This window comes from Mytilus trossulus, chromosome 9 (genome assembly GCF_036588685.1).
Source record: "Mytilus trossulus isolate FHL-02 chromosome 9, PNRI_Mtr1.1.1.hap1, whole genome shotgun sequence".
NCBI classification, from domain to species: Eukaryota; Metazoa; Mollusca; class Bivalvia; order Mytilida; family Mytilidae; genus Mytilus; species Mytilus trossulus.
The window spans coordinates 13,220,927-13,322,074 of record NC_086381.1 but is presented as its reverse complement, the minus strand read 5'-3'; the positions used below and the strand labels follow the sequence as shown (position 1 = coordinate 13,322,074).

At 31.5% G+C, this 101,148-nt stretch overlaps 5 protein-coding genes and 1 long non-coding RNA gene across 8 annotated transcripts; 4 read left to right on the top strand and 2 right to left on the bottom strand.

The window, feature by feature from the left end:
- Nucleotides 1-6,416: 6,416 nt before the first annotated feature.
- LOC134685158 (zinc finger protein 91-like) lies at nucleotides 6,417-24,260 on the bottom strand. 2 transcript variants are annotated; one of them, XM_063544634.1, is made up of 4 exons: nucleotides 24,130-24,260; nucleotides 17,850-17,938; nucleotides 16,497-16,647; nucleotides 6,417-13,317 (listed from the first exon to the last, which is right to left on the bottom strand). In XM_063544634.1, exons 2-4 carry the CDS (start codon nucleotides 17,898-17,900, stop codon nucleotides 9,416-9,418), a joined length of 4,104 nt encoding a protein of 1,367 aa, XP_063400704.1. In that variant the 5' UTR covers nucleotides 17,901-17,938; nucleotides 24,130-24,260; the 3' UTR covers nucleotides 6,417-9,415. The 2 variants fall into 2 exon arrangements, with proteins under 2 accessions (XP_063400704.1, XP_063400705.1); XM_063544635.1 differs by having other exon boundaries at nucleotides 24,142-24,260.
- A 4,053-nt stretch (nucleotides 24,261-28,313) lies between these two features.
- LOC134685157 (transcription initiation factor TFIID subunit 8-like) lies at nucleotides 28,314-35,924 on the top strand. The gene is made up of 6 exons (XM_063544632.1): nucleotides 28,314-28,591; nucleotides 30,524-30,622; nucleotides 32,765-32,827; nucleotides 33,469-33,593; nucleotides 33,867-34,014; nucleotides 35,681-35,924. Exons 1-6 carry the CDS (start codon nucleotides 28,453-28,455, stop codon nucleotides 35,908-35,910), a joined length of 804 nt encoding a protein of 267 aa, XP_063400702.1. The 5' UTR covers nucleotides 28,314-28,452; the 3' UTR covers nucleotides 35,911-35,924.
- A 6,901-nt stretch (nucleotides 35,925-42,825) lies between these two features.
- Nucleotides 42,826-64,030, bottom strand: LOC134685156 (ATP-dependent RNA helicase DDX51-like). The gene is made up of 17 exons (XM_063544631.1): nucleotides 63,936-64,030; nucleotides 60,467-61,178; nucleotides 59,243-59,393; nucleotides 58,253-58,398; nucleotides 57,247-57,363; nucleotides 55,595-55,656; nucleotides 55,143-55,251; nucleotides 54,443-54,558; nucleotides 53,093-53,108; nucleotides 53,018-53,020; nucleotides 50,230-50,398; nucleotides 48,016-48,101; nucleotides 46,848-46,963; nucleotides 45,481-45,597; nucleotides 44,481-44,646; nucleotides 43,546-43,680; nucleotides 42,826-43,092 (listed from the first exon to the last, which is right to left on the bottom strand). Exons 1-17 carry the CDS (start codon nucleotides 63,956-63,958, stop codon nucleotides 43,060-43,062), a joined length of 2,277 nt encoding a protein of 758 aa, XP_063400701.1. The 5' UTR covers nucleotides 63,959-64,030; the 3' UTR covers nucleotides 42,826-43,059.
- A 65-nt stretch (nucleotides 64,031-64,095) lies between these two features.
- LOC134685155 (protein adenylyltransferase FICD-like) lies at nucleotides 64,096-67,335 on the top strand. The gene is made up of 2 exons (XM_063544630.1): nucleotides 64,096-64,405; nucleotides 66,193-67,335. The coding sequence occupies exons 1-2, from the start codon at nucleotides 64,135-64,137 to the stop codon at nucleotides 67,272-67,274; spliced, it is 1,353 nt and encodes a 450-aa protein (XP_063400700.1). The 5' UTR covers nucleotides 64,096-64,134; the 3' UTR covers nucleotides 67,275-67,335.
- Nucleotides 67,336-70,833: 3,498 nt separating this feature from the next.
- Nucleotides 70,834-78,581, top strand: LOC134685153 (uncharacterized). Of its 2 annotated transcripts, XR_010101260.1 has the most exons (5): nucleotides 70,834-70,946; nucleotides 72,339-72,385; nucleotides 73,180-73,293; nucleotides 75,954-76,042; nucleotides 78,444-78,581. It is a non-coding gene; the product is annotated as an uncharacterized LOC134685153 (long non-coding RNA). The 2 variants fall into 2 exon arrangements; XR_010101261.1 differs by lacking the exon at nucleotides 72,339-72,385 and having other exon boundaries at nucleotides 70,854-70,946.
- Nucleotides 78,582-78,625: 44 nt separating this feature from the next.
- On the top strand, nucleotides 78,626-94,659 carry LOC134684307 (uncharacterized). The gene is made up of 16 exons (XM_063543593.1): nucleotides 78,626-78,650; nucleotides 79,260-79,491; nucleotides 80,000-80,075; nucleotides 81,675-81,842; nucleotides 82,126-82,332; nucleotides 83,264-83,543; nucleotides 84,330-84,447; nucleotides 84,850-84,950; nucleotides 85,445-85,557; nucleotides 86,382-86,479; nucleotides 86,823-86,884; nucleotides 88,382-88,587; nucleotides 89,990-90,143; nucleotides 91,295-91,519; nucleotides 92,196-93,158; nucleotides 94,392-94,659. Exons 1-16 carry the CDS (start codon nucleotides 78,626-78,628, stop codon nucleotides 94,502-94,504), a joined length of 3,141 nt encoding a protein of 1,046 aa, XP_063399663.1. The 3' UTR covers nucleotides 94,505-94,659.
- Nucleotides 94,660-101,148: the final 6,489 nt, after the last annotated feature.

The following is a 101,148-nucleotide window of genomic DNA, read 5'->3' as shown; positions in this document are numbered from 1 at the left end:
CATAATATTCAAGACAACAATTAAAAACTGCAGAATTTCCTTAAAATTACAAATTCAGAGGCCAACCCAAACGTGAATGGGTTGTCTGGTGCGTCTGAAAATTTCATGGCAGATAGCTCTTGACCTGATGAACATTTTAATTATAGTCAGATTTGCTCTTAATAATGCTTAAGATGATATCACAAAAACCGAATTTTACGTAGCTATGCTCTATTTCAGTTTAGCCACATTGGCCATGTTGGATGATTGGCGGGGTCATCGGATACATTTTTTTAGCTTAATACCCTAAGGTGAATTTAGGCTGAGTTTGGTTAAATTTGGTCCAGTAGTTTCAGAGGAGAAGATCTTTGTAAAAGCTATAACGGGCTACGACCACGGACGACGGACGCTAAGTGATAAGAAAAGCTCACTTGGCACTATGGGCCAGGTTAGCAAATAATAATATTTTTATAATGTACATCTCTGTATATTCTCTCATTATTTTTATTAGTAAGAAATATTCCTACTTTTTAAAGATTTTTGTTTCTAGATTTGTTTCAGTAAGTGAGGGTTTCGGGCTGGGTGTCCTTCATTTCTGTATTCTTTAATTCTTTGGTTCGTTTTTCTCTTTTCTTTATACTTTGTTTACCCATTATAATCTATTCTTTAAATCCAAGCATAACGTATGATTTTTTTTTCTCTATTCATCAAGTTATATATCTCATTTATCAGTAACCCTATTCACTATTCTGTAAACACCTATCCACATCCTCTTATATATAACTGATTCTAAAAGCAGTAAATACAAATTTGCACAAACTGAAATGTCTCGCCTTTCAGTTTTTCTCATCATTGATATTATGTTGATAGTCCTAAATATAAAGTTTTATTACAACTGTCACATAAACTTAACATTAACTAAGAAAACTACACATTGACCAATGAACCATGAAAATGAGGTTAAGGTCAGATGAACCATGCCAGGCAGACATGTGTGTAGCTAACAATTCTGTCATACAACAAATATAATTAACTTATGCTAATAGTTTAAGAAAAACAGACCAAAAAGCAAAAACTTAACAACAGACCAAAAGTCAAAAACTTCACACTGAGCAATGAACCGTGAAAATGAGGTCAAGGTCAAATAATTCCTGTGCGACTGACATAGATCATAAAATATATCCATACATCAAATAAAGTTGACCTATTGCATATAGTATCATAAATTAATACCAAAACTCAAACTTAACTTTGACCACTGAACCATAAAAATGAGGTCAAGGTCAGATGACACCTGTCAGCTAGACATGTACACCTTACAATAATTCCATACACCAAATACAGTAGACCCATTGCATACAGTATAAGAAAAACAGACAAAAACACAAAACTTAACTATAACCACTGAACCATGAACATGATGAGGTCAAGGTCAGATGACACCTGCCAGTTGAACATATGCACCTTAGTCCTTTCATACACCGACATGATATATCAAATCTATTGCGTAAAGTTTCTGAGATATGGACTTGACCACCAAAACTTAACCTTGTTCACTAATCCATGAAATGAGGCCGAAGTCAAATGAAAATTGTCTGACTTCATGAAGACCTTGCAAGGTACGCACATACCAAATATAATTATCCTACTACTTATGATAAGAGAGAATTTAACGTTATTAAAATATTTTAACTTTTTTTCTCAAGTAGTCACAGAACCCTGAAAAGGAGGTCAAGGACATTGGGCATGTGACTGACAGAAACTTCGTAACATGAGGCACCCAAGGTCTTCCACCTTTTAAAATATAAAGGTTTTACGAGGTTAACTAACACTGCCGCCGCCGCCGGATCACTATCCCTATGTCGAGCTTTGCGACTCGGCAAAGAGCAGATCGACCTATCTACTACATCAAAAATAAAATGTATAATACCAAAAATATAAAAAAAAAAAGATGTGGTATGATTGCCAATGAGACACCTCGACCCCAAGAGACCAAAGGACACAAAAATTAACAACTATAGGTCAACGTATGTCCTTCAACAATGAGCAAAGCCCATACTGCATAGTCAGCTAAATAAGGCACCGAAATGACAAATGTAAAACAATTCCAACTAGAAAATCAACGGTCTTATTTATGTACAAAAAATGAACGAAAAACTAATGTAACACATAAATATACGATGTGGTGTGATCGCCAATGAGACATCTCTCCACCAGATATAGGTCACAAAAATTAACAACTATAGGTCAACGTACGGCGGTCAACAATGAGCAAAGCCCATACCGCATAGTCAGCCAAATAAACGGCACCGAAATGAATAATGTAAAACAATTCAAACAAGAAAACTAACGGTCTTATTTATGTACAAAAAATGAACGAAAAACTGATCAGTCTATAGAAGGTGCGATACGATAAAAACTTTTCTTATATCAATGAGCGATATTGTCTAATATCAATTGTAAATATGCAGACATTCCATGCGGAAAATGTTGTTTTCGGCAACGAAAAATAAAAAAATAATAACTTTAAAACTTATTGTTCAAATATAAACAACAATTGAGTCTAAATATACATTCAGAAGTTAGTTAGAAGCTAAAGTTTATGTCCGTGTAAAATTTGAAGTGCTGTGTTTTTCTTATATACATAAATAAATAATGCGATACTTTTAAAATATCATAGTGGTGTTTTTGTAATATCGATATTAGTAATTATTAGTATTAATATTTGACTGCTGTATCCATATTTTGACAATTTTATCTATTATGTCTGTTTTGTTCATGCAACGTTGTAAATATGACAGAATTTGATGATACTGTCATACACGTGACAGGTTTAGCGCAATATAATCAGGTTCAATCCATCATTTTCAAAATTTGAAAATGCCAGCACCGATGAGGTTTAATAAACAATGTCGTAATCAAATAGCTAAGTATCAAAATCCTTGTTCACATATATATAACATTTAGCAAATTTATAATGAACGCACAGAAACAATATATATCAGATATGCTCGCAACGCATGCATGGAAGACTTTCTTTATTGAAAACAATGAAACTAACTTTTGACATAGATGAATCATACTGTCCTCGTTCAGATTGATTCGACAAAATTTGACCTGTGCATTTTTTAATCTCCTTTTTTTATACAAATTAGGCTGTTGGTTTTCCTGTTTGAGTGGTTTAACACTAGTAAATTTTTGGTTCCTATATAGCGTGGTGTTCGCTGAGAGTCAAGGCTCCGTGTTTAAGGCCCTACCTTGATCTATAATGGTTTACTTAAAACAAACTATTACTTTGATGGAAAGTTCTCTCATTCGAGCTCATGCACCATCTTCTTAATATATCTATAAATCTTATATCAGATAAACCCCTTATAAATAACTATTTTCCTGTCCTTCAAAACGTCATTTGGGTGCTGAATCTTTTACGATATATACTTTTCCCATGATTATAAACTAGCTGTAAATGTGTGACTGATGTTCAAGCAGTACCATGATTTCAACTTAAAAACACTCTGATCTACCAATTCCGAATCGTGAGAACTATAAACATAAATAAATTCGGAAAACACGCACATTTGACAACATCGAACATTACGTTTGTTGCTGTCCTTCATTTCTAAGCACCCAAAAACGGATACAGTTCTTATGCTTTTATATTAGGACAAAGGAATTTGACATTAAGATTCTTGGTAACCTAACATTAGCAAGTAACCCTTTTTTTTCTAAAGAACAACAATGGGTCTGTTTTTATCTCTCTTATCAATTTCAACAAAGGAATTTCTTCCTGTCTATATTCTTGATACTGGATAACCGATATACGTAAGCGTATTTTTTTTTAGAAAAATAAAACAGCAATTTTGCTTGGTCTGCCAAATGATTCCCCGAAATATGTATAACGAATATCAAATCACACCGAAAGTCTGAGTATTTTAAACTGTGAAACCGAGTTGAAACCACTTTATCTAGGTCTATAAAAGGTATAAATGCTCAGCTGAAACTAAAATTGTCTGAATACTTATATACTCAAATTCCTTTTTCTCGAGCAATATACGATTAACTATTGGACTTCGCTATATACCTTTTCACAATGATTGAATCTCTTCTTTTAATTTTTTTTAGACAAAAGGAATAAATTAATCAAACTTATCAATTTCCAATAATTTAAATCCTCGTCTGCCATTAACCAGGGTCACTATTCGTAAAGTGAATGAATTCTTAACCTGTTCTCGTCCTTGCTATGCATGAAATATTTCCCACTGGACATTTAGAATACAATTCTTAATTTATTCAACTATATTTAAAAGAAGAAGAATGACCAATGTAGATACAGATCATAAATAGTTTTGTCTGCTTTACATCTGAGAATTACAGAGGGGAGTAAGTTATTTTTGGTCATGTTGACTTGTTTGTAGATCTTATAATAACCCAAAACAGCAAAATTTCCTTAAAATTATCGATTTCAAGGGCAGCAACCTAGCAACAGGTTGTTAGATTCATCTGAAAATTTCAGGGCTGATAGATCTTGACCTGATAAACAACTTTACTCATGTCAGATTTGCTCTAAATGCTTTGGTTATTGAGTTTTAAGCCAAAAACTGCATTTTACCCCTATGTTCTTTTTTTAGCCGTGGCGGCCATCTTGGTTGGTATGCCAGGTCACCGGACACAATTTTAAAACTATATACCCCAATGATGATTGTGGCTATTTTTGGTTAAATTTTGCCCAGTAGTTTCAGAGGAGACAGGTGAGCTAAAAAGTGTCAAAAGATAACAGAGGAACATTCAAACTCATAGATTGAAAACAAACTGACGCCATGGCTATTTTTTTTTTAGACAAACAGACAAATAATACTACACAAGACACACCTGTCAAAACTAGACTAACCAACTCAAACCCCATCAAAAACTAAAGGTGATCTCATGTGCTCCAGAAGTGGAAGAAGATACTGCTCCACATGTGGCACCCATCCTGTTAAATCTGCCTCTGGTAAATGTTTTACATATTTTGGATTTTTTTACCTTTTCTGACTATTGAATTGGTTGATCATTTTTAAAATTACTTTATCTCAATCATCTGGACTAAAAACTTCAATCAAATTTTTCACCTTTTGGTAATTGATACCAGATGCTCTGCAGGGCACAGCTTTATACAACCCTAAAAGGCCGAACACTGAACAGTTGGGGCAAGTATGGACACAACATTCATGCTTGATACAGCTCTGAATTTGGATTATGATTAAAAAGTTGACCATCATAGGTTTCTGGCGCAGAATGAATGTGGTCTAATGAACTTTTTTTTTTTTTTGCTGCTTTTGAGCAATACACTATGCTGTTGAAAATTAATCCTCTCAAAAAAAAAAAATTTGAAGATATTTTAATTTCTGAAATCTGAAATGAGAAATATTAATTGATAGTAACTTCTAAAAATAAATTTACAGCTAATCATCTGAAGACAATAATCATTTCTTAAAACATAATTTGTAAGCAGTGTAAGGGAGGTTATCAAACACCTATATAACAGTATTCTTTAAACAGAATTGGATTACCTCCCTTACACTGCTTTTAAATGATATAAATTGTCCTTTAACCAGAAAAATCATTGTTTTTCACCCTTTTTGTCCCCAATTTTTAAATGATTGAGCCATGTGGTATGATTTCAGAGAGATTTATACACTTAAACACAAGCTACTAACTGGAAACTACAAAAATGCTTATTTGGACCCCTTTTTTGCCCCTAATTCCTAAACCTTTGAAACCATAACCTCTAAACTCAATCCCAACCTTCCTTTTGTGGTTATAAACATTGTGTTAAAATTTTATTGATTTCTATTTACTTATACTTAAGTTATTATCTGGAAACCATCTGTCTTTGGTCGACGCTGACAATGATGATGCCAATGACGAGATGCAATTTATCTCTATTTTGTGCATTTTTCCTTTGATCTTTTTTGTGATAATTTTCATATCATGCTACTCGCTTGAGATGGAAAATTATTGCTAGGAACTAAGCATGCACGTTGCATTGCTAATGAAATTGACATTGAAATTGACCACGTCGTCTTAGGCAAAATAGCGATAAAAAGATTATCATTGTTCATCTCAAATCGATTGCCTTTCTTGCATTCACCGTCCCGGCTCAAGCGAGAAAATCAATCTTGTTGAGATGATCACCGATAATCTATAAATACGACTAATTTTTGCAGTCGTATTAAATGAAATAATAAATTCTGTGATTATCCACACTTTACTTTTTGAATAAACATATATTTTAGATAACTATAACCTTTCAAAACTACTGTAATGTTTCAAGAAAATTTCAAATTTTCTATTAATAAATAGCTCATCTAGAATATCTACATTATAAAGATGACACGAGATCTTATACATTTGTTAAAGTGAACAACTTTAAAACAAAAGAGCTTAGTATGTACATATTTATTTGAATATGTTACAGTTTATGTAAATAACAAGTCAACATCTCATACTATAATTAAATTCAATAACAAAAAATTGAAATGTTATAAAATAATAGAAATTCACCTTTTATAAATCCTTGTTGCATCAATATAGAACAATAACATTATGTTAGAATCTCCACATTATATTTTCTTAAGTATTTTAAGTATTTGAAAGATTTTCTTTCCTTGCTTAAGAGAAGACATTTTATAGAAGCTAATTATTAATATCTAAAATCATGTTTTGTTACATCTTTAATTAGAGAATAAATAGGAAATGTGTTTATGGTTCACAGATGATGGGGGGCATTTTTTGTCAGTAAAAGCAATGCTACCAAAATTTGTACATGATCTGTGTTTTGTGGTAGTAAGCATCGTGTAAAAGTTTCATTACATTTGGTAGAGGTGAATTTAAGGAAGAGAACTGAAACAAAATATTCAGCATTTTTTTCCATATGTAAACGGACATAACTCAAGAACATTTAATTATTCTGTGAAAGCAACACTGCCCAAATTTGTACATGATGATCGAAGTTTCATGGTAATAAGCATTATGTTTAAGCTTCTTAATATTTTGTTGCGAAAAAACTAAAGTTAGAGAATGAGAGACGAACTGACAGACAAGGATAAAACTTAATGCACCCTCCCTGTATATAAAAAAAAAGAATTAATACAGAATTTTTATTTAAAATTTTGTTCAAATAAAGGTGGAGTTTTGAAGAGTTCTACCACCACTGGAATAAGAAAATGAATCTGTGTGGAAACTCTCCAAAAGGTTATAGATATACAGTTTGAAATTATACTCACAGCTTTGGAATGTAAGAAAAGAAATTTCACTTGCTCAGTCATTTTAAAATGGGTGAATTTTATAAATAGATAACAGATGGCAAGTGACAGCAATATTACACACCAGCCTTTCAGACAAGCTGCCATATAAAACTGAATGATAATAAAAGAATAACTAGAGTTATGTAAAATAATAACATCATTATCTACATTATGTGCATTTTCCCAAAAACCACACATTTAGCTATTCAATAAAAGTTGATTATAGTGACATTCAAAGATAATGAGTATGTACAATGGCGATATTTAAAATGTCCTTTAAAACAAGAGGCTGTCAAATGACAGCTAACAACATCATACTTTAAAAAAAATTCAAAGTGCTCAAAAGCACTGAACGGTAAAGATTGCTTTAATTTATCAGTGGGAAGTAATATTAATAAGGCATTGGTTGTAGTTGATTACACAGCTATTCTAGACAAAGGAATATAACTCCAATTTTTAAAGATGAGATTAGCAATAACATAATTTATATTTTTAGATAGATATTAGATTTCTGCACCTTGCAAAAGATATGTAATTTTCTTGACAAGTCTATCATCATTTTGTGCCTTGAATATCTGAGAATATATTACATTGAAAAATTTACGGATAGGATGTTTAGAATGTTATGATCAATGCACTATATTTTGTGTATCAAAAGAGGAAGTGATAAGCCTTGGACCATTTAGATATCAATTCAGTCCAAATCTTTACCTAAAAACCACTTAACTTTGATTCCTGCTGAGGATGCAATTTAAATTTTAAAGTGTAAAATGAAAATATATTAGAGATACTAATTATTCAGAAACAGACAAGGCCAATTAGGGGTGTAGCGGTGTGCACACCACAGGTACCCCCTTTTTTGGAAAAAAAAATGGTTGTTTATATAGGGAATCACTGAAGCGTGACTAGACCGACCCCCTCTTAGGTCAGTCAGTTGGCCCCTACTTATGAAAATTCCTGGATCCGCCACTGCACACTGTGACATCTTAAGATAATAAAAATATAACTTTTAAGCACAAATTTGTCCTCAGAAAATTTTGCCACACTGCACTTGCCTAAATTTTACCAATCAGGGCAAATAACCAACACTTTCTCAAATCCAAGATGAACCCCTTTATTTTTTTCAAAATCCTATCATAGTTTTTGCTTCAAATTTAAACCTAATTTTATCTCAAGAAACTTTTTCTTGATCACCTGTATATATGTAAATTTCATAGAAATTGGTTATAAAGTAAAGATTGCTTCAAGAAATCCCATGATTGTAATGGTATTTTTATAACATACATATATATGAAATAATAATAAAACAATGCATTAAAATTGCATTCTATCATCACAAAAACACATTTACATTTACAAGTATGACCATGTTAGTGTACAATTACAATTGGTATCGTTAATGTTATTACAACAGTTATTATAGGTGTTTTTCATTACAAAATAGAGAAAAACATAATCAGATGTTACTGTTTGCACATACCATATATTAACACCTTTCAAGTGTTAGGATATGAGTAGAATTTACAGTATATGTCTTAGAAAAAAATCTATGAAAGTGTTTTAAAACATTTGATCCTCATCAGCATTTTCTAATTATTTTTTATTGCTATCAAATATTTAAATAAATTCCTATTTTATTATTTGATACTGAATTTATAACATTTAAAATGAGAGGAACATTATTGTTCATGCCTGTTCATGCTCCCTAATATTAAATTCCCTAGCAAACTAAAATGCTGTCTTTGAATTTAAATTCATTACTTATCATGATTGGATTATACTTAAGTGTATATATATACAAACAAAAACATGAATTGCATTACTGTAAAAAGTCATATAAACTTAATTTCTATGTATACAGCAAAATGGCTTAACTATCTCTAACATAGAAACTAACGAATGAGACACAAATCTTTGCATTTGACACATTGCAATTCAATCAATTTGATAAATTCCATTCAAATTTTACAAAACCACCTAACTTTAAACCATAAGAAATCAACAAAAAACAAATGTGAAATTCCCCATGTTCAAAATGTTTCCAATTTATAAACCTGAACAATAATGCACAACTTTAGCTACAAGTACAACTTGCATGAAGCAGTTCTGTCATTTTCATTTAAACATTATAAATATTTTTATTCAATCAGCTACTGTTGTTTTTCCGTTATCAAATACAGAACTTCTGGTTGTGCCCCCTCTGTTTCAGATTGCACCACATATATTGTTGATGGACCATTATCGCTGTCACTACTATGAAGGAGAACATTCTGAACAACACTCTGGGCCTCTGCAGACAGATCAGAAAATTCAGACTGAAGATGTGGTTCATTCAGACTTGTAACTTGTGGGCTGGCAGATATAGACTTGACAGCTGAGCTTGTAGTGGATTCAATTGACTGTGGTTGTGTTGCAGCATTATCTAACTGTTGGCTAGAAATCACCAAATTTGTGTTGGTAACAGTGCTTTCTTGATCATTAGGGCCCAAAGAACATGCTTCATCATCTTGAACTGGTTGTACACATAGGGAAATAATATCTGTGTCATTATTTTCTTGATCATTTTGTTCTTTGTTTATTTCTACACTGATGTTCATGTCAGCACCCTCTTGCTCGCTGTTCACGTCAGCACCCTCTTGCTCGCTGTTCATGTCAGCACCCTCTTGCTCACTGTTCACGTCAGCACCCTCTTGCTCACTGTTCATGTCAGCACCCTCTTGCTCGCTGTTCACGTCAGCACCCTCTTTCTCACTGTTCATGTCAGCACCCTCCTGCTCGCTGTTCACGTCAGCACCCTCTTGCTCAACTGAATCTCCATCTAATTTTGATTCTTCTGTTGTTTGATCTGAAGTAGGACTAGTTGAGCTTTTAACTTTACTATCACACCTCTCCAGATTTAATGTTGCTAATACTGATTCCTGGACACATATAGAGTTATCTCCCTTCACACTGATCACTGCATCCACTTGTGCGTTATCTCCAGTTTCACTAGTTAAATCAACTTCAGAGTTACCTCCCTTCTCACAGGTTACTACAGCCACTTCAGAGTTATCTCCCATCTCATTGTTAACTACATCCACTTCTGATGAACTTTTCTGACTTTCTGCTTCCTCCTTGTCTTCATCTTTATGAAGTTTTTCAATGTGTACAATTAGATCTCTCCGATGTGTATACGATTTATCACATTTAAAACATTGATGCTTTTTTGCTGAATTGATATGAGTTTTTTCATGATTATTACGATTGCTACCATCTGCAAATTTCTTATTACAAACACGGCAATTGTATGGTTTTTCCCCAGAATGAATTCTCTGATGGCCATCCAAACTTTTCTTGGTCGGAAACAGTCTGTCACAAGTCTGGCACTTCAATGCTTTTTCTATGTCCGTGTCTGGGTGGTTAGAATGTATGGAAATCATGTGGTGTTTCAATCCAGAACGTCTTTTAAATTTTGTTGTACAAAGTTGACAATCAAATTTTGCTTTTTCATGAATAAGGCGATGAGTTAAAAGAGTTGACATTTGATGAAAAGATCTACCACATTCATCACATAGATAAGACTTTCCTTCTAAATGTGTTTTCTCATGATTTTTCAAAGTATTAAGAGTACGGAAACCAACATCACAAGTAGAACAAACATGTGGTTTCTCACCGGAATGTATAAGCTGATGCTGTTTAAGCCTATGAATATTGGTACATTCTTTTCCACATTCTTCGCATACTATTGGGTCTTTAGTGTTTCCCGTACTTTCCTGTTTACTTGGTGTCTTCTCCTTGTGTATACCCTTGTGTCTAGATAAATGTTCCATACTATCTGTTAGAAATGTACAGCTGTCACAGGCAAAATGGCCATTGTTGTTATGTTTTTCTAAATGTTTTTTGAAATTCATGGGTGTTAAAAATACTAATGAGCACATTGCACATGGATAAACCTTCTTGTTTGAATGGATAAGCTGGTGACTTACAAATTCACTCTGGTATCGAAAACTTTTTACACATATATTGCATGTATAATTTTCATGTGCTTTGTCACTTATTGAAAATTCAAATCCTTCTATGGCATGTGGATTCTGAAGTGTTTTCTCTTTTTTATCGGTAGATGAATTAGCTGACTTTGGAGTCTTTGCTTTTTCTTTAACAGCAGGAGATGAAGTTGATGTCTTCTGTACTTTAGCTTCATTAGTGGAAGACTTTGGTTCATTGTCATCCTCAAAGCCAAACCATGTCTGTGGTTTTCGTTTTCTACCACTACTACGCTCCTCGACTGGTGTTGTGACCTCTTGCTTTACAATAATGGCTTTAAAGTCTTCATCTACTTTTTCTTGACATTTTTTGTTATGCTTCCTCAGTGATTTGATTCTACTGAAAGTGGCAGAGCAAACTGTGCATTCTAATTTAACATCTCCATCTTCATGTTTTACAGATTTGTGGTACTTAAGACCTACTTCATCTTTGCATATAATGTTACATACGTTACATTTTAAAACCTTTTCTGCATAATGTTTTTTCTTCATATGCCTTTCCATCAAGTCTTTCCTTGAGTAAGTTGATTCACATATTTTACATTCAAACTTCTTTGACCCTGTATGTATCATCATATGTCGATCTAATACAAATCTAGTTACAAATGATTTGAAGCAGATTTTACATTTGAAGGCTCCCTCATAGTTTAACTTTTTAAACCTTTTCCTGGGTTTATTCAGATCTTCATCAATTTTTATAATGGTAGGTGTGATCTCAACCTCTTCAACTAGATCTTCATTTGATTCTTCTCCTTTGTATTCCAAATTTTCCATATCTGACTTGTCATTATTAGTTGTACATATGGGCTCTACCTCCCCATCTTCTTTGTCCACTACTTTCGATACATTATCATCAACCTCCATGCTTTCAGGTGAGAAATCTTCCCTTTCTGCCTCATCTTCTGCTGCTGGATCTGTCAAATACATGTAATCGTGTTCTGACAACACTTCTTTTCCTTTTCCTTCATGCTCAGCCAAATGAAGCAGGTAGATGGCTTGGTCTTTGTATGTTGCATCACAAGTTTTACATTTATATATACTCTCAATTGCTACTTTTTCTCTCAAATTATCATGTGCTGAGGGAATGGAACAATTTTCTCCAGCCTTTAACCTCATAGGTTCTCCACAACTGTAGCACTGGATTTTTCCATAAGATCCTCTCATTGGATCCCTGGTACCGGTATGTGTAACTTTATGCCTCGCCAGTTCTTCTCGTCTGAAGAAAAACTTGTCACATTCATCACATTTAAATCTTTTCCTCCCTAAGTGTATATCTATGTGACGTTGAAGGTTCCAACGAGATGCAAAAATCTTGGGGCAATAATTACATTGGTAGCCATCTTTACATATCCCATAGTCTTCAGTCACTTCCTCTTGATTATGTACCTGAATTCTATGCATGTTAAATTTTTCAACTTTCTTAAATTTGATGTTACATTCATCACACTGAAATCTGTATTGCAAATGTTTTTTTTCATCATAAGGTGTGACTGTTATTTTCTTCTTAGGACCAACTTTTTGTGAATTTTCTTTTTTAACCGGAACTTCTACTCTTTTCTGATATCCCTCAGGTAAGGGATATGCCTCCATTTCAATCTCTGACAATTCTTTGCTGTGATATTCATGCATGTGTATGTTAAGTCTGTGTGGTCTCCTAAAGTAAGCTTCAACACAAATATGACATCTGTACTTGGCCTTTCTTGTAATCTTTTTCTTTTCCTCACTTATCATGCTTTTTTCCTTTGGTTGTTTTGGGGTTTTAGGTGTGGTATTTAACTTAGTGGTTTTTAATACATATTTACTCTTATTTTCTTCATTTACATCTGATATAAGTGTAGAAATTGAAATTTTTTGTCCATCAAGTAAAGCAAAGCCTTCCAGACCGCTCAAAACTGAGTTATTATCTCCGGACAGAAAGTCAACATCCTGTATCTCATTTATCTCCTCATTCTCATCATCTGAAGTCTGAATCTTCATCTTTTTGATAGGTGTTGGGTATGTTGCTACATTGTCAGCTCCATACCAGTAATCTAAAATAAACAATTAAATCTTTCGTTATAAAAAAAATAGTGATTGATTTCATGTGTGTTTAAAAATTATTTGTTAAATGAACTTCTGTCAAAAAATAAAAGTATGATGTATCTCATTTTCTATTCTGAAACAAAGATACTTTTATTTTAATGTACGTATCTAGTTGTATGATCATGGGAGGTCATCTTGATAGTTAGTTAGATGGTGTCTAGTCTAAAGATCACATGAAATGCTAGTCCATTATAATTAGTTCATGCATTATAAATTGTTTTAAAAAGCTCAGAATTGAAATTTACAAACATTTTAAATGACACGTAAAGGGCAAAGGTCTGGTTGCCTCCCTTTTCTTCAAAGCAACACATTACAACATTTGGAAGTTGTCATATTATATACAAAGATTACTTTGTTGGTATATCATTTTGACAAACCTCTTGTTATACAAGCATGGGATTTACCACGAATATATTCTGCTATAAAAAAATAAAAAAATTATTCAGCTCACACATTAACAACACTGGTAATTCCTTTTTAATTTGTACTATTCACAAATAATTTCTCATATTTGATTAAAATCAAAGTTGTCTCATTGGCAATCATACCTCATCTCTTTAATATAGACAAAATGTTATGCAATTTTAAGCAACCTTCACACAAGCAAGTGGTTTAGTTAGCAATAAAATTTGTAAGGCATGCAAGGGTTCCACAGAACCCAGTGGCTTGCCTACTTTTGCTGTTAATTACAGGCTCAACAAAAATAAGGAAAAAAAATGATAAAATATTCCACTCGATAATATCTTTAGATTGTGAGTACCTTCTGTCCAAGTTTGGTCAAAATCCAGAATAGTTTATGAATTTAATAAAGGTTTTAAAAAATTGAACTGCAGACTGTTTGTAATGCTAACTGAAAAACCAAGTCCATTTATAGGTAAAATAAGGAAAAAAGTGGAATTTTGTTTTTACAAAATTTTCTTCAGGGTTCTATTTTATGATTATAAACAAGCTTCTGTCCAAGTTTGGAGAAAATCCATGCTAGTGTAAGAAAGTTATGACAATTTCAACCAGATGCTCTGCAGGGCGCAGCTTTATACGACCGCAGAGGTTGAACCCTGAACGGTTGGGGCAAGTATAAACACAACATTCAAGCTGAACCCAGCTCTCAATTTGGATTGTGATTAAAAAGTTGACACAGCATAGGTTTCTGACACAGAATGAATGTGTTCTAATGAACTTTAAAAAAAAATTCTCTTTGAGCAATTAACTATGCTGTTGAATATAAATCCTCTAAAAAAAATGTTTGAAGAAATTTTCTTTTTATTTATGAAATCTGAAATGAGAAAAATTGCCCCCCCCCCCCCCCCCAATTTTTTTCACATCCCCCTTTCCCTTATTCCAAAAGTTAAACTGATCTCAATTCAAATTTCTAATGGAGTTTGCAACAATAACTTCTCATTTAAATACATCATAAAATATTAAGATGTAAAAAAAGTGCTTGTTATCACTGAATGGTAAAGATTGTTTTAATTTATAAGTTGGTAGTAAAAAGTTAATATACATTGTATATTGTATAATATGTAACAAAGATTTAAGTTGATTTCTGGAGAAAGAAAGATAACTCAAATTAAAAAAAAATCTTGCTATTGCACAATACTGTGCAAGTAGATAGTTTTTGCTTACTATTCTGGACAAAGAAAGATGACTCTAATTAAAAAAAATTTTGCTATTTCACAATATTGTGCAATTAGTATTTCTTGCTATTGCACAATCTGTGCAATTGAAGAATTCCTGCTATTGCCCAATACTGTGCAATGGAAAATTTCTTGCTATTGCACACTACTGTGCAATTGGAGATTTCTTGTTATTGCTGAATACTGTGCAATTGAAACTTTCTTGCTATTGCACAATACTTAATTTAATAATTTTGAATCCTGATTTGGACCATCTTGAAAACTGGGCCAATAATCAAAAATCTAAGTAAAAATGTACATGTTTTGATTCAGCATACCAAAAAAACCCAAGAATTCAATTTTTGTTTCAATCAAAGTAAATTTAATTTTGGACTCTTTGGAATTTAATGTAGACCAATTTGAAAACGGGACCAAAAATTAAGAATCTACTTACACATTTAGATTTGGCATATCAAAGAACCCATTTATCGAATTTTTGATGCAATCAAACAAAGTTTGATTTTGGACCCCGATTTGGACCAACTTGAAAACTGGGCCAAAAATTAAGAATCTACATTCACAGTTAGATTTGGCATATCAAAGAACCCCAATTATTCAATTTTTGATGAAATCAAAAAAAGTTTAATTTGGACACTTTGGGCCCCTTATTCCTAAAATGTTGGGACCAAAACTCCCGAAATCAATACCAACCTTCCTTTTATGGTCACAAATCTTGTGTTTAAATTTCATAGATTTCTATCTACTTATACTAGAGTAATGGTGCGAAAACTAAGAAAAATGCTTATTTGGGTCCCTTTTTGGTCCCTAATTCCTAAACTGTTAGGACCTTAACTCCAAAATCAATACCAACCTTCCTTTTATGGTCATAAACATTGTGTTCAAATTTCATTGATTTCTATTCACTTAAACTAAAGTTATTGTGCGAAAACCAAGAATAATGCTTATTTGGGCCCTTTTTTGGCCCCTAATTCCTAAACTGTTGAAACCAAAACTCCCAAAATCAATCCCAACCTTTCTTTTGTCGTCATAAACCTTGTGTCAAAATTTCATAGGTTTCTATTCACTTCAACTAAAGTTATAGTGCGAAAACCAAGAAAATGCTTATTTGGGCCCTTTTTGGCCCCTAATTCCTAAAATGTTGGGACCAAAACTCCCAAAATCAATCCCAACCTTTCTTTTGTGGTCATAAACCTTGTGATAAAATTTCATAGATTTCTATTCACTTTTACTAAAGTTAGAGTGCGAAAACTAAAAGTATTAGGACGACGACAATGAAGACGACGCCAACGTAATAGCAATATACGACGAAATTTTTTTCAAATTTTGCGGTCGTATAAAAACTTTAACTGCAGAGTGAATATTTGTTGACGCCCATAAATCAGGTTAATTTCTGTTGAATCATACCGGTATGTTTGTTTTGATTGGAAGGCATTTGTGATAGTGGGACAGTCATAAAGATTTTGACGGCTTTCTGTCTGAGATATCATATTTACCTTTACAAAACTTCCTAAATGTCTCTGTAAAGAAAGTATTCTGTTCCAAGAAATCTTTGCCTAACTTTGTTCCTTGGTAACCAACAACATTGTCATTGACCTTACTAATCAGTACGGCTACCTCGATTCCTGTGGAGGCATACTTCTCTAACTAGAAAAGAACAGGAAGTACATGTAATAAACAGATGCAACATCCTATATTCCCTACCTCAATTCCTGCGGAGGCATACTTCTTTAACTACAAAGCAATAAAGGAAGTAAACGTTAAAAAGAGATGCGTCCATTCTGTGTTCCTATAACTCCTTTTTCAATACTGTGGATTCATTTATTTCTGGTAGTTAAGTTAATTCATGAATTCAAAATAAAGTATTTTTTGTCTTTGGTCATGTTGTTTTAACACCTTACAATGTATATCTCTATCATTTTTAGTGTTTGTAAATCATGTACACGTTAATGTTAAATGAGCTGTGTCGGATAGAAATCGACCGTATACAAATGAATATTAATACATTTGCTAATGTATTTTGGGTTGAAAAAATATTTATGCAAAGTCTGTAACTGTTTGAAAATTGAGTTGATAAATTTCAAAGGCTGTAATTGGTTTGTTTTTTCCAAAAATAAACTATTAATTACGATGCGAAATATGTTCTAGTAACTCCCCTTTGGCCGATCATTTGATATTCTCACATAACTGATTTTGATTTGTGTTCACTCTACCTTTAGTTTTAAAGTGAATTCTCTTTCCTAGTCATAACATTAGAATTCTTTAGAGTAATCAGATCGAAAAATTTGGATCAAATAAATTTATATTATTATTGCAGTCTTTTATCATGTTTATGAAGTCAAGAAGTAATTTCATTAAATATAGTTTATATCTTAAACCATGCTATTTAAACAATAAAGTGGATTTCAATATATGCAGCCATTTATCATATTTATAACTCGAAGTCAATCATTTCACATATAACATGTATGTATTAGTTTGGTAAGAAGGAACACCATACCACCAATAATGAACTGAGTGACAAGTGTCTTTATCAACAATTCTCAAAAGCATCATTTGTGTTCATTGAGTGTAATTTATATGAAACAAATATATCAAACATATTGTAGCGGGGTTGCTTCCCCTCCTTAGTACAGGTAGAACATATAAAGCCAGTCTTAATCAACTGAGCTGGGAATCAATTCTTTGGCTCAGTGGTTTAATGCACTGACTGTCACGAAGGTGACTGGGGTTCGAATCCCGGTGGTGACGATATGAATTTGCAGAGTAGAACATGGCAAATGGAGAAATGTTGCTTTAAACAGGATTCAGCAGCAAAGTTTTTTTTCTATTAAATAGTATATCATTACCACAGGTTCAAGTTCATCAACCAGCTTGTAAACAAGGTCTGCCCTTTCCATTGTACGTTAGCTGTCTCTTTATAACTCTTTGTCTAAAACTGAAAAATATAATGCATTTGTGAAATATTTTTCAACCAAAATTCAATTTTGAAATTACACATTCATGACATTCAAGATCTATGGTTCTCACAGATAAATATAGTACTGTGCTTAAATGTATCAACATTTAGTGTATTCCTAACTGAAACTAATCAACTATGGACATACATGTACATGACCTAATCGAAACAGCTGAAAAAAGAAAAGGAAACTTCCTGTATCTTTATATACATGTTACACGTGTATGACCATATATTGAATTATGTTTTAAATTCGGATTATTCCATCAGTTTTATAGTAATTATATTTTAAAGTGTATCTGGGAACCAATTTTCTGCATAACTTTGGTATATTTTAAAATTCATAAAAAAATGATAAAAAAATTTCATTTCTCGTAATAAAGGTGACAACAAAATGTATTTATCTGATTCTATAACCACTTTTCAGCACACAATTGAATTACAGTCCACATTAATAACATTACAATGACATTGACTATGTATTTTCTTACATTTTGAGGATCGATCCATTGACCATAGACATGATAGAAGATAGAAGATACAAGATAGTATATACAATGTGTGTAGGTAAGAATTCAATCTCAATGAAGCACAACAAATGTATTTGGAAACCACTTTTCTGAACAAATGTTGGTGTATTTAATGGTACCTACATATATGTCCTTCAGTCCTTGACCTTTTATGTTGTGATATCAAAAATCATTAGAGATTTTTGTCTCAATATATATGACCATACATTTGTACATACATGACATATGATATACAAAGGCCTAGAAAAAAAATGATATTTGGTTCAGGTAACCCTACTCCTCCTAACAAAAAACGCTGATGGTGACCCTTTTTTTTTTGCAGTGTGATTAATATTCCAGAAGGTCATCCTAAGCACTCTCATCAAGGGAATTCTTACAAATTAAAAAAAAAATACCCAACTACCCAAACAATATTTTTGGGACATGTAGAGTGGGGTGCTCATTTTCGCCATATCTTTCCATGTTTTCTTCAGTTTATCATGTTTATGTTCAGGTCTTTGTGTTTTTTAAGTATACTGATATTTCTATATGAACATAACTTCAAATTCAAAATATTCTTAGCTTTAAAATGTGTTTGCTTTGAGAAAAATCATCTAAAAATTTGGATTAAAGGGTGTTTGAAATTTCCTGATGTTTTGTCAACAGGGGACACATATTCGCCCTTTTTACACATCTATTTAAAACCAAATACATGTAACTGTAGCTTTAACAATATATATATATCAAATAAACTTCATTATAAATGAATAGCAGACATTTGAATGGTGTATAAAACTGAAATTTAGGGCAACCAGTCAAAGAATTACTAAGAAATTCTTCTTTAAAATCTTTTTTTCATTCAGAGAATTGGCTGAAAATCGTTGTCCGTTTTTTTGGACCATTACCGTAAGTGCTGAAATTTGGTCTCATTTTCAAAAATAATCATATTTGTTATAAAAATATAATTTAGCAGCATATTTCTTCCATTTCAACAATCCTTGAAGTTTTTGCACCTCAAAACATAAAACGGGGAAATTGTGCACAAATGTCAGGTTTTTTTTGGTAACTACAGTACAATATATATACTCCTATGGGAGAACTGCATTATTTATAAAAAAAAAAAAATACAACCTTGACCTCAAATTGAAACTTTTATTCTGGAAACTTTTATTCTATTTTTAAACAATATTTAACCTTGAACTTTGACATGGTGACCTAAAAGTCAATAGAGATGTTCCTCACCTTATACCAGACTGTTCATTCATGTTTTATTGCAATCTTAATCTAATATCAAGAATTTCAGTAGGCATCTTTAAAAGAAAATTACATGCAGATTGACTAAAGAAGAACTATAGAGTAATATCTCCACTTCCAAATTTCTTCCCAATTTCATAGTATGGGTAATTTGAAAACTGTTTTGATAGTGATGAATTCAAGGGAATTTGATTTAATTTTTATTTAAATTTTTTTTTTGGGGGGGAAAGGGGGGGGGTTCCACCCTTTTATTTCGGATGATCAATGCATTTGAATGGTTATATATAGTTCGAACACCTCTACATCTACAACTTCATCTACATAATACTTCTTAACTTCAATATGTTGAAGATTACAAGAAGACACATGCTAGGGAAACAAATTAAAACTAAACATATTTACAATAATTGCAAGAAAAAACATTTTTTATTTTTATTTTTTTGTATATAGTTAAAAACATGGTTTGATTTAGCAATACATATGTGGTTTTGCACCAGACTTAAAAGCTTCTAAGTCTGGGCTACAGGCTACTTGGTATGGTAGGGTATTCCACAACCTTATTGTTCTAGGAAAAAATGAATACAAATGATAGTTTGTGGGAGAGAATGGCTGTATAAATTTATGTTCTTTAAATGGTATTAGGTATGTATTTACTGGGATGGAGACTAATTGGTGTTGAATTTTGTATAGCATGGTGACGGATGCAAGATTTCTTCTTTGTTGTAATGTTGGCCATCTTAGATGTTCAAGCATAGCTGTTACACTGCTTTGATAGCTGTATTGGTTGAGTGTATACCTGGCAGCTCTTCTCTGTACCATTTCAATTTTATGTATTTGTTGTTTCTGCCAGGGGTCCCAGACGACACTGCAATATTCAATTTTTGGTCTTACGTATGTTTTGTAAGCCAGTTCTTTTGTTTTTATGCTGTTAGTTTTGACGTTTCTTTTTATAAATCTCAGTGATGCATTTGCTTTGTTCGTGATGTCATTTATATGAGAATTCCATGTCAGATGGTTTGTGATGGAAACGCCAAGATATTTTGCTTTGTTTGTTGATTTTAAAATATGATTATGTAATGTGTATTTATAGGTGATTGGTTTATGTTTTCTTGTTATGTGGATGATTTCACATTTGTCTGGGTTAAAGGACATAAGCCATTCTTGCTCCCATTGTTCCAGTTTATGTAGGTCTGATTGAAGGGTGTGACAGTCATCTAATGATGAGATTGTTAGATATACAATAGTGTCATCTGCAAAGAGGCGAACATTACTTTTAAGGTTGTCTGGCATGTCATTAATGTAAATTAAGAACAGGCATGGCCCGAGAACAGACCCTTGGGGAACGCCTGACAATACAGGACAACTATTTGATGTGTGACTGTCAACCACCACTTTTTGTGATCTATGCGATAACCATGCCTCTATCCAATTTGTTGTTATGTTATTTATTCCCATGCGTTTCAGTTTTAGGATAAGTCTTTGGTGGTCCACCTTATCAAACGCTTTAGAGAAGTCCATGACAACTACGTCAGTTTGTTTACCGTTTGCCATGTAATCCAGTATTTGCTGTGTAAAAGTTAAAAGTTGTGTTTCACAGATAACTTTTGATCTAAAACCATGCTGCAGTGGATATAGTAAATCGTAAATGTCTAGATGTTTCATTATGGATGATACTATTATATGTTCTAGTGATTTACTAAGGATACAGGTTAGAGAGATGGGCCTGTAGTTTTCAGTTTTAGATTTTGCTCCCTTTTTGAAAACTGGTGTTACCAAGGCCTCTCTCCAGTCGTTTGGTACTGTGCCTGTATTTACTGATGAATTAAACAAGTCAGATATTATACTAGGTGAGATTTCATGATGAACTTCTTTTAGAAAATGAGGTGATATTTTGTCTGGACCAATAGCTTTTAATGGGTTTAAGCTTTTTAGTAATTTAGATGTTCCTTCTGGGGTGATGTTTATTTGCTTCATTTCAAATTTATGTGTTGCTGATTTTAATGATTTTAGTTCACAAATGTGAGATAATTTCAAAGGTTTAGGTGTGGTAAATGCTGAGTGAAACTGATGGTTAAGTGCTTATGTCAGTCTTCACGACGAACTGTTAAATCTACAGGCCCGAGGCTCAATTTTTGAAAATCTTTAGTTAGATTCTGTTGGCCTGTAGATATGATTTTTACAGTCCCGAGAGCAATTTTACAAGCCTGGGGTGCCTGGGCTGCCACTCAGCGTGAAGACTGTTATGTAAAGCAAAATTATATCCGGGTGAAATTTTATCCGGAGGAAAAAATGTCACAGTAGTTGTTGTTATTTTTTTATCCGGAGGAAAATATTTCCCTGGGATATTTTTTCCTTTGCCGTGAAATTCTATCTGGGTAGTTAACTTATTGAATAGTTATTAGAAAAAAATTATCCTTAAAAAATACTTTGAAATAATAATAGTGTATTTGAAAAAAAGCGAAATGGTAAAAAAAAAATGTATCATAATGGGAAATAATTTCACAAATTATCCTTGAAAAAATTTCCTGAAATATTCATGTCAATATCGTCCTTTCAAAAAGAAAATTATCATGAAACATAGTTATTTCAAAGATCGTAATTGTGAAAATAATATCATGATTGAATATGGTTAGTGAAATACATGTAAAAGTGAGTTGTTTTCAGATCTCAGTACAAATATAAATTTAAAAGTAAGGTAGAAATATAGTTGCATTACTACTGTTAACAGTAATAGAAGAATTTGATTATGATGATATTTTGGGGACAGAGATGTAGTTGTTGGTTATATGGAAATCAGATAAATCATAGCATAACAATATATTGGAACAAAAGCATGTTTAACAGCTGGATAGTTTTTACCTGTGAAATGTTATCTGTCTTATTAAATCAAGTTGTAAGTCATCTTTTTATATAAATGAATATATAAAAAAATAAGATTCAAGGAGATATTTCACTATAAAATAGATTCAGAAATATATTATATTAATATCTTTAAAATATAAATTGCTCATAATTACCTCCCTTTGATAAATTATGCAAATTTTGTCTACCTTTGTGAAACATTTTATAATTATAGTCAGGTATATATATTGATTGTGAGTAACTTATAAGTAGTTAATGGGACTCTATTTCACACGGTTCTGTGAAATATAGTACGGCAAATATATACCGGTACATTCTATCCGCATAACACAGATAGATTTTCACTCCTCTGGAAAAAATCAACCTGTGAAATACCATGCCTGGAAAAAAATTACCGGGACAAATTATCCTCAGGATAAAACTTTACAGAGGAAGAAATAAACCGTTACACTTCAGCCTGATCTTGGGGGTTTGTTTTTGTGATACCATTTACCTTTAGTGGTGATATAGTCCAAATAATTATGACGTTTGGCAAGGCTATTTTTATTTTTTTTCGTAGGAAGGCGTCCCAGAAAATAATTAAAATAGCCTTGCCAGACGTCATAATTATTTGGACTAGTGGTGATACACCTATATTTTCACTTTTTGGGTTTTTTATGAATGACCAAAATTTTTTGCTTGGTTTACTGTCTTTCAGTTTACTATCTTCGATTACAATGTTTTCTATGTAGTTCCAATACGATGTTCTAAGCTTTTGTTGTACTTGGTGTTTTAAGGATCGGTGCTTTTTGATAGTATCCGATTTTTTATCTGATTTTGTTGCCTTTATTTTCTTATGTATTCTGTCTCTTTTTCTAATTAGTCTCTTTATTTCTGGTGTTAGCCAAGGAATATCTTGTTTTTGTTTCATTATTTTTAATGGAATATTTTTGTCTGTTATTTCTTGTATTTTGTTTTTGATCAGTGTCCACTTTTCTTCTGTGGTGTTATTAGTTTGTGTTAGAAAAAAGTATTCGTCTTGGAATTTTTTTACTTCTGTGCGTATTTTGTCCCAGTCAGCTTTTTTGTATTGACTTATTTTTCTTGGTGTTTTCTTTTTTCACTCTACATGTCTTAAAACTTTTAATGTAAAGAGTGGAAAAATGTAAAATTAAACTATGTTATTAGTATAATAAGATCCTTGTTGGTAATAACAATCAGTTATTTTATTAGTACATTTGCATATATCTATCCTCCATCCTCCAATTTAGGAGGGTGTACCCTGTGTCTTACATGAGGCACATAGGCCATTGCAGCTCAAACAAAGTTACAATTCCAAACAAAAATCCATTATTCTATCAAATTACTTTTATATAATCAATGAGAGACAATTCAATTAACAGTTGTTAGTGTGTGATATTTCAAATGTGCTTGTAAAACATTGTTTGCATTATGCAATGTCAATAGAACTAAGGTTATAGGATGTACCCGCAATTACTGTGGTGAGAGGTGCTCCGTGCACCAGTTTTGAAACTTTATATTTACTGTTTCATTTAAATTGCAAACCTTAGATGTAACCTTTTCCATATTCAGCGTTGTAAATGTATAAATTTCGATGGCAAGCGTGTTTTCAGCAATATAACCTCTGGCAAAAATGTCACCGCCGCACCACCATCAAAAAGAAAGGTTAAAACGTTTCCCACAGTCCCGAGTAATATACAATTTATGTCGGACGATCCCGGACGTTTTGGAATTCTCAGTTTTTTATGTATATGTTCTGCCAATCTTACAAAAAAAACATGAAAAGTAAAAGTATACAACCAACAACGCATCAATGTTCATTGTTTAAATATAGAACAGGGTAGATATAATAAACCCAAAATTCCAAGAGAACAGCGTTTTTGCAAATTTTGCACTGAAGTAGAGACTAAAGAACATTTTTTATAACTTGTGATAAATCATATAAAGATATCAGGCAAACCGCCTGCTTTTCCCCCAATCTAATTGTTTAGATTTAAAAGATTTGTGTAATCATTATTTTTTAGTTTCTAAACTTTTTAAATCCACAAAATATAACTGTATGTAATTATGCATACAAATTTGCTATATGACTCGTAGGAAAAAATATTAAGAAACAATTCTTAAAAAAATATGGTTACAATTATATTATGATATATATGTTACATGTGACACTTTGAAATGCTGTTTTGTATATTATTATAATTACATTAGATGTATGTTTCATTATAATACTTTATTCTGATTGCATGGCTAACTGCACACCACGTGTTATTCCTTAAGCAATTGCATTACTCAATAACACTTTTCATTCATGATAATAGTTATCAAAGGTACCACTGTCCAGGATTATAATTTAGTACGCAATACGCGCGTTTCGTCTACATAAGACTCATAAGTGACGCTCATATCAAAATGATTATAAAGCCAAACACGTACAAAGTTGAAGATACACTGAGCATTGAGGATCCAAATTCCAAAAAGTTGTGCCAAATACGTCTAAGGTAATCTATGCCTGGGATAAGATATCACGTAGTCCCAGAATAAAGTGCACAGGTGAATTAAATAAAACAATTATAAAATTCGTGTTTTCATGTTTAAAAATGTAATAATAAGTATTGTATGCTTCTTTTTGTAACTTTATAGGGTTGTAAAAGCGTTGACCGTGCGGACATTTTTAGAATGATTCGCTTCCGCGTTTTTACACCCCTGGCCAATGAAGTTACAAAAAGAAGCATTCAATTCTTAAAACATGATTTGTAATCATGGAGAACACTAATGCTATATAGTTATCTTAATAATAAAGAAGATAACATATATACATTTATTTGGTAAAAAAAACCCTGCTCAGATTATATATTTTAAAGCAAAAATTCTGACATTATCAAGATGCTTATATAGTGTTTGTTGATTGTCTATATATTTGTTACTTTAGACGGACGCTTTTGGGATGTTTCGACCACACTTCTAGTTCGTCCACATGTCGTTTCGGCCAACAGTTAACCAGTTCAGCCACAGTAGTTTTGGTCACATTCCAAGTTCGAACATTCTTTTATTTTTTAAATGAAATTCATATTGTTCTTATGCATTGATTGGTTTGACAGAAGTTGGTTTTGAAAGGATTTTTTACAAAATCGGATAAAAAAATGCAAATAAAAAATGACTTTATTTGAAAAAAAAATGGATCATGAATATTGAATGTCAAGGACTTAAAGTTTAATTTTAATAATGTAACGCACGCTGTTCCTACTTTTCCTAGAATTTAAAACAAAACTTCTTCGAACTTCCTCCGCGAATATTTTTTTTAGCAAACACTAACCACATTGAAAACAAATTCTTTATAAAGCACAAAGGTGTCAGTATTCACCTCAGAAACTTACAAAACCTTTGAATAGACATATTAAGAAGGGATATAATTACGATACTGTTGTCAAGTCATTAAAGATTGCATATTTTGGCGTTAATATTGAGTCACTGATAAGGTCTTTGCATCGGAACTAAACACATTTATTCTAAAAACAGTTGTTGGCATGACACGGGTTATGTTCTTCTCATATATGTTATGATGGTATGATACTAAACCCCTAACGGGAAGAATTGTGCCTGATGTTCATATGATGAAATCATAATCTTTCAGTCAGTTTAATTGAAGTCTGGAGCTGGCATGTCAGTTAACTGCTAGTTGTCTGTTGTTATTTATGTATTATTGTCATTTTGTTTATTTTCTTTGGTTACATCTTCTGACATCAGACTCGGACTTCTCTTGAACTGAATTTTAATGTGCATATTGTTATGCGTTTACTTTTCTACATTGGTTAGAGGTATAGGGGGGAGGGGGGAGATCTCACAAACATGTTTAACCCCGCCGCATTTTTTGCGCCTGTCCCAAGTCAGGAGCCTCTGGCCTTTGTTAGTCTTGTATTATTTTTATTTTAGTTTCTTGTGTACAATTTGGAAATTAGTATGGCGTTCATTATCACTGAACTAGTATATATTTGTTTAGGGGCCAGCTGAAGTACGCCTCCGGGTGCGGGAATTCCTCGCTACATTGACGACCTGTTGCATGGTGACCTTCTGCTGGTTTTTTTTTTTTTATTTGGTCGGGTTGTTGTCTCTTTGACACATTCCCCATTTCCATTCTCAATTTACATTATATGTTTTCAAATATGTTCTTATAGCTCTTGGTCATATGCTTAATATTATCTAGGGGAAGCCTATAATTACCATATCAATATCAACATTGTACATGCCAAACAAGAAATTATCATGTATTACAAGTGGTAGGACTTTTATAAAATATTGAATCTGAATGTAATGTTCTACTACTATTTCGGGTTAATTAGAGTGAAGGTTGGCACCAGTTAAAACGTTTAAACCCGTTGTATATGTTTGCACCTGTCATTAGTGTTTCTCGTTTCTCGTTATTCATACAGATTAGACTATTGGTTTTCCTGTTTGAATTATTTTACAATAGTCATTTTGGTGTCCTTTATAGCTTGTTGTTCGGTAATAATATGAGCAAAGTCTCTGTGTTGAAGGCCATACTTTGACCTTTTATTGTTTAGTTTTTACAAATTATGACTTGAATGGAGAGTTGTGTCATTGGCACTCATACCACATCTTCTTATAATTATCAGAAGTCTATTACCCTAGTATCCAGCTCTACCTCGTAGCTAAATTTTATTCCTTTTTATTTCCGGCTTTCTGCTCTGTATTTTATACATTATTTTGTACGGATCCTTGAGCTGCTATAAACAAACAATTTATATGTTTATGCTTTTTAGTTTGTAAGAGTTTAAGATATTGCAGCCATTGCTGGTTCTCACCCATGCAATGCATATGAAGGTGTTTGCAGCCGTGACGAGCTACATCATGAAGTGACCCTGGAGGTCCAGAAATCAAATATATATATTTTTTAATTTCATTACATTCACAGACTTTGAAAAAAATCTTATTTATAACTGTACTTGAATAGAGGCTGAACAGCATGATATTTATATAATAGTATTAAAAAAAAATTATGCCAGTTATGGTATACATATGCCGACTTTAAATTCTTTATTCCCAAACAAACAAAAACAAAATTTTGGTAATAGCAATACAGCATGATACAAAACAAACAAAAGAAAAGAAAACTCAGCAATAATCATATACATGTTTAATTAAAGGTTTTTCTACTATTTAAATTAATTTTACAGTTAAAGAAAAGGTGGAATTCATCAACTAAGATGTTACATATTTTACATTTTCTTTCATTTCTTAGTATTTTTGTATATCGTCCAGTTTCTGAATAAAAACCACTGATCACTTATTTTAAATGTAGTTCACATTTTTACTTGTTTCTTTTTTTAGGGGGGGGGGGGGGGGGGGGGGTGAGAAAGGTTGTGGCTATTATTCCATTTGATTATTATATGAGATCATCCTTGATGAGATTTACGAATTTTATATAGATACATTTAATCACTTTCATTCCGCTGGTGTTGTTTATTTTATCAGTAGCCGGAGAGTTTGATAATAATTAATAAAACATTTTTCTTTTAATTAGGATTTTAACTTATTCGTCTGTTTTTGTGACAATTTAAAAAAAAGTATATAAAAAAATATCACGAGTATGTTCCTTCAGTATCTGTTTTTTTGTTTATAGCTATGTTAGATAACATTTAGTGACTTACTTTCTTACTTGGTACGTGACTAGTCGATGCATTAACAAAACTAATTTCGGTTATTAACTGTTATCATTCGGAATGAGACCGGAATACCTCTAGACTTTACCTCAGGAATCAAACATGGAAGTCAAAGTGACAACAAATGCCCATTTATTGTTGAAAACGATCAAATAATGTAGTAATTTACATATTAACCACAACAAAAATGGCATCAGAAAATGATCAACATGCTGTTTCATCGCGGAAAGCATTAAAAGTGGCAGTTAGTGCACTGTGTTTAGAAGTAGGATTCCAGACAGCTGAAGAGTCAGTCATTGAATCATTGACTGAGATGCTGGAAAGTTGTAAGTTGTAAAAACTGTATGCCATTTCAATGCTTTATAAAAACTTTTACCGATAAAAAACCCCAAAAACTTAAGGTTCATCATAACCTTTTGGCTAAAATGGCCGTATTTACACCCCAAATTTTACTCTGAGTACAGACTAACCTATACACCTGCAACAGTTTTAAGGGATGGCAGGAACTAGATATATAAATTTTAAATGCATTTTATGTTTCAGAAAATTATAAACTTTTCTAGATTTTGCTATCCATTTTTTTTCGTTCCTGCAGAAGGTGCAAAAATTAACTAAGTAGTGAAAACGATTGAGAAGCTCCCCTCATATAATCAATGTTGTGAGTAGTATTGATTTAAATGGACAATAGATGGACAATAGACACCTGTAAACAATAGGTGATTTAACAGGTTTAAACTGTGTAACTGAGTGGACCGTATCAAATGAAACTCGGGTGTTTGTTTATTTTCCTATCTTCTGCAGACTGGAAAAAAATGCACATCAAAATGCAGGTAAGTTTTTAATTTTCTGAAACGTACACTTCATATAACTTTTATATATCTAGTTCCTGCCATGCCTTAAAACTTTCCTGGATGTACCAGTTTGTCTGTACTCATAGTAATTTTTGAGGTGTAAACACGGCAATATTTTTCAATTCCTTATGATGAACCTTAAGTAACTCCAAAAGCCTTAGTCCTTTGAAGGTACAATAGCAGCAGGGTGCATAAAACTAAATACACCTTATGTCAAGTTATAACAGTTATATCAGATTATGACAGATATTAGGGGTCTCACTAATTAGCGACAACAAGCGTCAAGAAGCGACAACAAGAATTATTTTAGCGACAACAAGCGACAAGAAAACATTTTTTTTTTATTAAATATTAGATATTTGATATAAAGAAATTTGTATGTAATAAAAAAAATGTTTTTTTTTTAAATTTACGAGCAGATATGTCTAATTAAAATGTTTTATTATATAGATAGATGAAGAAATGAAACATTTGTGAGGAAGAAAGAGATTGTTAAGTTTATATTAGTACATTGGTAGATGAAGAAATTAAACATTTGTGAAGAAGAAAGAGAATTGAGCTTCTTTTTTTTTGTTTTTAAATACGAAGAATATGCATAAGATAATGGATATATATCTGTTTTCATCAAAGTCAAAGTATGAATAAACGAATGGAGATATATATATGGAGCGGGCATAATGGAATATAATATTTTGATTCATTTGCTTAATACTATGCTCTAAGTGTACTCTTGTTATGTCAATTCGATGCTTTATTTGTAGAACTCTCAGCCACGCTATGCCATCTTTATTAATTTAGCATGTTTCCAGACCCCACAACGAGGACGTGGTTCTACCTTGGGGTCCATATAAATATATATATTCTTTATTGAAAAAAATATGTTTTTTCTTGTCGCTAAATAGTTTCTTGTCGCTTGTTGTCGCTAAAATAATTCTTGTTGTCGCTTGTTGACGCTTGTTGTCGCTAAAATGCTTGTTGCTTCTAATTAGTGAGACCGGATATTAGTAATTACTGGACATCACAAAGGTTCCTGTAAAATACAATGGAAAAATTATTATATTTAGGATATATGTCAGAAGTTCAACAGGATCATCTTTAAATATGTTTTTTTAAATTTTTTGTTTACCCTGTTTAAATAAAAGTTTAAATATATTCTTTTAAATACTACAGGTAAAAGTCTTTGTTGTATATATCCAAAATCTTTTACTGTGCTTTGTGGTGTGGATGTCAATATGATTGAATCTGATTAGTCATGAACCTTACCTTGGCCATTGGTGTATTACCTACATTATTTGTATTTGAACAATATTTTTATCAAACCTAACATACATGACATAACTAAAATTACTTAAATCCTATTAGAGAATACCATGATATTTATAGCAACTCCTTTATTTTTACTTATAGTTTTAATGGAGCTTGGCAGGAGTACACAGGCCTTTGCAGAACTAGCTGGCAGAACAGAAGGAATCATGACCGATGTTATAATGGCTTTGATTGAAATGGGTTTGTATTATATATTATATTATATATTATGTATGAGACATGGTTATACATATATAGGAAGATGTGGTATGGGTGCCAATGAGACAACTCTCCATTCAAGTAACAATTTATAAAATTAAACAATTATAGGTCAAAGTATGGCCTTTAACACAGAGCTTTGTCTCACACCAAACAGCAAGCTTCAAATGTATAAAGCTCCCGTAAAATTACTAATGTCATGAATGTAAAACCGTTCAAACATGAAAACCAATGGTCTAATCTATATATATAATAAAATTGTTATACCCCTGCAATGTTTGGGTGTCTGTAACTTCACTATCCTTTATTTGATTTATTTCAAACTTTGTAGATTAATAATTGATCAGGATATGCAAGCATCACCATTTGAAGGATTTTTCGTTATGTTTAGAATATTCATTACTATGTCCCTTTCATCACAGAAATTACATGTTTACCCTGTTTAGAAATTATCCTGTCCTCCTACATGGTTTTACATATCTACATGAAACCTAGTACATTTTAAGATTCTAATATGCAGTTTCAACTTAACTTCACCTTCATTAGTCATTACTCATCATTACTCTCTGTCCGTCTATGTGTCCCATGAAATAAGGTCACAATTTTCTCAAGAACTACAAATCAGAACTACCATACACTTTATGATATTATATATTCTAACACATAATGACCATAAGATCTTGTCATAATATCTAGGGAAATATAAATCCAAGCTAACTTTACACACAAGTGATATTACATAACTATAACTCAAACTACATGTATAAACATTGTAAGAGCACCAGTCTAGATACATGTATAAACATTGTAAGAGCACCAGTCTAGATACATGTATAAACATTGTAAGAGCACCAGTCTAGATACATGTATAAACATTGTAAGAGCACCAGTCTAGATACATGTATAAACATTGTAAGAGCACCAGTCTAGATACATGTATAAACATTGTAAGAGCACCAGTCTAGATACATGTATAAACATTGTAAGAGCACCAGTCTAGATACATGTATAAACATTGTAAGAGCACCAGTCATTGTAAGAGCACCAGTCTAGATACATGTATAAACATTGTAAGAGCACCAGTCTAGATACATGTATAAACATTGTAAGAGCACCAGTCTAGATACATGTATAAACATTGTAAGAGCACCAGTCTAGATACATGTATAAACATTGTAAGAGCACCAGTCTAGATACATGTATAAACATTGTAAGAGCACCAGTCTAGATACATGTATAAACATTGTAAGAGCACCAGTCTAGATACATGTATAAACATTGTAAGAGCACCAGTCATTGTAAGAGCACCAGTCTAGATACATGTATAAACATTGTAAGAGCACCAGTCTAGATACATGTATAAACATTGTAAGAGCACCAGTCTAGATACATGTATAAACATTGTAAGAGCACCAGTCTAGATACATGTATAAACATTGTAAGAGCACCAGTCTAGATACATGTATAAACATTGTAAGAGCACCAGTCATTGTAAGAGCACCAGTCTAGATACATGTATAAACATTGTAAGAGCACCAGTCTAGATACATGTATAAACATTGTAAGAGCACCAGTCTAGATACATGTATAAACATTGTAAGAGCACCAGTCTAGATACATGTATAAACATTGTAAGAGCACCAGTCATTGTAAGAGCACCAGTCTAGATACATGTATAAACATTGTAAGAGCACCAGTCTAGATACATGTATAACAATGTATTATTAAATCAGTAGAGGAAAGAGACTGCTAAAAATGTACCTTTAACATCAAATTATTTAAATGACTATAATTAATTCAATGAAATATTCCAGAATGAACTGTTTAATGTTGGAAGTATTTATCAAGATAGATATATACGAGTACGGTTAGAAAAAAACCCAGCTCCAAGGATGGCTGATAAATAGAATGCAATATTGACATACATGTGTGAAGAAGTTTAAAACTCTTTTCTTTATCACAATCAGTAACATAACTAAAGATACATAGACAAATGTCCAATTAAAATCTGTTCAGGAAGAGCTCTTTACTCTATGGCACCAGTATTTTGTCGAAAAAATACCCATACAAAAGAGATAAATATATTTTTTTTATCCATGTATAAATTTATGTTTGCATTTTTAGGTCAAAATATTCATGCATTACCAGGGCATGCCAAAAGACCAAATAAAACAGTATTTCTTCCACGTAAGTTTTTTAAGACAGACATGTTTTACACAATTGCATATATATATATATCATGTATATTGCACAAAATAGTCCAAGTGTTTGATAAAACAAGAGTAATAAATTACACAAAAAATGTATATATCTTAGTGAAAAATCTCAAGACTACAAATATTTTTCTAAATGTTTCTTTAAATTTCAAATAAAATTATTGATTTCAATAAAATTGGTACTAGTTTCTTACTCAGTATTCTCCCTTTTTGGTATAATATTTTCGAATTTAAAATGGAGGAAGTTTGTTTTTTGCATAATTCAACTTGAAAAGTTTTGAAAAATGAATTCAAATTGAAAAAACATTTTTGGATAGTCAATTTCAGTATCTTAAACATCTTGATTTTTGTCAATTGCAGAGTTGATATTGGCATTATTTTTACTTTAAATATAGTTGTAAAATTGACATGGATTTTTCTTTAGCATTGATCTTAAAACTTTAAAACATGTACATGTATATGACAAAAATATTTTTAATAAACCTTTGGGCAAAATTACCATAACCAAACATTCTTCCTAAGAGTATTTTAATTGAAGTACGACAGTATCCAGCAGTGAATTTGAAGTAGATACACTTATTGAATAACATATTTTGTCTGTTTGTTTTCTAGCTGCACACAGTGCTCCACCACCTAATATTAAGATGTTACAGACAGGAGACCGTAGAGAACACCCTTCACACATACCAGATCATCTACCTCCATTTCCTGATCCTCATACATACATCAAAACTTCTGTAAGTTATACAATTGGAAAATGATATAGAATTATTCTTAATGTTTCTGTAGGTAGTGTATTTTGATGCAAATTTATTTCAACAAATATTTAAAACTTAGCTCCAAACTGTACAATGATATTTGTTAAAATATGAATAAGAAGAGATGTGGGATTCAGATACATGAAGCTGCAATCCAATGCAATTTAAAAAAGTTTTAAATAAATAAAATAAAGATCACCAGTTAGTCTTATGCATTTTGTTTTCATGTAATTTCATCTTATTCTTTTGTAGACAAAAAAAGCTCCAATGAGTGAATATCAAATGATTAGAGAGAAAGCAGCCTCTCAAAAACGTGATGTGGAGAGAGCATTAACAAGATTTATAGCTAAAACAGGAGAAACTCAGTCCCTGTTTAGAGATGATACAACTACATATCCTTGTAAGTTAGGATTTCATGCTGTACTGATTTATAACTTTAAACTAAAAATGTCAAGAAAATTATGTAAGGCTAATTGATGTTTGACACCACATCTCCTCAAATATGCACAATGCTGTAAGCTTTGTAAACATGACCATAAATTGGATTTTTTGTTGTTTCAGTACATGCTAGTTTAATGCTTTTTGTGTGAATCTGCATATATTACTTTTACAAGATATTTGTTACCTTGTTTCAATTTCTAATCTTTGCTTTTGTTTCAATTTTTAATCTTTGCTTTTGTTTCAATTTTTAATCTTTGCTTTTGTTTCAATTTTAAATCTTTGCTTTTGTATAATGCATTTGCTTAATTTTATATAATGATATTCAGCTTTTTTTTACTACTGTGCAAATATTCTGTATTCAAGTCACTAAAATGCATCTTTTATTTTAATGGATTCTTTGTTTTGTGTTTAGCACTTTTTACAAAACTAGGGGCATTATTTATTGATGACTTTATTACAAGTTCATGTAGAAGGGGAAGTCCAAGTTTTACAATATTGGCGATGATGACCATGTGTGTTTGTGTTCTACGCTGCAAAAATAAATTGCTTGCAAAAATTGGTTGGTTTATTATTATTTACAGTGCTTATATGTGCTAATCTAAATAAACATTTACTCTAAGCGCTTTAACAGTGCATACATATTACCAATGATACAAGTACATATATATAAATAAACACAAATTAAAAAAAAGAAAATATATCTATGTGTCAATGGTTCAATAGAATCAAAATAGAGACCGTAAAAATACAACTCAATATACATGTATATGAAAATTAAAAGTTATTCATCAAATATAATTTTAAAATATAGATAAATTTAAAAAAAATATTTATAAAAAATAAGTAAGTATGAAAAATGACTAAAAATAAAAAGAGTAAAGGAAATAAAAAGTAAGTATGATACATTAAAATATATACTGAGATCGAATAAAAGTCTAAGTACTGTCGGATTATCAATCATGTGGAAAAGCCTGTCTAAATAGATAAGTTTTAATGTTTTCTTGAAAGCATTCACAGTTTCAGTGTTTTGCAGTTCTTTTGGTTAGTCATTTCATAAAATGGTGGCAGCTCTATCAAACCGTCTCTCTCCATATGTTATTGTTATTACTTGTGGTTTGACTAGCAGCGTATTGTTTTCAGACCGAAGAGTTCTTGTTGGCTTGTAAATGTTAACTAGTTCTTGAAGGTATATGGGTGCTTCTTGTTTCAGAGCTTTAAACACTTAAAGCAACACTTTGTATTTGCAAGGAAATTTTATTGGCAGAAATGAAGATGTTTTAAAATAAAAGTAACATGTTCGTTTTCTTTTTCCTTGTGATTAATTTTGCGGCCGTGTTCTGTACATGCTGTAATCGTTGAATTGCATTTGCGGGAAGTCCATATAATAATGCATTTCTGTAGTCCAAGCGAAACGTCACTAAAGAGCAAACAAGTGTCGTTTGCTGCATTCTCTGTAATGAATGGACAAATTTGACCGATATTTCTGATCTGGTAGAAACAAGATTTCTACGTCGTACTAATCTAGTTTAAAGATTTTCATAAAATCACCAACCTATTAATGTCAACTCCAGCTAACTTTGTGAACAATATCAAATCTATAGTTTTCCAAATTGTTTCTATTTCAGTAATTGCAGTTAAACCTATGCCTCTGCCATATTTGAATGCATTGCTTCCAAAAGATCAAGATCTAGATTCTCAAGATCAACCTGAGACCACAGCAGTTAAAAAACGCAAGAGAGCACCAGAACAGTCTGAATTAGTTGGAGATAATCCACAAGGAGTTGAAACAGATTCTATAGACAATCCATATTTGAGACCAATGAAAATTGCCAAATTCAAGAAAAGATTAAAATAGTTATGATTTTATAATGATGTTGTTCATACTTTTATATTCTCCCTTGAACATTATTATTCTTAAAGTTTCTAGTAGCATTTACAACTGTATGGTTTATCCTGCTATTTTATAGAACTACCTAATTGGTAGAGAACTGATGATCTATTTATTATTTAACTTTTCTGTTGCGATGGTTTTCACTTGTTCAAAGTCTTCACTCAAAAAATATGTTATTGGGTTGTCTGCCATGTTATTACTGGGGATCTAAACATAATTCAACATGAAAATCTCCGAAAAGTGATTTCTCATGGTCCTAAGTTTAGAGAACCCCAACACATCAATTGGAACCATAACTTCAAAATAATTATGGATTCCATTGAGAACTACGCCAGGGCATGGGCTAAACGAGAAGAAGTTCAACTGGACACTTTGTCAGAATGGGTCAAAACAATCAGGTCTCTGATAAAAGGTCGCATTCATAAGTTGAAAAACTGTGTGAATGATCGACCTAAGTCCATTTTCAGTGACAAAGAGGCTGTAAAATGTCTATCATCTCTTCAAGATAAGTATGTTGTTGTTCCTGCGGACAAAGCTTTAAATAATATTGTCTTTATATGTAAATCGTAATACTACGAGTGTCTTATAAAAGAATTAGGAATAAATGAGCACTCCGTTTCCCACATACAAAAACATATCATTTGACAAGGATGAGATTTTGGCGAATCATAAGTCCTTCATGGCTTCTATGAACTTTGCATTGAACAACAAATTGGAGGACTTACCTTGTTTGTATTGGATACCTAAACTTCACAAAATTCCGTACAAACAACAGTACATTGCCAGCTCATCTGCTGTTCTACTAAAGAATTGTCCATTAGATTGACTAAAATTCTGTCTGCAGTTAAAGAGGCTCTTCAGATATACTGTGAAACTTTTTACTCACATAGTGGTATTAACCATATGTGGATTCTTAAAACTCTAAAGAACTTCTGGATAATTTTAAATCTCTGTCTTTTTCTGAAATTAGTTCTATTAAAACTTTTGAATTTTCAACCTTGTATACAACCATTCCCCATGTGAAATTGAAAAACCGTCTTAAAGAAATAATCCACAATGCTTTTCATCATAAAAATGGTAGCATACACTATAAATTTATTACTTTGGGATACCATAAGGCATATTTTGTTAATAAGGAACAAAAGGGTAAAACATACTACACAGAGGAACAAGTGATCAGTATGCTGGAGTTTCTTATTGACAACATATTTGTTGAATTTGGAGGTAGACTTTTTCAACAAATTGTCGGCATTCCTATGGGAACTAACTGTGCTCTTCTCCTTGCCGACCTCCGCTTATTTTCATATGAATCGTAGTTCCTTAAGACACTTGTCAAAAACAAGAAGATCAAAGAAGCCAGGTTATTAAATTTCACTTTCAGATATATTGATGATGTTCTTTCCATTAACAATCCGAACTTTTCTGATTGGGTTCCATTAATATACCAACCAGAACTAGAAATTAAAGAGACCACAGACACGGCTTCCTCCGCTTCATTTTTATACGACCGCAAATTTTGAAAAAAATTTCGTCGTATATTGCTATCACGTTGGCGTCGTCGTCGTCGTCGTCGTCCGAATACTTTTAGTTTTCGCACTCTAACTTAAGTAAAAGTGAATAGAAATCTATGAAATTTTAACACAAGGTTTATGACCATAAAAGGAAGGCTGGTATTGATTTTAGGAGTTTTGGTCCCAACATTTTAGGAATTAGGGGCCAAAAAGGGCCCAAATAAGCATTTTCTTGGTTTTCGCACTATAACTTTAGTTTAAGTTAATAGAAATCTATGAAATTTTGACACAAGGTTTATGACCACAAAAGAAAGGTTGGGATTGATTTTGGGAGTTTTGGTTTCAACAGTTAAGGAATTAGGGGCCAAAAAAGGACCCAAATAAGCATTATTCTTGGTTTTCGCACAATAACTTTAGTTAAAGTAAATAGAAATCAATGATATTTAAACACAATGTTTATGACCACAAAAGGAAGGTTGGTATTGATTTTGGGAGTTTTGGTCCCAACAGTTAAGGAAAAAGGGGCCCAAAGGGTCCAAAATTAAACTTTGTTTGATTTCATCAAAATTGAATAATTGGGGTTCTTTAATATGCCGAATCTAACTGTGTATGTAGATTCTTAATTTTTTGTCCCGTTTTCAAATTGGTCTACATTAAGGTCCAAAGGGTCCAAAATTAAACTTAGTTTGATTTTAAAAAAAATTGAAATCTTTGGGTTCTTTGATATGCTGAATCTAAAAATGTACTTAGATTTTTGATTATTGGCCCAGTTTTCAAGTTGGCCCAAATCAATCCAAAATTAAACATTGTTTAATTTCATCAAAAATTGAATAATTGGGGTTCTTTGATATGCAAAATCTAACTGTGTATGTAGATTCTTAATTTTTGGTCCAGTTTTAAACTTGGTCTAAATTAAAGTGCAAAGGGTCCAAAATTAAACTTAGTTTGATTTTAACAAAAATTAAATTCTTGGGCCTCTTTGATATGCTGAATCTAAACATGTACTTAGATTTTTGATTATGGGCCCAGTTTTCAAGTTGGTCCAAATCAGGATCTAAAATTATTATATTAAGTATTGTGCAATAGCAAGTCTTTTCAATTGCACAGTATTGTGCAATGGCAAGAAATATCTAATTTCACAATATTGTGAAATAGCAAATTTTTTTTTAATTAAGAGTTATCTTTCTTTGTCCAGTATAGTATGCAAGAAATATCTGCAAGAATTTTTTTTAATTGGAGTTATCTTTCTTTGTCCAGAATCAACTTAAATCTTTGTTATATACAATATACAATGTATATTCACTTTTTACTACCAACTGATAAATTTAAATAATCTTTACCATTCAGTGATAACAAGCAGTTTTTTTACATCTTAATATTTTATGATGTATTTAAATGAGTAGTAATTGTTGCAAACTCCATTAGAATATTTTAATTGAAATTAGTTTTGGAATAAGGGAAAGGGGGATGTGATTAAAAAATTGGGTTCAATTTTTCTCATTTGAAATTTCAAAAATAAAAAGAAAATTTCTTCAAACATTTTTTTGAGAGGATTAATATTCAACAGCATAGTGAATTGCTCTAAGAGAAAACAAAAATTTCAAGTTCATTTGAATACATTCATTCTGTGTCAGAAACCTATGCTGTGTCAACTATTTAATCACAATCCAAATTTAGAGCGGAATCCAGCTTGAATGTTGTGTCCATACTTGCCCCAACCGTTCAGGGTTCAACCTCTGCGGTCGTATAAAGCTACGCCCTGCGGAGCATCTGGTTAGACTTATACCTCGAATTTGACATACACAGTCATCTCAGTACCAGAATCTATGATAAACGAGACGATTTTAATTTTGAAATTATCAATTTCCCCCACCTTAGTAGTAATATACCAACTTCACCTGCATATGGAATATACAATTCCCAACTTATTAGGTATTCAAGAGCTTGTAGCTCCTATTCAGACTTTGTAAATGTCACCAGTGTCTGAGCAGAAAGTTGATGAACCAGAGGTTTGTCAAAGAAAGTCTCGTCCTTTTTCTAGAGAAGTTCATCGGAAGATACCCAGAACTTGTTGATAAATATTCTGTATCAACTTCACAAATAATACAAGATGGTCTTGAAGTATAGATTTTGCATACTGATGTTGGTTATCATCTTAATAACGTGTTATAGTGTTCTTTTATTTGTCTTTATTAATATTACTTGTACTGTAAAGTCAGTTTTTTGAGATATTCTTTTGAAGAGACTCTGTGGTTATGTAAAACATCATACTTTGATTGACAAAATTATTTCATTTATTAATATTACTTTTACTTATGGATCTTGACATACTATGAATGACAAAACAATTTACTCAATAATACTACTTTTTCTGTTAAGTCTGTTTTTTATGATATACATTTGACGTGAAACTGTACTTATGTATCCCGTCATACTTTGAACCACACAATTATTTTATTTATTATTATTACTTTTACTGTTAAGTCTGTTTTTTTGTTATATCTACTTTACGTGACTTGGCATTTATGTATGCCGTCATACTTTGAACGACAAAATTATTTTTATGTCTACCTGTGCGAATTTCAAATGCACAATTTTACACCAGTACTGAAAACCTTCTATCCTTTACGGGTAGACTTTATATAGATAAATTAAGTCATATAAGAAAAGCAAAATGAGTATGTTAAATTTGATGTATGCCTTTTTGTGCTTCTTCGTTACATTTGTTGTTCTTACAGTGATTTTAGATGATAACACAATATTGACTGCTGTATCCCTATTTTTGACCTTTTTATTCTTTGAGTATGTTTGTTTAGTTCATGCATCGTTGACATTGTAATGGAATTTGATGCGACTGTCATATAAGTGAGAGGTTTAGCTAGCTATAAAACCAGGTTCAATCCATTTCTACATTAGAAAATGCCTGCACCAAGTCAGGAATATGACAGTTGCTATCCATTCGTTTGATGTGTTTGGACTTTTGATTGTGCCTTTTGATTTTTGATTTTCCTTTTTGAATTTTCCTCGGAGTTCAGTATTTTTGTGTTTTTACTTTTTGCTTGTTTACTTGATTACTCTGGAGTTAAGCATTGATGCCTTATCTCCTGTCCCTTTAAGCTCTCAAAGAATGTCTATCAGTACCTATTTGGTATTGCTTTATTTAGAATCACATCAGATGGACACTCTCTGATACATGTACAAATGTATATGTGGTAATTTATCAACAAAATTTATGAAAGGACTTTAGTATGTTAGAAATCATCATTCCCACTTTCCTGAGATTACCAGGTTTTTGCTTCCCATGTGCAACACTACAGTATTGAAAAGCTGAGCATTAAAAGCTAATTTTCAAGAGAATACAAGATCTTGTAAACCATAAAAAAAGAGTTTCATTGTAAAATAATTTCATACACCAAATATAGTTGAGCTATTTGCATACAGTATCAGAACAAGATGCTCCGCAGGGCGTAGCTTTATACGACCGCAGAGGTTGAACCCTGAACGGTTGGGGCAAGTATGGACACAACATTCAAGCTGGATTCCGCTCTAAATTTGGATTGTGATTAAATAGTTGACACAGCATAGGTTTCTGACACAGAATGAATATATTCAAATGAACTTAAAATTTTTGTTTTCTCTTAGAGCAATTCACTATGCTGTTGAATATTAATCCTCTCAAAAAAATGTTTGAAGAAATTTTCTTTTTATTTATGAAATTTCAAATGAGAAAAATTGAACCCAATTTTTTAATCACATCCCCCTTTCCCTTATTCCAAAACTAATTTCAATTAAAATATTCTAATGGAGTTTGCAACAATTACTACTCATTTAAATACATCATAAAATATTAAGATGTAAAAAAACTGCTTGTTATCACTGAATGGTAAAGATTATTTAAATTTATCAGTTGGTAGTAAAAAGTGAATATACATTGTATATTGTATATAACAAAGATTTAAGTTGATTCTGGACAAAGAAAGATAACTCCAATTAAAAAAAATTCTTGCAGATATTTCTTGCTTACTATACTGGACAAAGAAAGATAACTCTTAATTAAAAAAAAATTTGCAATTTCACAATATTGTGAAATTAGATATTTCTTGCCATTGCACAATACTGTGCAATTGAAAAGACTTGCTATTGCACAATACTTAATATAATAATTTTAGATCCTGATTTGGCCCAACTTGAAAACTGGGCCCATAATCAAAAATCTAAGTACATGTTTAGATTCAGCATATCAAAGAGGCCCAAGAATTTAATTTTTGTTAAAATCAAACTGAGTTTAATTTTGGACCCTTTGCACTTCAATTTAGACCAATTTTAAAACTGGACCAAAAATTAAGAATCTACATACACAGTTAGATTTGGCATATTAAAGAACCCCAATTATTCAATTTTGATGAAATCAAACAAAGTTTAATTTTGGACCCTTTGGGCCCCTTTTTCCTTAACTGTTGGGACCAAAACTCCCAAAATCAATACCAACCTTCCTTTTGTGGTCATAAACATTGTGTTTAAATTTCATTGATTTCTATTTACTTTAACTGAAGTTATTGTGCGAAAACCAAGAATAATGCTTATTTGGGCCCTTTTTTGGCCCTCATTCCTAAACTGTTGAAACCAAAACTCCCAAAATCAATCCCAACCTTTCTTTTGTGGTCATAAACCTTGTGTTAAAATTTCATAGATTTCTATTCACTTTTACTAAAGTTAGAGTGCGAAAACTAAAAGTATTCGGACGACGACGACGACGACGACGCCAACGTGATAGCAATATACGACGAAAATTTTTTCAAAATTTGCCGTCGTATAAAAATATACCAAAACACAAAAACTTAACTTTAAACACTGAAACATGAAAATGAGGTCATGATCAGATGACACATGCCAATTGGACATGTAAAGCTTAGAATCATGCCATACACCATATTTAGTGGACCTATTGCTTATGATATCTGAGCTAATGACTTGACCACAAAAATTAACCTTGTTCACTGAACTAAGAAATGCGGTTGTTGTAAAGTGAACTATTCGACGGGCATGCAGACCTTTCAAGGTACATACATGTGAAATTTTGTTGTCCTATTACTCATAAGAGAAAATTAAAAAATACTTTTCAGTCTTGACTTTATTTTCAGGTAGTCACTGAACCATAAAAATTATATTAATGACATTGGACATATGACAGACTGAACTTCATAAAAAGGCATTTGTATAAAAAAAAGAATCCTGGTCTGCTACCTTCTGAAATATTAAGCTTTTTAGAAATTAGTTTATGTGGCTTTTGCTTCCTTATCACTATCTGTATGTCAAGATTAATGAGACAAGAGTTGCAGGCTCAACAATAAATCTGTAATAATATCAGGGCAACAGGTCTTTCACACCCAGGATATATTGTATTATAGCGTTAATCTCTTAGTCAAAAGACTAAATAGTTCATCACAATGAATAAACAAACAGTTATTTATGTACTGGTATTAATTTATTCTTCAGATGAATAGTAATTTTAAAGCAAAATGTAATGGATGTGCATTTTTAATTTTCTCGATGCCACAAATAATGTTAATTATCTCCCATGTTACTTCCTATCATTAGTCTTTCATCCTTTGGATTTTCTCTTTATTTTTTCAACCTATAATGAAAATAATAATGATATGTTTCAAAGCAATTCATTTAAACCTTGTTTTATATCATAGACATAGGTGTCTGTTTTAAGATTAATGTATCATGAAAATTATACTTGTAATATTTGTAAATTCATCTTTTACAACTTTATTACTTTTCTAGATCTTCAATATTTTTATGGTGTTGGCAAACTTCACGGAAAACATATTATAAGTCCAGTGTCAATCTATGTTAGATCACTCATGTCTTCATTTTTGTAATTATCAAATTCCTTTATTTATTTGATAAAATTGCTAGCTAGTACTTCATTAACATGCATGATGGTCTTCCTTTAACAACCTTGGTTTATCATGATAACTGACTTCTAAGTTCTAGGTGTAAATGTAAACAATGTTGAAATATTGATTCTGTCAAATACACATAAAAAACATAAACCAGCTGGACATATCTGTTGTTATACCTGTAAAACCTCTTGTAGTTGTTCTAATGCCTGTTGGAATGCTGGCACCATTGGTTGTAAATCTGCTTTGGTTACTTTTAATTCCTTTACAGCTGTTTTACCAGCTTCCCTTGTCATCTTTTTAAAGTGGAAAAACTGAAAATATTTCAACAAATTTTCAATGACTGACATCCTTGGTAAATTTTTTCCAAACAACAGATTTGGTTTAATATTTGTTATATAGTAGTAGCTGAGACTACAGATTTTATTCATTTTGACAGAAAAGATTTTAATGACATAGCAACAATTTACACTTTAGCAAAAGATTCCTTGGCATAGTAATGACAGCCTAAGAATTGCTTTCATGTTTTTGGCAAAATTTATATTTAAATTTGTCTTTTCAAGTTCAAATAATAACTAGTAGCTCCTATAAGAAGTCTTCTGACAGTTTTGAAGTAAATGGACAGCAGGTAATCTTCTCAACATTCTTATAATATCTGTTAGATTTTTCCTGCTCATAGCGATTTCAAGTATTCTTATTTGATTTGCCAATATATTCTTATATCTGATATTAGATTACATGATAAAATATTAAACCTATACAGGAGGGTTTGGTGTTCTGAAATAATATAACAATAGCCGATATACTCATTTAGCTGATATCCTATTAGGTGGTGTATTCTGTAATAGACAAAACTTGCATTGTACCGTTATGTTCTATTTCTAGCCATGTTGGTTGGCAGGCTGGGTCATCAGACAATTTAAAAAAAATTAAATACCCCAATAATGATGTGGCAAAGTTTGATATATTTGACACAGTAGTTTCAGAGTGGAAGATTTTTGTAAAAGTTAACGATGACAACTGATGCCAGGTGATGAAAAAAACTCACCTTTCGACAAGATGAGCTAATTAAATAAGAAAAAGGTTTATGTAGCATGAAATATGGAAAATTCACCTCTTTTTTCTGTAACATAGTAATAGCTGTTCCAACTTTTCCAGCTCTAGCTGTTCTGCCCACTCTGTGTATGTACGTCTTTATAAATGGTGGAGGATCATAAGATATCACATACTTTACATTCTCTACATCCATACCTCTGGCCATCGCATCAGAACAAATAACACTAATAAAAAAATAAATTACCGGTATTATAAATGGTGGAGGATCATAAGATATCACATACTTTACATTCTCTACATCCATACCTCTGGCCATAGCATCAGAACAAATTACTCTAATAAAAAATTATATAATATTTTGGTTAAAAATATATAAATGGTTTTCACAAAGTTATAAACTAGATAAAAATCATCAATTCTTTTCTCAATACTACAAAGAAATCTTAACTTGACAAAACTTAAATAATTTTTAAAAGTGAAAACAATAATGCATATATTGTTGACCAAAAATAAATTGGGTTTTTTATCAGTCAATTTGTTCTTTTTAGGTCATTCGACAATTAGGTTTATACTTTTTTCTGAGGGTTTATCTGATTTTAAAATTACTTTTCATGTGAGTTTTCCATTTTAAAAGAAGCAATTGTCCGTCAAGGATATAAAGACAATTTACTTCAAGATATATCAATTCATCAGAAATGGTACATCACTGTTTATTATTTATATAACTTAGCTTATTTATTTATTTACAGACTGAATACTAAAAATAATAAAAGAAGAATGTGTCTGGGGACACAAATGCACAGCTCAATCTTTGCAATTATTCAAGTAGAAAAGGGGCATAACACTAGAACTTGAACTCTTCCTGAATACTGTGGTTTTTAGCATTGTGTATGAGTTAATTAAAATTATTATAAAAATACATTGAAGACCTGTTAGTGACCTTCTGCTGTTGTTTTTTCTATGGTCCAGTTGTTGTCTCTTTGACACATTCCCCATTTCCATTCTCAATTTTATAATAAGATCTCTTAATACTTTAAAAGAAACATTGTTAATCTTACATGTCAATCTTTCCTTTAGAGAACTGTTGTAGTATTCTGTTACGTTTAGCTGTGTGTAGACCTGATGAAAACTCTCGCACTTCTATACCCCCAACCAGCTTTATAAGATGATATAACCTGAAAATATGGAAATAATTTATCATCACTTATTCACATTTATACCTTATATATTAATATTCACTACACACTTGTCTATCATTGAAGACCTCTAGTTTTCTTTCTTTTTTAGCAAGTAGCTAGGTTGTTTTCTCAATGATATTCAAGAGAGTACATCACTAAAATTTGGTTCTGAGAGATTTATTATTTTTCAGAAGATATTTCTTAAAGCAGCACCCAGACACTTGCTAGGGTAAAAATGCCACACATGTTTCACGCATGTACCTAAAAACGCATGTGTCACAGGTGTGGCATTTTTACCAGTGTAGAAAGAAATGTTAATCAGATTTGGTTTCATAATTTTTGTCAAGATGAACGCAATATTTATCTACAGTGAAATGTTAGTCAATGAATTGGCAAAAGATGAAGCCAAAGCCCAAAAAATGGCAATATTTCACATGTACTCTGGTAAAGGGTATGAATTTAAATGTTCCAAAGGCAATAACTTATGTAATAAGTCATATTTTTGTGTGAAAGTGGGTAATTAAGTTGGCATAACAAATATTTATACCTGAAATAAAATGCAGTCATGTAATTGATAAAACAAGTAAATATGGTAAAAAAACAAAAATAGTTATTTATCATTCTAATATGGCGTCTTACTATCTTTAATTAGTATAATTGCAATATGTCTACTTTTAGTGCAAACGCAGTAATACACAAAAACGGCTGTTCTGCTTCACAACCAACTTATCTATACTGCCAGATCTTCCTAATTTTCGACATCAAAATCTGGAGTTTACGAGGTCTAAGATTCAGATACAATATATTTATCTCTATTCTAGAGCACAATGAACAAATCAGTCTATTTCAATTTATTTTTCATGGTAAAATTTCATAAAAAGAAAAGTTGACGTCACAATTAGGTTTCCGTAAACAAAAAATCCAATGTTAATACCGGACGTTTTTATGCTTCTTGTACGCCTCAGAACGAATAAATTAACATTGGAAGAAAATATATAAGTGAAAAATGCTATTAAATTTTGTTATCATTGAATTATATAATATACCTAATATTATCAAAATTAGGTAAAATGGAACAGCCAAAACAGCATCGTAAATATAGGGTTTTCACCGTTAACAAAATTTAGAATTGAAATAATTCATGGCAGTTGCTAACGCTCAGGGTAAAATAAATGAATATATAAATGCCCAACCCATGGTGAAATGAAAACAAATCTATGGCAGCCATGAATTATTTCTTAAGTTACCTGTGAGTAGCTTCCACTGAGTTGGTAAAACATAGAATGTTACGAAAGTTAACATTGTGAAGAAAATGGAGAACAGCTAATGGCTTCTGTGCTGCAGCACATTCAACATAGAATTCCTGTAAAAATAAATTCTATATTAGTCAACATTAACTCTAACCCTCTTTGGACTTTCCTAAGAAATGTAAATGCATTTTCTTTAAAAAAAATAATCTACATTGGTGGTCAAAATATTTAATATACATTTATCCATATTTTCATAATCTTTCTGGATTGATAAAAAGATAAGGGAGAAAGTTTGGTACCATTAAAATGTTTGCAATTGTTTGAACCTTTCTTAAGTCAGAAATCCGATGTGCAGCAGTTGTCGTTTTGTTGATGTGGATCATACATGTTTCTCGTTTCTTGTTTTTTTTTAATATAGATTGGGACTTTTGGTTTTCCTGTTTTAATGGTTTTACACTAGTAACTTTTTGGGGCCCTTTATAGCCTAATGTTCGGTGTGAGTCAAAGCTCTGTGCTGAAGACCACACCTTGACTTATAATGGTTTATTTTTATAAAATGTGACTTGGATGGAGAGTTGTCTCATTGGCACACATACCACATCTGCCTTTATTTAATTATAAAAAGTTCTGCTTTTGGGATGATTGTGTCATCATTTTTGCCAGGTGCTCTGCTTTTGTGAAGACTATGTCATCACTTTAACTAGGTTTTCACTTTTATCATTTTTCCCAGGGTCTTACTTTTGCAATGATTTAATAAACTATGCATTTTTCTATTATTTTTATTAGTTTTCTATCAACTAGAGGATACAACAAGAAACTGGCTATCCAAAGATGAAACAAAAATATAAGATAAAATTCCTTCACACAACGAATTGCACCAATTTTAACAGCTTACCCAGCAATGTTGTAAATGCACCAACTATTCATACATTTGAAAGCCGCCTAGATAAATTTTGAAAAAAGAGTGAAATGAAATATAACTATAATGCAAAAGCTGACACAGGAACCAGAACGGGCACAAGTCAGCCCTCAGTTACAGACTATGTATGATAAGTAAAAATATTGCACTCCATAAATATCATAACAGATTCCTTCATTTGGTTATTATAATAAAACTTAATGTGAGATATGCAGTTTTAAATTTTCCTATCATAGATAAACTTACAGTGAGTCCAGCAGGAGTGGTATATTTTCCAATGAATTCTCCACTCTTTCCTTCCTCTTTACTATTGTTAATTTCAGTTAGTGTATCTAAAATCAATATAATGAAACACTGTAAGAACACATGCAATTTTACACTCAAATCCAATTACAAAGTAATAAAAGAAAAGTATCAGTCTGCTTTGACAACTGAATAAAATACTTTAAATGTATTTAGTTTTCAATTTGAATTTGACCTGCATACACAAATTAACCAGATGCTCCGCAGGGCGTAGCTTTATACGACCGCAGAGGTTGAACCCTGAACGGTTGGGGCAAGTATGGACACAACATTCAAGCTGGATTCCGCTCTAAATTTGGATTGTGATTAAATAGTTGACACAGCATAGGTTTCTGACACAGAATGAATGTATTCAAATGAACTTAAAATTTTTGTTTTCTCTTAGAGCAATTCACTATGCTGTTGAATATTAATCCTCTCAAAAAAATGTTTGAAGAAATTTTCTTTTTATTTATGAAATTTCAAATGAGAAAAATTGAACCCAATTTTTTAATCACATCCCCCTTTCCCTTATTCCAAAACTAATTTCAATTAAAATATTCTAATGGAGTTTGCAACAATTACTACTCATTTAAATACATCATAAAATATTAAGATGTAAAAAAAACTGCTTGTTATCACTGAATGGTAAAGATTATTTAAATTTATCAGTTGGTAGTAAAAAGTGAATATACATTGTATATTGTATATAACAAAGATTTAAGTTGATTCTGGACAAAGAAAGATAACTCCAATTAAAAAAAATTATTGCAGATATTTCTTGCTTACTATACTGGACAAAGAAAGATAACTCTTAATTAAAAAAAAATTTGCTATTTCACAATATTGTGAAATTAGATATTTCTTGCCATTGCACAATACTGTGCAATTGAAAAGACTTGCTATTGCACAATACTTAATATAATAATTTTAGATCCTGATTTGGACCAACTTGAAAACTGGGCCCATAATCAAAAATCTAAGTACATGTTTAGATTCAGCATATCAAAGAGGCCCAAGAATTTAATTTTTGTTAAAATCAAACTTAATTTAATTTTGGACCCTTCGCACTTTAATTTAGACCAATTTTAAAACTGGACCAAAAATTAAGAATCTACATACACAGTTTGATTTGGCATATCAAAGAACCCCAATTATTCAATTTTTGATGAAATCAAACAATGTTTAATTTTGGACCTCGATTTAGGCCAACTTGAAAACTGGGCCAATAATCAAAAATCTAAGTACATTTTTAGATTCAGCATATCAAAGAACCCAAAGGTTTCAATTTTTGTTAAAATCAAACTAAGTTTAATTTTGGACCCTTTGGACCTTAATGTAGACCAATTTGAAAAGGGGACCAAAAATTAAGAATCTACATACACAGTTAGATTCGGCATATTAAAGAACCCCAATTATTCAATTTTGATGAAATCAAACAAAATTTAATTTTGGACCCTTTGGGCCCCTTTTTCCTTAACTGTTGGGACCAAAACTCCCAAAATCAATACCAACCTTCCTTTAATAGCCATAAACCTTGTGTTTAAATTTCATTGATTTCTATTTACTTTAACTAAAGTTATAGTGCAAAAACCCAGAATAATGCTTATTTGGGCCCTTTTTTGGCCCCTAATTCCTAAACTGTTGAAACCAATACTCCCAAAATCAATCCCAACCTTTCTTTTGTGGTCATAAACCTTGTGTCAAAATTTCATAGATTTCTATTAACTTAAACTAAAGTTATAGTGCGAAAACCAAGAAAATGCTTATTTGGGCCCTTTTTGGCCCCTAATTCCTAAAATGTTGGGACCAAAACTCCCAAAATCAATACCAGCCTTCCTTTTATGGTCATAAACCTTGTGTTAAAATTTCATAGATTTCTATTCACTTTTACTAAAGTTAGAGTGCGAAAACTAAAAGTATTCGGACGACGACGACGACGATGACGACGACGACGACGACGACGCCAACGTGATAGCAATATACGACGAAAATTTTTTCAAAATTTGCGGTCGTATAAAAATGAATAATCACTTAATCTGAAATTGACGGTTTTGTATGTTTCAATCTATATTCCACAAATGACGAAAAATTAGTCACTTTAAATTTTCAATTCTAGAGAAGTATTTTTAAAAATCTGAATGTCAACAAAAAAATCAATATAATTAAATTATAAACCTTCTTGTTCTTTCTCTGTAGTCTTTTCAGGGGACATAACCATATCCACAGGTTTCAGTATATTACTTCCCTTAGATACTGAAGTAAATAACTTTGGTTGAAAAAGGTTTAGCTGTTGTAGTTTATCAGGATTTTGTGAAAGAGTTGCTGAAAACAATAGTTTCTGGAGCTGAAATGAAAAATTAATTAATGGAGAATGTGTTCACGGAACACAGATAATGCCCCTGCTTGCATATAACATTATAAAGGGACATAACTAGAATACTGGAAAAGTGTCCCCACCAAATTTCAAACTTGGTCTGTGTTTTATAGTAATAAACATTGTGCATAAGTTTTATAACAGATGGTGGAGGCAAAATAAAGTTAGAGTTCTAATGTTGGGATGTATCTACAGACATACCTACAAGGGTAACACAAAATCACCCATCTCCTGCTAATAAAACATATGAACAATTCTCATACGTTGAACTAATAAAATACCATATAAATATGTATGTGTAGAGATTAAAATAATACAAAAAAGTGATTGCATTTTAGACATAAATTTCTTTTTTACCCTTCCAACTTAATTTATTTTTTAGGAACCTTTTAGATCCATCATTCGATTTAGGAAGGGTCCATTCAGACATGCAATTTGTATATCTATTTTCATATGATCCTGTATCTATACTCAATACATACATGTATTTCATTGAGTATTAGAAGTAATAAAATACAATATAAATATGTATGTGTAGAGATTGAAATAATACAAAAAATACTTACAGGTATTTCCATACTTTTGCTCCTGAAAATGATAAAAATGTTCAATAGTTAATGAGCTAAAAAGTTGTTTAAAAAAAAAAATATAAAATTTCTCTTAAACACTTTAAAGTCATATGAAACGATTGACAGGTGAAACATAATGTTATTCCAATTCTTGAACCAATGCATACAAACATCATAAACTTAGTCTTCTGTGTACGATTTTATCATTTTTTCCCCAAAAATTTTGTATAATTGTTAATTTTTTTCAATCTGTCGGTGTTGTTGTGAATATATGGCAGGTAATTAAAGTTCGTGTTTTGAAGCCGAAGTTTAATGTTGGTCACCTGTTTGTCAACAATCAACAAAAAAGCATGGAAATTGAGCACATGTTTAACATGTACAATCAGATAATAGTTTATTTTAAGGACATCCATGCGTATTGCGATCACCAGATTTTGAAGAGATGGGTCACACTGAGGTCACTTTGCATACAGAAAATATGTTGGGGAATTGCTTCCTGGAAGCAAGCAATTAAAACAAGTGAAACTGCGAGCTACTGCTCACTGATGATACCCAAGTCGCAAGTGGATAATATCAATAAAATATGCAAGTATTTGGTAAACAGGAAGTTGTTGAGTGATGAATCTGAAAACGCATCACACAGTATAGCTGACTTATATTAACCCTTAAACCAAATTTCAGAAATCCTTGTATTGTAGTTCTTAAGAAAAATGTGAAGAAAATTTTCAACTTGGCTATTATGTGTAAAATCATACAAGTGTTCAATTAACAGGAAGTTGTCAAGTGATGAATCTGAAAACGCATCACACGGTATAGCTGACTTATATCAAGCCTGAAACCAAATTTCTGAAATCCTGGTAGTGTTGTTCCTGAGAAAAATGTGACGAAAAATATTCACGGGACGGACAGGACGGACTGACGGAAGGATGGATGGAAGGACAGACAGAGGTAAAAACTGAATATGAATGTTCTTAAAAATTTATAAAAAAAGTTTTATGTTCTGTTGCTTCAAAAATAAAAGAAGAATTTGTCTGAGGACACAAACTCCCCTACTTGAGCTAAATTATGTAATTTTCCAAGTTAAAAAATTGGGCATAAAGTATTAATAATGAATCACTGCCCAAAATACAACTCTGTCTGTGTTTCTTAATTTTCTATAGCATTGTTTACCAGTTTAATAAAAAATTTGATTATGCCAACTTAAATTTGAATGGGGAAACAAAATAATTGCAATTTTCTAAGTTATAACTGGGCATCACTCCACAACTGTAAGTGACTCCCTTCCAAAATTTAAACTCTGTCTGTAAGTTTTGGTTCTTAGCAAATAGCAATATCAATGGTTCTGTACAATTTTGATAAAATTTGCATGAAGATGGGAAATACTTAAGTAAGAGGGTGGAAACAAAAATTGGACAGGGGGACAGATGGAAGGGCAATGTTTAATGCCCCAACTGCCTATGGCATATTGTCTTTTGACCAAATAGGGGAAAGGGGATGGTTGAACCCACCAAGGTTTCCAATTCTTTTTTATATAAAGTAAACTTCAATAATTTTTCAAATATAGTTTTCTGGATTGTTTTACCCCGCAATCTAGTAATTAGCTAAAAAAAAAATTAAACTCTGTACAGTAATCTATAGTTGCTAACCATCTACTTCATTTGGTCTCAAGCAAGGCTTCCAAAATTTCCAGACAACAGCCGGACATTTTGCAAAGAAATTTTTTTGACGGTCAATGATCAGCTGGATACTTAAATGTAACTGAGAGGATGCATAAGATATATGTGTCTAAGTAATTAGAAGTGTTATATGAAATAAAATTATTTATAACTGTTTTGTTGTCTTCATTCAAAAATAATAAATAAAATATTATCCTCTGTGTTGTGTATTTTTTTTGTGTAGCTTCAGTACCTGAATTTTCTCATGCTTTTGTTTTGTTTGTGTTTAAATAATCTACCTTCACTCTGTGAGTACTTTACACTTCTTAATTAAGGCCATATTATTTTAAACTGTTGATGACAACTGGCTTTAATGATCTTTAATTGTAGTACAGCTTGATACACGTGATACTTTTCTTTTTGTGTATTGATTACCTGACCATGTGACCTTTACAACTGATGCGGTATTTATAGATAACATTGAGGAGGCCCAATGAAGGATATTGTTTTAAACCGTGTACAATCTACTGAACAGTGATAACATTTTTCGTTGTACAATTTTCAAACCTTGCTCTATATATACTATCGGAAATTGTCTGAATAAATTTGGAACAGGCATTGTTCTCTTGGTATAATTTAGAAGTGATCACAGCACCATTTAACTTATGTAAATCATTTAATGACTGAAATTTGTCCATTGGTAAGTTTTCTTTAGCAATAAAGTAAGCATTACGGAACAAGGTGCACATAGTGTTGTCAGTCTTTTCATAAAACTTTCTCAAATACTGATACCATTGGATTACTTTTTGAAGCTGTCTCTAATTTGAGAGCTTTAACGTGGTCATTGCTATTAGCATGTTCTACGTGTTTTTAAATATATATTTCAATTAATTTTCCTCTTTATAGTGCCCCAGTATTTAACACGATGTACAGTGTCAAATAAATAATAGATATATATCTGATATCATACTTATTCATTTATAAATATACTTATTTGAAGAATAACTTTTAAATATCAGGAAACTTTGTTAAACAGAATGCTCATTTAAAATAATATCTATAAAGCGTAATTAAATAGGATGTTGTTCCATACACGCTTACATATTTGACCTCATTACCTGATCACCTTTGTGTACATTGTTATGCATCATTAGTTCTATTGATAAAGACAAGCTAAAGACACCTCATCAAAGGTAACAAACCTGTAATCAGTGAATGATTTATGGCTTCAATATAACTTATTGAAAGGATAATTGTTTGACAGCTTGTTGTTATTTAAATAAAAGAAAACGTGTTTTTCTACTTTTTATTGATGTACACAAGCTAAAAGACCAGCCGTACATTTATGTACCCAAAGAATTAGACTAACTGAGACACTTCAAAGAATCTCAAATATGCTGCATCTGTTGTAATAAACCCAATTATGACCGAAATATCTTTGAGAAATAGTATGCCCAAGCGGACATGTCCAAAACACAAACGGACATTTTTATGATCGATAGTTGGTCAAAATTGAAATGACCGTTTTATGAAAAATGCCTTGAATAACAAAAAGTGGCAAACCATTTTTATTTGACCGTTTGAGGCTGAGAGCAGCCGGACTTTTTATGAAAGTTTCGGTCAAGTCCGGAATATATGACCGTTTTGGAAGCCTTGGTCTCAAGTGGAGAGTTGTCTGTTTGGTACCTACACCACATCATCTTATTTTTTATACTATTACAGGATTCTATGGCTATTTATTGATCATTAAAATCAACCTTGGTATATACTTGTCTGTTCTGACTAATTACCTTGCCACTGTAAGAGCACCTGTCAAAAGTCTTTCATCAGAGTGTACAGCATTCTCTACTTGTGATAACCAGTCCTGTTTGATATGGTCCATCATCTTATCAGCTTCATCTATAACCTTCAGAATAATAAAGATTCTCTCATTTTTGTGCATAGAATTCAATCGTTTTCAACTTGTTGGATAATATTTGTCTCCCTTATTCTATATGCTTTTAATTTTTAACCTCGCACTGATCAAGTTTGTACTTATTTCCTGCAAAATACATTCCAAACACTAAATTAATTCTACCACTTTATCTCATTGGATAAACAAATTTATAGTTATAGCACAGATTTAAGGACAAAGGCATACAGATTTATGATGTAGATCATGCCACCATTATTGTTTTATCTGAAAGGAGACATCTTGATTATTTTTATAGATGAAGTGATTTGATTTGATTTTTGGTGTTTTAATGCCACTTTTAAAGCACCCAATAAGACTATAGATGAAGGGAAGTGATTGAAAAAATATAGGTGTATAAGTTAGAGTTTTGCCCCTTATTTCAGGGTGCATTGAACATAGCAAATGATAATGCAGATACATTTGTATTTTATAAATTAAAGAAATGTGAAAACACAGACAATGCAATTTTCCATAAATTTCTATTGCCAAGGGAAATAACTCCTACAAACTAGCAAATTTGTTTTCCTTTAACCTACCAAAAACCTGAGTTGTTTAAGATTAAATCCTTCTGTACTGTTTATATGATCGACAAGTCTTCCTGGAGTTGCTATTATTATATCTGCCAAGCTCTCAGAACCCCATGATCTGTAAAATAAAAACACATATTCCAATTTCTTTTCTAATGAGTGTACTGAAAAGAAATTCATTTCAAATAAAAGCAGTCAGAACATTTTCAGTGGTTGTCTTTATTCATATCTTATTTTTTTTTGTCATTTGGAAAATTTGTTCTGAACGGCAGCTCAATGACATTTTCTAATTGATTTATTCCAAAAATTTATACACTTTGGACAATTCATCAATTGCTTATGGACCATTTAACGTGATCCTCTTAAAGTGTTTTGATTATCTTGGTTGTTAGGGATGCTGTCCCTATGACTTACACAACATTTCCTATTATGTGTATGAACAATTGTATGTAATTAAATACCTTTTCTTTACAAGACTTTGTTGTTCTTGATGAAACTGTTTCTGTCCTACCAGTAACACTACCTGAAATACAAGTATTTAGAAGATAACCATAGAAGTGCAAGGCATAAATTACCCTGGATTTATCTATTTTTTCAAATTACAAAGTAAATTTTTCAAACATGTAACAAATCTGGCATCTTAAATGTTCCAAACAAAACATAAGTCATTAATAATGTGCCATTCAAATTATATTGTGTACATATATACAAATGCATTTTAAATATCAGACAGGAAATTTTTAAAATGGTCAAAAAGGAAATAATTTGCTTGACTAAACCAATAAAAATCACGAAAAAAACTCTGAAAAGTAGAAACCATTTGTAAACAAATCCAATGAGTCTCCAAACTTTGTTCTAAAGATTTAGTATACGATATCATATTTATATTCAATTACTATGAGAGAAAACACTTACAGCAGCTGATATATTCTTATGATCCAGATTTAGATGGTATTTAAGTTTAATACAATGTTTTAGATATAAGTCTAACAACCAGATTGTGTGGTTAAGTTTGAAAATGTTAACACAACTCTAATTTTTTCTATTCTAATGGGTTATGTAGAATATTTGACTGTTAACTAAATAGTTTAATACACTAATTTACTGACTTGCATATCCAATGAAACCACTTAATGGTTTGCATATTTTGGTTGAGGAATACAGCAATATATAAAACAAGAGGCTGTCACAACGACAGCAAACCGGATTTATTAACATTTATTTTTGTCCTGGCAATATCACAAGAACCATTACTGATGATTGGTGAAAGTGAAAATCGTCAATATCAAATTTGACCTCTATCTTGTCATCAGTATCAACATATTAAAATTTGAAAAGCTTAGATTGAATGGTTTGTGAGTAAATGCAACAAATTGAATGGAAACACCATTTAACGATCTTTCAAGAACCATAACTCGTGAACTGTAAAAGTCAAAATCGTCATTATTGAACTTGACCTCTATTTTGTCATCAGTAACAACATATTAATATTTGAAAAGCTGTGGTTGAATGGTTCATGAGAAAATGCACGGACACGACTGGAAACACCATTTTTCAATCTTTCAAGAACCATAACTCCTGAACGGTAAAAGTCAAAATCGCCATTATTGAACTTGACCTTCATTTAGCTGTCAGTAACAACATATTAGAATTTGAAAAGCTTTGGTTGAATGGTTCATGAGAAAATGCACAGACACGACTGCAAACACCATTTTTCAATCTTTCAAGAACCATAACTCCTGAATGGTAAAAGTGAAAATCGCCATTATTGAACTTGACCTTCATTAAGTTGTCAGTAACAACATATTAAAATTTGAAAAGCTTTGGTTGAATGGTTCATGAGTTAATGCACGGACAACATTTGATTGCCGCCCGCCAGCCCGGCCAGCATCCCCAAATCAATAACCGACATTTTTGTCACAAAATTCCGGTTAATGATTAACTGTATAATTAAGAAGATGCAAATTCTCAATACAAAATATCAGCATTTTTTATTTTCTGATTGATGTAATTCCTAAATGCTAAATTTCATTGGATTAAAGTTGCATAATAAATGCATATTCATTTCAATGTAACACTATTAATATTCCTTACAGATACACAGTCTTTTTACCTTTAACTGTGTATTTTCACTGTAAGCTTTGAAGACTTTATACACTTGTACTGCCAAGTCTCTAACGGGTAAAACTACAAGAGCTCTGACTTGACATGTCACTCTTGTCTTTAGTGCCTAAAATAAATAGAGTAAGTATTGAGTACAATTAATATTGACTTCATCAATCCTGCTAACATGTTTAACCCTGCCACATTCTTTAAGTAATTCAGTGGTTGTTTTATGTTGCTGTGGTACATATTTGTTTATCATTCATTTTTTGTACACAATTTTTGGTCTTTAGTTTTCTCATTTGAATTGTTTTACATTTGTTATTTCAGGGCCTTATACAGCTGACTTTGAGGTGTGAGCTTATTTTTGAAAGCTGTAAAGTGACCTATAGTTGTTGATTTCTGTGTCATTTGGTCTCTTGTGGAAAGTTGTCTCATTGGCAATATACTGCATTTTCTTTTTAATTTTAAGTTGACAAGCTGTGGAATTTTATATACAATATGACATTGACTTGTCATTGGCCCACTTAGCTGATTTATCTAATTGTTCATATCATTGTGTGTTTTTGTTGCTGATTGCAGATCTTGAGTTTGATTTTCAGGCCTAGCATTTGGTATATAGACACTTATTTATTGGTGAAGCTTTATTCCATAACCGTTCACACCCTCTTTCTGACACGACAGAAAATAAGGAAAACATATTTTGTCACTTTTCTAGTGAACCTCCTTTAACTTCAAATCATATGTGGTCATAAGCAGTATTTTCATGAAAATTCAATTAGAAAATTTGTGCTTTACATAAATAGGAATAGCATGTGTTAATTGCAAACCAATACAATGACAGTGTGCAGAAATTGGTACTTAAAAGATACCTAATATGACTTTAAAAAAAAAGACCCTCAATCATGAAGACAATTGAAATACTATTAATTATTTTCACCACATTAAGTTTTGAGGGAACTTAATCTTAAACAGGATAATATGCAATTTTAATATTGTTATTATGAGACTTTTACCTGTATAATTGGCAATACAAAAGCCAGAGTTTTACCACTGCCTGTTGGTGCAGACACACAAATATCACTTGGTCTAAACCCTCCATTACCATACAGAAAACCCATCTTCACAGATTCTAACATCATTGGTATAACTTGTATCTGAACTGAAGATAAATCAACATATTATAACAAACTGCTTTATGAAAGAAAAGCTTGATATGTATATCATATTCCTTTGCCAGGTGTAAATTGTACATTACTACAAGTTTTTTTATACACATGATGCAAAATATTCAATAAAAAAAACAACCATATTTTTATAGTTTGTTCTTATGCTGTACTGTTATAGTACCACTGTCCCATGTTAGGGGAGGGTTGGGATGACGCTAAAATGTTTAACCCCGCCACAAGTATGTGCCTGTCCCATGTCAGGAGCCTGTAATTCAGTGGATGTGGTTTGTTTTATGTGTTACATATTTGTTTTTTGTTATTTTTTTATACAAATAAGGCTGTTAGTTTTCTCGTTTGAATTGTTTTACATTGTCTTATTGGGGCATTTAATAGCTGACTATGCTGTATGGGCTTTGCTCATTGTTGAAGGCAGTACAGTGACCTATAGTTGTTTATGTCTGTGTCATTTTGGTCTCTTGTGGTCAGTTGTCTCATTGGCAATCATACCACATCTTCTTTTTTATATTAACCACTTGACTTTTGTATTTTGTTACGAATTCTTTAAAAGAAAAGAGAAAACTTGATTTCTTTTTATACAACAATTTAATGAAAGACCATTTTAATACTTTCAGCACTTTACGGAGGCAGGTTTTCATTATAACATTCCTAACCCTTAAATTATCCTAAAAACTTCTTAAATTCATTACTCTATAAGTAAAAATTAAAACCTATCTTCACTGTCAACATTTCATTCTTGTACAATACCAGTAGGCCACACATTTGTATAGTCATACAAATTGAAACTACTGAGGATATTGAATACAAATTAGAAGTTACCAGGAAAAAATTGTGTAATTCCATTTTTCTGTAATGAGTCTCTCAAATCTTGATCTAAAGAAGACATAGATGATACTGGCAATGTTTTGGTTTTGAGGTCAGATGTGATAATACTAGGATCTGCTAACCATTCTGGCAAAACTCTTTTAACCTGAAATAACAAATAAAATAAGATTGTAAAGAATTCACATTTACTAAAACCCTTTGTTGATAATGAGGATTGTAGGAACGAATAAAGCCTTCCTTTAATAAATATGATCATGATGATAAAGGTTTTGTTGTTTTTAGAGGATGATAAGAGCCAAAATATATATATGTAATGCCTTTTTAAAATTGCAAAACTTTAAAAGCGTGACGTCATGGACGTGGGATTGAAGATATTTTGTAAGTGTGACATGTGAAAGTCAAATTATTTTGCTGTGAAAACAGGAATTGATGTATAGCGGACAAAGGAAATTAAAAAAATATGAAAATTGCTTATGTACATAGTGTAAGCGGGATACAAAAATCTGACAAAACAGAAAGCAGGATCTGGGATCAGAACCCCAAATGAGACCCTGTCATACTACACAAGTTGTTAATGTTTGGAAAAACTAGAATGAGATCCCACCCAACCAATTTATCCATTGTTAACATCTCTGAAAAGTGAAAAAGACATCTTGTAGCACCATATCTTGTTTGCAGATGCTGATTTAGAGAGGAGGGGGCCTTTTCTGTGAAAAAAATGGTTGGTTACCGTATAAGGGGAATCACTGAAGCATGACTGGAGCAGGCCCCCACTTGTATATAAATTATGGATAAGATACTAATTTGGAAAAGCTTTAGCTGATTTCTGAAAAAATCTGATTAACAAGTCTGATTAATAAAAGCAATTTTTTGCTTGTTTCTGAATCCTATTTATTACATGTATTAGAATTATATACTACCATGACTACGTATATAATCTGAAGGATATCATTTGATTAAGCTTAAAATACTTTTTAATTTTCTAATTTTAGGGACCAAGTAAATGGACTTCTATATATACATACATTTTTATCTTTCACTTGAATATTTTTGAAGAACAAACTTGAACTTAAATACTTTTAGTAGTAAATCTGTTACTTGTTTGTCTTTACATAATACATGTAAAAAGTAGGCTTAATGGTGTGCATGCAATTTCAAATTTTTCTTTGTGTAATTTTATTTTTAGTAACCATGGTAACAGTACTAAATGATAACAACCTGTTTGTGGCCTTTCCCTTTAACTTCACCAATCACAGTAAAACCTCCTACTTCATTAGGAAAACCTCCATATACAGTCTTTTCAGTAAAGCTGTCTTCTTCCATTCTTTCAGTAATACTTTTATCAACCTCAACAGATTCATCATGGAGACTTCCCTCCTCATCTGATGTAATATTTGATTGGATTTTATTTTTCTTATTTGGAGTCTTAAGTTCATTTTCATCTTCTGATATTGATAAATTTTTTAAGTCTTCTTCCTCAAGGTCAAATGTTTTTTCTTTTGTTTTCGATTTTAATTTCTTTGTCAAAATATCTTCTCCTGTTTCATTGTGAGTTTTATTTTTAGAAATTTTCTTGGTGGAAATTCCCATTTGCTTTTTGGGACTAGATGATTCATGTTCAACTCTTTCTGTTTTTCTCTTTTGACCTTTGCCTGACTTAATACTTTTGTTTTCATCCTCTTGTAATCTCTGCTGTAAGCAATCTAATTGTGCTGAATCATCAGTTTCAGATTCGTCAGATACATGTTCTTCTTTTGTCTTCTTTTTCACTGCTTTTTTATTTGTGGCATCAGAGAGTTTTTTATTGGGTGTTGATTTCTGATTTTTTCTTTTTTCAGCATCCTTTTTTATTTTCTCTAGTATTTGTTTGGCTGATGTTCCCCTAGATTCTTCATTGATAACATCATCATCCTCATCAACACCAATATATCTGTCAATATGTATAAATAAAGTTAATTAACAGTAAGCTTGAAAAGAAGTTATATTTACAGATGAGATGATGATAGTGATAAAACCTGATGGTACACTGTAAAAGTGAGAAGGAAGTTGAATGACATTTGGAGACTATTATATATGTTTAGGATGTGTTGCACAGCGAACATCGGATGATCCGCCAATTTTAAAATTATGGTCAAAAGATGTCCCACATGGTACATTAGCTATGATAAATGGTAATACATGTATATGAACTTTTACAAGTAGATGTTAACAGAAACACTTGACAATAATCTATGGCAAGTTGTAATCAAATATTTTGGCAATGAACCTTTACTTTTTCAAGATGACACTGCACCCTTTCATTTACGGTGGGTTGTAGAATGGAAAAGGCAAAATCAAATACCACAACTGGCATATATGTACAAATGTAGCATGCATTGTTTGCCACAATCTCCAGACTTGACCCCACTCCAATATATTTGGCCTCTGATTGAGGATTAAAATTTTAAAAAAATCATTCTTTAATTGGAAACGTTGGAGACTTCAAGTCTGGATTGTTATGTGTCTGGTTGGAAATAACATTATTTCAAACTCAGAGTCTTTATTCAAACCCTCCATTTAGATGCAGACAATTTCTAGGTCAGAAGCGTGGTATGACAAAATATTAAAAGTATAAAGTGGTATTAGATTTGTTTTTCAAAAGATCACTTGGTCATGTTAGTTCTTTTATACTTAAAAAAAAAGTTGACTAATTTCTGAGGGTTGTAATGGGGGTACCATCATAAGGCCAAAACAATATATATGTCTGTTTACGGATACCTGACCGACCCTATATTGAGCGCCTACCCTAGGCCATTATTTTCTGTCGTAAAGTGAAAAATAAACTATTCTCGTGTTAAAAGTGAAGATATAGTGTTGCCTGATACATTGTACATCCCAATGTTCATAAGGGAGCTTTTTAGTTTAAACATATTTTATTTGTTAAAGTACAAATTGGATAAGACACAAGTCAAACAGACTTATGAAGTCTTCTCCATTTAACATTTATAGCAATATAATACAAAAATATATGTATGAGCATGCATGTAAAGAATGGTATATTTATTTAGTAAATATATATATAAATATGGATCAAAAGACTGAAAATTGAAGTAAAAGAAAACAATAATAAAACAGAAAAAATAAATAAAAATAAAAATATATAAATGAATAAATTATTTTGAAAACAGAAAAAAACAAAAAAAAACAAATAATAAAAAAACAAAACCAAAATGAAAAAAAAAAAAAGGACAAAAAAAAAGGGAGAAGAAATCTTACTTAGATGATGATGTGTGTGCGATCATGGTTTGCTACCTAGACAATTTGAAATCTTTCCGACTTTTAATAAACTCAGACATTTTTGAAAATGGTTTGGTTTTGCTCTAAAGGGAGCTACCATTTGATTTTTATGGGGGGGGGGGGGGGGGGGGGGGGGGGGGCTAGGATGAAATTTGAAAAAATAAGCAGGACAGGAGTTTTGAGTAAAAAGAAAGGCAGGATGAGACACTTGCAAAAAAAAAAGTCAGGATGACAATTTATGTTAAAAAAAAAATCAGGATAAACTAAAAAAAAAATCAGGACCGGATAGAGTGAAAAATAAAAAGGCAGGACAGAGATTACAACTAAATTTTTTCATCCTAGCCCCCCATAAAAATCAAATGGTAGCTCCCTAATCATGAACATGACAACTGTTTTAAGGAAATTCGCTACTCATGTGATGAGAGGAAAAAATAAAATAAAATGAAAATATTGATCTACCTGCCCTATTTTTTTAAAGCATTCAAACAGACATATATTTGTTTTTTGGCCTGATGGATAATGGTAAAAATTCTTGCCAAATGAGGTTAACAGTAATTTTTTGGTGTATGACGATAAAATGTACTTTGCTTGAGACAATAAATATATCTATTTATTTTGACGAATCATGTTATTATATCAAAAAAATAACCATAACAATATTAAATTGAAACCTCTGACTTACTCGTATCACAATGACCATGAATGAGGATATTTAGACAAAAATTTTAATCAATTTGACGCAAACAGTAACTTAAAATGACCGTTTGACGCCTGACAGTTAAGGGCATTCCAACTCCCAATTATGCCATATGCTGTAATTTTATAAATGTCCTGGGGTACTTTATTTTAATTTTACAATATTTACACATGTATGCCAGATTCAAGTGGGTCTCATTGGGGCCTAAGTGTGACGTGGGATTGCCGATTTTTCGTAAGCGTGAAACGTGAAAGTCAAATTATTGTGTCGTGAAAACAGGAAATGAGGTCTTGCGGGACCGGGGAAATGACAAAAAAATGAGAATTGGTTACGTACATAGTGTAAGCAGGATACGGGAATCTGAGAAAACAGTAAGCGGGATCTGGGATCGGAACCCCCCCCCCCAATGAGACCCCCATTCAACTGAGATTGAGATATATTTTTAAATATAGCCATCCAACACTCGAAACAGGTAGTGTTACTATACAAAGACAACTTGTGCTGAGCATGATAGGGTGCATAATTCATATGACTTGTATTTATATTACTATATTAGTATAGTACCTAACAAATCATTGATAATTCTTAGCAAAATGAAAATATTTGAAGAACTTTATCAATTATCATTTTGTAAAGAAATTGTCACTCTATGAAATGAAGCAATTACAATGCAATGCACTTGGGGGAATGACTTTTAGATTTCAATAAGTATACCTATTGATATGGAATAAGGACATGCTTTTAGTTTACCAAAAACAAAATGTAAACAAATTCACGTGTTTCACATGGGGGCTGTCATTTTATGTGAGGCATGCTGGATGATTTCCCACCAATCAAAATTTGCCAAATTTCTCTTCCGCTACATCGGCCTTGACATTACGAAACGTCAAATAGAAAGTGCTGCACATTATGAATGAACATGGAAACCAGTGGTTTTATACGATTTCCAAAGAATAATCGTATAAACCTTAGTGTCGTTTTATCGGATTCAATGATAAGGACATCGTTTATATTAGTTGTGTTCTTGACGGGCATAGCAGTTGCTTATTTCTCGACTTATTTACCGGCAGTCTGGCTGTCTGTTTTTGCTTCTCCAGGAAAACCCGAACTTGGAAGCACACTTTCAGCACATGACACCTCAGTTATAGTACGAGTCAGTCAAAGACTGGTTCCAACAAATCCAGGTAATGACACCGAGCAGATCTAGAACAGTCATAAATTTATGAGTTTTATATGTAAAATAAATTTTATGTTATGTATCCATTTTTACTGAGTCATAAAACTCATATTAAAACAAGGAAGAAGATATGATTGAGGTGAAATGTATCTATTGACATCAATCATAAGTTGATTTTAATGAATGATTTACAATAATTGACATGAGGGCAACGAACAATCCGGAACAATCAGTTCTTACTGTGTCTAGATAATCAACTCAGTGGTCTTTTGTTAGCATGTTTGCCTCAAGTGCTAGAGGTTGAGTTTGATTCATTGTGCACCAGGTCAAACCAAAGGCCAATCTCCGGCGTAGAGATCATATCCATTCCCTGATTTTTTGGGGAGCTTTCATTGGGGAAATCCCCAGCAAATAGTGACAGTTGGCATGTATGGAACTTCTGTTCAATACTTTGTAACACTACACTCAATATGACCTCGGAGATTGACCAAAGGCTTAAAAATTGATATTTGCTGCTTCTCCGCTAAGCATCCAGCAGTTAGGAGAAAGAGCAAAGACATGTTAGCTCTCATTCAGACGAATATTGTGTCCCTGTGAGGTGACATGTCTTCCTGTGAACTGTAAACTTCTGAACTACTTAGGACATTAAAAATCTGGTTCTGCATGTTGGTCAAGTACAAAGCAGGGTTAATATTATTAAAGCATTTAAGGGGGCTTGCGGGTCTAAATGATTTTTTTTATTAAATATAGGATTTCGCTATATTTTTCTATAAATGAACTTTATCTTATACTTAATGGAAAACTGAAATAAAAAAATGGGGTCACCGTTCATTTACGCTCACAATCTGCCTTCAAAAGAAGCATACATTTTGGTCAATGTCCTTTTTTTCTGTTGATCTAATAGGAGAAATAACGGTAATATCAAAATAAAAAGAGAACTAAATTACAGAAATCGCTTAAATTTAACAATAATTTAGTTTGTGTACAGCTTATTCGAAAACAACAATAAAAAATATAGGTCACCGATGATTTAAAAAAGATATTTCAATTTTAATGCCAAAAAATGGCATTTTTGCACCAAAGGGAGATAATTTGGAGCTTTGTCAATGATATCTACATTTTAAAAGTCACCTGGGGTCAACACGAATTAATTGTTTGGAATGATTTTTGTACCATATGATAAAGTAACAACTACTTAAGGTAATTAATAAAATTTGTAATGAAAAATAAATGTTTAATTTTTTTTCTAAAAATCTTATACCCGCGAGCCTCCTTAATAGCATGTTCATCTGAATCTTGTCCTGAATATGCACATTGATTTGCCTCTGAACGCTGAGTTCTGAGTCTATTGATGTGTCAACACTTAAACCTGTTTGCAAAGGTTGCAGAAATTTGGCGTCTAAATGCTAAAATGTTTATGGCATTTCAAAGGCATTGTTGGCTTGCAAAACTGACAGTTTACATTTGTTTGTAAAATTCAAACAGAAGCTTTAAATTCCCAAAGCTTGAAATATGAAACTTCTAGATAAATTATAGAAATCTTATTATTTCATATTTGTTTTTTGTTATATAAAGTTGTAGTGATCATGGTGATTGTTTGTATATAAAGCTACCAAAATAAATGAAGATAACAATTGAATTGTTGACATAGTAAACATGGTAAATTCTGTTGGTTATTGCACTGTTTAATCTGTGTACCAGTACATGTGTACACACAAATGTAAATGTATCATTATGATCTATTAGAAATATAGTATATATAAATATTGACCTTTAAGGATTTTGTAATTGCAGGAGTCAGTAAAGAGGCAGTAACTGCTATGAATCTGGCTTTGGATATGGAAGCTCAAGGCAAAAGAGAAAAAGCATTGAAACTGTATCTTCATGCCATTAATCTGGATCCTTCACACGTAGAGATTCTCACCGCCTATGGAGAATTCTTAGAAAAAATTGAGCATGATATTACTTTAGCGGACAGCATGTACAAAAGAGCCTTGCATATATGCCCAGAGCATTCAAAAGCTTTAGTAGCCAAGCAGAGAATTCAACCATTGGTTGAGGAAATTGATCTGAAAAATTTTAACAGAATTGATAAGAAATTGAAACATTTTATGAAAGTTCCTCATAATCATCCTGGTCTGCGGAGAGCTAAAAAAGAATCTTATTTTCAAAATATTTATCATTCCAATGCTATCGAAGGGAACACATTAACTTTAATGCAAACTCGCTCAATTATAGAAACCAGAATAGCTGTTGGAGGTAAAAGTTTATTAGAGCAGAATGAAGTGCTAGGATTAGATGCTGCTTTAAGTTTTGTAAATAGTACTTTGTTAGGCAAAATTGGTAATATCTCTTTACTAGATATTCTAGAAATCCATAAAAGAGTACTAGGCTATGTAGATTTAACAGAAGCAGGTCGATTAAGACAGACACAAGTTTTTGTTGGTGATTTTACACCTCCTGCAGCGCAGGATATACCAACTTTAATGGATGGATTTATAGAGTGGATGAATTCAGAAGAAGCTTTACAGCTTCACCCAATCGAATATGCTGCCTTGGCTCATTATAAACTTGTATATATCCATCCGTTTTATGATGGAAATGGAAGAACATCCCGGTTACTTATGAATCTTATACTCATGCAAGCAGGTTATCCTCCCGTTATAGTGAGGGTAGAAGACAGACAGACATATTACGATACTTTACAGTTAGTAAATATGGGCGATGTTCATCCATTTATAAGATTTATAGCAGAATGTACAGAAAGAACGTTAGACTATTTTCTGGTGGCTACCTCTGATGTACATACTGGTTTAACAATACAAAAAATCAACACGACTAAAAATGTGATAGTAGGGGGGATTGGGGAAGAATGACCAAAGCTAGATATATATTTACATTGTACTAATATTTATTAAATTGTTTTGTTGACCAATACATTGTCTTTTTACTGTAAAATCACAGAAAGCAGATTTTGTCAATAACATATAACAAATGTATAAAGCCTAGTGTAAAATTGGCCCTTAAATGTATATTGAAATTTTCTCATTCACAGAATTTGAAGAAAATTGTACTTTTGGTACTGTAAAAATAAGAAAATGTAATAGGATTGCAATGAGACAACTGTACAACAGAGACCTAATTACATTGATGTATGTTATTAAGGTCACTGTCAGGCCTTTGACAATGAGAAAAACCCATATCTTACATTGTAAAGTAAAGCTTTAATGATAAAATTAAAAATTTTAAAAAAATCAAACCGAAATCTAATAGCCTGGTTTAAATAAAAACTACTTTAAAAAAAACCAAAATGATATACAATAACCTACAACAACCACAGACTTGGACAGGCACATACAGAATGTAGCAGTGTTAAACATGTGAGAGAGTGATCATGTGATTAGGTCAAGTTAATGGTATGTCAGTGATATTTGGTATGGAGTTGTATTAAATGTAACATCAGCACATCTCAATTCCATGGAGATTATTTTACTCAGCCACCTTCAGCTGTGATTTATTAACTTTGAAAAAAAATCATTGTAAAAGTTTGTGACAAGATCCATTTAAAATGAACCACTATGGGTAGTAAATTATATTTGGTATGCAGTTATATTAGAATTTGCACATCTGATTTAATTTGAGATTATGACCCTGTCCCTTCAGTTTCATTGACTTTGAAATTTCGGCATAATCATTTGTAGTTCATAGACTTTGAATGTTTTGCATAGTATTCGTTGTTTGGTATTGGCATTTCATAAAAAATAAGAAAAGAAGGTATGAGTGTGGCTGCCAATGAGAAAACTCTCCATCCAAGTCACCATTTATAAAAGTAAACCATTATAGGTCATAGTACAATCTTCAACACGGAGCCTTGGCTCACACCAAACAGCAAGCTATAAAGGCCTCAAAAATTTCTAATGCTAAATCATTATCTGTATTAGAAACGGGAAACGCTAATGAACCGCATCAACAAACGACTACTACTGAAAATTAGTCGAAATAAATCAACAGCAAAACACTATGACCGAAAAGTATCGAAGTACAAACAACAATATACAAATACCACAAAAACAACAAAGTACAAACAGCAATACACAAAAACAACAAAGTACAAACAACAATATACAAATACCACAAAAACAACAAAGTTCAAACAACAATATACAAATACCACAAAAACAACAAAGTACAAACCGCAATACACAAAGACAACAAAGTACAAACAGCAAAACACAAATACCACTAAAACAACAAAGTACAAACAGCAGTACACAAAAACAACAAAGTACAAACAACAGTACACAAAAACAACAAAGTACAAACAACAATACACAAATACTACAAAAACAACAAATTACAAACAACAAAGTACAAACAGCAATACACAAATGCTACAAAAACAACAAAGTACAAACAGCAAAACACAAATACCACAAAAACAAAGTACAAACAGCAAAACAAAAAAACCACTAAAACAACAAAGTACAAACAGCAGTACACAAAAACAACAAAGTACAAACAACAGTACACAAATAACACAAAAACAACAAAGTACAAACAACAGTACACACATACCACAAAAACAACAAAGTACAAACAATAGTACACAAATACCACAAAAACCACAAAGTACAAACAGCAAAACAAAAATACCACAAAAACAACAAAGTACAAACAGCAAAACACAAATACCACAAAAACAACAAAGTACAAACAGCAAAACACAAATACCACAAAAACAACAAAGTACAAACAGCAAAACAAAAATACCACAAACTCAATAAAGTACAAACAACAGTACACAAATACCACAAAACAAATTAAAATTGAGCAACACGAACTCACTAAAACTGAAGTCAATGATGATACTGATGAAAGGTAAAGGGGTTTCGCTTGCGACCTCTGTCTAGGCCTTGACAAATATGGACAATGTGGTAATTTGCATTTGTTGATGGTCATAACAGGTCTTGAAAAGGAGGACAGAGTGTGTCTTAAACAAAATAATTCATTGATTGCTTAACGTCCAGTGACAATCATTTCATGCACAACAGAAGTATTGCTTATATCAACCAATTCATGGTCAAGTTACAGTAAATGGGATATGGCACAAATATTGAAAACAAATTGCGTATATCTTTAGCTCGTTGAACTTAGATTGAAAGCCGAAGAAATTTTTAATATATCTTTTATTTACCTAAATTTTACTGATTGAAATACCTTTTAAAAAGTGGAATATTTGTATAGAAAACACATACAATCGACAAACATACGTTCTTAAATTTGTCTTAAATTCATCAAATCTCAGATTTCAAGTGCATAGATTTATCTTTAAAAAACTATATCCTGTTGGTACACACATTTCCGTTTAAGTGATGTTAAATAAGAATGGGATTACCGACTTTGTTTTTACGGTATACATCAAAGGAGACAAAGTAGTATTCTAGGTAAAAAAAAACGTACATCACTAAACGTTGACTAAAGAGCATACGATACAGTTTTGATCCCGTATTTACAGTTTGATAAAACAATTCCATATAGGCTATTTTTTGCTTGATTAAATGTAATATGTAATAAAAAGTAAACCTGTATGTGCTACTTTTTGAGTTAAATGAGGTCGAAATTTTGTATATTTGCTCAAAATTCGGATTTGTGGCCGTATTTTTGCTTTCGAAAGAAAGCCATAACTTTTTTGTTTTAAATGATAAACATCGGTTGTTTTTTGTTAAATAATTTGTAATTTCTGTATTTTACAAGAATCCTTAAAATTTATGCATTTTTTAGTCAGAAATAACTCACATTTATCAAATGGTCATGAATTGAGAGAAAAACAACTTAATTTTTTGCTGTGTATTTATCAAAATTAGAAAAAATGCACTATTTACAGTTTTATGAAATTTGGTCCACATTATCTCCCTGCAAAATGAAACAAAATGTCTTTTAAAAAATAGACCCCTATATCTGTATCGTATGCCCTTAAGTGTTGTTAGTCTTTGCGAATACACCAAAAACGAAGTCGGTAACCCTATAATTATTTATTATCATAAAAATGGAATGAACTCTTTTGAAAGAATTCTATTACTAATATTTCAGACAAAAAAGATGAATGCATTAACTTTTTGATTTTCAATTATAGTTCTTAGATCCGATCTTATAAAACCAAAATTTTACCAAAATCTATGACATAATAAATAGTCCATTTACTGATTCTTGACCTTAAACTGACGAAAAAATTACCAAATTGTCCACGAAGAACCCTTGTTTTTATAAAATAGAAATAAACGACGTCGCATATTGCCAAGATGTAAAGGACAATTTCATTCAAATTATTAAATCTAATATATAAAGAGGAGGTACTTTTTGTAAAGGTATATTGTATTAATATTTCCTTGTTCGGTAATATATACAATGTCACGTATTGAAGCGTAAAAAACAAACCCATGTATAAGGAATAACAGATACGGTAGTTATATTTAGAAGACTTTTTGTCAGTCTTAATATTCGTATATATTTCCTCAGAGAAGATAAAATGAGAGACAGAGCTGCTATCTGTAAGTAAAGAATTTGTGCATTTTTCAAATAATATTCTCTCACTCTCTCATATACCGATCGTCTCTTTCTCTCTCTTTTATAATATAAAATTAAATTAGCGACAAAGTAAATGTAATTAGTAACGTCAGTCTTGCATATAACCCTTGTAGAAAGTTAGACTTAGAGTTATCATGCAACGTATTAGACGTAACCGTTACGTGTTTTTCAAGTTTGATTTTCTGAAGAAAAAAAATCTCAATTTCATTTAGCGATGGTGGATGGCAGTAATGTCTGATATAAAACTTGATTAAACATTATATATACTGAATGGTTTTACACGATGTCTATTCACTTTGTTTAATCCGTATTTGATGATACGAATACCGAGATATGCTGTTCTTTAACAATGTCATAATATACAGATCTCGTGCAGATAAAATTAAAAGTTCCACCAGCTTTTCATCATACAATCATGTAAACGAGTGGTGTTTTTTTTTATTTGTTGATTGCAACAGCTGGCTTCAAAACAATAATGAGTAAGAGTTCAGAGAAATCGCCGGAGACGATGCCACTCTAAACTCCGAAATATGCAACTAAACAAAACTTTTAAAAATCCTACAAGACTTACAAAGCATAGAGGTTCCTGATTTTGGGACAGGCCCAAAAAAATAGACGAGGTTAAACATGCATTTGTGATATCTAAACCCTTCCCCATCGCGCATACCTCTAGCCTATATAGAATAAACAAATACACGGCAATACGCACTAGTAAACGCAGCTTAAAACAAGTCCGATGTCAGAATAGGTAATAAAAGAAACAAGTAAGCAAAATGACAAGGATACATAAATTGACAAAGAACTACTACACGTAGAAGTTTCTGACATGCCAGCTCCAGACTTCAATTAAACAAAATGAAGAATTATGTCTTTATCATATGAAAACCAAGCACTAAACCTTCCGTTGGGGGTTTAGTGTCATACCATCATAAAATATATAGGATTCATGAACACAACCTGTATCATGCCAACAACTGGTTTTGGAATAAATGTCCTTATTTTCGATTATAGTTTGAAAGTAACACGTAATTACAAGACATGATTTTTTGTTCATCTTCTCCACCCTCTGTTTCTTGTAAATCAACATTTCTTAAGGATATTTATTTACAGGGTGGGATATATAGAATTGAAACTCTTCCTTATTTGTATGTTTATAGAATTTGTGTGTGATTCGCGTTATGTCTTTTTAAAATACGATAGAGAAATGAATGAAATGTTGACAGAAAGACAATTCAATACTTATACCATATTCAGAATTGAAAAAAAAGAAGAAAAGGCTTTAAGATGCTTGCTAATAATAATTATCAATTAAAAATAATAATTAATAATCATACCACATCTTCTTTTTTATATAGTCTTGGTTTGATTAACCATCAAAATACAAAAAAGATTTAACTACAATGTGAGTAGAAATGTTATATATCTATGATTTTTGTTTGCGGAGAATCCAGTGACAAATATTTCATGCATATACAGACCGAGGATACAATAGGTAGTTTTTGAAAAATGTGGCATAGTACAGGGAGGTTAGCAGGAATTCAGGCTAAGTTATATGGTTGATAAGGGATATAGTTGCATTAAATAGAGACTTTTGATATAAGTAAAAAAAAAGAAGATTTGGCTTGATGATCATATTCATAAACTATATGTAAAATTACCTTTTTGGTTCAAAATTTCATCACGATGGCACCCCCAGTTTTTGGTTGGGTTCGTGATACTTGGTCTTTAGTTTTCTATGTTGTGTTTTTTGTACTATTATTTGTCTGTTTGTCTTTTTATTTTTAGCAATGGCGTTGTCAGTTTTTTTTTCAATTTATGGGTTTGACTCTTCCTCTGGTATATTTCGCCCCTCTTTCATCATGATGGATATTTATCTATGACAATACAATAGTTTATAATATTATTTGAAATTAAATTGATGCCCTGGATTCGAGATGTTTTCTTTTTCAATTCAGTAAAACGTATGATATCGATATTACTGTACAGGACATAGTTTCTTGAAACATTCTCTTAGGTACGCATTAGACCAATGGACTGAATATAGATTTGTGCGCGACAAATAGATGTAAAACAATACAGCCAATATTGCCTTTGAGGACGCATCTAGCTTTTAACAGTTACTGTTTAGTCTTAAATTTATATACTGGGTACTTACAATAATTGTTTTCCGCATTTATCATTTTTTTTGCACTACAGAACTACTCTGGTCAGACGGTGCCCATTGGGATTGACAACCCCACTATAGCAGTGGTACGGACCGACCTTGTGGTATTAGGGAGAATAACGTATGCTTCACATGAACATTTAAAGGTTTGTTGAATTACTAGTATTATTGTTTTTCGCCCTCTTAGGTATTAATTTGAAATAAATTTTACCATAATTCCGTTTTTTTGTGTGTACATTTTTACTCTCAATCCAGAGATCCCAAAACACCCAAAAACTCAAAAGTTTGAAAATAGTTTAAATACATGTTATAAGTAGGTCTTCATGTGTTTTTAAATTGTTTTATCGTGAAAATGGGTTGCTTTCTTTAAGACGTGAGTACATCTCACTGTATTCGTCTCCAACAGTGTTAGTAAAATGGTTAATTTTTGCCTGTCTTAGTAAAACAGCAATTCTCAATGACCCTTCCTCATATTGTCCTGTTACGAAGCTGGCTGGCATGCTTGGAACAAAATCTACAATGTATGTTATACTACAATGAATATGGATTTTGTCTATAAATTGAAAATATCTTGTTATTTACTGCATCAAATAGTTTTTTGTCTGCATAGTTATATTATATACAGGGTTTGTTCTGGGAATTTCTAAAGATCCGGTCTTAAGAACGATTCATGGAGTACAGCAACCAATATTACAGGCATGATTTTAATTCAGCATATATATAATATATATATATATATATATCAACTTTAAGCTTACCTTCGTTACTGTTATACAATTGTGTTTTTTTTTTACTTTTAATGAGATTTTTTTTTGTACGGATTTTTATGTTGTTTTTTCCTTTATGCATCCTTTATTATTCCACTAATAGAGATTAAAAAGAGGAGGCTTACTTTAATTGAAACTACAGTTTAACCCTCTTTATCTGTATTTAGAATGGGATCTTGTCAAATGTTGCTGTAAACCATATCTTTGTAACCATTAGCCACATGTGTATTTTATTATTGGTGTCATTTATTACATGGTTGCTGTTATATATCATCCTGAAATATTTGCCACTTGACGTTAAGCAACCAACAATCAATAAATCATTAACGTTCATATATCATGTGTTTTATTTTATAATTATTCCCTATACACCTAATATGTACATCAGATAATATAATAATAAGGGTAAAAACCTTTGACATTCCCGACTTTAAATTAGTCTGCTCAATACTTTTCTTTTGTAACGGACATTAAAAAAACACGCATATACCATAATAGCACACTGTATTGATGACACAGATTATTTTGTGAATATAAAACGTATTGTAAAGAAACTGTCATTTAAATATGCGAAGTTGATAATTGCACCCAAGTTGACAGTTTTTTTTATTCTAAAATCATTTTAATCTATTTGAGGAAGTATTGAACACAAAATGGAAATCCCTTGTAATAATGTAACTTGTGATTTTCCAAGTAACATATTAGACGGAGAAGTTCAATTTTATAAATAGTGTTGCAAGTTAAGGAAATTGTCACGTAAAATGTTCGTGTCCCGGAATTTTTTACAAGTATTACCAATCAAACCACGTGAAAATTTGCATCCAAATACAAAATTAGCACTTATCAGACACGTTTACACTGTACATATGAAAAAGGGTGGAGGATATTCTCCCTTTTCCTTCATCATATTCTTACTAACACTAGAGTATAATTATATCCCTATGAAAAAAGTAAAAGACACAGTTTTTATCACACATTTTCACAAAAATTTTGTTGATGTCTTAGCTTTAGTTTATTATACAATGTATGCCCTTAGATCTACCTGGTTCTCTCACAAAAGACGTTTCGTCGATTTTAAATGATAACGTTTGATCATTAACTCTTTTTTCATTTAAGGTCATGTTTTGAAAATAATATTAAGTTTTGTGTTTCAACTTGTTTTTTCACTTTCCAGTTGAAGATCCATAATATTTCATAATTAGGGGCCCACTGACAGCCTAAGAGGGAGCCCACTCGAGTCATGTTTCAGTGATTCTCTATACAAGCAACCAATTTTTTTTTCAAAAAGCGGGAGGGCGGACCACCGTTAATCCGCCTCTGTTTTCTCATTTGATCACCTTTATCGCACCATTTTATTGCATTGACACAATGTTAATGTCCCCTGAATCATACTGATCATATGCTAAGTATATTATGGCTTATTTCTTAACAGATGATTAATTTACAAACAAATAAAAACCGCCCGAAACCGCCTTTTTATTCCTCTGCAAGTGAAGCAAATTAATACTGGGGAAATTGAAAATACCTCTTTTTTGCTACTGTCATACAAGTGTGAGGTTTAGCTAACTATAAAACCAGGTTTAATCCACCATTTTCAACATGAGAAAATTCCAACATCTATTCATGAATATGACAGTCATTATTAATTCGTTTGATGCGTGTATTCTGTTTGTTTTGCCATTTGCATATGGATTTTCCGTTTAGATTATTCTTCGGAGTTCGGTATTTTTGTGATTTACTTTTTTCAATGTATAAGTGATTTTAAAGTGTTTTCGTGTCCATTATTTCGAGACACACATCTCATTCTTACACAGCTGGATAATGTATAGAATCAAAGATAAACTGAAAATTATTTGCTTATGTCGTTAAATCTTAAGAAATCAGATGTGTCAAAATTTATTCTATTTTTATGATGATGCAGCGCATGCTGAACAGAGAGATACTTCACGTTACACTAAAATACAAGTTATAGAATGTTCCAATATATATCAAATATGTACATGTTATCATAAGTATGTTCTTTTCCATTTCATCTGTAGAACAATGATGTTTGGTCAACAGAACTGTCTAAGCCAAGCTGTTTTGGTGTTGTTTTTTACGTTTTCGGACATTGCAGCTGCACCTGTGTGTAAGTACTCTTGCACGAACGTTACTTTTAATAGGAAGACTAGCTAATACTAGTAGTAAGCGATAACAATTGAAATAATACATAGAATCACGGTACATATGAATATCGGAAAATGTCGTCTCGAATATGCAAACCACTGAACATATAAGCAAGTACGAATTAATACGGAATATTGATGGAATCTTCGTTTAAGATAAATCAGTGGAACTATTTTCCACTTATCATAAATAGTTGTGTTATAATATTGATTGCAAAACCAATTTTTGTTAGTAAAGCTGAAATTTCAAATAATTACTGAAACCATCACAATGCTATATTGTAAGACTGTCTCCCATCTATGGATAAGCTGTAGAAAATGTTAGATGAATGCAAACTCATCGTTTTCTATTCAATTAATGGTTCCGATCTGTAATTTTGAGGTAGCGTGATGTTGTCCGGGTTTTACTTGGATTTCACAGATATAAGGATTATTATTCACATATTCGTCAAACATCTTATTCTTCATACTTTCAATCACCATGGGTAATAATATTTGGCGAAATGTTGCGTATCGTATGTTAAACGCTATCATGATTAATTTTGTCATCCCCATGCATATGACGCTTGATTTTTTGTATTATTGAAATTAATCAACATTATCTTATCACAGTTATATTGTCTTTCATTCATAGTTCTTTGTTACATTATGGAAGTTCTGTAGTTCTCCATAAATATTTGGTTCGGAATTCTTAGATGAATTCTGAAACCGAACATTAGGCAGCTTCCAGGTGACAAAGACGAAAACAACACACTTTTGGAGTCTAAATCGTAGTCGACGTCTGACGAACATTTTGGTTCAAGCGTTTTTCGATATGTGTTCATTGTAAAACAAATTCATCCGTTGTAATTGTTTCATAATTCTACATGTGTTTATTGTTTATCAGTGTTTCGAATTTTGTGAAAAAACACAGCATTTCCCTTAGTAAAAACAAGTGCAATAATTGGTTTGAACAAAATTACTTATTTTCCATTAAATGCAATAGAACATTTCAAATTATTATTGCTAAAGACGTCTCCATTTGGTAAATGTCTTAACAGTGTTGAACTTACAAAAACAATATCTGAAAAATTCAATTCTTTTAAAGACTTAGCGTGTATATAGTTTCAGACTTTTACCAAAAATTAAATGAAAAATAACTTAAACTCTTTTCATGACTTAGCGTGTATAGGTTCAGACTTTTTATGTGATCTTATGTGATTTTAGGGTCAAATTAGCCGTTTAAGACTAAAATTCATCTACTAGTGCGTATATCAGTATGACAGTTGTTGTCCGTTCGTTTGATGTGTTTTATCATTTGATTATGCCATTTGATTAGGCAGCAACCATTTGATTTTCTGGGGGGGGGGCTATGGTTTTTTTTGGAAAAAAAAGTTTGTTTCCAGTTTTTGGAGAAAAAAATAATTTGTTTTTGATTCTGAGAAAAAAAAAATTGTTTGTTTCAACCTCAGCTGCCACTATATGTAATGCTAAAATTGAAAGAAAAAAATAGTTTTTGACTTGTTGCGAAAAAAATAGATTGTTTTTCGCGGCAGGCGAAAAAAAAAATTTGTCCAGAAAAAAAACCCATAGCCCCCCCCCCCCAGAAAATCAAATGGTTGCTGCCTTAGGGACTTTCCGTTTTGAATTTTCCTCGGAGTTAAGTATTTTTGTGATTTTACGAGCATGTTTATGATACAGTAACAGTTCCAAAGTCAATTGATTGCGTGAAAGTTGGAACACGTCTTTTATATATTTTTTTCTGTTTGCAAGTTTGTGAGCAAAACGTAAAATCACAAAAATACTGAACTTAGAGGAAAATATTTCGGAAAGTCCATAATCACATTGCAAAATCAAATAACAAAACGCATAAAAAACGAATGGACAAGAACCGTCATATTCCTGACTTGGTACATGCATTTTCAAATGTAGAAAATGGTGGATTAAACCTGGTTTTATAGCGCTAGTGGATGGAGTCTAAATCGTAGTCGACGTCTGACGAACATTTTGGTTCAGGCGTTTTTCGAATGTGTTCATTGTAAAACAAATTCAGCCGTTGTAATTGTTTCATAATTCTACATGTGTTTATTGTTTATCAGTGTTTCGAATTTTGTGAAAAAACACAGCATTTCCCTTAGTAAAAACAAGTGCAATAATTGGTTTGAACAAAATTACTTATTTTCCATTAAATGCAATAGAACATTTCAAATTATTATTGTTAAAGACGTCTCCATTTGGTAAATGTACATAATGAATTGTCTTTTATTCAGCATCTTTGATATTTTAATGTATTGAACTTTGAAAATTTCATAATAAACTTGCCTATAGAACCGATCTTTAATTTTGTTATACTTTATATTCTTTAAAATTGCCTCCCTACAACAGTATCAATGGAGGAGTTAGTGGATGGTTTCCGTCGACAACAGATGGTTATGTCAAGCACTATGATAAACGCCAGTCAAAGTTTAGGACTTCCTGACAGGTTGGCTGAGGCAGAGGTGGAGGAAGCGGAGGAGAGAAGTAGTCAAGGTATGTTTTTATTATTTTCCACATAGACAGGAGTACAAATGGAAGAACAACATTATATCATGTGTACCAATAAAATGAGAATGGAAATGGGGATTTTTTCAAAGAGACCAAAATGCAGAAAATAGCGAAAGGCCACCGATAAGTCTTCAACACAGTCAGAACATCTCGCAATCAGAGGCGGGCTTCAACTGGCCTCTAAAGAAAATGCGTACTATATAGTTCATTGAAAATGGATGTCACACTAAACTAACAAAAAGCCAATAATAATATAAAACAAACACACAACAATGCACACATTAAAACTCAGTTCAAATGAAGTTAATTTTTTATTCATTAAAATGTTACTAACAAAAAGCCAATAATAATATAAAACAAACACACAACAATGCACACATTAAAACTCAGTTCAAATGAAGTTAATTTTTTATTCATTAAAATGTTATTTCAGTAAGATTAAAATACCAGAATGCACATCTGAAATATTGCCTTGTGCTATCAAGTTTAAAATGCGTGTTTGTTATGTAAATTGACAGAATGTGCAGAATTTTGTGGTGTTTTTGTTAAGTTGCAGTTTTCAGTATGACAATAGAAAATTTGATATCATTTTTATTAATATTGAAGATAAACCATAATTTTTACAAAGTGACATTTGAATTACACCTTTTTTTTTAGCTTACAGAAGAAAAAATGAAGCCAAAACTCCGTTCATAGCCACAAGTTCGCGTCTTGGTTTAGGATACATATGCAGAGGATATGATATATACAAGGGAAACCCAGTGAGTGACGAAGGAGAAGTTGACCAGGGATTTCGCCTTCCTGTCTTAGACTTACCTTTTAACTTTCGTTTTACTGCTGATGGCGAGTACAGGATTCCGGACAACGTTGACGTTATTTCTGAGACAAGGTTTGAAATGTTTCTATTGTCTTCCAAATACTTACTATATAACTTATATACAGCAAATGGTAGTTATTTAGCTATATATTTCGTTCTCATCTCAAAATTTTATTACAGCATTTATAAATATGTATGTGTAAATATATAATATATGAATATAAATTTTAAGAAAACTGTAAAACTAAGTGTAAGACAGTTGTTCTAAAAAAATATGTAAACAAATTAAACAGTTGGGATGAATGAACCGCCGACAAAACTGATATATAGTTTATATGTACTAGTTCTGTGTTTTGTACTTTATTTCTCGTGACAATCGGTATTGTAAATAGTATATCCGATTTAATTCTAAAAATTAATGCATATCAAGAAAGTTATCAGAATTATTACCACTAGTATTACAACATTATGTTTTGTAATTTTGTCTATAGATATAGGAAGATTATTTATTTCATTTCATTTTGTTAACACTAATCATATCTATAAGTTTTGTTAACTTTACATTGATGATCATGATCAGTGCTTCATTCGGATCGTCTTACCATCAAGTTAAAACTGAAACAGATTACCAAAGCATGCTGCAGGTGGATGTGTCAGTGAGTATCAAGTTTAAAAGTGTTCCTCACTGTAAGACATCTTATTGGCTCGCCACACGCATTTGGAAAAAAAATAATTAAAAAAAATATGGTTATAACGGGCAAGAACTAGTAGTGTCCAATAAAAAAAGTACTTTCATATTATGAGTGTATTCAATATATATATGCGGTATTGAAGAATAACATTTAATTCAAATATATTTTAAGAGAACGTGGTGTCACATTTACAGTTCAATTGTAGTTACACAATTGACCTGAAACGACATTATTAATATGACAGCTCAGACTGTTTATCTAATGTTTAGATTGTTCAGTAGTTGTTATTTACCTGTACGAATTAATCCTATACCGAATTGTCAGGAAAGCTACAGAGAACAGAACTGGATAGACTGCAAACCAAATGTCTTAACAGTGTTGAACTTACAAAAACAATATCCGAAAAATGAATTAAATTCCTTTAAAGACTTAGCGTGTACATAGTTTCAGACTTTTACCAAAAATTAAATGAAAAATAACTTAAACTCTTTTCATGACTTAGCGTGTATAGGTTCAGACTTTTTATGTGATCTTAGGGTCAAATAAGCCGTTTAAGACTAAAATTCAGTTGTTGTCCGTTCGTTTGATGTGTTTTATCATTTTATTATGCCATTTGATTAGAGCCTTTTCGTTTTGAATTTACCTCGGAGTAAAGTATTTTTGTGATTGTACGACCATGTATATGATACAGTAACAGTTCTAAAGTCAATAGATTGCGTGAAATTGTAACACGTCTTTTATATATTTTTTTCTGTTTGCAAGTTTGTGAACAAAACGTAAAATCACAAAAATACTGAACTTAGAGGAAAATCAATTCGGAAAGTCCATAATCACATGGCAAAATCAAATAACAAAACGCATCAAAAACAAATGGACAAGAACTGTTATATTCCTGACTTGGTACATGCATTTTCAAATGTAGAAAATGGTGGATTAAACCTGGTTTTATAGCGCTAACCCTCTCACTTTGATGACAGTCACATCAAATTCAGTTATATATATACATTGATGCGTTAACTAAACAGACACAATAAATAAAATTGTCAAAATATGGGTACATCAGTCATCATCGTATAACAATTTTAAAAGGAACAATTTAACAGAACACAAAATCATCTATCTACAAACACGTTCAAATCAAATTATTTATACCGATAAGATAGTTTGCTCATGGTTGTGATGTCGAGACGTTTATCAGTGTATTGCTATACTGCAATGTTTCAAGCGAACACTATGATTATCCATTTGAAAAAGGTTGAAAGTTATCCTTTTTTATTCGCAATAATACATGATCATACATTGGATTAAACAAATCTGACAGTAAAAATATATATTCCAATGGAATTTTATTTGTTGACTAAAAAGCATCGAATGCTAATTTCGATCTATTTCTCTTTCTAGACTTTCTAATTATGATAATGTACAAACATTTCAACATAAAAGCAAGCACTTACATTTCTTAAACCTTGTTGGTGTTAGGATATCGGTGTTAACATTGAGCAGAAACTCGTACTATACACAGTTTGAAATAGGAATCACTTTGTTTTGTAATTCTATTGTCAGGTCCACGGAAAAGCTAAAGGTTTTGGTTTTAGTGGAAGTTTTATGGCCAGCACATCATACCAGAAAACGGTTAAAGAAATGACAAAAGGAGAAACAACTACCTTAGACATTGTCGGTAGAGCTAATGTTTACAAAGCTAGATTGTCGACAGATGGAGCAATGTCCAAGGTTTGTCTTACATTTGTGGAACTTAGATGTCAAACTGCAATGTAAAGAACATACACTTAAATGCGACCAAGCTTAGCGAAAGTTTTTTTCATTTTGAATACGCATGCATACTTCACGTCACTGTCATTGGCGGATAGTTTAACAATGTTATGCATATCACTTTCTTACGGTATTAAATCAAAGGAGAGGTTTTTAGCCAATTTAAATCGAAAACAGTACATTTATATTGTTCCTTATAAACTACGACAATAATTTTTCTTAATTCGATGTTTTTTTTCTCCAGCTGAGTGATTTTCTTGAAGACAACATCAGAGCCTTGCCGAGTGATAATTGCGAAGAAGATGTAATACAGCAGAGATATATTCAACTAGTTGAACAATTTGGAACTCATTACACGACCGAGGTTGTTATGGGAGCAAAATCAGTACAAGAATTTAGGTTCAAAAATTCTGATCTAGATAGATTTCAATCTGTTGGCATCTCGGTAAAGGTGAGCTGATCTGAATTTGTATGGTATATAGATATTACTTCAATTGAAAAACACGCTCGTGTGAAATCGTTGAATTGGTCCTAATCGCATTATATATCACTTATACCACATCTTCTTTTATCTTATAAGACTTAAATGTACGTTTGAAAATCATAGCCACACGGGCCCACGATGTTTCTACAATTATCACTTAATATTGTTATAAAAATTCATAGCTAATAACTATAAGTACTTAAAGTAAGGTTATATGCATTTTAGAAAAATTCTGTATACAGCAGAATTGTTTGTAGAACAAATTGAAGTCATGCAATTATTCTTTTAGATGACACTTTCCGAGAAATTTTTATAAAATGTCCCCACATCTTTATAGCACTACGTTTTAACACAAATTTATACAAAAGAACACGTCTTCTGACTTATAATGTAAAGTAAAATCCATATTTATCTTTGAAATTTGTCTTTTTCTTCATCTCTAATTATTCGAATGTTCAAAAGTTCTACGGTTTAGTTGATAAAATTTCAGACAGCTACACTGTTTATTAATTTTGAACTACAAATTTGGCAGTGACAATTTAACATTTTTTCAATATGGTCTTGTTTATAAATGCATACAATGCTCACTATTGACGAAGTGGTGAATAACAGATTAGCAAAACCTAACATGTTCTTTGCAAACAATCATAATATTGGGAGGGGCAATTATTTAACCCTATCAAAATTTCATTATTTTGTTTATCATTTTTCTTCCTTAATGAATTTCTCATCATTTGAAACGAAAAAAAACCCCGGTTAATATCAGCGTTTTTCGGACACTTTTTTTACAAATATATGATCCCATTAATCTCGAAAAAGTGTTGCAAATTTTCTTTGAGTAGCATAGGGTATTGAAATATGAGAGCCAACAAAGTATAAAATATTTGAGTCTTTCTAGGCTGCAGCTGAGCTTTCTTCTACTTTTGGAGCAAGTGGAGGGTTTAGTGTTGGAGTTAACAGTAACCAACAGATGAGGGAAATGGTATCAAACACCGAAAAAGAACAGAGAGAATATTATATTGGTGGGAGTGCTCCATCCGGGGACTACACTGCAGGATCAACAGAAAGTTTAAGAGAATGGTCGAGATCTGCAGCTGAAAATCCAGCGCCTATACAATATAAATTGTCGTCGATTGATGCACTTATTAAACCAGAATACTTCAAACGACCTATATCGGGTAAACTATAACTTTCAAAACGTATAATCTTATGCATCTTCTTGGTTGAAATAAGGAGATGTAGTATGCTTGCCATCTAGATCATGCTTGCCAACGAGATAACTATCTACTATAGCCAAGAAACAGGAACGTAAACAACAATGATCAAATCCAATACGTATGGCAAGCTATAACGGGCTCCGTCATGAAACTATGTAAAATAATTCAAAAGAAAAACAACGGCTTGTTTTATGCATTATCCTTAGTATATCATATATTTGAAATTCATATATTATAGATTACTGGAACATGTCAGAAATTGGGCTAATTTCCGGACTTTTTATCTTTGATTATATATAACTGGAAGGGGTTCATAATTGTGTAACATGCCTTTGGTTTAAAACAACCAGGACTGTTCTAAACAACAGGAGCTACACTTTCATTGATGACACTTTACCATCCAACCATCATAAACTGTAAATTGAAGTGAATAAATAAAAACGCGACTTACTTCAAAACTGTGGCTGATATATGAATTCCATTTCATTATTTTTACAAAAAGCAACAGCAAAAATAAATTGATGCAACAGGGCAAACAGTTACAAAATAAGCATATCTCAAGTTAATCTATACATGTCTATCTCTTCCGAAACAATTGATGCTTTACCTTTGATAAAAGGGCAAATGAATATACGTACAATAAACACACGTTTAAAAAAAATAATTCTGATTGTATGCATTATTTAAATTTATAATTTATGTATACATAAATATTTATTTGTCAACACGTTTTCTTGAATGTTTTAGATCTGTATGAAAGAAGAAAATGTTTACGTAAAGCACTTTTTATGTACTGTACACGGACGATAGAGGCGAACTACTGTAGTCTTTTATCTGAATCGAATGGGACAACCAATTCTTTCAAGTATGCATAAATTTATGACTAAACAGTACTATGCAGATGTGGGAATTTATTTTGAGCAAACCATTTTGAACCAAGAAAAAGACACATATATACGTGCCGTGGTTTTAATTAGAAAAGGTTACACTGCCATCAACGATACTCATTTTGATGTTAAACGCCCAAACACATTCAAACTCTTCTTGTTGGCAAAAAGAGTATCCCAAAATAAAAGCTACATATTTTTATCATATAATGAATTTCAGATCCAAGACCATCTGCCTAAAACTATTTCATTTCCCCCAACACTAACACAAATGAATGGCCAGTCCAGGACCAAAATATAAGCTTTTTCAAAGCTTAATTTCAAGGAGCAAATATATATATTTTTTATCATAATACATGCAATCATTTTACTTTTGACAGGTTTGGTGATTTTGTAAAAATCAGAAATGACGATTCATATTTGGCACTATCGCAACATTATGGAATATCACCAGGACTAACAATTAAGCCATTGACCACAGGTAAGGTCTCACTGCGTCTGTAACCTTTAAATACAAACTTACAGCGGCTAAAAGTTGTTATAAACCATAAGCTTTAATAGTTCAAACAAGTTTTTTGTCTTTCAAAATTTAACATAAAACCACACTAACAGCTTTTTTATATGAAAAGTTTCCCTTTTCGTAAGAGCATAATGTACTTAGAATTCAGTTGTTTGGGTGATTGTAGCTTATTTCTAAATAAGAAAGTTTTGGGAATTTCATTATTGCTCGCAAACCTATTTATTCTCTGCAACACAACAAATATTTCATGATAATCACAATAAGACGTTGTTGTATTACAACAGCAACAGTTTGAAAAAGGTAAATTGTTGAAACATATGATTAAAACCTTTAGGACAAAAAAGTCACACGAGTATATTTTACAAATCTCTTAACTGTTGTGCTATATGAATATATACTACAGAATCTCTTTGTTACTTACACATTCTGAATCGTGAATGTTTTCTCTATTTCAGTTTCTGCAATAACAAACTACGACGGATTATTCCAAATTGTACCACCAGAGGGTATCAACAAATTAGGAATAAATGTTCATTATGGAGAACCATTTCTTCTGAAGACGATAGAGGTCAATACAGTTTGTTTTATGCGAGCAAACAATCAAGTTTATCATATGAAATGAGGGGTGGTATGATTGTCAATGAGACAACTTCCCACTAGAGAAGTTAACATACTTTATCTGTCTGCTACACAAAAATTAACTGGACTTTTATGAGCAAAGCTGAACAGTAACGTTGTGTCCATATGATAAAAAAAACCTCAAGCACAGACAATATTTTAGTATCCATATATATTTTTTTCATAACGTCAAACTACTATGCCGCATCAGAGGAACAATAAACAAACACGAATTCCAGAGAAACATTATTGTAAGAATTTTACTCGTGTAGTTTTTGTCTGTGCCCTTCGAAGTCGATGTTAACACAGATGTCATAGTAATTTTTGTCCACTATTAAAAACAAATCCATGTCTCCGAATTTGATTAAAAAAAATATACCTTTGGTCGGAAAGCCAAATAGTTTTGTTATCATTATTATCAATATCAGTTTCTGTGCTATTTTATTTTTGTTCTATGGAAAACAAATCGACTAGATAGCATTTCACCCTTCCTATATCAAGTATTATTTGTTAATGTGTTGCATATTTGTTATTCGTTCTTTGTTTTTATATAAATAAGTTAGTTTTCTCGTTTTAATTGTTTTACATTGTCATTTCGGGGCCTTTTATAGCTGACTATGTGTTATGGGCTTTGCTCATTGTTGAAGGCCGTACAGTGACCTATAATTGATAATTTCTGTGTCATTTTGGTCTCTTGTGGGCAGTTGTCTTATTGACAGTCATACCATATCTTCTTTTTTATATCTACAATAAAAAAAAACTTTACATATAAAGGGCGATATGCTGCATATGGGAAAAGCGATGATTTTAAATACAGATATGCCGGCAGAAGCCAGACTTCTGGATGTCTTAAATAATAAAGACGAAGAAAGGTAACATACATAAACTTCATTACTTTCACATCATTATTAAGAATTTTTAAAATTAGGATAGTTATCAACACAATCAACTTTGAAATAGTTTAATAGATTTGAATAAGCTGATATGTAACACAACTAGTTTATATCCTTTTATTAATATAACGCCAGACGACCAAATTATTTGTTTTAAAAATGCTGTGACACTAATAAGTTTAAAATACCAAAGTAAAGATAAATTGTTATTGTTGGGAACCAATTGTGAAGAAAACAATCAATTTAGATAATCGGTAAAGCAAAGTGTTTGAGAGAATTTTGTGTTGTTATTCTATCACACTATTACTTTTGTTATTCCTAGATCAGTCAACATTAGCCATAGTAAAATAACTGACTTCTCCATTTTTCTAAAAAAGACGAAAGGTAAGTGATATGTAAGATTGATCAATGATGTAGTGTACCAATGCAACTGTGAACAACTTTTACAGAAAAGCAAATGGTAGTGGTACATGTGAATGTATTAATATCCACGTCCGGTTTGATTATCATTTAGTATGCCGGTACAAAGGAGAACTTCAATATTTTTATAAACAAAACACACATTAAACAACTCTAATATATAAATTTAACATTAATGAAACAGAAACAGAAAAAATATAAGACAAAAAGTTTGAAAAAAATCCAATATAAATAAAGGCAACAGTAGTATACCTCTGATCAATAGTCATAAATGTTTAAGCGAAAACAAATCCAGCCCACAAATCATAACCGTGAGACACATCAACTATACGAAGAAAACAACGGAATAACAGTTTTTTTTATGAACATAGAGATCATGAAACTTCTTGTAATAGAATATATGATTTCCATTAGTAGTATTTTATGACAAGAAAAATCTTAAAATATGCATTATCTGACTTATTTACCACCAAAAAAAACATTATTTTCTGCAAACAGTTGATGCACTGGTATCCGATTTTTTCCAATCAAATTAAACTGGAATATTCTATTGCGACTAATAATGGCTCGATTATACAAGTATACATTAAAGTTTTGGATTATCAAATTAATCTAACACTCATGTATATAACTTTCCTTCATAATAGCAATCAATAAACAAAACTTCGTATAAATGACTTGGAAATCGAACCCTTTATGGGTATTTTTGTATAGTAATGTTCTGTCTAAACCTGTAAGGACTATTAAAGGTAGACAGTACTGTAAAACCCCAATGAATTTGCAACAACACAGGAGTACTATCAAATGAAGTAAAAATGTTTAAAAAACCCATAAGCTTGCATTTATAATTAGGAAATAAATTAACGACCTACAACAGATATAATTTCACACCTTGAAGCACAACCACTGAAATATGGTATCGGTTATCTTGATTCTTCAAAAAGGACTATAAAGAAATAACTCCCTATATGTATATTAATAGAAATAAAAACAGAACGGCAAATCCAAAGATATCCTTTTTCTTGTATTCGGAACAAAATTGTTATAGGCTACGTATAATGGAATCCATTGTGTCTTTAGTCACATATACATTTGTTTAAAAAATACACGTTTGATTAGGTTTTTCTTGACATTTGATTTTTCTGTTCAAATTAAGTCATTTAGCATCATTCGTATAGCGTTTGCATTTTGCATTTTATTTGAGATCCTGTTGCATCAGGCACCAATTTCAGATAACAACTTCGCACATATCACAAACTCGAACAGTTACCCCCTTTTGTGATGGATATTTGCTGTTTTTACCAGCACTGTTCATTTATGAAATCGAATATACATATAAAAAAGTAGATGTTTATTACGACACTATGCCTTATTTTACTTGATTCCTTAAATTTTGTTACATTTTTCTCTGCTAAGCTCTTAATACAGTATGACATTTATAATGTTTTATAATAATTTTAGCTTGTTCGTACGTAATATATTTGCATTACTTCTGTGTCTGGCAAGAAAAACTCACGTTCCAAGTACAAATGATTGGAAGAGAAGGAACACTCAACGGTGTTGTAAAAACTAACTGTCCTTGTACAAGACATAGATGTGGATGGAGATGGTTCCATGGTATTCTTATCGATTACGACATAGGATATATAGATGCTATAAGAATTATGGTAAGTATGGTATTCTTATCGATTACGACATAGGATATATAGATGCTATAAGAATTATGGTAAGTATAGTATTCTTATCGATTACGACATAGGATATATACATACTATAAGAATTATGGTAAGAATGGTATCTTATCGATTACAACATTGGATATATATATACTATCATAATTATGGTAAGTATGGTATTCTCATCGATTACGACATAGGATATAAAACTTTCACAATATCATATAGAATTTACACATTTCCTTGTATTTTTTACTGCACCAGATACAAGTAATTTTTATTTTTCAGTTTCTCTGTGTTTTATAAAGGTATTGCTTCCCAGTAATTGGATTTATGTACTAACAATATCGTAGTATTTCTATGCACAAATCACGTGCTTCTTAAATAATCTTCATGAAGTATGCTTAATATTATCAGTACAAAATGTTGAATGTAAACACACGCGAGAGCTTTGAAAGGGGATAAACCTACTCAGGTCAAATTGTCTTTGGGGAGTTATGGGTTATTAGTTTTATAAACATGAATTTATGAACAGTTATGTTAAACAGAGAGAATGTATTGTTACAAGTTAAGCAAATACCGAAAGCATTGGTATTTTTTCGGTGGATAGAGACTGAGATAACTAAAATCACAGTATCAGCTGAAGAGACCAAGCGATAGTACCATGCATTTAGAGTTGTACTGATATCGAAAGGCTGATGCAAATATATTGAATTCAACTGTACATTCAATCTTGACACTATTCATTTATGAATGACTTCTGTGTCATTTGTAAGGCATTTCGATTGAAATGAAATTAAAAAACAAATCAATTCAAATGTATTACATATGACACAAAAACTGTTTGGTTAATAGATAAAAACGTTTTTGTAATTGTTACAACACAATTTAACCTTTTCCTGACCTGTTGATTACTTTTATTTTATCAACAAGTGATTCTTTTGATGAACTTCGTTTATTAAAATTCGATTATTATATCAAATCTTCTTGCTTTTTTCTGAATTTTCTATTGTGGTGTCATGAAAAAAGGCTATCATGCCTGATGACGTAACATCGAAGGAACACATCGTTTTGCAGATCATACGAAAAGCAGGATTGTTTTCATATTCATATCGTTTAAAAGTCATTATTGAAACAGATTCTACCACCAAATATTGTGCAAAACGATTGTTGAATTTTAAATATTTAAAAAGTTCGGCGAGCTGCGCAAACATTTGTACTTTGTGTTTCATACAGAAATTGCTTCTTCAGAAAACCTTTATTATGAAAATTTAACTATTTCGATTATATTAATTTTGTATCATATTCGATACAGTGGTAAAATATATATTGCAATAGCTATTGAGCGTAAAATATCGGGTTACAAATGTAAACGTCAAACTATGTTTTTCAGGGTCTATATGGTGCAGTTACAAACAATATAAATAAATTAAGAATTAAATCTTTACTGAATGGGGAAAAAAGAGAGCTCAACTGGAACCAGGGTCACTGTAGCGGTCGTGTATACGAAATCAGAAGAAGTATCGCGAGGAGAACAGTAAAACTGGGTAAATTGTATTACCTATATAATTGCAAATAACAGTGTTCAAATGTCCAATGGTTTTGATTATAAAATATCGAACTATTTTTCCATTCTGTAAAGCCTGTTTATCTCTCTATGTAAACAGTAAAATCACAAAAACACTGAACTCCGAGGAAATCATCAACATCCCCTATCAAAAGGCAAAATTTATTGTTTTTCCATTCTGTAAAGCCTGTTTGTCTTAATAAGTAAATAGTAAAATCACAAAAACACTGAACTCTGAGGAAATCATCAAAATCCCTAAGCAAATGGCAAAATCAGATTATCAATCAAACCAAACGAATGGATAACAACTGTCATATTTCTGACTTGGTACAGGTATTATCTTATGTAACAAATAGTGGATTAAACTTGGTTTCATAGGTAGCGAAATCTCTCACTTGTATGACAATTGCATTAAATTACATTATATTGACATCGATGTGGAAACAAAACAAACAGACATAATAGGTAAAAATGTTAACAATAGGGATACAGAAGTCAACATTGTGTTATAATCTGAAATCACTATTAAAAAAAACCCAAGTGTAACAAACACAACCGAAAACGAATATTGACGAAGCACATAAGCAAAAATGAAAGATAAAAATAAAACAATTATCATAGAACAAATGAAGGGATGTATAAGTACAGAGTCACGTCAAATGGAATCAGAAAACAACCATAGTAAGGTAATTTCCATAAGAATACTATAACGCGTGCTAATAGCTGCTAGATATTATTTCAAATATCGATTTCAAGTAAACTTTTATAGATAAAAATTCATAAGAACTATAAATGAATACTTTATAAACTTATGCACCGTTTTAAATTGAACTAGAATAATAGCAGATTTCATTAACTATATGGTTTACAAAATTAAGAATTGGAAACTGAATAGTGTTTTTAGGGCTTAAATCACTCATATGCATTTTATCACACAAAACACTCAAATACGACCGAAAAATTTAGATTTTAATTTTATATTCATATTGGATTACAAAAAAGACACCTTTATTTTTATTTATGGTATTTGATTATTTTTACGATGGAAAAATGCTTAATTAACTTTAAATCCTATTAAGATAAAAGACTTATTCATAACTTCGAAGAATAATGTTTTTTTTTTTATTCTAGATTTAGATTTATATCCAGTTCAGTTTACATTACACAGTACATATAAGGCTAACTTACAAGGACAGCCTGTTAAATTGGGCGACACTAGTTTTATTCATGTTTTATCTTCAATGCCAAGAAAATCTTTCTGGGACCAGGGAATTACACAGTTGATGAGTGTAGAAAGTATGGGTAAAGTAGGAATCAAAGAAATAGGACCAGGAGCACATCAACCTATTTCAGCAGGTATATTCATTGTTGCTTATGCAATTCATACACCTTTGATGGATTAAATTTGTCATTGTCCCAATATTGAAAACGAAACATAATTCGTGGCAGATCATTAAATTAGAGGCAACTGTAAACATCAATATTGTAAGTTTCATGCTAAAAATATTCATTACACACAAACAAAGTCTAAAATAGAAACCAAAAGGGAATCACATGACATCCAAAAAGAGTGACATCGGGTGCGGTTAAACAACGTTACATTTTCATTTAATACTGAATTACAATAAGCTTTGCAATTAATTAAAATCAATGCACGATCAATGTGCTGCTATTAACTATATTCGTCAAAAGAACAGGAGACATTGGCGTTTAATATATGAAACAATGAGTTCAAAGAAATACAATGATATTAGAGTTAATATAGTTCTTTATTGTCAGCAGAACAAAGACGGAGATCTTATGTTATTATTGACATGTTGGGAAAAATTGTTAGTTTAAAAGAATTTTGATACAATCTCAAAACAGAGAAAATGTATTAGTAATATAAAGCCAATCATTTGTAGATATTTTTTTCTTCTTGTTAGTTAATGTTAACGTGAACCGTTATTCGTAAAAAAAAAAAGCGTATATTTTGATATTCAAATTCATTCATTTATTGGTAAAATTCTTATTTTTTTTTTATATTTTTCAGTTTGTAGTGGTTTTATATATCCCAGCCCTTCCGACTTCAGCCATCGTCATGATTTTACTGATCGTATTTTAATTTCGTTTGATGTCAACGTCATGGTGAACTATGTTGAGATAGAATCTGAAGATGCTACACTTAACACAACTGCCTTTAATATACAATATGTAAACGAAGAAAACGAAGCATTCATGGACATACCTGAAGTTCAACTTGAAAGAATACTCATTAATAACACACTGAATATAACATTGAAATCGTCGATGTACACTACCGCTATTAATATTTATTCTACCAAGGAGATTCCGGAAGACACAAATCTAACTCAAACTATCACAATGATCGTTGTGAGTGGTTGTCCTAAAGCAGCCATAGATACCGGCAATACAAATACCAGTAAACAAGAATGGAAGATAACTCTCAGCGAAAATCTGATTCAGAAATCACCCTATCTAAAGGTTATCTCGAGGTCGAGTAACACTATAGATCCAGTAGAGTTATTTAAGCTAACCGAATTGCCTGTTACTGGATCATTTTCGATTACGGTTCCTTTATTGGAAAGTCAGTTCGATTGTAATTTTACTGCTGAATCGTTACAAAGTTATCTAGAAAAAGCAATCAGTGTCTCGGATCTTAAATTTGAAAATTTAAAACTTACAAGAAGATCTCATAATAATGGCGAAGAAGTATTTATTTCAGTTAATTTAATAGGTATCAACCGCATTGAATATGACCAAGGATTTATGTCACTGAACAGCACCATGAGGTCAGCAATCAGAAGTATGACCTGTTCCACGGACACTGGTCAAACGTTACCACAAAGCGGTCCATCAAAAATTACAAGTCAATCTTCGTCATCTTCAACATCTACTGGAACTATTGTCGGCTTCACCATTATAGGTCTTCTCCTTTTTACCATCTTGTTGTTTTTAGTTTGTAAAGCATACCGAGAATCAACCGATAAGAAAGGTAATCAGTGATGACATATCATTGACTATTTATTTATTTATCAATGTCAATAATTTAATATTTAAATATGAAATACTTCTTGTTAATTGATAGCTTAATCAAAAATTCTAATGAGGGTCCGCTGCTTTGTTTCCAAATAACAAGCTTTTAATAAAATCATACGTTGATTGTATCTAAATAGTTTAATTAAAAATGATGAAATTGTGAAAGGTCTGTAACCGTGTTTATGAGATATAAGCCATTGAAGATTTGGCGGGGGAGATTCTCTCTTCAAATATTAATTATTGACAACTTGTTTGCTTCAAAAAGTTATGAAAAAATTAAAATTTAAATGAAATTCTTAGATATTATTTTAAAAGAAAATCGATACGTAATAAAATTACGAAAAGTAAATTGGGGTTAAGCTGTCAAGTTCAATTTAATCTGGCGCTTCATTGCTAAATCAATAGGATTCCTAATATCTGTTAAAAACTATAAAAAAAACAAGATCAACTAACACCTTAAGATACTTTCAATTATGTAATAATCCTTTTAATTTAATTTTGGAAGAACCTAAGTGTTTTATATATTACTTTCAAGTTATTTGTATTTGCTTGAACCTTTGCTTCTTCACATTCATTAACATTTATCAAATTTCCTAAATGCATTTGGAATAAATTATTTTCACTTACATGTGTTTACTTTTGCCCATAAATTTCTTAACAATTAGCAGCAAATGAAACAGAGTTCATTCAGACAATGTCAGATATTTGCGATGAGCATATTTTAAACGAGTAAGACAATTTAGCATCGGCGAGATAGTAGATACCAAACGATACCGAAGAGAAACCAATTGGTCCATGAAAATAAAATGGAAATATTGAATAAACAGCTCGGAACATTACATGTATGACCTTTTACTAAAAAAAAACTTCAGGAAGTTTGTTTAATCGTTAGAACTAAAAAAATGGTTAACTTCAATATAGATATACAATTATTATGATAAATTAGAGTTAAGCTAAAGACATTTTTCGCACATGCCACTCAGCTCGGTTTGTTTCCCGGTTGAAGAATATATATTTGATCTATTGAAAATAATGATTTGCAAATTTGTCTTAACATGTAGTCTTTCAAAATGTTTCGAAAACATTTTCTTATGAACGAAAATAGTTAACAGTGTTGCTTCAAGTAGTAAAAGGCATAGCTATACATCATTATGTGTGAAGTGATTTTTGTGGACGTTTAAAATTTCAGGAATAGTAAGACGAGAATACATTCCGCAGACAAATGTAAACAGAACTTTTAACGAGTATGACACTGAAGATACTGGTAATGGACACGAGCTTTATATTAACGAACAAGCATGATGAGAGGACTTTTTAATTCGTAAAAACTGTAATGTAATAACAAATAATTATATGAATGTAACTTATCTATTTCTTTAATTCTTGCTATTCTTATTGAATGAACTATTAACATTTATACACGCATTTTGTTATATATATATATATATATTAAAATAATCGGCATGAAAGTACTTTTATGTTCTTATTTAACGACAGATACCAAACATATCCAGCCAAAGTGAAACCTAACTTTACTACAGGATATGACAACCATGTATTGGTGCATGACATCTGTCCCCTCACATTTCAAAGAAAGCAGATAAGCAACCAAGAAATACACCTTATCGCTATTTAGTCCAATCCAGGAAAAACAGTCATTTATACAATTTCATGTGGGGGTCAGGTCGCCGAAAATAGAGGTTATCAGAAGTGAGCTGAGGGAGGAAAAACTTTAGATAGCGATCATCAAGAAACTTTGATAGAGTATGATCCACTTTTTTTCGAAATTAAAATTGAAGTAAAAAATATTTTGTTTGAAGTATTTACGGTAGTTAAAACAGGTCGCATTTGAAAGTATATGCATGGTGAATTGTTTAACCAGGGTCCGAGATAGCTTCAACTAAATGAAAAAGTTGTGTAGTTTTAGAACTTATCCGGAATGGAAGAAATAGCGATTAGGTGTATTAAATCTAGTTTCAATTCCCCGAGGGTATCACCAGCCATGTAGTCAGCATTATTCATGTGTGTTCTGACATTAGATATCATTGATATGGTCATATTCATGAATTAACTGTCAACAAAACTGTTGAATTTTTGAAATACTAACGTTTTCTTATCTCATGAATAGATTACATTAGCTGAATTTGGCAAAAATAAGTTGGATTCGAGCGTCACTGATGAATCTTTTATAGACGAAATGAACGTCTGGCGTAAACACAAAATTTAATCCTGATATCTTTGATGAGTTTATTTATCATATAACATTGAATAGTGCATCTAAAAAGAAGTTCAGAGATTTTTATTTTAATATGGTCGGTAGCTATGAGATATATAAAAATCTGAAATAAGATTTATCTAGTCCAATCATTAATAAAAGTGAAATATTCAAATAATAATTCACTTTTAAATCCAGTATGGTCCAATTTAGTCAAATAAGCTAAGAAACATTAATTATGAACTATTCACTTACAGGTGAATATTTCGACCTCGTTGATTTCGTATTCATGTGAACTTCAATTAAAACCCTTAGCAAGAGATGAATAACGTTTGCGTTGTGAGTGTTGAGTTATTTAAAGGAAAAGAATGTCAATATTCAAAGTGAAACATAGGTAAATCATTTGATTGACAGATTCGATTCACAAAATAGCATTCGTATACACGTAAAAACGATTATTAACATATTTTCAATTTAGGTATGAAATTTTATAGACCTAAAAAGGGCCAAATGCACGAGTTCGTAACTATTTTCATCTATATTTATGTTTATATCTCTTATATGACAATCAGAGGTCTCTTGATGTCAACTCGATAGTAAATTAGATGGCGTCTAGACTAAAAACACACGAATCGAAGTTACATATTATCGAGCACATGCCCTGTAAATTGTTTGTTTTTTTCTTTTTATAATATGGATAAATGTTAATGTTTAAAAAGAAATATCTTGTTTCATCTATTTAAGATAACAATAAAACCTCCTTTGAAAAAAAAAAACTGCAAGGCTGAATAACGTATTTTTTTCTGTATAACGACACAAATCAAGAACGCGTGTTTTATTATTAGTTCATGCGTTTAATTTGTTTAGCAAATGCATTTAAATCAAACGGGTTTGACGCATCACTCATAAAATGTATCAATAGTCCTCTTCGAAAAGTAATACATCTCTTTTGACAAACGAATTTATAAGGTAGACTGTTTAATACAACAAACAAGACAATGCAGCCTAAACTTGTAATGCATTGTTATTCACATATTGGTACAATGGGATGTCCAAAATGAGAAAGATTAATTTGTTTTGGTCTACACATTTTAGTAATATATTCAATAATGCAACCATTTTGGTAAACTTCATTTAATAGACTTGAATCCCCCAAAAAAAGAATATATTTAATGGTAACTCGTGTTAACATTATTCATAAAACGTAATGACCGCCGACCTTATTATGGTAATGATAAGGAAATACTGCAATCTGATCATAGTTAATTTACTTTTCCGAACGTACTACCTATTCAAAGCACTAAGAATAAAAGATAGTATCGTTTGTGTCATGTTGTACGAGGGTAGCGGTTTGTCGAATTTGATTGTTTGTTTCCTAGAATAAGGAAAAAGGAAAATAAACAGTTTCGGTGGCAAATGATAAAAGACCACACAGACGATGGTATATATTGAATCATATCTAATTTTGATGAAATGTCTGTATAGACACATGTCGACGTCTTTGAACTACAGCTATAGCGTAATTGCGTGTTCTCTTCTTACGCAGAAGAAAGCAAAAGAAAATAATCCAACAAAGAAAACGAGATAAACGACGATGACCAATTATACCATCAGGTGCAAACAGTGTATATATGTTTATAAAATTAGATCAAAACGGATTGAAAGAAATGTTGGTAATGTCTGATTTATTTTTATAAAAATTTAAGCATAATTAGTTTACTTATGTTTAAATCTCATAAATCTTTTAAAAATTAAGGTAACCAAAATAATTATATGATGAGATTGATTGAACTCTACAAGAAGTGCAGCCGTCGTGAGTGCAGGTCTCGTACTAAACATGCATGCATCACTTCACATGCGAATCCAATGTTACAATCGGAAAATGGACCGGAATAGACGAATATTCATGTATCGTAATATCTAAGACTATGAAAGCATGTCGCTAGTTAGTTAATACAGACCAATTGATATTTTACTTACATGTATTGGACCAGATGGTATGTTACTATGTTTGTAATTAGAAACGGAAAATGATTTCCCGTTTACATTCTAATTTGAAATTGTCCTCACTGACATTTACATGTGAGATAAAAGGCAATGTGATGCTAAAAAACATTCGTTTTAGTAAAAATATAACTAACACTTCATATAAACCATTGTAAAGCACCCATGTGTTTTATTGGTGTATTTTGTCCACCCTCTTATCTTCTGTTAAGTGTTTTGTCGACGTTTGCTTTTTTTTTATAACATTTTGTTTTCTGTCTTTCTACACCTCATGACGTTTGTTTTCCTCGGGTATCTTCTTCTTATTTTATTAGCAGTGGAACTAAAATTTGATAATTTAACTTCAGTAAGTTTTTTGTTAAACGCAGTCTGAACTTGCTTTATGTCTCTATATCCCTTGGATCTTCAGTTGACCTAAGCATATTGATGTATAAGAGTCATTTTATCTTTTTATACAACAGAATATTATCGAGCATTTCTGTTAGAAAATGTTATAAGCTTCAAATATCGTAAGCATGTCATGCATACATTACCGATAGATGCGAACCTACACTCAGTCAAAATGTCACATTACAAGAACACGCAAACCCACACTCAGTCAAAGTGTTACATTACCGAAACACGCGAACCCATGGAACACTCAGTAAAATGCGACATCCGGAAATATGTAACAATCAGTTATAACACAGATTGATTTATTGAAATATCTAACAATGCGAAAACATGTCGCTATTAGGTTTAGACAAAGGCAACTCGTCAACTTCTGAAGCAAGGTTGTCGGCTATCCGAACGTTCCCGAAGTCCTGTGTTTGATAGAAGAGTTAATTAGTCTTGGTCCTCTTAGTTTAAAGTTGACAAAGAGTATGAATAATTATACATACTTACTGAATCTTATAACATTAGTATGGTACTTTTAATTAAAAAATCTAAGCCGACCTTATAAACCACGACAATTTATTGACATTCACCTTTTGTCATTCAGTACGTTTTTATGTGCTTCAACGAATATAAATGGGTTAGAACTAAGTATTTATTATGAATTAATTCAGTTTCCGTTTCGGCAAGATCCGGTCATTTGATATTTATTACACACTTTCATAAATTATCTACAAAGTGTAAATGTATCAGTATTAGAATGCACAGTTCTCATATACCTTAATGAATTCATAAAAAAAAATCTGTAAAAGTCCCCAAAAAATCTTTGTCATTTAATAGTTATCAAATATACCAAGATTATAATTTAGTACGCCAGACGCGCGTTTCGTCTACATAAGACTCATCAGTGACGCTCATATCAAATTATTTATAAAGCCAAAAAATTACAAAGTTGAAGAGCATTGAGGATCCAAAATTCCAAAAAGTTGTGCCAAATATTGCTAAGGTAATCTATGCCTGGGATAAAAAAAAATCCTTAGTTTTTAAAAAAAGTTTTGTAACAGGCAATTTATTAAAATGACCACATTAAAACTTGCAACAACATATCCATCATGAGAAATTCAAAATTTGTTTTAATAAACTTCTCATATTATGCAAGAATAATCTTTATAACATATTTGTTATGATAAAATTGGGTTTCGCAGATATTATAACCTCAAATATGTTCCACTCATATTGCTGTCAAGGGCAAGAAAATGGTTATAGGTTATTGTGCCCCGATTCCTAACAATGATCCGTAATTGCATTCTTAAAGGCCATGGCGAACAGTGACTATGTTAGTATTGCAAACTATGAGAATTCTGCACTAGTAACAATGTCCAATCAAATATTCTATTTAGTCCCAGTTGAGCAAATTCTCGTTTTGTGTGTTATTATATTAAAAAATAAGCCGGTGTGCGAATGATTACATAAACCTCTATGTCTCTGTCTCAATATTTTTATGTTCACATGTCAATGTAGAAGACAATTTTTTTGTCAAAACAGCTATTCATATTTTAAGTAAATCCTCACGAGATGTAGCAACATTAAACAGGTTGATCTCTCATTTAGCAGGAAACGGTAATTTATGACACATAATTTTGTATTTGTATTACTATACACACATGTAAAGGGATATACAACTTCAGGTTTAGATGAAACCATAACATAAGCAGGGCACTTGCAGAGGATATTTTATGCGTTGAAAAGGATTCTTGAATGATGACAATTCTTATAATGATCTTTTATTTCAGCTATACTATACATATATGTAACCGTATATATATACCAAAAGGCCTAAATGTTTATGGACAATAATAAAACCAAATGCATATAATAACTTATCAAACTTGAAATCCACCTCCCATTATTATTGCACATCACGCGTCATATAGACAATCAAACATCAGAGAAAGGACCATCAGTATTCGGGGAAATCGTCGCACTTTAAGGTGACCATCGCATCAATTATCATTTTTATAAAATTGAAATGTTAGAATATGTTTTTCAAATCATAAACGAACTCCAAGGCTCATTTAAACAGGGGGAAGAACATAAAGGCTGAACTACAAATCTTTGACTATATCATTCAAGGGAACGAATGAAAAACACTTGATATATTCCTCACTATGTACAAGTACTTTCTAAAATAATATAGCAGATTACAACTTCTACTTATATGATTGTTGCTGACATTTTCATTATCAATTGACTGTATGTGTAGCCTGTGAACATCTGAAGTGTACTTCAATATGTATATTGTGTAACTGACGATTTAAAATGTCATAACCAGTATCCATTCAAAATGTGTTATGTGATGTGTGTCTAATGTTCGATATTTGTTTGGTAGACATCTTACACGAAATATACGGTACAAGAAGTTTCCACTGGTCACCTAAATTCTTTGTTAAAGACCACAACACGCGAATAAGGTTATAATACATCGTTTTAAACGCATCGTTATCAAAAATCAGCGCTAAAATAGGGTATGTCATCACCAACAACATTCTTAAACATCTGTACAATAAATGTAGATTGTTAAAATAAAAGAAATAGAATATCGAAACATTGTTAAAAAGAAATTAAAGTACTTAATTTCAGAAGATAATAACAAAATCAGAGATAGTAGATGTTCATAATTATAAGGTCAATTCGAGTCACACAGTACCCTTGATTGACCTGATTTAGATGTTAAATTTACAATCTATTTAAAAGCTGAAAATTAAAACGCAACTATTTCTTTCATAACACTTATGATTTGTACTTGGTTTCAATAAATAATCACCGATTGTTGCATATGAATATTACAATCATATGACAAAGGATGTCACTGAATGATTCATTTATAATTCAATGAAAACAATTAAAATTAGCAGAAGTATTTCCTCACACAGTTCGTCCGTGTATATTTGGTGACACATAATCCCTATAGTTGGAGGCACTTAAAGTAAGTGATTAAAATCAACTTTTGTGTATGGCAGATTAAGTTATTTAATTAAGAAAGAAAATATGTTTAGTTTCTAGGGTATTGTTTAGGGTTTTAACCGTTTTGACACATGTATAAATAGGGTATTCTATCACTTTGTTGTCTTATCTTAAAGGCGTATAGGTCTTTTCATTTGTTTTTGTAAAAAATAAGATATTTATAACTTAGACTTTTGAGAAATTATTAAATATTTTGGCAGATCTCATTTAAGATAAAGAAAGAAAAAAAGAACTCAATCTGCACGTTAACAAAAAATAATTATAGTTATCAAAGGTAAAAGGATCATAATTTAGTACGCCAGACGCGCATTTCGTCTACATAAGACTC

Coding starts and splice junctions, on each gene's coding strand:
- LOC134685158 (XM_063544634.1), bottom strand. CDS start 17,900: ATGGAAAGGGCAGACCTTGTTTACAAGCTGGTTGATGAACTTGAACCT. Junction 16,648..17,849: donor TTGATGAACTTGAACCTGTG/GTAATGATATAC, acceptor GTTCTTTTCTAG/TTAGAGAAGTATGCCTCCAC. Junction 13,318..16,496: donor ATTTAGGAAGTTTTGTAAAG/GTAAATATGATA, acceptor TGTTTATTTTAG/ATTACTGGTATGGAGCTGAC.
- LOC134685157 (XM_063544632.1), top strand. CDS start 28,453: ATGGCATCAGAAAATGATCAACATGCTGTTTCATCGCGGAAAGCATTA. Junction 30,623..32,764: donor AATGGCTTTGATTGAAATGG/GTTTGTATTATA, acceptor TTGCATTTTTAG/GTCAAAATATTCATGCATTA. Junction 34,015..35,680: donor TGATACAACTACATATCCTT/GTAAGTTAGGAT, acceptor TTTCTATTTCAG/TAATTGCAGTTAAACCTATG.
- LOC134685156 (XM_063544631.1), bottom strand. CDS start 63,958: ATGTCCTTATTCCATATCAATAG. Junction 45,598..46,847: donor TCAGTGGAAGCTACTCACAG/GTAACTTAAGAA, acceptor CCATATTTTCAG/GTTATATCATCTTATAAAGC. Junction 44,647..45,480: donor TCTAAAGGAAAGATTGACAT/GTAAGATTAACA, acceptor TTTTTTTATTAG/TGTTATTTGTTCTGATGCGA.
- LOC134685155 (XM_063544630.1), top strand. CDS start 64,135: ATGAACATGGAAACCAGTGGTTTTATACGATTTCCAAAGAATAATCGT. Junction 64,406..66,192: donor ACTGGTTCCAACAAATCCAG/GTAATGACACCG, acceptor TTGTAATTGCAG/GAGTCAGTAAAGAGGCAGTA.
- LOC134684307 (XM_063543593.1), top strand. CDS start 78,626: ATGGAAGAACAACATTATATCATGT. Junction 80,076..81,674: donor TGCTGCAGGTGGATGTGTCA/GTGAGTATCAAG, acceptor TTCTATTGTCAG/GTCCACGGAAAAGCTAAAGG. Junction 81,843..82,125: donor CAGATGGAGCAATGTCCAAG/GTTTGTCTTACA, acceptor TTTTTTCTCCAG/CTGAGTGATTTTCTTGAAGA.